The sequence below is a fragment of the Carassius carassius genome, chromosome 19 (assembly GCF_963082965.1).
Source record: "Carassius carassius chromosome 19, fCarCar2.1, whole genome shotgun sequence".
Lineage (NCBI taxonomy): Eukaryota > Metazoa > Chordata > Actinopteri > Cypriniformes > Cyprinidae > Carassius > Carassius carassius.
Genome location: NC_081773.1, coordinates 20957512 through 21101690, shown reverse-complemented (window position 1 = coordinate 21101690; position 144179 = coordinate 20957512). Strand labels below are relative to the sequence as shown.

The 144179-nt window shown below is 37.3% G+C and overlaps 6 protein-coding genes across 12 annotated transcripts; 2 read left to right on the top strand and 4 right to left on the bottom strand.

The window, feature by feature from the left end:
* Positions 1 to 31272: 31272 nt before the first annotated feature.
* Positions 31273 to 36041, bottom strand: LOC132095358 (mitochondrial pyruvate carrier 2-like). The gene is made up of 5 exons (XM_059500261.1): positions 35719 to 36041; positions 34535 to 34575; positions 34322 to 34406; positions 34122 to 34233; positions 31273 to 31611 (listed from the first exon to the last, which is right to left on the bottom strand). Exons 1-5 carry the CDS (start codon positions 35816 to 35818, stop codon positions 31554 to 31556), a joined length of 396 nt encoding a protein of 131 aa, XP_059356244.1. The 5' UTR covers positions 35819 to 36041; the 3' UTR covers positions 31273 to 31553.
* Positions 36042 to 41892: 5851 nt separating this feature from the next.
* Positions 41893 to 68192, top strand: dcaf6 (ddb1 and cul4 associated factor 6). 5 transcript variants are annotated; one of them, XM_059500256.1, is made up of 21 exons: positions 41893 to 42350; positions 46529 to 46590; positions 48983 to 49075; positions 49237 to 49422; positions 49550 to 49663; positions 50551 to 50686; positions 50960 to 51171; positions 55056 to 55149; positions 56051 to 56167; positions 57740 to 58117; positions 59343 to 59516; positions 61067 to 61126; positions 62812 to 63040; positions 64435 to 64529; positions 64619 to 64931; positions 65132 to 65173; positions 65925 to 66063; positions 66205 to 66361; positions 66447 to 66535; positions 66790 to 66895; positions 67568 to 68192. In XM_059500256.1, the coding sequence occupies exons 1-21, from the start codon at positions 42263 to 42265 to the stop codon at positions 67624 to 67626; spliced, it is 2943 nt and encodes a 980-aa protein (XP_059356239.1). In that variant the 5' UTR covers positions 41893 to 42262; the 3' UTR covers positions 67627 to 68192. The 5 variants fall into 5 exon arrangements, with proteins under 5 accessions (XP_059356239.1, XP_059356238.1, XP_059356241.1 ...); XM_059500255.1 differs by having other exon boundaries at positions 64619 to 64955; XM_059500258.1 differs by lacking the exon at positions 65132 to 65173.
* A 335-nt stretch (positions 68193 to 68527) lies between these two features.
* On the bottom strand, positions 68528 to 81265 carry gpr161a (G protein-coupled receptor 161a). The gene is made up of 6 exons (XM_059500260.1): positions 80871 to 81265; positions 79578 to 79986; positions 71808 to 72526; positions 71605 to 71712; positions 70131 to 70250; positions 68528 to 69655 (listed from the first exon to the last, which is right to left on the bottom strand). Exons 2-6 carry the CDS (start codon positions 79937 to 79939, stop codon positions 69372 to 69374), a joined length of 1593 nt encoding a protein of 530 aa, XP_059356243.1. The 5' UTR covers positions 79940 to 79986; positions 80871 to 81265; the 3' UTR covers positions 68528 to 69371.
* Positions 81266 to 81780: 515 nt separating this feature from the next.
* Positions 81781 to 93827, bottom strand: f5 (coagulation factor V). Its single transcript, XM_059500253.1, has 25 exons — positions 93627 to 93827; positions 92734 to 92816; positions 92485 to 92607; positions 91848 to 92060; positions 90491 to 90652; positions 90190 to 90411; positions 89863 to 90028; positions 89599 to 89779; positions 89382 to 89478; positions 88890 to 89095; positions 88170 to 88320; positions 87876 to 88088; positions 85346 to 87755; positions 85056 to 85224; positions 84714 to 84950; positions 84356 to 84572; positions 84024 to 84203; positions 83824 to 83940; positions 83665 to 83736; positions 83504 to 83589; positions 83252 to 83411; positions 82577 to 82759; positions 82325 to 82476; positions 82053 to 82235; positions 81781 to 81947 (listed from the first exon to the last, which is right to left on the bottom strand). Exons 1-25 carry the CDS (start codon positions 93764 to 93766, stop codon positions 81801 to 81803), a joined length of 6270 nt encoding a protein of 2089 aa, XP_059356236.1. The 5' UTR covers positions 93767 to 93827; the 3' UTR covers positions 81781 to 81800.
* Positions 93828 to 95218: 1391 nt separating this feature from the next.
* Positions 95219 to 101395, top strand: slc35a5 (solute carrier family 35 member A5). Of its 3 annotated transcripts, none has more exons than XM_059500250.1 (7): positions 95219 to 95319; positions 95957 to 96131; positions 96233 to 96331; positions 97209 to 97342; positions 97975 to 98042; positions 98130 to 98898; positions 100878 to 101395. In XM_059500250.1, exons 2-7 carry the CDS (start codon positions 95978 to 95980, stop codon positions 100944 to 100946), a joined length of 1293 nt encoding a protein of 430 aa, XP_059356233.1. In that variant the 5' UTR covers positions 95219 to 95319; positions 95957 to 95977; the 3' UTR covers positions 100947 to 101395. The 3 variants fall into 3 exon arrangements, with proteins under 3 accessions (XP_059356233.1, XP_059356234.1, XP_059356235.1); XM_059500251.1 differs by having other exon boundaries at positions 95251 to 95323; XM_059500252.1 differs by lacking the exon at positions 95219 to 95319 and adding an exon at positions 95390 to 95522.
* Positions 101396 to 101650: 255 nt separating this feature from the next.
* On the bottom strand, positions 101651 to 112017 carry ccdc80 (coiled-coil domain containing 80). The gene is made up of 7 exons (XM_059500248.1): positions 109815 to 112017; positions 109568 to 109724; positions 106306 to 106442; positions 105385 to 105536; positions 105188 to 105291; positions 103895 to 103978; positions 101651 to 102346 (listed from the first exon to the last, which is right to left on the bottom strand). The coding sequence occupies exons 1-7, from the start codon at positions 111444 to 111446 to the stop codon at positions 102027 to 102029; spliced, it is 2586 nt and encodes an 861-aa protein (XP_059356231.1). The 5' UTR covers positions 111447 to 112017; the 3' UTR covers positions 101651 to 102026.
* Positions 112018 to 144179: the final 32162 nt, after the last annotated feature.

The following is a 144179-nucleotide window of genomic DNA, read 5'->3' as shown; positions in this document are numbered from 1 at the left end:
AACACAAAGCATCACACACAGCGGGCTTGAGAACGGTGCGGCCAGCGGATTCGACGAAGGAGCATGTGGCAACCACATGTGATGACCCCGGGCTGGACTCCACTTTATTTACTGTGAAAGCCGATCAGGTCGATCCACAGCGTGAAGTTGATGTGTTGTTTCCTCAGCGACCAGCACTGATCAGCTCTAGGCATGACAATGCGAATATCGTCCTCTTTTGAAGGCCAAACAAAATAGTTTCATTTCCACAATGAAACATACAGCATCTCCACAACATGGAAGCAACAATACTACAGCGAGAATAGTGAAGGGAAGTGAATTGACATACAGCCAATTATGGTTACCCATACTCAGAATTTGTGCTCTGTATTTAGCCCATCCAAAGTGCACACACACACCGTGAACACACACCCGGAGCAGTGGGCAGCCATTTATGCTGCGGCACCCGAGGAGCAGTTGGGGGTTTGGTGCCTTGCTCAAGGGCACCTCAGTTTTGGAGTTGCCGGCCCGAGACTCGAACCCACAACCTAAGGAGTCAAACTCTCTAACAACTAGGCCACAACTTCCCCAAATAATAGTTAATGATAGACTTCCCCAATAAAACTTACGCCTTCTTTTTTTACGTGAACATTTGGCAGGTGTTAAGCAAATCTTCCCAAACAGTGCCGTAGACATGTGAGGGCGTTTAAACAAGCCATTTTAGGAGGGTGTGGATAAGTCTTAACTTTGATAAAGAATATCTCTTTTGTTTAGAGAGTTTAGTCTTTGCAACTTTACAGATCTTCTTTATGCACCAAGAGCCTGTAATACTCCGAAGTGAAAGGAAAAAGTTAAATCGCATCATATGACCCCTTTAAAGGGAAGTACTACAGTTGAATTGGCTACAGTATTCTCAATCCTTTTCTGCCTTGTGATTTTAACCATTTAAACTTTAAAACTATGCAAATGATGCATATCTTATTAAATATGCACAATTGGATATTATTTTATAAGTTAAATAGACCCCAGAGAAAATGTTACTCGTTTAATGCTATTTGTCTTTCACAAGTCCTTTGTTCCAAAGTTAATGTTCCAAAATATATAAGCAAATATCATGTGCATATAAAAATGTAGTTATAATGAATTTTTTAAAAAATGAATGAAAAAAAAAACTCTCTTACAACTAAGAACAATATAGTTTAAGTAGCAACATCTAAAATAAGAATCTAGCTGTCATGAGATATTAATAGGTTTGTTTTAACATTTAACAGTATGTATGAAAATTGGTGTATGCATTCATTGAATGTCAGCACATATCTTTAGGACAACAAAGTGTAAAAAGATTTATTTATGACACAAAATTTGCTTGATTTATGACACAAAACAGATTTTGTTGTTTCTAGAATGATTTTCAGTGTTAAGTACAGATGGTTTGCAAATATCTTTATTTTCTTGCTGTGTTGGGCCTGAACTGCCAATTAAATTTACCTATCTGGCTAAATCTGGCACATTTTGTGTAGATATTTATGTATTATTAATATATTGTCTCTGATTAAATAAATAATCAAATAAATTAAATATATATTTTAGCCCTTTTTTCTGATACAGTTCCTTGGTATATTACCATATTAAGATTGCAAAATGTTTCCAAAAAAGTTCACACACACAATATATATATATATATAAATTAAATTATGTTATTTACCGACTCTTACATTGTGTGACATGTGGTATCTTCGGCAGAAAGGAAGCACAATTTGATGATGATGGAAAAAGGACAAAAAAAATACAAAACTCAGAGTAGCTTTCACAAAGATACTACACACTCAGCTACTTTAACGACCGACAAACTAGAAATAAACAGAAGGGGTTTATAAAACACAGGGTAAGTAATTAGAAAAACAGAAACAGGCGTGGAGTAATCGATTAACCTAACAAGAGAAGGAAAATGACCAAATAAGGAAAAAACTCAAAAACAGGAGAAAGGCAGTCCATGATTGTGACATTACTCCCCCTCCCGGAAGCCGTAACACTGGGCGGATCTGAAGACTGGGGCGGCCATGGTGGATCTGGAGACTCGGGGGACCGTGGTGGATCTTGAGACTCAGGAGGCCATTTCGGATCTGGAGAATATGAAGACTTGGGAGGCCATGGCAGAACTGGAGAATCTGGAGACTCGGGAGGCCATGGCGGAACTGTAGACTCGGGGGGCCATGGCAGAACTGGCATGGCAGAACTGGTAGGCCATGGCCTCCCAAGTCTCCAGATCCGCCATGGCTCCCCGAGTCTCCAGTTCCGCCTCGTTGGGGAATCAGGAGCCCTCCCTGGGCTCGTCGGGGAATCAGGAGCCCTCCCTGGGTTTAACTGGGGTTCGGGAGGCTCTTCTGGGCTTAACGGGAGATCGGGAGCCTCTTCTGGGCTTAACGGGAGATCGGTAGCCTCTTCTGGGCTTAACGGGATATCGGTAGCCTCTTCTGGGCTTAACGGGAGATCGGGAGCCTCTTCTGGGCTTAACGGGAGATCGTTAGCCTCTTCTGGGCTTAACGGGAGATCGGTAGCCTCTTCTAAGCTTAACGGGAGATCGGGAGCCTCTTCTGGGCTTAACGGGAGATCGGGAGCCTCTTCTGGGCTTAACGGGAGATCGGGACACAGGTGTGAAGTAATCGATTAACCTAACAAGAAAAGGACAATGACCAAATAAGGAAAAAAATCAAAAACAGGAGAACGGCAGTTGTGACACATTGTTCAAAACCTGTACTTGTTTTCTTCAGTATAGAACACAAAATGAGTTATTTACTGGAATGTCCATGCTGTGCTTTTCTGTACAATGATAATGAACAGAGACAGAAGTTGCTAGGCTCTAAAAAAAAGCATAAAAGTACCTGTGAGGGTTTAAAATAGAATAGTGATGATAGAATTTAGACAGAATTTTCACTCCATCTAGGAGAGGAGATGCATTTTCACTCAGTATTACTATGTGCCTCCATAATCATATTATGCTTTATAAGAATAAATAGAAATTGTGCTCATGGCTTGACAGTGAATCTGAAATTATCAGAACTTTAAAAAGTAAATTTCATGCAAATTACCAAATTTTAGCCTCCTGGTGTATTTGTAACTCTGTTATATAGCCCTCTGCAACATAACACTTGAGCTAAGAGACCTGAGAGAAGTGCCAGCCAGTCTTGGCAGACTTCAAAGCAAGCTTATGTAATAGAATCCACCTAGTCTGACCCACATATATATTTTAGATAAAACCAGTTTAGCTAATTTCTTCTCTGTAGCCTAATTTACAAATTCTAACCCAGTCAAAAATCCTGCGATTTTGCATGAATTTCAGCGTTTGTTTCTGACGGCAGACTATTTTCTGTGAGGTTGCACAATCAATTTATAGAGCAGTGTCATCTCAGGCTACTGCTGTTCTCCAGGCCCGCACCATTGAAAATGATTGACCTAAGTTTGGCATTTGGCATTTGTAGCACCTTATTACACAAGCTGAAAATACTGTCATGGAAAGATCAGTCTTTTACCAACCACACACAGATATCTGCTTGTCAGGAATAGAAACATAAATGCTATTAATGTGTCTTAAAGCAAACAGAATTTAATGCGACTTGGTATTTAAATAAAATAAAATAAATCTGAGGTAATTTATAAGAGATTAGATAAGCAAAAAACAAAACAAGAACCAAATCAGGGTGGTTGACATGGGTGGTGTGTCAGGGTGGTATTACAACAGTGTATTACAGGGTGTTTTCCGTCTATGTACAGCGACTCAGCAAGTGCAGGAGGTAATGAAATATGTTCTCGCAAGCAATGAAGAAATCAGCAGCCATTAACAATCATACCAGGCTTCTCAGCCACATAATATAGTTTCATGGTTTCTTCATTTACACCATAAATGAGATTTCAAACTTAGATTTGTGCCTATTATTCATAGAAAATAATTTATTGCTAAGCTCAGTTTAGCTTTTTATTGGATCAAAAATACAATAAAAAATATTGTGAAATTTTATCAGAATTTAAATATGAATTTTATATATCTGTATTAATTTATGCATACATTTCATATTTTAAAATGAGAACTAAATTCACCATGGGACAGGTTAAATACTCTTCTTGTTCTATGTTAATGAACAGACAAAGCAAATGAGCTTGGATGTGAAAATTGCCACAGTAAAATGTTTAAAATATTTTTTCTCTATAGGTAGAAGAGAGTTTGTGAACACTGTCTTCCGATCTCAGGTGTGAACCCGCAAACCATACCCGAGGTCCGCTTAAAAAGGGTGGGCTGGGGTAGAGTTCATGTGAACTCCGGTACAATTCGCTGCTGATGTGAACGCAATCGTGCCAAATTTTGGAAGTGAACCTCTATTGATGATGTATTATTTGGATGGTGGTGTTGGCGCAGTGGATAAGACACATGCCTTTGGTGTGAGAGACCCGGGTTCAAATCCACTGTGAGACACCAATGTGTCCCTGAGCAAGACACTTAACCCCTAGTTGCTTCAGAGGCGTGCGACCTCTGACATATATAGCAATTGTAAGTCGCTTTGGATAAAAGCGTCAGATAAATGTAATTATTTAAAAAAAATGTGTATTTGTGTATGTGTTTTACTCACTTTCCTGACAAGCGTGACTTATGCGCTGCAGAGAGTTATCTAATTTCTGTTCAGTGTTCTTCAGATCATTTACAGTAAATTCGTAAGACAGACATAAATGCGTTATGTACCGAAGAAAATTAACGTTTCAAAAACTTAAATATATAAAAGTGCAGAGAGCAATGTTATGCATTTGCCTTCTGCTGCGCCGCCGTTACTTAGCAATGGGATAAACAGCTGCTGGCTTGATGACGCAAACAAACCATGGTTTGGACCCAAATAACATAATATGAACGCAGTCCAGCAGAGGCAGGGGGAGGGGGGAGCAATCAAACTCGGGTTCAGACCAGGCAAGTGAATCAAGTGTGAAAGCACCCTTAAACTCAAAGGCTAATAGGCACCAGGCAGAAGACTATACCCGCCAGCAAACTTCAGAATGATTGACGAGTTTGAGCTTTGACCTATTAATTATGTCCAGATGTGCCCTTTCACCTAATAATTATGTCCATTTGTGGAACCCGGGGTGAAATTCATCCTTCATCCTTTGAGCTCTGGGGTATGACACGTGTTGTTTGTTCAGTGACCAAGTGATGAATGAGCTCCTCGAAGAATGTGTTTGTAGATTATATGGATCGCTCCCATATTCGGACTCATCTGGATGCGTCTGTGTGGTACGTGACCATGGTATCAGGTTACAGTCTGTAATGCTCTCTCTCTCTCTCTTTCTCTCTCTCTATGTTATGGGAGCTGTGATAAAAACAAGCATGTGTTGATGAAGAATAAACATAATGAATTATTTTATCAGATCTTGAGTTCATATCACAATGTTTGTTTGTGTGTGTGTGTGTGGTTGTTTGCATTTAACATGATGGTGGTATAAATCAATAAAAATATAAATTCCACTTAAATTATTTTAGGAGAGAAAGTCTTCCTCGTGCAAGCACCACGATTCTTCAAATGAGAGGTTTACAAAAATGTGTTGTGTTTAAACTAAATCATTATCGCTAGCTCTATTTCTCTCTCTCTCCGCCTGTCATCTTGGTCCGCTGCGAGTAAGATTGCGGATAAGCTGGCAAGACTTTTAATTGCACTACATCTATCTCACGACTGAGCGATATTACTTTAATGTTTAAATAAACAGACTCCCTTTACATCAGGTGGTTCTTGTTTATATTTTAACCAAGTTTCTTATTTTAATCATGGTATTCTTAGATGATCTAGAATGGATTAGTGGTCTACACAGTCATAGTTAGTTTTGATAATCATATCTTATTCCGTCTCAAACGTGGTTTAAAACATTTTTAATTGTTTTGCTGAAATTACATATACTTTAAATATTAATCACCTTTTATTCTCGGAATTTGGCATTGGGTCTGTTTATTTGACAGTGTTTTTAGCTACGGTGCAGCTTGTCTTATACAGTATATCTCATTTTCAGAAAAGTGGTCGAGAGAACCTTATTGGAATGTTTACAGACAGGTCTCATCTTTACCACCTAATCTTACATTTTGTTTTAAGTGTTTAAATAACATCAAGGTAGCTTAAATCATGTTTCGGATTTAACTGTGACAACATGGTTGTGAAATACACAGTCCTGGTTTTCACAGACTTCAGGCTCTGTTTGTAAACAGAATACTATGTTTACCCATGTAGAAATAATCACATTGAAACTTTTATGTCTAATACAAAGCTTTATTGACAGCCTTCATGCTGTCGATGTGGAACTAGCCACAGCTAGACAGACCTTATTCTCAAACCTTATAACTTAAACAACTCTTGCATACAAACAACAATAGCAACATTTTGGAAGAAATAATACAGCACCATAAATCGTCAACCTGCTATCTTGGCACACTTCTCATATTTTTGAAAAAGTGTGTTTAAATGTTTAGAAGCAGATCTCTTAGAAGTGGTGAATGCCTACGTTCTTTATGGAACTTTTCCATACTCTCTGAAACTGCAGTTGTTTAACCCCTTCTGAAAAAGAGCAATCTTAATAACACCATATTGAGCAACTACAGGTGCTGGTCATATAATTAGAATGTCATAAAAAAGTTGATTTATTTCACTAATAAATGTGTGTAATGAATGAATATAATATACAAGTCTCACTTTTTGAATGGAATTAGTGAATTAAATCAATTTTTTGATGATATTCTAATTATATGACCAGCACCTGTATAGACCAATATCAAATCTTCCTTTTACAGGTAGGACTATTAAAAAAAAGGTAGTTTTTAATCAGCCGAACAGCTACTTAAACTCAAATGGATTCCTGGGACAATTTTCAATATGGTTTTCAACCGCATCACAGCACAGAGACAGTGGTCATTAAGATAAGAAATTATATTTTGCTTAAATTCTGATTCTGGCAAAATATCAGTGTTGGTACTACTAGATCGGAGTGCTGCGTTTGACACTGTCGATCAGAAAATACTTTTACAGAGACTGGAAAACTGGTTCGGGCTTTCTGGGATGGTAATCAATTGGTTCAGGAGAGGTTATTATGTGGGTATAGGAGAGTTTAAGTCTAAATAGATGTCCATGACATGCAGAGTCTAAAGGCTAAATTCTTGCACCACTCTTGTTTACCCTGTATATGCTCCCACTAGGTCATATATTGAGAAAGAACCAAATTGCCTATCACAGCTTTGCAGATGTTACCCAGGTTTACCTAGACTTGTCACCAAATTACTACAGCCCCATTGACTCCCTCTGCCAATGCATTGATGAAATTAACAATTGGATGAGCCAAAACGTTCTTCAGAGAAAACTGAAACCATTGCATTTGGAAACAAAGATGAATTTCTCAAGGTGTATGAATACCTTGACTCTAGGGGACAAACAACAACAACAACAAAAAACAAGTCAAGAATCGTGGTGTGATTCTGGAGTCAGAATTTACTTGATTTATGGCATATTTAGTTGTTTCTAGAATGATTTTCAGTGTTAAGTACAGAGATGGTTTGCAGATATCTTTATTTTCTTGCTGTGTTGGACCAGGACTGACAATTAAATTTAGCTACCTGGCTAAATCTGTGTAACCTGGAGGCTGTGGCGGCATTAGAATCCATTTGCAGAAGTTTATTAGGGAAAGATCTCAAAGACAGAATCGTTAAACCAGGCAGAGGGTCAGTGCCATAATAGCGATCCGATCTTTCAACATACACAATGGGTATCCACAAGGCAGAGACGAGTAGGCAGGCGAATGGATCAAACACAAACATCAGTCCAATCAGGCTCTAAATCCAATTGAGCAATCTAACAATCGAGAATGTGAAGACAGGCAGAATCATACACAGAACTGGCAGGCAAAATAACAATGAGAAACGCTTTGTAAGGCAGGTTAACTGGCAATATGGGCAAACATGCTGACTCGTGTTAAATACTGTCAAACAGGAAATGACTGTAGAAGTTCACACACACACAATATACAGTATATATATATATATATATATATATATATATATATATATATATATATATATATATATATATATATATGGACATTCCAGTAAATAACTCATTTTGTGTTCTAGAAAAGAAATACAGGTTTTGAACAATGTAAGAGTCAGGAAATAACAGAATTTAATTTATTTATACTTTATATATATATAAAGTATAAATAAATTAAATTCTGTTATTTCCTGACTCTTACATTGTTCAAAACCTGTATTTCTTTTCTAGAACACAAAATGAGTTATTTACTGGAATGTCCATGCTGTGATTTCTGTATAATGATAATGAACAGAGACAGAAGCTGCTAGGCTCTAAAAAAAAGCATAAAAGTACCTGTGATGTTTTAAAATAGAATAGTGATGATAGAATTTAGACAGAATTTTCACTCTATCTAGGAAAGGAGATGCATTTTTTTTACTCAGTATTACTATGTGCCTCCATAATCATAATATTATGGTTCATAAGAATAAAAAATAAATTGTACTCATGGCTTGACAGTGAATCTGACATTATCTGATCTTTAAAAAGTAATTTTCATGCAAATTACCAAATTTTATCCTCCTAGTGATTTGTAACTCTGTTATATAGCCCTCTGCAACATAACACTTGAGCTAAGAGACCTGAGAGAAGTGCCAGCCAGTCTTGATAGCATATGGTTCAGAGTGTTCTGTATTTAACTCGGCTCTCGTTCATGTTATACAGCCTGCCAATGCTAAAGGTTAGAAACGCATATGGTATCAGACAGAAAAACAACACAGAGTATCTCTGTTTTATACATTCTGAATGGACAAATGTTAACAACTTCTAGTTTACAAATTCTAACCCAGTCAAAAATTCTGTGTTTTTTCATGAATTTCAGCTTTTTTTTCAGTCGGCAGACCATTTTCTGTGAGGTTGTACAATCAATGCATAGAGCAGTGTCATCTCAGGCTACTGCTGTTCTCCAGGCCCGCACCATTGCAAATTGTTGACCTAAGTTTGGCACTTGGTATTTGTAGCGCCCTGTTACACAAGCTGAAAATACTGTCATGGAAAGATCAGTCTTTTACTAACCTCAACAAGATTTGCTTGTCGGGAAAAGAAAAGAAATGCTATTAATGTGTCTTAAAGCAAACAGCATTGAATGCGACTTGGTATTTAAATAAACTAAAATAAATCTGAGGTAATTTATAAGAGATTAGATAAGCAAAAAACAAAACAAGAACCAAATCAGGGTGGTTGACATGGGTGGTATGTCAGGGTGGTATTACAACAGTGTATTACAGGGTGTTTTCCATCAATGTACAGCGACTCAGCAAATGCAGGAGGTAATGAAATATGTTTTTGCAAGCAATGAAGATATCAGCAGCCAAACCAGCCTTCTCAGACACATAATATAGTTTCATGGTTTCTTCATTTACACCATAAATGAGCTTTCAAACTTAGATTTGTGCCTATTATTCATATAAAATATTGTATAGCTAAGCTCAGTGTTACGAGGAGTCAGAGACGTTCTGATCCATTTGCAGTATATTTAATAAGAGAATGGTCAGACAGGCAGAAATCAGAGAACAGCGTCAAGTATGTCAAGGGATATCCAAAATCAGAAACAGTAACAGGCAGAGGTCGGGGCAGGTGGCAGAGAAACACAGGTGATATAAACAATCCAAGATCAGACACGCCAAGAAACAAACACAAGAAAAACATTCAGAAATGTTTGACAGGGCTAAACAAGACTTTGCAATCATTAAGAGTCCAAACACAGTATATATAGGGGAGTGGTAATTGGGAACACCTGATGGTAATTAGCCCATAAGCACGGGATTCTGGGAAATGGAGTAGGGAATGGAAATGGACACCAAATACAAGAGTGGAGTGCCCTCTACTGGAGTTTATGGGCACTCCAGCTGATGATCGTGGCTCTGGGAGTTCAGCTGAGACGTGACGAGGCTCTAAAAGTTCAGCTGAGATGTGACGAGGCTCTGAAAGTTCAGCTGAGACGTGACGAGACTCTGGAAGATCAGCTGAGACGTGATGAGGCTATGGAAATTCAGACGTGACATAGATGTGAAATGGGCCAGTACAATAAAGTTCAACACATAATACACAATAGCACGGGATTCTGGGAACTGGAGTAGGGAATGGAAATGGACACCAAATACAAGAGTCCTGAGTAGAGTGCCCTCTACTGGAGTTCATGAGCACTCAAGCTGATGATCGTGACACTCAGCTTAGCTTTTTATTGGATCGAAAATACAATAAAAAAAATAGTGAAATTTTATCAGAATTTTAAATATGAATTTATGAATTTTATATGTGTGTATTAATTTTAATTTAATATATAAATTCCATGTATTTTAAAATGGAATTTATTCCTGTGATGCAAAGCTGAATTTTCGGCATCCATTACTTGGTGTTGCTGTTGGACAATGTTATTCCTGCTTCCTACTTGCCTTGCTTCTGGTTTGTGATTGTAGCTCCGTGTAGCTTTGTTTTTCTGTAGAATCTCTATCTTACTATCACTCTCTGTTGTTTAAAGTGATAAAATCTATCTTAATTCCCACCATATTTCTGATATTATCTATCAATCTAATCTGATTAATTTGATCGTTTGCTTTTATTCTAAATCCGCGAGTGTAGTGCACCTGCACTGCATTAGCATTCGTTAGCTTGTCATTAGCGTTTCCATTTGTGCCTATCACTTTTTTCTTTTCTTTTTCCTTTCTCGTCTCCTCTCTCTTGCTAGTCTCTCGCTCCAGTTTTTCACAAGTTCATCAAACAACTGTGGTAAGAATCTTTCAGCATGCACGGTGAGTAATGGCTTCTCCTGCTTTTGTTATTTGCACCGCTTGCCACATGTATAGTTTCTCTCTCTCTGTCGGTGACAAGGGATTCACATGTGATAAATGCAGGGAAATAGTTAGACTGACAGAGAAAATTTCAGAATTTTAGACACGCATCCAAACTTTGATTGAGGACAGTAAGAATGTGAGGGCTCTAGATATGGCTCTGGATGTGTTCAGCTCAGGGAGTCCTGTACATTGTTCAGTTCCGGTAACAATGCCTCTGCAGCAGGGCAACTGGGTGTGAGGCAGCATAGTCGCAGGTCAAAACAGCGCTCTTCTTTTCCGATCAAAATAAACAGGTTCTCCCCACTCAGTGATGCACCCACTGAGAAACCAGATGAAATTGCTCTAGTTATTGGCGATTCTATTTTATGGAATGTGAAAATAGAGACACCAGCCACCATAGTCCAATGTTAACCACGAGCCAGAGAGCTTAACATGTTGGCAAATTTAAAAAGTGCTGGCTAATGATAAACGTAAACACAGTAAGATTGATATTCACGCTGGCGCCAATGATGTTCGACTTCGCCAGTCGGAGATTACTAAAAATAACATTAAAGAGGTGTGTGAACTTGCAAGCACAATGTCAGACACTGTAATATGCTCTGGTCCCCTCCCTGCTTACTGTAGGGATGACATTGTCATCACTCAATGGCTGGATGTCTAAGTAGTGTCCGCAGAATAACATAGGTTTCATAGACAATTGGACAAGCTTTTGGGGCAGACCTGACCTGTTGAAAAGAGATGGTCTTCATCCCTCCTGGTGTAGTGCCACTCTTCTCTCTAGAAATATGGAAAATAGTCTTAGAGTTTAAACTTGACTAACTGGGGCCCAGGTCAGGAAGCAGACAGACTGGCTAAACCAACCATCTGCTATCCACCTCATGTCACAGAAGTCAGTTAATTCTCAGCACATAAAGACTCTTTCACCTAGATATCACACTATAGAGACTGTGTCTGTTCCCCGAACTAGAAAATACAAAAAACGTCCAAACCAATTTAGGAGTCACAATTTAATTGAGGTTCAACAAATAAAAAAAAGATGCAATACGGATAAACAAATCATAAAGCTTGGCTTATTGAATATCAGGTCCCTTTCTACGAAAGTACTTTTTGTAAATAATATAATGACTGATCATAATCTAGATGTGCTATGTTTGACAGAAACCTGGCAAAAACCTGATGATTACATTATTTTAAATGAGTCTACCCCCCAAGATTACTGTTATAAACATGAGCCATGTCCAAAAGGTAAAGGGGGAGGTGTTGCTTCAATTTATAACAATGTTTTCAGGTTTCAAGTATAACTCGTTTGCAGTAATGGTGCTTCATATAACATTATCCAGAGAAACAAATGTTAATGATAAATCTCCTGTGATGTTTGTACTGGCTACTGTATACAGGCCACCAGGGCACCATACAGACTTTATTAAAGAGTTAGCTGATTTTACATCCGAGTTAGTGCTGGCAGCAGATAAAGTTTTAATTGTTGATGATTTTAATATCCATGTTGGCAATGAAAAAGATTTATTGGGATCAGCATTTATAGAGATTCTGAACTCTATTGGGGTTAGACAACACGTCTATGGACCTATTCATGGTCGAAATCATACTCTAGTGCCCTGTTTTCACTGAAATTTCCCATAACAATTGTACCAGGAACTTTTTTTCCCCAGGAACTATTTTTCCCCCAGACCTGTTGCTTTCTGTGTTTCCACCGTGGTCTAAAAGTACCAGGAAGATTAGGCAAATAGGTGACGTGGGTCTTCGCGCGTTTCTCAATACAAAGTACACAAGTTTTGGACTTTCATAGTTGGTAATTCAGACTTTGCGCATTTGGCTCGGAGTGTGATGTCAGCGATGGCGCTAATCCGGTAATTCTGAAAACAGCGGCGTACTTGGTAACATCAGTCAGCTCGGCTTGGCTACTGATATTTTCCTTAATGTATATTTACAATAAAACGAAATAGAATATCAATTTCATTTTTCATAAAAAAATAATAATAGCAGCAGAGAGTAAAGGGAAATGTGTATATATACAGCCATTACAATGAAATTAAATATTATATCAATTGCTTCTTTTTATTTTCATTTTAACATATAGATAAATTGAATACAGAAAAAGATTACCTGTTAGATTTACCCAAAACTAATTATATTTTATGTTTAACCACTAAAGAGACATCAGAGCCAGCAGCACATATCAGGAGGTGAGGCTGCTCTCGGTGGATACATGAGCACTAAGCTCCCGCCGATCATGTCTCGGAAATCCGTGAAACACATTTTTAAATAGGTGCGGTCTTTATAAATAAACAGCAGATTTGATTTTTAAACAACTACATTCTCGCCTGAAATAGTTTTCAAATTACATTTCATGACACAATAACAGTAATATTTTGAAAACGTTCTGAATAAATGGTGGTTGAAATCACAATGCTGCGTGAACTCAACAAATCAGCATGTTTAGCGCCCAAGTCCCACCAACAAAATTTCCGGAACTTTGAAAAAGTACTACTTCACCAGCAGGGACTTTCTGAGGGGCATTTATTTACCCAGAATTTTATTTAGTTCCTGGTTCCTGTGGTGGAAACACACAGACTACCAGGCTAAAATACCTAGTTCCTGGGTAAAGTTTCAGTGGTGGAAATGCGGCTTAGATTTAATACTGTCACATGGAATTGATGTTCATATAGCTAAAACTGTAAATTGTACTTCTTGTTACAAGTATGGTAGAACCATGACTTCTACCACAAAATATATTGTGTTATTCTTTGGTATTACTCAATACAAATGTGTTATTCTATGTTATTTACTCAATATGGTATTATCTTACTTATTTGCATAACTATGAAAGAAAGCAATATACTGATCAATATGCTGAGTTATTCCCAAATACTGGATCTCATGAAGAGGGTCGGGTGTATAAAGGCCCTCCCATAGGGCAGTACTAGTAGTGTTGAACAGGATTGGACACATAAAAGACCTCCTGGGAGGTCCTGGTAATATTCCACTAAATTGTATCTGTGAACTAAACTGACCTCTGAAATGCACCTGTGAACTAAAATAACCCTGTGAACTTTGGGTGATTCCCAAATGCTGACATCAGTAGTAAACAGACTTGGGGGGGATGTCTCACATGACCATAGCCAACCAATAGGGAGAGATTATTTAATTGTTGATTTGGCCGAATTCCACCATTAAGAAAAATATAGTGATAAGGGGTGGCAAACTTGGCAGGCAATGCCAATTAAAAACTACCAAATAAGGTATAGAGATAAGGGTATAAATCGAGTGCGTGACACATGGCACCTGGAGCTGACACCTGGAGCTCCGTCTCCCGAGCCTTATTAATTTGACTGAAGAAATTCATCATCAGCCCTAATACACGACAAAGACTGCTTTTTAAGTAATCTTCCTGATTTATCACATTTCCTTAGCATATCCAAAATCTCAGAACAACTTGATGATGTAACAGAAACTATGGATTTTATATTTTCTAGCATTTTAAGTACAGTTGCTCCTTTACGCTTAAGGAAGGTTAAGGAAAACAGTCTGACACCATGGTATAATGAGCATACTCGTACCCTGAAGAGAGCAAACCGGAAAATGGAGTGCAGCTGGAGGAAATCAAAACTAGAGGTATTTTCATATTGCTTGGCGGGAAAGTAAACTATCCTACAGAAAAACATTAAAAACTGCTAGATCTGATTACTTTTCATCTCTTTTAGAATAAAACAAACATAACCCAGGTATTTATTCAATACAGTGGCTAAATTGTTTTAAAAATTAAAACAAAAAATAAATCATTGTGACGAGTGGGGCGGGGCCGAGGGACATGGAGGAGATGGAAGGATATAAAACTGGAGCGACGACAGTGAAGGACGCGGTGCGTCTGGGAACCGGATTTTTTTTTTTTTTTTCTCCTCCCTCCCCTCTCTCGTCTCTGTCGCTCCTCCTACCATCTCCTTTTCTCTCGCCTCGCCTGTCCTACCCCCAGGTTCCCGCAGGTCCCCGTGAGCGGTCCCCCCCGGAGGGAGGGGGGGGTAGAGCGCAGTCTCGGGAGTACCCCCCGGCCTGCGAGGGGCGATGGGGGTATGTGACGAGTGGGGCGGGGCCGAGGGACATGGGAGCGAGGCCGGTGGAGTGATTGGAGATGAGCTACACCTGTTCGACCCGCCGGTCTCGAGGCCCACGGAGGAGATGGAAGGATATAAAACTGGAGCGACGACAGTGAAGGACGAGAGAGGACCAGGCCTGGGCTTTTAGTTGTGTTTTGGTTTTTATTTGCTTTATTAAATGTTATTTGATTGTCCGCCAGTTCCCGCCTCCTTCTTCCCGATGATTATTAGAGTTGATATCATTACAATCATCAACAAGTGTTGACATTTCCCCACATCACAGCAGTAATGGCTTTATGAACTACTTTACTTCTAAGATCGATACTATTAGAGATAAAATCAGACAGTGCACTATAGATCCCCTGAAGAACAGTTCCACTCATTCTCTACTATAGGAAAGGAAGAATTGTCTAAACTTGTTAAATCATCTAAACCAACAACATGTCTGTTTGACATAATTACAAGCATAATTACAATTCTCAATTACATGAGTTGTAAACAAAATGTGATAGAGATTGCTTCCAATGAAGAGACTTTAAAGAAAGAACAAAGTTAGATTGGATTACAGGTTCAGTTGGTGGAGTTGGGGTTGGGGGAGGGAGTTAATTGCAAGCAGCGATGCAATGAAAGAGACACTGAAGAATGGGAATTTAAATAGACCGCATGTGATAGGTGTCAAGACTGGATTGGTGCACGTCAGGAACAGCTGACTGTCGGCTGATGCAAGCGTGACTAACGTGGCTTGACTGAACTAACGCGATGCTCAATTTTTATTTATTTTTTCCTTTTTATTCAAAACATTTCCAAACATGCTTAATATATCAGGAAATATCTTGATTCTCAAATATGTGTAAGTAAACACGTTTTGCACCTTTATAGATTGTTATTTGATCAATAAATGGTGATGGGCAAAGTAGTGTAATCTTTTAACTACACATAAAAACCCGACTTTTTACTTAAGTGACATTTCACAAGCTAGGACCACGCCACAAACAAACTAAGAAACTGGGGAAGAGTAGAAAGAGGATGATGGGGTCGAGGGAATGGGATGATGGTCAGGTTGATCAGGGCATCTTGAATTGAGGGCTCAGAGAGACTCAGGGTGGGGGTACCGTCTCTAGCACATATTTAGGCCAGACAATGAGGACCCCCCCGATACAACCTGATAGAGATATAATGTGGGAGAAGGTTGACTAAATGGATGAGAAGGGAGGGAAGGGTAGGTTCGAGAGAATTAGACTAGCAGTGCGGTGTGACTTGGCCCGGTATATATGGAGGTTCTTAGAAGTCAGGTGATTGTTTGGGCGTGCCCCTGCCCCAAACTTTAGTTAATACCAATTAACTCCATATATGGGTGTCATGCCATAAAATATTTTTAAAACGACTGAATTTGCATTTAATGTAAATTGTAATAACAATATTGTAAGTCATTTATTTTAACACTTTCCTTTTACAGAGAGTAAAGAACATTTACATTATCAAAGAACATTTTCATTGAGTCTAGCCAGAGTTCAGGCGCTCTCAAAAACTCCCATTAAAATAACTGAAGCACTTTACATTATGAAACGAATATCTTACATTCGTATGAATATCTGCACTTTTGTTGTTTCTGATGAGAGAATTTGCTAAATAATTCAGTCATCGAGCAAGTGAACAAAACACCGCGTTTCAGTGATGACTCTTCTGCACGTCTCTGATTGGCCATTGCATTCATAAGCGCAACAGAATCGTTTCTGATTGGTTATCATGAAGCGTAGTACAAACACGTCTGTCTCTGGCTCAGCGCCAGCCAGCGAACGAAGATCTGAATTTAGCAGCTGATGCTGTGCACTGAAACGATCGATTCACACCGGTGTGATTGTATAAAATATATAAAAAATATTATTCAGCTATTTATTTTTTTATCTTTTTGTCGTTTGGAAGCTGCATTTAAAATCCACTTGCCTCAGAAATCACTTTGAATGGGCACGACGCCTCTGCTTCCAAAAGTCATAGATGCTCTTCTGACTATTATTAATTCCTCATTGTCATAAGGATACGTCTCCAAAACCTTCAAACTGGCTGTTATTAAGCCTCTCATCAAAAAACCACAACTTAACCCCGAAGAACTAGTTAATTACAGACCGATCTTGAATCTACCCTTTCTGTCCAAGATACAAGAAAAGGTAGTATCCTCACAATTATATTCCTTCTTAGAGAAAAATGGTAACTGTGAGGATTTCCAGTCAGGATTTAGACCATATCATAGTACTGAGACTGCTCTCCTTAAAGTTACATATTACCTGCTCTTATCATCTGATCATGGTTGTATCTATCTATTGGTGCTATTGGATCTTAGTGCTGCGTTCGACACTATTGACCACAGAATTCTTTTGCATAGACTAGAGAACTTTGTTGGCATTAATGGAAGTGCATTAGCATGGTTTAAAATTTACTTATATGACCGCCATCAATTCGTAGCAGTGAATGAAGAGGTATCATATTGATCACAAATGCAGTATGGAGTACCTCAAGGCTCAGTACTAGGGCCGTTACTCTTCACGCTTTATGTTATGTTACAGGCTATTAGTTTTTAGTCAGTTATGTCAAACTTATATTTATGATAGAGCTACAGGTTTCCGGTGGTTGGGCGAACACTTGACAGAGTTTTACTGCAACAGTTCTCAGCGTTATATTTTAATAAAATATTTCATTGTATGGCACAAAGACATATTCTGTAACAGCTTTTCATAAATATGTTGATATGTATGTAAACATTCAAATATTTCTAATGTGCACAATGTAGCTTACTTTGAAACAAAAAATATTTTATATGTGTCCTTGATTTGTTAGTTCTTCCTGTTTTAATTTGTTTACCACAGTTTCACCATTCTTGAAGTATTTTCCCATCTAATCGTAATTGGTATGCCTTGTGCCTTGTGTTAAATTGAGCACAGCATTAGTTCAGTCAGGCCTCGGCAATATGCTCAAATGGCTTGCAAGAATCAAACTGCTCTCAAGAGCTATCTTTCGCTCAGGAACTAATCAGATGGTGAATCCATCTCCATAGGAGGCGTTAAATCAGGATTTTCTGACAGGATTCCCACAGAGTATCTCACCAGATTTTTAAGTCATGAACTTAAGCGAATTCACTGGGTTATTTGTCATGCAATGGACTCGAAGTGATCTGAGTGAACATGGCTACTCTCAATTGATATAGACACTTTGCTCGCGATTCATCGCCAAAGTTGTACTAATACGACCCAACAACTTTACACGAGATCTGCTTCCCTGGTGGAAGAAGCAAAATATTTAAGAAGAATCAAAGCGTCCATGAACAACTGGCCATTTAACCTTTATTTTGCTGGTTTCAATGCCAAACATTATCTGGACAAGGTCTAATGCTGTTGCCTAAATTTGAGTATTGACCATATGCCATACTGCTTTAAAGGAGCATGCTGATCTTTTTAGCTGTTATAAAAGAGCACCCTTTGCTACTTCTATTCTTCTGTATGGGGGTACTGCCCCACTCTATTTATGATCAGCTCACAATGCATACAATCTTTATGCACGGTTCCCCAGCATTAGGGTAGGTATTATTGACATTATAACTAATCACACACGGCATTGAACGCTACAGTTGTGTTCAGATCATGCGCTCACTGGACTGGACTCTCTCGAATATCGTCATCATAAACAGTGGAAACGATGTAAACAAGTACTCGTTTGTGGTGTAGTCCGCGAGATGCAGTGGAATCATCAGTCATTAATCAGGAATGTTTGTTGCTCGGTTCTGTATGTTTAAATCCCGAAATGGATAACCATCTTGTTTTATGCTACTAAAATTACCTATCGAAGGATGTATGAATATGACCTGTCATTGCCCCATCATAAATATAATTGACATTAAAGGGATAGTTCACTTTCAAATTAAATTTTGGTATGTTTTAGCTTATCTCAAGGGCATCCAAGATGTAGGTGTCTTTGTTTCCGCAGTAGTTTCCATTTTGATATTTTTGGGTCAAGCCGTTCTTGTCTGTGACTCATATAATGCAGGTCTATGGTCACCACCTCAAAGAGCATGCACAGAGAAGTCCAAATTAAACAATTACCAATCGTAAGTACACATTGATCACCTAAAACGCGAAACGAGCGCTTTGTGTGAGAAAACGAACAGTATTTATATAATTTTTACCTCTTGTACACAAGCACATCCAAGTGATCTGAGGGCGCGCGTGCTTCCTGGTGTGTGACAGGTGCGCGTGTTCTGGCTTAGTCTGCGTTACCTGTGTTACCTTTTACTGTGAAGATCTAAACCTATTTAGAGGTACAGGAAATCACAATGGAAGACGATTTCGATATATCAACAGACAATGATGAATTTTTTTCACAACCATATTTATTTGAACCAGAATACACAGATCAAGTACTCAGAGCGATGGAGGAAGCATCCACTGCAGCAGCACGTCTTTAAGCCTCAGAGAGACAGAGATCTCTTCAAAATTGGTGGTGTTTTAGTGGCAAGTGTTGTGAGATGCCAACAGAAGTGGAGAGCATATGTTGTCACTAATGGAACATAGCAATGCCACTACAAGACGACGACGAGGACATTGACAGTATCGCATCACACACCTGCCTGACTGAAGATCCTGAGTTTTCTCCGCTGTTGAGCCGCAGCATTTTGCACGTTGTGTTTAGTTTGCCACGTATAAACTGGAGGTGACGTGCAAGGCCAGAGAGACCCAATGGCACACTGTCAGTATAGTGAGTAATGTGTTGTATTTTTATTATTATCGCAACGATAGGGTGCATTATAAACCAATTAATTAATTACAATTACTGCATTATATTTCAGACAGTGCAGATTGGTGGCGTATCGTGTGGTAAACAGTAAACAATGAGTGACGTACACGTGCGAGAGATCACTTCCGGTGCTTTCCGCACTTGCACAGACTAAGCCAGAACGTGCACAAACGTTACACAGCAGGAAGCATGCACGCCCTCCAATCACTTGGATGTGGTTGTGTAAAAGAGGTAAAAACAATATAAATACTGTTCGTTTTCTCACACAAACCGCTCGTTTCATGTCTTAGTTCATCAATGTGTACTTACGATGGGTAATTGTTTAATTTGGACTTCTCTGTGCATGCTCTTTGAGGTGCTGAACATAGACCTGCATTATATGAGTCACAGACAAGAACGGTTTGACCCTGAAAATAACAAAATGCGGAAACAAAGACGCCTACATCTTGGATGCCATTGAGGTAAGCTAAAACATACCAAAATTTAATTTGAAAGTGAACTATCCCTTTTATCTTCATTGTCACTGAAATCTAAGGACATTCAAATGTAAGGACATTCACAAACTGTTTGTACCTGTAAATGTGCCGCCTGCTGGCAGTTTGCTGATTTTGTTTAAGTAGGTATAACTGCAGACCGGAGCAAGTACACCCGGCTGCAGCCTGCAGATCGGGGCGGGGTTGCACGTGCAGCCCCGCCCCACACCTACTCTGATTGGTTCAATCGTCTTTCATTGACTTACATGATAGGAAATGTGTGCGTAGTTAGTGTAGGACGGAGAACGCTGTTTAAAGAGCTAAAAACGCTGTACAGTTTTACAAAGCCTTTACTATAATGCAGTTTTTTATTGTTAACTTGACTCACTATGTCTGATTTATTGAATCAAGAGATGTTAGCTGCTGCAAGTTTACTCTTCTTGACCAGATTAATTCACAAATTAATAATTGGGACATTCTAAAAGCACGCTTAACGTGAAAGTACGTGGCTTTATGCATTAAAACAGTGTTTTAAAAAGACCAAATTCAGTAAACAAATTATTAATAAAGCATTCTTTTCACAGACAAGCAGATATGAGCACAGAATACGAACACAAAGTGTTTAATTTCCACCCATAACCTGCTTGTCTGTAAATAAAATGTGTTATTAAAAATGTTTACTGAGTTTGGTCATTTTAAAACACGTTTTAATGCATTACGCCACGTTACACGTTTTCCTTTTAGTCTAATGGTTTTCTATGGGAGGAAAAGGCTTAACACGTAATTAAACACATTGTATTCTTATTCTGGACTCATCTGCCTGTCAGTGAATAGAATGCTTTATTATTAATTTGTTTACTGAGTTTGGTCTTTTAAAAACACTGTTTTAATTCATTAAGCCACATTAAACGTAGGCTACAATATCCCGAATCATTCCTGCTGATTGAAAAGAATCGGCTCAATGGTCACAAAATGGATATCGGAGAAGATACCAATTTAATATAAATAGATGATACTTTATAAAGTTTATCTCAATATTTGACACTGGCTGTAAGACTGCAGTAAGATAAGAGCACAATTATCATGAAATTGTGTTCGTTACTATAGCAACGGTTTACAGGTAGGCCTATGTCCTTTCAGAATCATCACTGGCCGATAGAAATAAAAGTTTATCGATTTCTTCACTTTCAAATAACGAGGAGCAGCATATTTTCCTGAAATAAAGGGGAGAAAAAGTCTATGTTTTGCAATGTAGTAAAGAAAATTAAAAGTTTCATAAAAATTGAATTGGCAGACACATTAGAATATTGCAGTGTCATTTATCAACTGCATGACGGATAATTATATGTAACAATAATTGTCTTTTCATGCTATATAAATTAAAACAGTAATGATATACCCCTTTCATTTTCCTTTCTCATACTCTGATGATATGAAATAATAAAATTTTCTAAAATTATTTAATTCATAATTCCATTCTTCTATCTGAAGACCTGATCGTCTTACTGTGGATAATCAACCCAATTAATTTACTATATTCGTATGTTAGCCTAAAGATCAGCTTAATTTAACAAAACAATCATTTCAGGGACATGGCGAGTTACAGGCTAATGTTTTATTTTTCTTCTTTTGTGCATTATGAAGGCTTTGTAAAACTGTACAGCGTTTTTTAGCTTTTTAAACAGCGTTCTCCGTCCTACACCAACTACGCACACATTTCCTATCATGTAAGTCTATGAAAGACGATCGAACCAATCAGAGTAGGTGTGGGGCGGGGCTGCACGTGCAACCCCGCCCCAGGTGCAGCCCCGCCTCGATCTGCAGGCTGCAGCCGGGTGCTTCTCAATCATTCAGTAAATTTCACTGGTTAAGGTAAGGTGTGGGGTAGGTTCAGGGGTTAGCATTTTTTGTTGCACATTTTAAGGAATACTTTAACTGACACAACCAATAAAAACTTCAGAATCAGCTGTGGGGCGGAGTTTGCACTGAAGTGGATTGTGCATGCGTGTCATGCGCCTGTCTCTCAATGGGAGGAAGCCACACCCTATTTTGGAGCTCTCATTCTGTTTTGGAGTTCCCGCCCATATTTGGAGATCTCCAGGCTGCAGTTATACCCTTCTCATTTTGTTTAGAACAATGCAAATTGCTAATGTGCTTTCAAAAATCCAAACGAATTACAAAGTAAGGTGTGTCTGTGTTTGTATCTCTGTGTGTGCTTTAAACTAAGATAAGAGTATGTATGCAAATAGTTAATGTACCACAGTGTAAAGTGCTGGAAAATTTCAATATAGTTGAAAGTGCTTGAATTTTACTTTGGAAGGTGTATAAGAACCCTGGTGTACTATTCTCTGAACAACAGGGGGCGACGAGGAGTAATCATCCTCTAAAACCATCGGGAATCACTAGTGAGAAGTCACTGGCTGCATCCGAAACTTTAGGCAGCTGATTCGCTGCATATCAGACAATAGCTGCATCCGAAAACTTAGGCAGGTGACTTGCTGCCTAGCTGTTGTATCAGGCAATGACTTTGCAGGCAGCATTTTTACAGGAAGGCACCTCATGAAACTGATTTCGGAGTCGGACAGGCTTATGGACTACATCCCTCTACTTCCTTCTTTAATGACGTCACTAGAACAGTTTTTTGACTAACCTCTGCCCACAGGAAAACACAAAAAAGGGGGCGTGGTCTTGTTGCGCTCCCACAGAGGAAGAGTTACGTTTGTAGAGTGTGTTTGTCTCCATGTCGTCGAAATGCTGTTATTTTCATCTCGGAGTCCAATCATCTTTGTTTGGCCTTCCCAGGGACGCTGTACTTAGAGATCAATGGTTACAATTTATGTTTAACTCGGTTCCTGAAAATTATAATCCACATGTAAAACTATTTGCAGCACATTTTGCCGAGGACAGCTTCCTCAATCTCAATCAGTTTAATGCCGGATTCGCACAAAGATTATTCTTGAAAGGTGAAGCAGTTCCCTCTTTTCTGGAGAAGGTGTTAGATTCTATGGTATACATTCTATGGTATGGAACACAACCGGTAAGTGTATTTTATTATTTAAGTTGGTGCGTTTAACAGTTTCTGTAACTTATTACACAAAGGGCAACGCTGTTTAGCTTTGTTAACTAGATGTTAGGGCTGTACAAAAAATCAAATGCGATTTTCACACGCATCTCGTCAGTAAAGGCGCTCCTGTGATTAGAAGTACATCTCCAGCACGTGCCTTCAGATCAGGAGTGCCAGGTTTTCAAAACAAATCCTGCCCACTTGCTTCTTAAAACTAGTCCAAAACTAGCCCAATTGTGTTTCCAGGAGGGCAGCACGCGCTCAGCTGCTGTCGAATCACAACACAGGAACCGCTGGCACAATCAGAACTCGTTGCGTATTTCTGAAGGAGGGACTTTATAGAACAAGGAAGTCATTAGCCCGTTTTTATGACAGTGAAAACAGCGGTATACAGATAAGTAAATTGTGTGAAAAATCCTGTTTTTTTTTACACGAACACATATTGCACACTGTAAACACAATCAAAGCTTAAAAAAACATGAAAACGGGACCTTTAACTATTAAGGTAAAACAATGATTAAGTAAGTTTTCACACTAATACAGTAAGCTACAGGTAAATCTTAAACATTTAACATCAGCATGCTTTCATGCTCATTTTTTAAGTTTAATTAATGTGCTGGCTAGATTTACTTATTATAAAACTCAACAAGGATTTATTAAATCATGGCCACGAATTAAGAAAGTTGTAGTAATTAATACATCTAGAACACAAATTCTACATTTGTGGGAATTAGTTATTAATTCATAGTTAGCAGCTCTCACTTTAGCTATGTAAACTTTGCTTTGTTTAAACGTAATATAATAAAGGTTAAAGAGTAACTAAACCCTAAACCAACTTTTTTTAGTTAATGATATATAAGAATGGGGCTTTATTAGTGCTGTTCATTGATTCGAGTAACTTTTTTGACATTTGAGTATAAATTGTTTTAATTCTACAATATATGGTGTAAAAACGTCTTGAGTGCTGCCCTCTTCAGGTTGAACGGTGGCTACTGCAGTTGATTTTTCCTATTGGATGTTGCGGTGGCAAGTGACGTAAGCGGTGGCAGGTGACGTCAGCAGTTTCCAGCCCACCACGCCCCTTGGTACGAGCTACCATGCCCTTGTCAGTATAAAACCATCTTGTTCTGTCAAAATCACTGTAGTGAGTCAGGAGTTGGAATTGCGAGTATTGAAAACGATCAGGATAGACTATTATATCATCTATTTAGCATATCAATTATAGCGTTATTTATATCTTCAAGTTAGCATAGATTTATCTGTATTTAGTACAGTGGTCAGGATGGTACGGAGGTGTGTTGCTGGTTGTGACAGCACTGCTGGACTGCATAGTTTTCCAGCAGACTTTAAAATTAGGAGCCAGTGGTTGCATGCATTTGGGCTGGAAGACCGTGAGTTCCCGCCTAGAGCTAGAGTGTGCAGACTGCATTTTACACGGGGTTGCTTCTCCAACGCAATGGAGGTGGAAATGGGCTTCTCCACACAGCTCGCGCTGAAAAGCGACGTGATGCGAGAGTTAAGACCGCAGTTTGAGCCAGCAGCTCGAATTGATATGAACAGACACCTCGACATCCTCCACTTCAGGTGAAGGTGGGGGAGAAAAGTCCTCTACTTCAAATGATCGCTCTGTTGCAAAGCTACTTGCGTCATTACAGTCACTCTCCATTTTAGCGTCTCTGACAGCAGCTGTCAATCAATCCGTCACTGCGGGTCTCAGGTGCACGCCGCACTCGCTCAGCCCCGCCCTCAGTTCGTCCCCTCTATCTCCGCTGTGATCTGCCCACTTTTCAGCATTTTTCAAATATTGTCAGTGGGTGGAGTCAGGCTCTGAGCAGGGCTTTAGTTACACTTTAATTGAATATTAGTCTGATTGTCTCAAATTAGTGTTTTTGATGATCCAGTTCGGTAGGTGGCGCTATCACATAACCGGGGTCCTAAAACTGCAGCCTCCGTTTGTGCTCCGAGCCATGTTTAAAGGTCTGAACTTAAAGCTGGTGGACGCCTGGGAGATGACACTTGCCCACCATCACCCTCATCAGCTGCACCCTCCACCTGACATTATATCAAACATGGTTAACTTCATCCTATCACACATCTGTCCAGTGAGGAGAAAGAGAAGGCGGAGCTAAACTTCCCAAGCAGTATCTTAAGGAACTGGTGAGACCTAGTGCTAATCTTCCAAACCTCTGTCTTTGAGATCAGCTCTTTGGCTATCCATTCAGTTATTATTTGCTTGTCTGTTTGGCTTTCAAATATTAATAATGATTTTACTGGCAGTATTAAAGGTCCTATGACATGAAAATTTCACTTTCTGAGGTTTTTTAACATTAATATGACTTCCCCTAGCATGTATGTGGTCCCCAAGTTTAAAAAAATTTTAATCGGTGTAAATCGAGATTTTGCTATCTTTCTCTGCCTTTGAGAAAATGGAAGCTCAAACGGGCTGATCTGGAATCTCCTCTTTGTGACGTTGTAAAGAGAAATGTTACCTCCCCTTTCTCTGCTTTGCCCGCCCAAATATTTACATATAATTCAGTCGCAATGTCAGCAGAGGCGTTACAAACAGACTTTTATGATATGGATTCGACAGCACCGGCACAAACAGTGAGTAACCCTGTTCATTAATGCCTGATCTGTGATCAGTGATTTCTGATGTGTAGTTAATCATTCAAGTTCACACACAGACTTTCTTTCTAAATCGTTTAATACTGTTTATGCATCAGTGAATCAAGCCAGTGACTAAACGATCAACTTCACGTTGTTTCTCTTAGTAGCATGAAAGAAATCTGTTATTTAAATTGTGATTTAACTACAGAGAGCGATCAAAGAACGCTCCCTTTTTTCGGAGCTCTCACACATCGCGAGTATATCTGCACACCTGCCTAAACTGCCATTATAATGAATGACGCTGTTATGCTGCACAACGGAGCTCTTGCTGTATTCATGTGTTTGCTGTTAGTTGTGGTGAAAGCATTTTGTGAGAGAAAACGTGTTGCAATAATGACGAGATCACTGCATTCATGCGATAAACAGACTCTGTCTACTCAATGCTCATCACTGCAGCCTTTCATGTGTTGGGAAAAGATCGAAAAAATAATTATATAATCAACAAATCCACGATTCGTTAAATTTCGACAGCTGTAGTATATATATATTTATTTATTTACTTATTTATTTATTTATTTATTTATTTGAGAGGGGTTCCACATGTAATACGCATTTCGAATGCAAAGATGTCAGCCAATCACAACAGTTGTCGTTTACTCAGAGTCTCACAGCAGACACGCCCCTTCAAACAGAGCATTCAAGCCAGAGGGCTAATATCAGGATATAAAAAAATGCTTTTTATTTCTAAATTTTAAATGTAAAAATCATACTAACAATATAAGTACACCTAAGGAAACATTAAAAAGCATTTAAAGAAAAGGAAATAATCCATGTCATGGGACCTTTAAAATACAAAAGCACCATAACAGTTAACTGCAGTGCTTTACAACTATAGGACAGGAATAGCTAAATAAACTTATCACTGTATCTAAACCAACAACATGTTTATTAGATCCTGTACCCAGTAAATTACTGAAAGAGTTGTTACCTGTAATAGAAGAACAGCTTCTCAATAACTCATCGTTATCTTTAGGTCACGTCGCAAAACCATTCAAGCTGGTGGTTATTAATCCTCTTAAGAAACCAAAACTAGATCCTAGTGAACTGGCAAATTATAGGCCTATTTCAAATCTTCCATTTATGTCTAAAATTTTAGAAAAAGTTGTGTCTGCTTAATTGAGCACCTTCCTGCACAAAAATGGTCTGTATGAAGAATTTCAGTCAGGTTTCAGGCCCCACCATAGCACAGAAACTGCACTTGTTAAAATTACAAATTACAATTAAAATTACAAATGACCTGCTTCTTGCGTCAGATCAAGGCTGCATCTCGTTTCTAGTTTTACTTGATCTTAGTGCTGCGTTCGACACCATAGATCATGACATACTCATAGATCGATTACAAAACTATACAGGTATTCAAGGGCAGGCTCTAAGATGGTTTAGATCCTACCTGTCCGATCGCTACCATTTTGTTTATTTAAATGGGGAATCATCTCATTTATCACCAGTAAAAAATGGAGTGCCACAAAAAAACCGTCCTAGGTCCCCTTCTATTTTCAATATACATGTTGCCCGGAATACGGAATTAGCTTCCACTGTTATGCTGATGATACTCAGCTATATATCTCAACGAGACCAGATGAAACTTCCCAATTATCTAAGCTAACAGAGTGTGTTAAAAATGTAAAAGATTGGATGACCAATAATTTTCTCCAATTAAATTCGGATAAGACAGAGATATTAATTATTGGACCAAAAAACACCACACAGAATCTTGTAGATTACAATCTGCAACTAGACGGATGTACTGTTACTTCCTCTACAGTCAGAAATCTGGGTGTTATATTAGACAGCAACTTGTCTTTTGAAAATCATATTTCCCATGTTACAAAAACTGCATTCTTCCATCTTAGAAACATTGCCAAGCTACGAAACATGTTATCTGTTTCTGATGCAGAAAAGCTAGTTCATTTATTCATGACCTCTAGACTGGACTATTGTAATGCACTTCTATGTGGTTGTCCTGCTTCTTCAATAAACAAGCTACAGGTAGTCCAAAATGCAGCAGCTAGAGTCCTTACCAGGTCAAGAAAATATGATAATATTACCCCAATTTTACAGTCTCTGCACTGGCTACCTATTAAGTTCCGTATCAGTTATAAATTATCATTACTTACCTATAAGGCCCTAAATGGTTTAGCTCCTGTGTACCTAACTAGCCTTCTACCACGCTACAATCCGTCACGCTCCCTAAGGTCACAAAACGCTGGACTTTTGGTAGTTCCTAGGATAGCAAAGTCCACTAAAGGAGGTAGAGCTTTTTCACATTTGGCTCCCAAACTCTGGAATAGCCTTCCTGATAATGTTCGGGGTTCAGACACACTCTCTACGCATCTCTTTCGCCAAGCATTCGAATAATGTATCTTAAATTGTGAGTGTAGTTGCATCTGATCAAATGTGCATTCTTATTCTTTAGCTTGGGTTAAACTAATTAATTTTACTTTGTTGGAACAGCAGCTATGCTAATGATGTCTCTATGTTTTGCCTAGGATTTACACAAGCTCCAGTCTGGATCCAGAACACCTGAGAAGAGATGATGCTGACCCTCAGAGGACCTCAGATGATGCTAACCCTGAATCAACAAACAGAACTAACAAATATTGCTACAAGTGTGACTGCATCATATAATAATTATTAATTATTAATAATATTAATAGTGTTCAATGTCTGGCTGACTACGTCTTGTATTAATTTTTCTAAAAATCCTGTCATACGTGCACAAACTGACAGTCCCCACTATTACTAAATATTGTAGAAACATAATTTTCTGTAAAGTTGCTTTGTAACGATTTGTATTGTAAAAAGCGCTATACAAATAAACTTGAATTGAATTGAACAGTTAATGTTCCTCTTTTTACTTTAATGACAATATCCTGATGCCCCGCCACCCAAAAGACAAGTTTAAGATTTTTCTAAATAGAATAGACAATTCCCCCATAAAACATTTATAATAATGGATCACTTATTATTGGTTTTACATTGGACTGTTGCAGACTTTCTTAATCTTGAATGAAATTCAGATTTTCCAAGTCCAGTGGCAATGGATGAGATTCTGTTATTTATAAAACGATTCTCAAATCATTTCAGCATATTTACGTGTTTAACAGGTGAAAACTATTTAAATGTATTTGCTTGTACTCCAATCAGGGATTTGAGTAGGGTTAGTTCATCCAAAAATTAAAATCCTGACATCAATTACTCATACAGTAAATGATGACAGGATTTTCATTTTTTTATAAACTATTCTTTTAGGGGAAAAAATGAAGCCAACAACCTCAAGGCAGCAATTGTATAAAAGAAAGATTCAATTCTTTATTCATAAAACCGTTTGTAAAATAAAAATAGAGCATTACAGAAGAATAATTACTATTACAGAAGTTATATGCGAGTATCATGAACGAGTGCAAGCACAACTGTTTCTGTGCCTTGGTAAACAGGGATTGTGTTATCTGGTTATTATCCGTATCTATCAGATTTTTTGGAAGAGTTGTTTACGATCAGTTCATGTGCCTTATTTAATTAACACTACCTGTTTCATTAATTTGTTCATTTCCATTTTAATGTGGTTTACAGCTATGAAACTGAGTCTCTGTACTAGAGTTTCTACTGCATTTTCTTTTTCTTCTTTTTTTTGCGCAATGGCAAAGGAACTTCTTAATTCTTCATCCGTCAAGTGTTCACGAATCACCAATACTTAATATAAAAATACACAATGAAAGTTTAATTTGAAAAACGGGCAGAAGTAAAAAAAAAACAAAAAAAGAATATAAAATATATGTTATTAATCATAAAACAATTGGATTGTACTGTATATAAAACTGTACATCTTTTAATAAGTGACATTAGCAGGTGTTTTAAAAAGAACCCACAAGGCTGGATGAAGGATGATTTGGCCTTGTGTGCCAAGGGTGCAATGTTTAACTTAATGTTTCAAGTTTTTTTTACATAACTTTGCTGAAATATCATATCACACAGTGCCCAGAGCATCAGAAATTTGGCATGTTTCTTCAGACTATCTTGTTATTATGCATGTATCCCATGTTTTAAGATTGGACACTGCATTCACAAGATGAATCATTATGGGTTTGACTCAAAAATATATCAGCCTACATCTTCACATGAGACCTTCAATCATGGCGCCGATCCAGACATCACCGTCTTTTGTTTGCATGATGAGTAATGTATAGTTATTTTATTACAGTCCTGTAGCTGTGTATTATCTATTGTTTACCACAGGCATTTAAATAGGTGAGAAATATAGTCAATCATATTTTAACCAATGTTATATGTGTAATCAACCTGTCGGCGAGGCATTGTATCATCATGTGGATGAAGACCTTTCAGGGCCAAAATGGTTCACAGAAATCTGTTCTATGTGGATCACACCATCTGCATTTCCATTCACATCTCATTCTACTAAATGCAGTTTCTTGTAGCACCACAAGGGGACAGCAGTGTACTGTCATAAAAACATATACAGCAGTAGGCCAAACAGGATAGTAGTATATACTACTGCTTAGTACATTCTATTTTAGTTTACAAATAACATTTGGAACATCATAATACAACAATACAAATTTCAAACATCATTGTATCATTGTTTTCAAATGCGACCTCACAGTATAAATTTAATGATTTTTAGTTGTCATCTAAAAGTGCTTTATTATAATAATTTTGGCTGTCTGATAATGAGTCAAAAATAATGGTTAAAAATCACAGCTGATAACACTCCCTCATATGTCTCACTGGAAACAGGTCGAGTTGTGTGCATTGCATTGTGGGATACATGTGCTCAGGTTGTTCAATGCACATTTTGGTGCCATGTATAAAAATGCATACTATGAGCAGAACAAATAGTACAAACTGTATGAGTAATATGGTAGTGTGATACTCCTTAACTCCTAACTTTATGTGATTTATTGATAATGGTGGATGAAGATGAATAACTAGTGCACAGATGAACAGTACACTTGATTATAAGGCCAACATGCTTATAATAAGTTTGATTTTAATATTACTTCATTTTGATGTTAATTAAAAATTCACAATATTACAGTTCAGTTCAGTGAGTATTTTGCAATGCATGGGTTTTGACGAAAACAATTTAATGTTATATGTAAAAATTTAAAAACAAAAAATAATAATAAAATGCATTACAGTTGCCTAATAAATATTTCCTAAGGAATGCATTTAATGAAACAGACTTTTCTAAAATTTATTTGGAGACATTCTGATAACAGTATGACGGAAGCAAAGTGAAGAAATTCCCTCAGTGGCAAGAATTATGACAGTAACTCAAGTATATTGGATGGAAAACACCTTTATCAAGATGCATCTGAATCTCAAGCCTTTTAAAAAATGTACAGTCATACTAATATGAATATGTAACATTGTGTGCGTTATTAACAACTGTATTAGTTGTTGCTATAGGTACTAGTGGCACGGGACAATGACCTGAACTCTAAAAGAATCAGATCTCTGTTCATGAAGAAAGTATGTGGAGGCTCTACTGGAGGACTGTTGATGGAGGGGAAGTTTCTGGAGTACCAGTCGAGGAGAGTCCCTTTCAGTCCTCTGGATGCCCTTTACACAGCACTGGAAGCCTGAGCTTCTTTCTCCTTTGCCTTCTGTTCCTGGTTATACCTGAGGGGAATAAAGAGCTCATATATTTCGAAAATCCCCCAACTTGGTCACACAACTAAATTACAAAATACCCGGACTGCTTTATTGCAATCTTGTTAAAATAAGCGTAGTTCACAGCAGATAAAATGTGAAAAAAGTTGTTCTTTAATGGCACAACAGCAGTAAAGCATACCGTTTTATAAAGAGGGTGTAAAATTGTCATGAAAAAAAAAAAGTGATTTGGGTGAAAAAAAAAAACTTTAATAATAATAATAATAATAATAAAAAAGTACACTTCAAGAGGGAAACCATATTATATAAAAATACCATTTTAGGTAACAGAATTAGACTATGCAGGTGTTTCCTTTAATAAGCTCTTTTATTACCATATTTTTCGGACTATAAGTGGCACCTAAGTATAAGTCGCACCAGTCCAAAAATACGACATGACGAGGAAAAAAAAAACATATATAAGTCGCACTGGACTTTTAAGTCGCATTTATTTAGAACCAAGAGAAAACACCGTCTACAGCCGCGAGAGGGCACTCTAGGTTTTCAGGGAGAGGCTGTTACAAATGTTTAGTTTTATTTGCGTTTAATTAAATGGATGAATGGAACGAACAAGGAACTTAGAACATAGAAATACAGTAAAAAAGTAAGCAATGTAAATAAAAAAATATATACCTATAATAATTAGGCTATAGTATAGCCTGATGAATTATATAATAATAATAAACCTGGATTTATTTCATGTTCAAAGGAAAATTAGCCTAGGGCCTACTGCTTAAGAATGCCTTCTTTCCTTCAAACATTAAACAAAAAAATCATTTTTCCTCAATAACAAAATAGACCAATTTTAAATATTTAGCAAAATAAATGAATTAAAAATAAACAGAATTAAAAAAAAAAAACTGTAGAATACGACTACTAATGTAGTCCGTGCAGGAATAGCATGTCGTTAACTGATGAGGGCTTCAGATTAATCCATCTCTGCCCCTTTATGCGACCGCAATTACTGAAAGCCCTCTCCGATAGTGAGCTGGGAGCTGGAATGCAAAGTAGCCTACATGGCGTGTTACTTTGCTTAATAAGTAATTTTTAATTTAAATTACTTAGTAATTTTATTTTGTTCGATATTTCCACTTTGTGGGAGTCCCGCAAATAACTATTTTCCCGCAACCCGCACACAATAATATCTTGCCACCCACGTCCGCATTCACCAATCAAATATTGTCCCGTGCCGCACTTGGTTGCGCTGGGTCCCGCGGTACTCCCAGGGGGGCAGGTTTTCATATTTCTTTTGAAGTATCCCTGGGCGCCGCCATTGGCTAGCGGACCCCCACCTGCTGTTAGCATTCCATTGACTCCCATTCATTTTGGCATCACTTTGACAGCGAATAACTTTACATCTGAGGCGTTTAAAGACTCCATTTGTTCATTAATTATTTCTAAAGAAACACGAAAATGTATAAAAGGCTCCATTACCTTGTATCTTACGTTATGGTCCCGTAGAAGCAGTTTTTGTAAAAATAGGCTAACGATTGCATCATAACCTGCGACTCTCTGTCGCACAGTAGATAAATTACCGTGACAGGAGGAGAAGCTCGCAGGCAATCTTTTACGGTCTATCAGGCAATCGGGGGGACGTGGAGGCATAAAGTCAAGGGAGATAATTAATCAGAATACTTACCAAAATTTGCTCCTGTTCACACACGCCTTCTCTGCAAGATTCGGTGGGTGATTCAGATTTCTCTTGGCACAGCTATTAGAAGACTTACAATGGTCAGACAGGTTGCTCACGTGACATTTACGTCATCAAGCTCAGTTTGAGTCTGCGCAGTTCACTCGACCCCCAGGAATTGCGTGCTTCTAATTGACTTCACTTGTCTCTGTTGAATCCAATGGGGTCACTGTGTCCATTTCTTTTACTGTCTATGGGTACTCCAGCGGGAATGCAGGTCTCTACACTGAGCAGCATAGAGCGCCCTCTCGCGGCTGTAGACGGTAATGTTTTCTCTTGGTTCATTTCTCTTGGTTCATGTCAAATAAATTTTTCAGGAAGTGATTGGATCATTGTTATTTGCTATTGCTGTGTTTTCATTTGAGTGACAGATTTCTGGAGGGGAGAAGTTGTTGTCCCGCCCTCGCAACAGTGAACACGTCATCAGAGAAGAGAACCACAAGGCGCAAGGTGGAGGAAAGGTTATTTTGATTGAATATTACAAAGGCATGTGGATTAAAAAAAAATGTGCACAGATATAATTTACAATAATAATAATAATAAAAAAAGTTGACTTGAAGTTTCACTTTTTTGTCACAGCCACTGACAGATCTGATTGACAGATGTGAATGACGTGATAGATGGCTTTTACGCAAGACACGATACACTTCACTGCCAGACGGTTTGCGTTAGCTGAAGGTTTGTTTGAAAACTGGACACAAGTCTAAAATCAACAACATTCACCTTTTGCTTGTTTCCCCATTTATGTGATTTTATTTCATGTATTGTGTAGGTGAATGAGAGTACTCACTTCCATATTCTGTAGAGCTGTGATATTCCTGCACCTCCAACAAAGAAGTTTACAGCAAAGAGATTCCAGTTCTTGGGTATAATAACCAAGGAATACCTGGACCAAATAAGACCTGAAAAACAGAGAGTGCGGGAGATTGGAAACTTTGAATTGTTCAGGGTTTTAATTTTTTAAAGAATTGGTTACTGTGTGAGATATACCTGTGGCTGTCAACACAGCAGATTGGGAGGGACTGAGTTTCTCTGCTGGACGGGTCATGTCTGCTAAGCCAGCTATGACCAGACTCTGTGTGAAATCAGAAATGTAACAATTATATATATATATATATATATATATATATATATATATATATATATATATTTATTTATTTTTTAAATCCAAAGAACATCAAGATCCTGTGTTATTAATCTTACCCATTTAAACATTGGTGCCCAGAAGAAAACAGTCTTTGGACCTAAACAAAGAGCAAATCAAAACAGTTAAACTCATGTTTGACAGGTCAAATGTTCACAGAGTATGTGTGTTATTGTGACAGCAACCAGGTGTTTCAACATACAAAACAGTACAAAAAAAGTACTGACACAGACGAACATTTTGGGTGATTTTTTTTTCTTGCAAGTACATTTTTAGGCTGTGTTTTTATAACAAATATGTATAATATCTTTCTAAAATATGAAGGTAAATGTACATGTTTTTTTTACAGCAATGAAGTACACAGACTTGAACCTGCATGTCTGTAAGCTGAAGGCACTGATGACTTTAATTGATTTTCAATAAGAAATACAATATACAATTGCTGATGCTACAAATGTTTAACCAATTATGGATTATTATTTGCAAACAATCAATGTTTAAATATTCAACATGACATGTCACTCAACCTCTGCTTATCAACATTATATTTATTGTACCACAAATGACTAGAACTATAAACAATTTAACTCCCTTTAGATAGCTCATGTGAGATTATTAGAACATAAATTATTTTCAGTAAATCAGTAACAGAAAATATTACACAGAACGATCAAGGGCACTTTCCACAAATACAGTACAGAATAGTTTTTTTTTTAACTTTTTCATTACATGTACACTTAAAATCTTACATGTACAATGGATTGAATATATATAATACTAATTGGAAAATTACAATCAAACAAGTCAAGACTTTAAAGGCATTAGTTGTGTCCCAAAATGTGAAAACAAGTCAAAAATTTGTTTAAACATATTTAATTAAACAAGTTTATCCACTGACCGGTCGATCAAAATGAAAAAAATATATATATAAATAATCTGACTTATAATGTATGTAAATACGTTTTAAAATGGATTTGTAAGCACTGATTTGCAAACAAAATCACTGAAAGTTGACCTATGTCAACAACACACCAATAAATAAATACAAATAATAATAATCAAATTTAATATTATAAAGTGCCTATAATTAATTTCCGTCAAGCAACTTCTTAAAACATTGTTTATATCTAAAACCTCAATTCCTGGTGCCAGTGTCTATGGCTGCACCGTCACTTCAGTCAAGAGGTTAACAGGATCAGTTTCAGTGACAAATAAGCTGTCACGCTAACAGCATTTATGTTACCTGCAGGGTGGTTATAAATGGGTCTCAGTTTAGCCGGCAGAATATGCTCGATCCTGTCGAGGACTCTGTGGTAAGAAGCTCTCAGCCCCACCATAGCCATGACTGCTCAACAAGCTAAATGCTACCACCGTGCGCACGAAAATACCGCTGAAGACGTGCAGAGCAATCTGCCGCTATTGACCCGTGATGTTAACAAAAAGCAAGAGCCCGTAGTCAGGAAAACAAGACCTCTGTACGACCATAAAGTAGGCCTATGAAGTCTACGTTATTGTCCGGCTTTCGACCTTGATAGTGCAGTTTGCTATATTGTCTTTTGAAGTGTCAGTGGGACGCGTCGCAAAACTAATTGCGTCATGACGTAGATGAGCCGCTGAGGTAAAGGATTGGTTAATGTGATCACGCCTCTTTGTGTGATTGGTTGGAAGGAAACTAGCACGCCCTTAAAAGGCGGGGCCTCGTGAGGAAAGAAGTTGTTTTCGCGGTTACGTGGAGAGTTTTATAAAAAAATTCAGCAATGCTGGGCGTGGAAGTTAAAAGTTTCCATGCAGGTCCATTCATTTAAATAAATCGTCCTTTAGAGTCTACGGTATCCTTTTTGAGCCTAAACATAATTGGTTGAGTTTTGTTTACTACTATGTCTTAATTAAATGTGACCCAGGGGGCTGTTCCATAAAAGCCGCTTAGAAAAGCGGGGATTAAAGTCCAAAACCTTACTTGAATGAGCCGAGCTAAACATCCGCGCTTAAATTGGTTCCATAACAGTAAGTTGAGGATCATGTGATCTTACTAATTTGAGTCAGGTTTAAATAGTCTAGATAATTGCGCGTGCACGCCATTGTTTAAAAGTCCTGAAAAGTCGAGCATGGGTCAATCGATTTACTGTGGGCTACCATGGCAACAAAAGGAAAAGATAGAGCAGCGATGTTCACGGCAACGGAACAGCGTTTGCTATTGGAAACCTATGAAGAATTTAAAGATGTCATCACCAAAAAAGGCAATACAGCGGCAATAAATAAAGCAAGAGAGAAAGGTTGGCAGGAAATTGCTGATAGTCTCAATGCGTAAGTAGCGGTGTAAGCTATTTAAAATACTTCATCAACATTGAATGTGTGTCACAATACATTGCAAAGTTTGTGTGTGAATAACCGTAACGTTAATTGCTTTCACGCAGCAGCAACTTAAGTGAAGGAAAAAGAACCTGGCAGCAGGTGAAAATAAAATATAAAAATAAAGTTCAAAATGGTAAGTAAATCCAATGGTATGTATATATGTAATGAATGCCAGCTTGGAGTTACAACTATTCAGGTTTTTTTAATGTATTTTTTTTAATTGCAGCGACCAAAAAGAAGACCGGTTGCTGGCACTGGGGGAGGGCCACCACCAGCCAGCTTCACTCCTGCAGAGGAGCTGGCTTTGGAAATTAATAAAGGGAGGCCCGTCCTTGAGGGAATAGAGGGGGGGGGGACATCATCTAAAATGATATCACGTAAGTATAAGGAGTGAGTATATAAAAGGTGTGTGTGTGTGTGTGTTTTATTATCATTATTCCTTCTTGACTAACTGATTTCCTCCTTCCTTAGGCATTGTAAGCCTAAGTACACCATAGCAGTAATGTCACGTAGAGGTACTTGTGCTACTGTAGTGGTGCATTTTGGTAAAAAAAAAATTATTTTTCTATCAAGATTCTGTATGCTTTATGGATCCACCAGACATCATGTTGCCTGTGAGTATGAGACCTTTTAAATCAGTCATGTAAGCTAATGAGTTTAACTGAGTTTAATCAGTGGTCACAGGGAGAAGGCCCATCAGTTGAGGAGGATGAGGAGACTGTGTCTGTATGTTCAAGGAGGCCTGAGGTAGTTACAGGTTCCATGTGATACTGTATTGAATCTTAAAAAGTGTAATTGTGTGATTGTGAAGAGTGGGGCGGGGCCGAGGGACATGGGAGCGAGGCCGGTGGAGTGATTGGAGATGAGCTACACCTGTTCGACCCGCCGGTCTCGAGGCCCACGGAGGAGATGGAAGGATATAAAACTGGAGCGACGACAGTGAAGGACGAGAGAGGACCAGGCCTGGGCTTTTAGTTGTGTTTTGGTTTTTATTTGCGCGCACCAGTCGTCCGTGAGGGGCTGGTGTGCTGTTTTGTTTATTTTTGAATTATTAAATGTTATTTGATTGTCCGCCGGTTCCCGCCTCCTTCTTCCGGATGAATATTAAGGTTTATCGTTACAGTGGTGCCGAAGCCCGGGAGAAGGAGGGACGCGCTGCTGAAGATCCCTCGCCGCTGTGGTGAATCCGCGGTGCCAACGAGCAGGCGAGGAGTGTGTCGCCATGGATGCTTGAGGCGGTGGGCTGGAGCGAGTTGCCGGGGACGGGCGAGCTCGCTGCCGACCGCCCACGATAGGGAGGGGCGGCTGCCTCCGTGAGGGAGCGGAGGAGTCGGCGCCGTTCGCCAGGGGGCCGGAGCCTGCTGCCTCCGTGAAGGTATCCGGAGGAGCAGGGAACGGGGGACTCCTGCCGGCTGCCCAAAACCGGAGGAGCCGTTGCCGTCCACCGGGCGGCGGAGGAGTGTCGTGCCGTCCGCCGAGGGCCGTCCAGTGCCACCGCCAGGCACCGCAGAGGAGATCGCCCAGCCGGTGGAGGGCCGAGCAGCAGTGCGTCTGGGAACCGGAATTTTTTTTTTTCTCTCTCTCTCTCCCCCCTCTCTCGTCTCTGTCGCTCCTCCTTCCATCTCCTTTTCTCTCGCCTCGTCTGTCCTGCCCCCAGGTTCCCGCAGGTTCCCGCAGGTCCCCATGAGCGGTCCCCCCCGGAGGGAGGGAGGGGGGAGTAGAGCGCAGTCTCGGGAGTACCCCCCGGCCTGCGATGGGGGTATGTGACGAGTGGGGCGGGGCCGAGGGACATGGGAGCAAGGCCGGTGGAGTGATTGGAGATGAACTACACCTGTTTGACCCGCCGGTCTCGAGGCCCACTGAGGAGATGGAAGGATATAAAACTGGAGCGACGACAGTGAAGGACGAGAGAGGACCAGGCCTGGGCTTTTAGTTGTGTTTTGGTTTTTATTTGCGCGCACCAGTCGTCCGTGAGGGGCTGGTGTGCTGTTTTGTATATTTTTGAATTATTAAATGTTATTTGATTGTCCGCCGGTTCCCGCCTCCTTCTTCCCGATTTTTAGGAAGTGTAATTCATTACAATGATAAAATGATCATAATGTGTTTTCAGGATGGTGACACTGTTCTAGAGCCCTCTCAGTCTGGGACCACATGTGACAAAGTGAGTATTAAGAAATGAAAACAATGTGACAAGAGTATTCAATGAAATAACTTAAATCTATGTTGCTACAGAACCCAGAAAACATAAAAGGAGTGTATAAACGCTACCTCCTTAAACAAATGGAAGCGATTGATATCGACATCCAGTATAAAAAAACTGAAGATGAGGAAGTTGGAGCTGGAAATTCAACAGCTAAAGAAAAATGCAAGTAAAACTACCATTTTTAGAAAAGGAAAAAAAAGTTACCTTTTTGATCCCTTTCCACAAAATGTATTTGTGCGTTTTCACCCCTAACAGGCAGATTCACTCTGAATAAAGACAAATCACATTAAATACTTTGACTTCTGTGTGTTTGTTCAACTAAGGAGAAAGTTGAGGGGCCAGTGGAAAATTTTAAAAGCTACACATGGTTTAGACCATATTAAGCAAAATAATTATTTGCATATGTGTCTCGTATAAGTCTGCCTGTTTCGTTTTCTTCCAATACTGCTTCATTGTCCCAGTCTTCCTCTTCAACAATCCTTGGTTGCCTCTCTCTCCTCAGACAAGCAATGTTATGGAGCACTACACAAGCAACTACAATGTCACATGCCCTAGGTGGAGTCACTCTGAGGTGCTTCAGACACTGAAACCTTGACTTTATCAGCCCAAATGCCATCTCTATATGACCTCTTGTGCGTGCATGGGCAATGTTGTAGCGGTGCTGTGTCCTCTGTCTGGGGCTCCTGATAGGGAGTCAAGAGGTAAGGCAGGCATGGGTATCCCTTTTTAAGACTTTTTGCGATTTTAAGTGATTACTAGCATACCTCTTGCTAGTTGCTGGTAGAGAGATGAGGCTCTAAAGATTCTGGAGTCATGCACAGAGCCTGGCCATTTGGCCTCTACATTTGTGATAATGCAATCTGCATCACTAATTATCTAAAATAAATTAAACCTGTAGGTCACTACATTTTAATTGCAATGAACTAAACACTGGTGCCCAGCTTAGTACAGAACACTTAGAGCTAGAGCATAGCCTTCAATATCATCTCAGTGGGACTGTACCTGTACATTGATGCTGTGTACTGATTTCCTATTCACAAAGTCCGTTTCATGTGGACCAGACGGACACTTAATACGCACATGGGTGCAGTCCAATGCACCGATAACATTTGGGAAACCTAGGAAAATTATGTTTGTTTTAAATATGTCCCATGTAAAATTAACAGTCAAGAAATATTTCCATGTTTTATAGTTATTTGAACTTACCAGCTATTCCATAAAAGGTATGTTTAATGGTACGAATAGCTTCGTGGCCAGGGAATGTGATGAACACATTGAGTAGTCTTTTTAAAGAAAGGTACACAGTTCGTACAGAGCGGCAAACTGATGCTTTGCTGATATTCTCTGCATCTCCAACTGTGTACAAAAATGTTCCACTGGCAAAAAAGCGAAGTGCAATGCACACCGTCTGTGGGACTGTGAGCGCTCTGTTGCGGCGTGTATTATTTTCAATGTATGGGCTTAGTAATCTACAAATATATGCAATCCCATCTCTTGAGAACCTATATCGCTAATACAGGTAGCTGTCATTAAAAGCCAATGGGTCTGACCTGTCTCTGAAAGTTCTCTCTCTTTGAAATGCCCTCCGCAAGACTATAGCTCCCTCATCCACCACCTCATCTATGAAAGGACACGCCATGGTTAAGTTTGGAAACGATTTCAGCTCCCTATTTATATACTTTTAATTAATTACCAAACTCATTAACCAAACTCACCAATTAAACACACAAGTTTTGAACATTTCTTAGTGTATTTATAGCTTATAATTTCTTACATTTATTAGTTAAGTACATTTGCTTATTTATTTATTTAAAAAAAATGTATTAATAGTAGTTAAGTAAAATAAAATGACATCGAAATACCAGAAGGTGAGTATAAATGGTATGCTCGTTAAGCCTGAACTCAGACTTAGCCTGACAGTTAGCCTGCCCCGGACCAGGTTAATTTGCCAGCATAAGTTGCCGGGGTAACTGAGTTTGAACTTTTGTAAGTTTGATTTATGAAACCGAATCTACCAAAAATAAGCCTGACTAACCGAAATAAGCCTGGCTTATACTCTAATCTTGGTTTATGGAACAGCCCCCTGGACTATCATCTGAAAGCTGAATAAACAATCTTTCCATGTATGTATGAGTTGTTAGGATAGGAAAATATTTGATACAACTATTTAAAAATCTGGAATCTGAGGGTGCACAAAAATAATATAAAATACAAATTATTGAGAAAATCGCCTTTAAAATTGTTCAAATGAAGTTCTTAGCGATGCGTATTACTAATAAAAAAGTTTTTAATATATTTACGGTAATAAAGTTACAAAATATCTTCTTGGAATATGATCTTTACTTAATATCCGAATGATTTTTGGCGTAAAAGAATAATCAATAATTTTGACTCATACAATGTATTGTTGGCTAAACTACAGATATCCGTGTGACTTATGATTTGTTTTGTGATCCAGGGTCACAAATATACTGCATTGCTTTTATATACGCAAAACGTTTTTTGTCTAAATATATTTTAAAATTGTATTTTTATTTCTGTAGTTTTTTACTGTATGGGACATGCATTTCCACTTAGCTTTTGGACCAATCACCAGTTTCTTTCTTTCTTTCTTTCTTTCTTTCTTTCTTTCTTTCTTTCTTTCTTTCTTTCTTTCTTTCTTTCTTTCTTTCTTTATTTTTAAAATAAAGATATATCTAGTAATTTAACATGGGCGTTAATCTTTCTTCTCACCTCTCTCTCTTTTCATAGTTTAGTGTACAAATACTGTAGGTGTAAAAAAAAATTGGGTTGAGATTTGAATGCAGGCGGTGACTCACGAATCGGCGTAACTTGTGCGCACAGTTGACGCTCTCCAGTGCGACCCACACATTACAGTAAACACACTGCGCGTCTCTCTCCTCCATTGGCTTAGGTCTCGAGATGGATTTGACGTACCAGAGCAGCAGAGGCTAAAGCGGATAGCCAAACAAGAAGCGCAATATTTTTACTACAACTCAAAGCAATCATGCCCAAGATGTCGGAAACGGATCGCCAGGGGGGTGTCGATATCAAGGAGTAATATTTTCTCATTCTTCCTGTATCAGTTGTCGATGAACTTATAGCGAATATCAGACGCTTCAAAGGGAAACAATAATAATCAAACGCCACTGAAGGAAGACAAACAAACAAGAAAAGCGTCTGCTCTCCCCTTTTCATCCATGCATGTATCAACATTAGAGGTTTAAACACCATGTCCTGCTCTGGCAACCTCATTTGGGATGTACGAAAACGCACTATTGGATGCACAGATCCATATACGGTCAGGACAAATTATTTAGGTAAGGAACTACTACTAATATCACACCGTTGCACTTGAAAATCAGAGACATGTTGACCAAGACTTTCTAGGTGACAGCTGTCATTTGAGCTTGTACACAGGACACATTATTGGTATAATTGGTTACATTTTTACAGTGTTTAATTGGTTTACTTATTTTAATACAGAAAAAAAAACATAAATGTCCAGCTAATTTTTATGGGAAGAGCTCCGAGTTAAATTGCATGAATAAATGGCATAAATTGTTGATTTTTTTATTTAAAGGGGTCATATGACATTGCTAAAAAAACATTTTGTGTATTTGGTATAATGAAAACACATTATTTTCCACGTACTGTACATTATTGTTGCTCCTCTATGCTGTGCCATTCTGAAACGCAGTGATTTTTACAAAGCCCATCATTCTGAAAAGCGAGGTGTGCTCTGATTGGCCAGCTATTCAGTGTGTTGTGATTGGTTGAATACTTCAAGCGTGTGACGGAAATGTTACGCCCTTTATCATACTGTGATACCTGTGTCCCGGTATAAAACAATAAAACCCATTATAAACGAGGCAGTTTTTGCATCCAGTGGGGACATAATTACTGATTATGATCGGAGAAACGACAAACACTACTCTACAATGCTCCGAACTCGCATTTGAATCATCATAGGCAAAATCTTTAAATATAAAAAATGTACTTACAGGCTGTGAGTCTAAAGCGCCAGACTGTCCTCGCAAAGTTGGAACTGCCTCACTTTATAGAACAACAGCCTTAAAGCACAGAAGCATTGTAGGCTACTCTGCAGGTTCAAAAAACAGTCCTCCATAAAATGCGCTGCAGTCTGCACACTGTTTGAACTGTTCTGGAACAGTGTTGTACATACAACTTAATCACTGATTTCTTGTTGTGTTTTGAAAGGCAAAACTTTGTTAAAGTTATGTTAAAGCATTTGGAAGGCAAAACAAAGTACTTTGCTTTCACAACTTAACACAAAGCATCACAAACAGTGGGCTTGAGAACGGTGCGGCTGGTGGATTCGACGAAGGAGCTTGTGGCAACCACATGTGATGACCCCGGGCTGGACTCCACTTCATCTACGGTGAAAGCCAATCAGGCGATCCACAGTGTGAAGTTGATGTGTTGTTTCCTCAGCGACCAGCACTGATCAGCTGAAGTGAAGACAAAGTGAATATCATCCTCTTTTGGAAGGCCAAACAAAATGGTTTCACTCCCACATTGAAACACACAGTATCTTCTCAACATGGCGGCAACAACAATACTACAGTGAGAATAAAAGATACGCCTTCTTTTTTTGTGTGAACATTTGGGTGGTGTTATGCAAATCTTCCCACACAGTGACGTTGACGTGAGGGTGTGTTTAAATAAGGTCTTTGTAGGGGGGCATGGACGAGTCTTAACTTTGATAAAGAATATCTCTTTTGTTTAGAGAGTTTAGTCTTTGCAACTGTACAGATCTTCTTCATTCAGATTCTCATGCACCAAGAGCTTGTAACAATCCAAAGAGAAGGAAAAATTGAAATCACATCATATGACTCATTTAAGGCCGACAGCTATATCACCCTTGAGCCCAAGACCAGTTTCTCACTGAAGCTAAGCAGGGCTGAGCTTGGTCAGTACCTGGATGGGAGACCTCTTGGGAAAACTAGGTTGCTGCTGGAAGAGGTGCTAGTGAGGCCAGCAGGGGGTGCTCACCCTGTGGTCTGTGTGGGTCCTAGCGCCCCAGCGTAGTGATGGGGACACTATACTGTCAACAAGCACGGTCCTTCGGATGAGACGTTAAACCGAGGTCCTGACTCTCTGTGGTCAGTAAAAATCCCAGGATGTTTTTCGAAAAGAGTAGAGGTGTGACCTCGGCATCCTGGCTAAATTCGCCCTTTGGCCTCCGACCATCATGGCCTCCTAACAATCCCCATATCTGCTGATTGGCTTCATCACTCTGTCTCCTCTCCACCAGTAAGCTGGTGTGTGGTGGGCGTACTGGCGCAATATGGCTGCCGTTGCATCATCCAGGTGGATGCTGCACACTGGTGGTGGATGAGGAGATACCCCCCTGACAATGTAAAGCGATTTGAGTGCCTAGAAAAGCGCTATATAAATGTAAGGAATTATTAATTATTAAGGGGAAGTACTACAGCTGAATTGGCTACAGTATTCTCCTTCCTTTTCTGTCTTGTGATTTTAACTGTTTAAACTTTAAAAATATGCAAATTATGCACATCTTATTAAATAGGTTCAGTTGGATATTATTTTCTAAGAGAAATAGACCGCACAGAAAATGTCACAAATGTTACTATTGTTTAATGCTATCAGTCTTTCACAAATATATAAGCAAACATGATGTGCATATAAAAATGTACCATTTCTAAGTTATAATGAACTTTAAAAATAAAGTTTGAGTTGCTCTGACAACTAAGAACAATATAGTTTAAGTAGCAACATCTAAAAAAAGAAGTATCTAGCTGTAAAAAGTAATTTTCATGCAAATTACCAAATTTTATCCTCCTGGTGAGTTTGTAACTCTGTTATATAGCCCTCTGCAACATAACACTTGAGCTAAGAGACCTGAGAGAAGTCAGCCAGTCTTGGTAGACTTCAAAGCACGCTTATGTAATAGAATCCACCTAGTATGACCAAAATATTTATTTTAGATAATACCAGTTTAGCTCATTTCTTCTCTGTAGCCTAAGCATTTAATGTGGAATTCTATGTGATCAATGGATTGTGCAAATATGTTCAGTACTTGGTGTTTGTGAGCTGTTTTACCATGGATCTCACATTCAGATTCAGTGATGATAGCATATCGTTCCGAGAGTTCTGTATTTAGCTCGGCTCTCGTTCATGTTATACAGCCTGCCAATGCTAACGGTTAGAAACGCATATGGTATCAGCCAGAAAAACAACACAGAGTATCTCTGTTTTATACATTCTGAATGGACAAATGTTAAGCTTCTAGTTTACAAATTCGAACCCAGTCAAAAATCCTGTGTTTTTGCATGAATTTCATTATTTTTTTTTCTGTGAGGTTGTACAAACAATTTATAGAGCAGTGTCATCTCAGGCTACTGCTGTTCTCCAGGCCCGCACCATTGCAAATGGTTGACCTAAGTTTGGCACTTGCTATTTGTAGCGCCCTGTTACACAAGCTGAAAATACTGTCATGGAAAGATCAGTCTTTTACCAACCACACACAGATATCTGCTTGTCAGGAATAGAAACATAAATGCTATTAATTTGTCTTAAAGCAAACAGCATTGAATGTGACTTGGTATTTAAATAAATTAAAATAAATCTGAGGTAATTTTTAAGAGATTAGACAAGGAAAAAGCAAAACAAGAACCCAATCAGGGTGGTTGACATGGGTGGTGTGTCAGGGTGGTATTACAACAGTGTATTACAGGGTGTTTTCCATCAATGTACAGCGACTCAGCAAGTGCAGGAGGTAATGAAATATGTTCTCGCAAGCAATGAAGAAATCAGCAGCCATACCAGCCTTCTCAGCCACATAATATAGTTTCATGGTTTCTTCATTTACACCATAAATGAGCTTTCAAACTTAGATTTGTGCCTATTATTCATATAAAATATTGTATAGCTAAGCTCAGCTTTTTATTGGAGTGTAAATACAATAAAAAAAATGAAATTGTATAAGAATTTAAAATATAAATGTATGCATTTTATATACATCTATAAATTTTAATTTAATATATAAATTTCATATATTTTAAAATGTCATTTATTCCTGTGATGCAAAGATGAATTTTCGGCATCCATGACTCCAGTCTTCAGTGTCGCATGCTCCTTCAGAAATCATTCTAATATTATTAAAATACATTTTGAAAACAGTTGTGCTGCTGAATATTTATGTAGAAGCTGTGGTAAAAATTTTTTTTTTTTTGTAAGCATTATAAAGAAGGATTTACGGTCACATCTAAATTTTCTTGTTAAATATAAGGTATTCATTTCTTTAAAAAAACATCAACTACAAGATGGGGAGAAACCTGTTTGGAAACAGTCAGTTGTACAGATATATTTGGTGATGCCAGTGGCACAGAGAACTAAATTGAACGCAGGACAGGTTAAATACTGTTCTTATTCTATGTAAATTAACAGACAATGCAAATTACTTTGGACGTGAAAACTGCCACAGTAAAATTTATACTTTTTTTCTCTATAGGCAGAAGAGAGTTTGTACAACGACTGAAACTCGAAGCTGTTCTCAATGTGCATGATGGATGCGTAAGTCTTTCAAGTTTTTTTTCACTTGTAATGAAGTCTCTAGTTGTGTCTGATGCTCTTGCCCCTCAGCAGTCTTTTTTTGTTGCCTATTTCTTTCCTGATAAATGTGCCTGTAGGAGAATGTGCCTGTCTGGGTTATAATGTCTCAGGGGTATCACTGTGCTTCTATTTTGTGTGAGTGTTGTGTGTGCGTCTCTTTCTACCCACTTATCAGCGGCTCCTGTTCATTATCTGTCAGTGATTTTAAACTCAAAGGCTGATAGGCGCCAGGCAGCCATTGGGACATCATTTTGTCAGTGCTTTACTGCTGGGACATCAGAGAAAACCATGTACTCTACTTTAATTGCAAGCCTCACAAATAAACACTCAAATGTAACCATCAACAGACTTCAATTTGTGTCAGTGAAAATGATTTCATATTTTGCTATTATGATGACGTCCTTCATACTGAGTATGGTAGTAACAGTTAAATGACCTTTGTGAGCATTTGTAACCTAAAGATGGGTAGAAACACAGCAGGGGAAAAATTGCAGCACTTTAATATGGTCTACCAAGGGCTGATCACAATAAGTAGATACAACACATGACATCACTATCATTCAAGTAGTTTAAGGTCAGTAAGATGTTTTTTTTTTAAAGAAAGTAATAAATGCTTTTGTCCAGTTTCAAAACAGCATATTAGAAATACTGAGAGAAATCCTTTCTCTATTTTATACATTTTAAAATTACATTTTAAATTGTTACAAAATTTCACAATATTACTGTTTTTACTCAATTCTTGCTCAAATAAACGCAGCTTTGGTAAACTGGTAAGCATAAAAGTTGTTCCAATCCTGAACGAGTTGTCTTTCTTCTGTTGAGCACAAAAGATGATATTTTGAAGAATGTTGGTAACAAAACAATTGACGATAGCCATCAACTTCCATTTTTCTATACTACGAAAGTCAATGGCCACCATAAGCTGTTTGGTTACCAGCATTCTTTAAAATGATCGTCTTTTGTGCCCAACAGAATAGAAGATAGAATTTTAATTTTTTAGTTAGATTTTCTTACAGACTTTTATATTAATATAAACAACTAAAAAAATTAATGACAACGAAAGGTTGCAGTAGTAGCATCTAGATATTGTTAGCTAGTGTTCTAAATCTAACTTTCACTTCGTAGGAGCTTAATGTTGATTTATATTCCCATAAATTAAAGAAAAATATGTGTTTGTGTGACCATAAACTGCCTTTACAAACATATCAAATTCTGTCCTTAAAAAAAACATGGAATTTGTGCTTTTATTGCTTTGAATAAAAACAGTTTGCTTATTGTGTTTGATCAGATGGCCTTCCTCTTTCACTCTTTTTGAGCTCTGTCAGTTGATGTGAAAAATCAGGACAAATGCACAGAAAACCTGCTGTGCATTTTTAACTGCAAGAAAACTTAACTTAAAAGGTAACGCTTCAGGTTCCATTTTAGTCTCATTTAAAGCACACTCACCGCGTTCACTAATGACACAGTTCAGGCTGATTTCAACACTTGTTATTTTAACATGCAATGCGATGCATCTTACTACATCTAACACAACCTAATTCCGTCTCCCCACTACACAAAGCAGAGCCGTAAAGTGTAACGCAGAAGAGCAGAATGAGGGATAAATGCTTAATCCCTCCCAGTGATGTTATTTTAGAAAGGCAGAGATCAAAGGAAATGGAGCCTGTGTGATGAGGTTTGAGCTGCTCTAGAAAGAGGAGGAAAAGCGTGTATCAGCCTTGAGTTAATGAAATATTGATCGCTTGTTCTTGAAGGCACAGGCAGCACATACTAACTCAGTCCATTTCAGCTCTGAAACCTCAAAGCAGGATTTTATGTGATGGTTAAAATAATGATTATATCAGTAGTTAAGGCTGGGCAAAAAATATTGATTTCTTGATTCTTATTTTTATGAAACAATTTTTCTTAAATCCTAAGATAAAAGAAAGACTAAAACATACCGAAATTTGTATCCTGTATCATGTAATTGTGCAGTTAGTGTTTCAACCATAGAAAGATGTCATTGTAAAGCTTGAAATGAAACATGAAATTATGTAACATCGTGACATTTTTGTCAAAAACCCAGCCCTATCAGTGGTGCTCTGTTGATGATGTCAACAAATAGAAATGACTTCTGTTGAACAAAGGATATACGTTCTTCAAAATATCTCCTTTTGTGTTCCAAGAAAGACATGTTATGGTTTTTGAATCTATGATAACACAGTGTTACATTCTGGTGAGCTATTTCTTTAAAGAAATTGATGCAGATATACTTAAATATGGCACAGTTGATTGAACAGAAGAAATTATCATTTTGTTTTAGGGGTAATCAACATTGTTGTTGATATTAGCTGGTGTTTATGTTTCTTCACAGGTCAACACCATATCCTGGAATGAGACCGGAGAATACATCTTATCAGGGTCAGATGACACTAACTTGGTTATCACAAACCCTTACAATAGAAAGGTAAGATAATGATACAAATGCTGTATAATAAATGTTGATGCATTAAATTTTGGTCATTCTAAAATGTTAAAGATTGATTAAACCAACCCTGTGCAAATCAGGCCTATTGTTTTTTTTTATTCAGTTAAGTTAAAATTAATATGCTGTACTTTTGTCTTTAGGTCAAGACTACTATTCGTTCAGGACACCGGGCCAATGTCTTCAGTGCAAAGTTCATGCCCCAAACTAATGATCAACAGATTGTGTCCTGCTCAGGAGATGGCATCATTTTCTACACACACACAGAGAAGAGCCAAGAAATCAACAGGCAGTGCCAGTTCACCTGCCACTATGGCACTGCTTACGAGGTACAATGTTATGTGAAGAGTGCAGTGAGGAGGAAATAAAAGCCACAAAGAGGGAATGGTAACATTTGACATGTGGTGAGGTGTAGGTTGATGTCTTACATTTTCCTCTTTCTGTTTCTTTCTACAGATAATGACGGTGCCAAATGACCCATACACCTTCTTGTCCTGTGGAGAAGACGGTACAGTGAGGTGGTTTGACTTGCGGATGAAGACGAGCTGCACAAAAGAGGACTGTAAAGATGTAAGAAGGTTTTGAATGTGTAGTAGATGCATACATCATCAAACACCTTGTACCCAAAAGCTCAGCATGTTTCCTTTTGGTAGTGCTCTGGGGAGGAGCTGCTGGCTCCCCTCCCACACCCTTCAGTCTCACCATTACAACACTGATGCAGAACCTGCACCTCAGACGTATTTTTGAAGAAGCAGCATCCAACCTTGTTTTTTTTAACCCACAGAGAGTGTGTGGTGAGGATGCTGTTAGCCTGAGGGCACAATTGCTTTCTGTTGCTATCAGAAGGCATGATTGTGTGAGGCAGAGACAAGCACACTGCTTGTAAGTGCTGTTTGGAGCTCTGCTTGGGTTCTGCCAGGACTTCGGCTGTTGGAAAGGTTTAAAATACAGAATAGATGTGAAGCAGGAGTTTGAACCGATTCATAATAAATAAATAATAAAATAAATGTCATTTAATTGGATAGTTTGTTATCTAATGGCAAGGTTTTAACCGTTATTATTTGTGAAGATACTGCAAGGGGTCCTTGAGAAACTAGAATTATTATTTTATTTTTAATTTTTTTATTTAATCATAATGGTATATACTTATACAATTCCTGATCTGATGCAGTATGGCACGTCACTTTCACTTTTTTTTATTTTTACTAATGCAGCCTTGGCAAGCACAAAGGACTTTTTGAAAATGATTACCCTTTGTAACATTTGTGTACATTATTAATTATATTCCAAATGATACAGAAAAACAGGACCATTCTTTCTATTTGACCTTTGTCTGTGATTCAGCAATGTTTATTTAAAGATTTCCTGATTCATAAGTTCCTATTCACGTGTTTATTCCTCTTTCACTCTCCATGTCTTTCCCCACTTTCTCTTTTTCTCTGCTGTCCCTTTTTCAGGACATTTTGATTAATTGCCGGAGAGCCGCTACCTCAATATCCATTTGCCCCCTGGTCCCCTACTATCTTGCTGTGGGCTGTTCAGATAGCTCAGTGAGGATCTATGACAGAAGAATGCTGGGAACAAGAGCTACGGGTGAAAAATTATTCATGTTCATCGTTTCAGCCTTTTGTTCTTCTTTGTGTCAGGTTCATGGAGGATCACATATATGTCACCAGATTTTTGATCTTTTATATTTTTAGCGTTTGGAGTCCGATCTGTGTTCTTTCTGTTTCGATTACTGTAATGAGAGGTCCTAAACTCTCAGAACTCTATGAAGCATTCTGTTCCTCCTTTAAACTAGAAAGAAGCTTACATTTTTCAATGACTTTTTCAAATTTTCCTAAAAAGGTTTTTCTATTTCACTAGGTAACTACACTGGCAGAGGGACGACCGGCATGTGTGTACGTTTTGCCCCAGCCCACCTGTCCACCAAGTCCTGCCGCGTCACCTCACTGTGTTACAGTGAAGATGGACAAGAAGTGCTGGTCAGTTACTCATCTGACTACATCTACCTGTTTGACCCCAAAGATGACCAGGCCAGGGAGCTCAAGGGCCCTTCTGAAGAGCGGCGAGAGGAGGTAAGCAGATATCAGGAGGATCTTCACTGGCCATTTTTACAGTAGTGTGTACCTGAGGTCATTTATTGTCAGAGTAGAGGTTGCATTGACCGACATTATTATTTTTTAAACATTGAGCATTTGCTTTACATAATTTAGTAAAAAATTGTTTAGATTTACAGTGCCATTACGCTACAGGCGTCTAGAGTTCGAAACTCAATTCGAGGAACTGTTTTATCTTTCCTATCAGGAGGCAAAAATAAATCAATAAAATAAGATAAAAAATACAGTATCTGGTTTATTGCACTTCCCTACTTCAGAAACGTTCTGTTAGTACAGGATGCTAATAGTGCTTAGAAGTGAAGAAAAGTGGAGAAAATAAATATTTATGATTTAAAGCACCTTGTGAAAATATAGACAAAGAGAAAGATCTTAATAAGGATTTGTGAAGAGAAATGAGAGAATTCAAGTGTAGGCCAGTGGAATAATTCATGGGAAATGAATTAAATCAAATGACCAGATCACAAGAATACAGTGTCTCTTGTCATTTTCACATTGTGAGAGCAGAACAAAAAGGAAAAAATCTGCAACACTGCACTTGACAAGATTGCAACAGCTCTTGCCACAGAAATTATTGTGATATCAGTGTCACGTTAAAAATACCAAGCATTTCAATATTTAACCATAACATGGTTAACCTGAGGTTTATTATAGATGCATTGACTTTTAATTTTACAAATAAAATGTTTTCATGCTGAATTAAAGGAATACGTAGTTCACCCCAAAATGACAATTTGCTGAAAATGTACTCTCCTTCAGGCCATTCCTGATGTAACTGAATTTGTTTCTTCTTTGAATCAGCAGAAGGAGAAATTTACCATTACATCACTTGCTCACTTGCTCATGTCTGCTTTGAATTAATCACAATAATCCACGAGTAATTCAAATGACTCCAGTCCATCAAAATAGTCTTGTGAGGCAAAAAGCTGTGGGTTTGTAATAAACAAATCCATCATTAAGATGTTAAATCCATTGCTCTAGTTTAAAATGGCAGTCCATAATCCATAATAATGCGTCTTCCAGTGAAAAAGTCCATTCCCTGTTGTCCTCTCTCATCAAAATCCACCAACATATTTGTTTAGAGCTGTTTTTACTTTTAAATGCCTGTGCCTTTTTACTCTCTTGATTTTAGAAGAGACAGCGTTTTCACTGGAGAATGGAATATTATGGATATAAGACTCGTTTTAGTTTAAAAGTGTATAAACTATAGATTTCACTTCACAAGAAGTTAATTGATGGACTAGAGTCATGTGGATTGTTGTGATGTTTTATCAGCTTTTTGAACCATCATTATGAAAGGCACCCAACAGCAGAGGATCCATTAGTGAGTGAGTGATGTAATGCTACATTTCTCCAAATCTGTTCTGATGAAGAAACAATCTCATCTACATATTGAATGGCCCGAGGGCTGATGTGAATCTTCATGGTAAACAAGCACTGTTTTAAAGTGAACTGTACTAGTATGTGAAAGCATGAGACCCATGCATCCTTTGAGTGCATGTACTGTACTTGACTACAGACACCAGAGTGCTGCTTGTTCACTCTGAAGCATTCAGGCTATGTAACATATAATGAAATTGCAACCTTTTCTGGTTTCTTAATCGCATAAGACCATATCCTGCTTTCGATTTGAATTCCATAATTTGTGCAGCCCTAATAGAAATGGAGCCAGACATCTGAAAGTCAAGAGCGACTGGTCTGGGGGCAAGTGTGCTCTGTTAGTCTGTTCATGCCTAAAGCAAAATCTAAATAAAGGACTTTTGAAGTTCCCTGCGCTCTTGTCTCATGCACTCTGTATAATCCTCAGCAGTGCTGTGCTTCAGTGGTGCAGTTTGAAAATAGTTTTGTAGAGGATGTCAGAGAGGATAGATCAAATGACAGTGATGCTATGGTTTAGGATGTGGATCACTGCTTGCTGCACTGCTCAGAGAAATTTCAATGTTAAAACTGATTCTAGCAAGGGAATAAAAATATGCAATAGGAAATTTTTTTGCTCTTAATACCATATTGATGTTATGTTTGTGAAATTTTACAGTAATACGGCATGATTACATGAACCTAAATACATGTTCAAAGTACAATTCATTTATTTTACGTGTAAAACTTTTTTTAATGAGGATATGTATGACTGACTGCAACTTTAATGGAAAGAAAAAGCAAAGGAAGTTAGGCTTTGTGATTTTTACATTGTGTACTAACCAGGCATGATGCAACACGTTTCCAGCAACAATTATCTGTCACAATTTGTCACATTTTTAATACCAGTGAATACAATCACAGCCAATCCACCAGAAGCAAAACATCCATGCAGATTCTTTTTAAAAATAAGTAAAAAAAAAAAAAAAGTTCTCTTATGCTCATTTATTTGGTCAAACATCCAAAATATGTGTTTTAGTTTTGCATACATAAACAGTAAGCCCTTTAAGCTAAACTGCCGGTCTATATTTTCCTTCTGTATTGGGACTATAGTGGTGAAATTTGCTGGGTCACTGCTTCAGTCCCTTCAGCTGTTGTACGGTGTGATCAGCTGTGTCCGGATCCCCCGCGATCAGATTCCTTTCCAAATAGAGGCGCAGACACACGCAGCACACCACAGCTGAGACAGAAATAGGCCCCCAGTGCACAATGACTGCCAGCTAGAGTGAAGGAGCTCCTGGTGACTTCAATAAATCTGTGCTACAACACCAAGGTTTTACTCAACTCTTTTGCAATCAGTGAATGTGGAGCTAGAGCAATGTGAAATTGTTGAGGACTTAGTATGGTTTACTTGTATGTATGACATTCAAACTCATTGTTGGCAGCAGAGATATTAGAGAGGAGCCCTCTTAGGACCTCTGTAGTTTAGCCTGTTCATTAGAATGAGGCCCATCCATCCAAATAAATGTTCCAAAGGCCCTGCTGAGGAGATATTGTGAAGTAATGTACTACAACTACTGGTTAAATCAATCAAGAATTCAAATTTACATTTTAAATATTACTTTTTTTCAAAGAGCCAATCTGAGCACTGCAGGTTTTACTTAAAATAAATGGCGCTTTGATCTAAACCACAAGCACCTTAACAGGCATGTGTCCTTTTCAGCCTCTTAACCAAGTAAAAAAAGAATAGCATTTTATCCCTCCATGTGAAGTGGAGAGAAGCTGCAGTGCTCATTATTAGATTATTTATAGAATGAACGCATTGGTCTCTGATGTGCTTTGTTTGGTCTAATGTGGCTGTGTTAGAGCCGGTGCTTGGCTTGTTAATGCACACTAGCACCCAAAATAGAGTGTCCTGACTGACTGAGATGGTAAAAGTGTGAGAACGAGGCACGTGGCAAAGTGGCCTCAATAGTTAATCCCATCAACATCCCAAGGTCTTTCACTTTTTCACTTTTTTTCAGACCAGTGACACCTCATTAGATATGGAAACCACTTGATATTGTGTCAGATTGAGTTTTGCTTTTTAAAGGGATAGTTCAGCCCAAAATAAAAAAAAAAACTCATTATCTACTTGCCTTCTTCAGTGGAAAACAAAATAACATATTTTGCAAAAAAAACTAAGAAAATCAATGGAGTGCAATGTTGTTTGGACTCCACTGACTTTAAAAATACATTCATTACATTACATTACTTTATGAAGCTAAAGCCATTTTAACTTGGGTGGCACAAAGAGATAGATCACTTTGCATTGTACAGTAGCCTCTTTTACCATTATGAGATCTGTATTTGTTGGTCATACTTTCTGCAAACATGCTGGACTAGATGATTCTACAGTGATGTCAAGTCTCAGGGTAGGGAGTGTTATTTTTAGGGCGTGTGAGAGGTTTTTACAGTGACTGACAGCTTGTTGATGTGTCTTCCCACAGCTGAGGCAGCCCCCAGTCAAGCGCTTGCGTCTGAGAGGCGACTGGTCGGACACAGGGCCGCGCGCTCGGCCTGAGAGCGAGAGGGAGCGTGATGGTAAGATGAGAACTTGCAGGCACAAATGCTGGTGTCACAAATACTGAACACACAGCAGCACGGATGGTACATATACACAGGCGAATAAACACTGAGGGCTCTGTTTACAAACACACTTATGGGGTGACTTCAGATTAATGCATCAGGAATAGATCCACAGATATGCGTGTTCTTGTACTTGTCAGTAATCACAAATCATTGATCGATTTATTTATTTTTTTTAATGTATTTTATTTTATTTTTGACTAGCGGATGTTGTATAAAGCAGCTTATTTTTATATGATAATCAGCACTTCCTTGTCTAGCTTAACTCTGTAACTAATGAATTCTATAAGACCTGAAAAGTGTAACCCATCCCACACTGTTTATAATACCTATTAGCAGCATTTCATAGTCAATCCAAAATTTTGGTTTTATTTTATTTTATTTATTAGCACTTTCTACTTAGCCACACCTTGTCAAAAAGATCTGTTATACTTTAAAACTGTATTAAAATGTTAAAGCATCAGGGCATTGGCTACCATAGTTGCTTACCACAAATCATTTGCACATCCACTTCAGCTCCAGCTGTCTCCTCCATGAACAGGGCTGTTGTCCGCACTGGCATTCTCCTCCATGTTTTCAACGAGCTGAGGCCTGCGGTCTCTAGTGTCTCTCAATACATCTTTAATCTCCCTCAGTACCTCTGACTTTGAATATCAACAGCTTAGTTTGTCTAAGGGGAACTTGTTAGCTTTTCACAGGGATTTAGTCCAAAGCCTGCTTTACTTCACTACTTCCTGGCATATTGCAGCTTGCTCTTGATTGTAAACAGAAGGCTTCCAGTGCTTCTGCTTTCTGTGAGTGGAATGATTTAGGTTCTGATTTGTTTTGATATTGATCATAAAGAATTCGTTTGCAGGAGAACAGAGTCCAAATGTATCGCTCATGCAGAGGATGTCGGACATGTTGTCACGCTGGTTTGAAGAGGCTAGTGAGGCCCAGAGCAGCAGAGCACGTCCTCAAACTCGACCCAGAGGTAAAACAGCCTTGGTCCACACTGAAAATACACACTATGAATATACTGATATATTCTTCAGTTCTTTGCAAAGTTCTCTTTTGTTCTTTGATTTTGGATAGAAAGAATTTCCATATACGTACGCAGCAGTGGAAGCCCATTGCACCACTAAAAAAAAAAAAGGTTATTGTGACTTTATCTTACAATTCTGAATTTTTACTTGCAATTGCGAGTTTTCATCTCGCAATAATGAGTAGATTAGTAGATTTTTTCTCAGAATTGTGAGATATAAATTTTCAATTGTGAGTTATAAAGTGAGAATTGCGAGATATAATCTTGCAATTCTGACTTTTTTTTTCAAAATTGAGATCTAAACTTGCAATTGTGAGTTATATATTGAGAATTGTGAGATATAAACTTGCGATTCTGACTTTTTTCTCAGAATTACAGTTGAATTTGCAGTTGCAAGTTAAAAAGTCAGTATTGTATGATTTATACAATAAATATGATTATACAATAAAGCACAACTTGACTATAAACTCGCAAATTTGAGAAAAAATTAAGAATTGTACTATTTAAAATTCTGACTTTATATATATTTCTTTTTCAGAGTATATATCTCAACTGAGTCAGAATTGCGTGTTTGTATTAGGACAGTTCTGAGAAAAAAAGAATTGCTAGATGTTAACTTGCAATTGCAAGGAAAAAAAGTCAGAATTGTGAGATAAAAACTGGCAATTACCAATTTTTTTTTTTTTTTTTTTATTCAGTCGAAGAAACAGGCTTCCATAGTATGCTGTTTGCGGACATACCGAAAAACATAACATAAAATACAGACCACTCAATAACAAAATAGCATCTGGTCATAGTTATATGGATATGTTTGCACAAGCTCTGTAATTCAGCATTCCAGTCGTCACGTAAAGTCACGTTTATTTCTGTAACTTTTTTTAGATTGCTTTAAAGCATTCAGTTTTACTGCATTAAATATTAAAAAACTGTCAGTGTTTTTTTCAGTTAGAATTACAACTTCAATATTTTACCATTCTTTACAATAAAGCATCCCTCCATTGTGTCTAAGTTTTGACGTGTCTGACTTTGACGCGGAAATGTTCTCTGGTTGATTTCTTCTGTTCAGTCTGTCAAAGTAGGCAGAACCCCAGAGCACACCTACCTATTGTTATAATATAAATAATTAAAATCTTCATGGACCAATGGTAGTTTGAAAGTGTTAACAAAATTTTCTGGAAACTTTGCTTTGGCAAGCTGTTTTGAAATCCAAACAAACTTTCTTTGGACCTGATTTTGTTTTGCAATGACATCACACCAGATCGTTCTTCTATTTATCTTGAAATATATAGGGGCCTAAAAAGCTCTTCCATGTGACTTACATTTGCATTGCACAATGCATTGAACGCTATGGAGGCAATTTCATATTTGATCCTCTTTGTCAGTAAACATCAACTAATGAATGGTTCAATGAAGCATGTATCACATTCTGTAATTAAATGTCCTCTATTAAAAAAAAAAAACTCCATGAATTTAAAATTTACTCTTAAATGTTAAGCTCAAGGTTTGATGATTTGTCTCCAGGTACGGCCGCTCGACCAGAAGGAACGTCTGCAACCTCAGAAACAAACACTCAGGCACAAGAGCCCAGTGAGGTCTCAACTGAAGGTGCGATGGAGGTGGAGACACCCTCCTCTGATCCTCCACCTCCACCTGCTGCTCCTCCTGCACCTTCAGAGCCCCTCCCCAAGTCTATCTCCTCCTCCTCCTCCTCGGGCTCCTCCTCCACTGTGACAGTTCCTGCCCCCTCCAGCTCGTCCTCCGTGGAGAGCGCTGCTTCTTCCTCTCTCCTCTCATCTCCAGACACAGAGCAGAGGAGCCAGGATGAAGTTACGTCCACTTCCTCAGCCACACCCACTCCTTCAGCCACACCCACCCCATCTAGAGAGGCAGCTTTATCTGGTAAGTCTGTCACAATTGGCAAAACACTGACCAGTGAATTCATCTTTAATATGAGACAATGGCAATGTTTACATACACATAATGTTCCATTTAAAGTCCATATTTTACGTTTTAATCTATTTTAAGAATAGATATTTACATGCTTTACAGCTATTATAAAAAGGAGTTTTGTCCACATATACTACTGTTCAAAAGTTTGAGGTCAGTAAGATTTTGTTTAAAAGAAATTAATACTTTTATTCAGCAAGGATGCAATCAGTTGATTAAAAGTGACAGTGAAGATATTTATAATGTTACAGAGGTTTATATGTAAAATAAATACTTTTCTTTTGAACGTCCTGTTCATCAAAGTATCTTGAAAAATATGTATCTCAGTTTCCAGATGAATATTAAACAGCACAGCTGTTTTCAACAATTATAAGACAATAATAATAAGAAATGTTAGAATGATTTCTGAAGGATCATGTGACACTGAAGACTGCAGTAATGGCTAGTTTTTACATCATATTTTCAAATATATTTAAATATAAAACAATTATTTAATTTTAAATATTATTTTACAATATAATTGTTTGTAAAAACCAAACTAGTGGCTTAATTCAGATCATATGATCCTATTCCAGTAGTAATCCGAATTGTCTTGTGCATGTAAATGTAGTCATTGTATCTCTCCTCCATAAAGACGATGTGCTTATAATGAACTTTCAAATCAAAATAATTTCAATTTATGTAATTGGTCCATTTATCATGTCTGCTTGCTATCCATCTCCCAACCATCCAACTCTATGTATTTTCTTTTTTTATGACCTATGTGTTGACTGATTTGTCTTAAGGTGGGGTTTATTTTTTGAACATTGTGTTCTGTTAGGGCCTGCATCAACAATCACATTAACAGAGGCAGGATGTTACATGTAGTGTCTTTTGTCTTCTTTTTTATCGAATGATAAATCCCTCCTTTTTGCTCATCATGCCATTGCAGGCGTTTCTGTTCATGCCCCTAGAACATGTGTGGACGTGTGAGTGTAACGCACGCTTTTGATATTTTTTATGACGGGTGATGAAACCCTGCAGTCTTGTCTGACATCACTCAGCCTACAGCTTCAATCTTTAATTTGCTCTTTTACCCAGCATTCCTCCTCATCTATGATTTGCCTCTCTTCTTTTCCCCCATCCCATCAATTTTCCCATCTTGCTCTTCTCTCTCCCTCTGACCCCACACTGTCAGAATATGGTCCTCGCAGGCTGCCGGTAAGTTTAGTGTGTAGACGTTTGCAGAGGCTGCTTCTCCTGTCTGACCCCCCAGGACAGGGCAGACGCTCAGTTCCTTCTGTACCCGAGACCTCCAGCACAGAGAGTTCAGCCCAACAGGCTGCTGCTTCTGACACAGGGCCCCCTGCAGGTTACCATCTTTTCCCTGCCTGCATCCCTGCTCTCCTTTAACCTCCTGACCCCTCTGGCTGCCTGTCTCATGGCTGTACTGGTTTGCTGCTGCACCTCTGGCTATGGAGTGTGTTCCTCTTCCCCTCTGCCACACAGGCGTGCACACATCTAACCGCTGGTCATTCACGCTCCCATTCACCAATAGCAGAGCTCTGCTCCAAAACCTAGTGAGCTGCCCACCTAGGTGACATTTTTAGACATCACAGATACACACCTGACTCAAAAGCTGTCAGTAGTAGACAGTATTACACATATATTATTATGAAATGTTATCGCTATTTAACATTAGAAATTTTTAAATAATTTTAATATGCAGATTTTGCTCAAGAAACATTATTATTATCAGCGTTGAAAACAGTTGTTATTCTTAAAATTTTTTGTGGAAAACATGATTTCATAATTTCAAGTAGAATTTTGGTAACAATGCAAAAACCTTTACTGTTACTTTTTATCAATTTAATGTGTCCTTAGTAAAGGTTTTAAGGAAAAAAATTTACTTCTGAACCCTTCTAAATCATGCATTGACTATTTGGATAAACTGACTTTATGGACAAGCGTCCACATCAAATGCACCTTGATTTAGGACAGGGCTTTAGAAGTTAGCTGCCTTGTAGTCAGTAAGTGAGGTAGCTTACTAGATCTTGGAAAAGAGCTCAGATGTCAAACATGTGCATATACTGCCATCTGTTGATTGATTCACCTGAAATGCAATCACACAAATAAAGATGGTTTGTACTGTTTGATATTGGCAGTTTTTTAGTCTCCAATTTAAACCTTAAATATTGATGCACGTTTAACTAGTTCTTTTCATACGTTCTCTTGTTGCACTTCACTTTGCAATATTCCGCAAAATACTTCTTAATGCTATCATTAGTGGGATCTGCTCACTTATTTTAGACATATATGAAATGATTAGACAAAAACTGAATGGATTTGTTGTCTATGAAACAGGCACTTCAGTAAAAGTTAATTTTATTCCATAGCCCAAGTGTACGCAGTGTATTTTCTGTGCTTAAAGCATTACACTATTAATTCAGCAACATCCTGACATCACATCTCGCTGGTTATTCGCAAACACTTTCCAGAAATAAATGACTTCTGGTTGCTTTGTCGCTGAAAGGCACTGTCAGCGTAGGTAACTCCTGAACTACAGATTGCTGTATTACTTGTTTATTCTCCCTGATAGTGAATACTGCATTAAAGAAGGCTATGCATAAGTTTGTTCCTGATAAATTGTTTTCTTGTATTTGCTCACTTCCTGGATGTCATTTCACGTTTTTTAAGGAACAGCTTACTCAATCTGTAACCCTTGGCTTTGTGTTTTTAACTGAGAATTAAGCCTCCTAGACTCATTTTTACAGAGTTTGTGGCTTTTCAGTTTGTTGTGGGAAGTTTTTTTTCCCCTGCCTGTGCTGCAGTGTGTTTCCTGAGGATTTAGTTCTGCACTTAAATGTTTGTACTGGCTCTGTTGTTGCTTCAGTTTTTCAGGATGTCTTATTTTTGTTTCAGATTCTCCCTCATCTGTGGTAAACAAACAGCTTGGATCCATGACTCTGGATGAGGAGCAGGGTGCGTCTTCTCCTCTTTTTTCTTTTCCTTTTCCTCATTTTCATACAATCCTTTGCATTTGAGCTCTGTACATTACTGATTGAAGCAGCTCTTGTGCTCGGTCACCATAAGAAGACTCTTCAGATGTGCCTCTGGGTAAACAGAAAACTTCAGAAAGATACAGAGGCTTTCTGTCAATCATTTTCAGTCAACTGAACTGACATACTTTTTCTCCCCTCCTCTGGGGCCGAGTTCATATCAAGCTCATCTTTTAAATAATGTCCTGAACTAAGAGACACATGTTTATTTCCCCTCACTCTCTACTTAATGAGTTCACCCTCTGTCAAGTCAAGTCAATTCACCTTTATTTATATAGCGCTTTAAACAAAATACATTGCGTCAAAGCAACTGAACAACATTCATTAGGAAAACAGTGTGTCAATAATGCAAAATGATAGTTAAAGGCAGTTCATCATTGAATTCAGTGATGTCATCTCTGTTCAGTTTAAATAGTGTCTGTGCTTTTATTTGCAATCAAGTCAACGATATCGCTGTAGATGAAGTGACCCCAGTCTGTGAGACTGATGTGGGCTTGCAACATCAACATTTAGCTTAAAGGGGTCATTTCACATTTTTTCATTGACCTTTTGAAGCATTTATTGTTCTAAAAACATTCTGAGACATACTAGTAATGACAGAACTTCCGTCTCAGTTAAACTAAGCTAGAAAAATGAACTGTTGTGGATTTTAAAAATGTTTTGAAAGAAGTCTCTCATGCTTACCAAGACCAAAACAGTAATATTTTGAAACATTATTACAACTCAAAATTAACTTTTCTGTTTTAATATACTCTAAAAAGTATTTTTTGAGGTGACAGCTGAATTTTCAGCAGTCATTACTCCAGGGTCACATGATCCTTCAGAAATCATTCTAATACGCTGATTTGAAAAACAAACTTAAGTTTTTTTAAAATTATTATTATTATTATAAATTAAATTGTTTATAACAATGTTTTATGTTCCTTGATTGACATTCATAAAAAGAGTATGATATGACTTCTTTAAAATGACTTTGCTATTTTTGCTTTGGAATATGGAATGTTTCCTGAGAACCAAGGAAGCACCAATTTTGGAGATATTTCTTCTTAACGGCTGGCATCTTTTCTGTCCATACTGGTGCCTGTACTTTTTCCCCTTCAGAACAATAAACCTTAAATTGCAAATTCTCTTTGCTTTGGGTTAACTGCTCGCAATTGTTGAACTTTAACTAAACTATAATAAAAAAATTTGTAGCCTGGGGTGTTTATCTGTTTAGCTCACTTTGCCACATAATCTTTTTTTTTTTTTGTCTACACTAGGCACTGTTTGCCACAATATAAATAACAGTGAAACTGCTTGATTCTCAGTAGCACAGAAAGATGTATATGCTGTTATGCTTCTTTATTTAGAATGTTATTGTAAACATTACAAAAAAAAAAAAAACAATTCTCAGAGGAATCTGAGCATCTGAAGCTGCCATTCTGACACAAGGTATTTCTCAATACTACCGAAACTGCAATACTGGTGCATGATAATTACATTATAATATTTCAGAAAAGCTGCTTCTATGATTAACTGTCGAGTTGTGACAAATGTAATGTTCTTAAGGAAAACCCTCTTTCTAAAAGCTCAGTTTCACATCCCACATGTCCTCTGTCTTCCCTCCAGGAGGTGCAGAAGCAGCAGGACATGTAATCAGTGATCAGAGTACAGGTGTCAGTAAAGCTGTAGAAACTGTGCCATCCACATCAGCGCCTACACTTGGCACCAGCGGCGGGAGCAGCAGCACTCCTCCAGGACCTGGGCGAACTGGCACAGCAGAACCTGTCCTCAGTCTGCACTACAGCACTGAAGGCACCACCACTAGCACCATCAAACTGGACTTCACTGATGAGTGGTGAGTGACCAGAGAATCAGCCTTGACCTCAGCACACAAATCTCTCCCGTAAGCCTCTAAATCTAAGCATTGGTCTCAAACTCAATTCCTGGAGGGCCTCAGCTCTGCACAGTTTAGCTCCAACCCTAATCCAGCTAATCAAGGTCTTCAGGATTGCTAAAATCTTCCAAGCAGTTGTGATTTGGAGCTGGTTGGAGCTAAACTCTGCAGAGCTGTGGCCCTCCAGGAATTGAGTCTGAGACCACTGCTCTAAAGAGTCTTGCTATAAAAGACCTCAGTGATCCTCAAATCTGGCTTGCGAGATCCACTTTTGTGCAGAGTTTAGCTCTAACCCTAATCAAACACACTTGAATTTGCTAATAAATGTCTTCAGGATCATTAGAAAATCACAGGTAGGTTTGTTTGATTAGAGTTGGAGCTAAACTCTGCAGGAAAGTGGATCTCGCAAGCCAGATTTGAGGATCATTGAAATACCTAGTTTTAAAAATAATGTTCCACAAAATAATGCAATGAAATGCGTTTTTTTTTTTCTTTAAGGCTACAACTAGTGTGATCGGATTCACAAGCAAATGACTCTAAAGAACTGGTTCTTTTAATGAATCACTCATAAAGGCTCACAAATTAACAACATATTATTTTTCATCCATTAATAACTAAAATGAAATTATTTTTAGTCATGTTTAACCCAAAAAGTTTCTGCAATTGAAGTATACATTTTTCATGTTTTCTCTGAGCAATAAACAGTGTTGCTGTTGACAAAAGCCTAAAGTTAAAAGCCATTTTCGTTACTTGAATGAAAGCTGAAATAAAACAAATATTAGTTTAAATAACTTTTAAATTATTATTATTATTAATTTTTTGGGAATGTTGCCATGGCAATTAAAATAAGTTGATGTATTAAAATTTTGAAAAACTGAAAAATAAATGGTAAATGGAAATGTTTATGTTAACTAAAAGGGAAAAATCTAAATTATACTAGATGAAAAAATAAATAAATGTGAAAAATAAGATATATTGCCTTTGCAACTAATACTAAAATTATTGAAACAAGAAAGCTAAAAAGAAATATTAAACAAAAATGAATAAAAATGACAAAAGTACATTTACAAAATGACTAAAACTAAAACTAAAAATACAAACATTATAATATATTATGTTATTGTAATTATTATAATATAATAATAAAATCATTATAATTATAATATAATTCAAAATATTAATAAATACTATAATACTACATAAATAAAACTCTGATATGTCAGATGTCAAGTTTGTAGTCTGAAATTCTCTTTGGCTGCCTTCCTTCTTTATTTAATTGTGAGTAATTATTTTTAAGAATACATTTTCTTTTTTGTAAGAACAAATCACTAACTTTTTTTTTTCATTATGTACAGGAGCAGTCCAACTTCCAGTACCAAATGCAGCAGTGGAGGACATAAGGCTGGGGAGGTGGGTGAGGGGGAGCCCACAGGTCAAACCTCGGGGCAAAGTGAGTCGACAACCACATGGCCAATGCTACAGAATTTGTGTTATGTGACTTATTTTTGGAGGTTATCTTACATTTTCTCTCATAAACAGGTTCAAGCTCAGCCTCAGAGAGTCAATCCACTTCCAATGGGGGCAAAACTTCAGACCGTGGCACGGAAAAGGCCTCCATCAGCTCTCTAAACCGCACACCACTGGCGGCACCACCAGAGGGGCTGTCAACCGAAGACACGGCTCGTCCCAGCGCTCCATCAGAGGAGCTCCATGCTGCTGGTTCGGTGGAGCTGAGCGAACAGTGCAGGAGGAACGAGGCCGCTGGAACGGGCGTCCAGGGTTCGACTCAACCATCCCGCAATCAGGACTCTGATGACAGTGACGATGACCCCATCCTTATCCCTTCAGCCAGGTACAGAGGAGGGCAGGGACAGAGGTATGGACTCTCGTCATGTCAAGATTTTAAATGATGCAAATCGTCACATTGTGCAAATTAAAATGGGCAAATTAAATGACTGACGTGAAGTCCCATAAAACATGACAACATGAGTTTATGCTAAACAGTGTTTATCTTTTGGACAGTAATAAGTAAAATGCTCCTCTTTTCATTAGATTTAATTACAGAGGATCAGCTGTAGGTGATAGGATGATAAGGTACTGTAATGTTTCTGAGGTAGCCACTTATAAAATCTAATTGCAAGGGGTGCCGATTTGATTAACTTTTTATTAACCTGATATAAATTTTGTGTGGCTGTGTAAAATATGCTATGTGTGTTACATGTATCACAAAGTGTGTGATTTAATAGTTCATATTTATTTCTGCCTGAGAGTGTGCAAAATGTTTGCATAAGGACCGTTTGGTTAGTTACTAACCAAGTCAACTAATTTCATGCATGAATTTACAAGTGACCTTAGGTATAATTGTTTGGAGTTCAAAAACCATATTCAGATTTAAAAAGTATAAATTTCTTTAAAATTTCTTCTACTGCTCTCTGCAGGCATCAATGATTCATCAGCTTCACTCAATAAACATTTTGTTCTTTTAAAGAGACAAAAACAGCTATAAGTCACAGTGTAATTCCATGAATTATCAGCTATTGACTATTATCAGCTATTAAATGAACAATCAAAAACACATCATTGTATGACTTTAACATACACATAAAAGCTAATGCTGTTACTGTTGTGTCATGATAGGAGAAGCCCCATCTACATTTTCTGCCCAAACAAAATATTCAGATCTAGTGTTATCTTGCACAGTGCTGTAAGACTTTGTAAAACGGTTTAAGCTTGTGAAAATTTGACCATACTGGACTAATATTATGTTGAGCTGTAGTGTGTTTTGAAGTTGTAGTGCATAAATGATTTTTCATGAGCTTTGCTCTGCATGCTCTGTTTTCCATAGACGCTCCGCAGCGGCTCGGATCCAGGAGCTGTTCCGCAGGAGAAAAGAACGGCGAGAGATGGAAGAGAGTGAGACTCAGAATATCAGGAGACCCTCTGTCAAGATGATGTACAAGGGCCACCGCAACTCCAGGACCATGGTACGCTGTTTATTGTCTCATGCATACTGTACACAAAATGCAACTTTCTGTCACTTCTTATTAGCTCTAGTATAACATGTGAACAATTGTGTAAAAAACATTAACAGATGTTTCACTTTAATGACCTGACTGTTTGTGTAGATTAAAGAGTCGTGCTTCTGGGGGAATAACTTTGTGATGAGTGGCTCAGATTGTGGCCATATCTTCATCTGGGACAGACACACAGGAGAGCACCTGATGCTGCTGGAGGCCGACAACCATGTGGTCAACTGCCTACAGCCTCACCCTTATGACCCCAGTGAGCAAAGAAATACCTGAAAACAATAAATAGAGACCTGTTTGGATCACAGCATTTGGTCTGATGTGTTATTTTTTTTTAACAGTTCTTGCTTCATCTGGAATTGACTATAACATCAAGCTCTGGTCGCCTTTAGAACAGTCACCGTCTTTTAACAGAGTCCTTGCTGAAGAGGTATGGACAGGGTTTTCTGCTCAATTCTGTGAAGAATGTCCTGTTTTGAGATGTAATTGAATCTCCACTAGATGGCACAAGAACTCCAAGTACTGTGGTTGTCTAAGCCTAAGGAACTGTGTGTTTTTATAGAGGAAAATACATAAAGGCATTTTGAGGCAGGCAGTTGTATTGGTGTTTCTGTGCCATTGCTACAGGATTAAAGTGTTGGCAAACATGTGGATTTAATTTCCTGAGTTGTTTCTGTGCTGTAGGTGATTGCTCGTAATGAGTTAATGCTGGAAGAGACGAGGAACACCATCACCGTCCCTGCTTCCTTCATGCTTCGAATGCTGGCATCATTAAATCACATCAGAACAGGTGAACTTCCTCATGTCCCTTTCTTAACTCACTGACTGTATACATACAGTGAGATCCAAAAGAGTACAAATTGAACATTAAAGGTGCTTCAAATTTATCTGGTGGTTGAAATAGGTATTGCAATCCAAAATATTGGAGAGGATTTTTTTCACCTGGCCCCTGCTACTCAGACTTGACATACACATGCAGGTTGCCAGATTGACGACACCAACAGGAATGAGTGCACTTGATGATGAATAAAATGAAATAGACTGTGTTTTCCGCCAACTGGCAACCTGGGGTACAAAAATGCAACTGGGTAAACTGGCAGTGGGTGGGTTTCACAAACCAAAACAGAGACCGACATTCCGGCCAGGATGCACATTTTTGAAGGAGAATATAAAAACATGGATGTAGTATCCATGACGTCACCTGTAGTTTTCAGAAGAGTGCTTTTGAAGCTCAAAGTTTAATGGTATTTAACACATTTACTCACATTTAATGGTATTTCCATGCTTTAGTAGAATCAAAAACCTACATACAGCACCTTTAAGATAAATAATATTTAGCAATGGTATTTACACTTCTTTTTTTTTAACTGACCAGCATTTGTCACTGGATACTTAACATTTGGTTTTACTACCTTGAACAGGTGTCTAAATCTTTCTTCCTCTTCCCTTCTTTTATCCTCAGACCGTGTGGAGGGTGATCGTTCGGAAGGCTCCGGACAAGAGAACGAGGATGAACAGTAGCCCTTCTGCTACAAACAAGTGTTTTTTTTTTTTTTTGCTACAGTGCACTTGAGCATTTGAGATTTGTACAAGTTACAAAATAGAGTATTTCCTTGTTAGTTCTGTTTTGGCATTATTTTTTAATAAGACTTTTCGTACTAATTACTCTATATGAGAGTAAACTGCATCTGGGGAGTTCATGCAAACAAGATGATACGCAAGAAATTTAAAGATGTGACTAAACGGCTGGTGCTTGAGAGTATTTAAGTGCAATATGAATTTGTTAAACAGTTGAGCTTGGAATGGTGTTAAGTGTGAAACTTTATTGTAGCCTCAAATGAAGAACTCTGATGTTTGTATACCAGGAATTATGCATGTCAAACATGAGAAAATGTGTTCTCTTAGTCTTTACCATTGTTGGCTCTTTTTTTTTGTTGTTGTCATTACTAAATCTTGCATTGCACAGGGATCTTCTGCCTAACCCCAATCACAGGTACTAGCAATATTTCATTATCCAAACCAGCCATTATACATTGTTACACTGCAGAATGTTTATAAAAGTTTATTAAAATGAGAACCATTTTTGACTCGGTCTATACATAAAACCCACTGCTGTCTAGCCAAATGGCTCAAGCATTAGTTGGCAGGTCGTGTTTTTCTCTCTCCTATCAGCACAGATGGCCTTTGTTGTGGCAGCTGAGCGTTCTGCTAAGTGACTAGTGATCGCTGGGAAAAGCTAAGATGAAATATCTCCTCGTCTAATAGTGTGCCATTCTATGCTAACCTCATTCAGCACAGTTAAGGAATGTAAGCCATTTTTGTGTTTTTCCACAGATTTTCGGATTAAGTTCTGGTTCCTTTTCAATCCATGTACCGGAGACATTAAAAGTGTTTGTGATTCAAACAAAACATGACTGAAAGCTTGTTGAGTACCCATAAAGAATTTAATAACACAGTACGAAAAAAAAAAACATTATGTGCTGTGGTTTTCAAACAAATAGTGCAGCCAGAAGCAGCGCTCCAAATTACAAAAAGGCCTATTAATATTAGTATATATAACTGACTGGCATAATGCAAAAAAAAAAAAAAGACCGATTAATCCTTATTGAGTACATTTTCAAAGTATACTAAAACTAGTAGGAACAAAAACAGATGTGAGAAGTCACTGACCAAACGTAACAAAATCTTCAAGTGCAATTGTACCAGTGTCTTTCTCGCACCATTACATTCAGTCAAAACATTTTTTATCAGATTTTCCCCCAAAACTATGGATAAAACAGCATTTTAAGAGGCATTCTACCTTTGATCATGCCCAGTATCTCTCTCTCATTTACATGTTAATTCAATGCCCGAAAGCAATATTTTTTTTTTTGGCCACATCAATATAACCCCAAAGACATTTGGTATATTTTCTATAAACCTGGTGGCACTTATGATAACTGAATATATTAACAGACCTGAAATTAAAACAGCAGAGAGGAGCTGAAGCATAATCATTCTTCCAAACAGTCAGGACGTATAAAATAGAGTGGTTACAGTTTCCTTAAAAGAAAAGAGTAAACATAATACACACAGTACCCGACCCAGGCAAAATACCTGGCAATATATGAGGGCTGTAAGTGATTTTAAAATAATTTTTATGTTACAAAAGCATAACTTATTCTGGTGAGTGACAGATAAATCACTGTATACTTGTAAACATGTATCTTATGTGTTCCTTGTACCTTTAAAAGCTACAGATCTGGTCCATTTACCGAGTCAAAGACCTACATGGAACTGTCACCTATTTTGTCCTCGTGCTCTTCATCATTATCCTCATCATCATCTTTAACTATTCCTTCATCGATGCTTTCCATCCTTAGTCTCTGTCCATCCAGGTAACGGGGAGCTCTCTGTGTGTTTCGTACTGTGAACAGACTTGTTGGAATTTGACTCCATTCCCCGAAGAGTTGAAGCTTGGCATCGTTCTCTATAGCCTTAGCCAGAGAAGACGCAAAGCTGTCCAAAGACTTATGGATGTCTGCCATCACTTGGACTACCGAGGGGTCACCTTGAGAAAAAGACATTTTAAGATGCTTCTTTGTCAAAGCTCTATAACATGCTGATGACAAACACAAAAAAAAATCAACTCATTTTGCAAAGTGAAGCAAGATGATTATTATAAAGTCTTATAAAATTATACAATTTCTTCTGTATAACTAATATTCACAGGGTTGAATTATTTTATATTATAAAATTTTCAAATATAAAACAGTTATTTAAAATAGTAATAATAATAATACACATTTTACTGTAACAGACTTCTTGAGCATAGAATTCTTTAAATAAATAAAAACACTTTCTTACCAACACCTAACATTAGTCATGCATTTATTATATATATATTATTAATATTATTATATTGAACCTAACAGAATTGGTGTCAAATTAAATTTTGAAGAGCTACTTTCTGTTTGCTTGGTTTTTTACTGCAACTAACAAAGACATTTTTGCATTAGATGTAAAAGAAGAACATGTTTAGATACCTTTAGGAATCTGATCCACCTGGTCCTCGAATGTGACAGAACTTCTCCTCTTATTGGCAGCACAGTGGGCTGAGTGGGAGGGCTCTGAGGTGTAGCTGTCCAACAGCATGACGTCTGTAGCTAGAGGGTAAATCACAGCAGGCATCTTTCAATCAAATATCAGTTTTAACACTGCTCAACACCACCCACCCACCCACACCAGTCTGGACACTGTAGGAGAGCCGCTGAGCAGCGCCGTCTGTCTGTTACGCGATACTCATGGGCTCTGTGTTTCCTCAAATGGCACACCCCGATAACAACAGTCTACAAGCCAATAAACCACCTCAGCTGACTGCTAAGAGCTGTGGGGGTCGATTCGGTTTGCTTTCCTTGTATTCAAAGAGGCAAGGATGCAGTATTAAAACCATGGCCTATACTGATAAAAAATTACATTAAATGTAGTTTTGTCAATGTAAATTAAAACAATAAAAACTAAAATCAGTCAGTTTAAACACCAGTGAATTTAGCCATCACACCATTACAATGTATTGCATGAAACATTGATATTTATATTGACATTTGATAAAAATTACATTTAACTGTTAATAAATTATTAGAGGTTTTAGAGAGCAACTTTAAGCATTTAATACGCAATTAAATATCCAATAACAGCTGATAATGATAACTAGTATATTGTGCATTCCTGAAAAAAAGAAGAAGATATTATTACAAAATCAAAAGGGTTTTTAATAATTCTTTTAAAGGCAAAGTTCACTCAAAAATGTTACTATACATTTTTATATTTTTCAAGAAAAAGAAAAAAGGAGATTTTTATTTAAGATAAAAGGTTTGTGCAGTTCTCTTTTATAAAACAAAACTTGAAATTGATGATATTGAGATTTAAAATTATTTAAAAAGACAAACCTGTATCACAAAAGTATTTTTTTTACAGTTCATTCATTATACAAGTCTTCTAAAGCCATCTGATTTTGTGTGAGGAACAGACTTTAAGTTATTTAGGTTGTTCTTGACTGAAGGCCTTCCAGTTTATGACTCAAATCTGATTCAGTTTTCAAATACTCAAACTGATGCATGGTCAATAATGTCAAACCGTATTTGTTGTATGACTTACAGCTGAATGCAACACATCAGTTTATGCAGAAGTGAAAGGGATATTTAAGAACTGCAATAGAAGAGAAGATTTTCAGTGAATAGTGACATGAATTTTGGCCTGTTCCTCATAAAAAACTGGTCAAGTATGACTTTAGAAATGGCATGGACTATTTTTGTGGTACTTACATGGTGCTTTTTTTAAAACTGACAGGAACTGTCCCTAAAATACATTAAGCTAAAATACCTCCTTTTTTAGTTCCACAGAAGAAACTAGGAAGTCATCAGGTTTGGGACAATGTGATGGTAAGTAAATGATGACAACTTTCATTGCTGGATGGATTATTCCCTTAAATTGACATGTTATAAACAGCAGAAGGTCTACCTGAGTCCTGGGTGTAGCTGAAGCCAGTGTCTCCAGTGCTGCTTCCACGACCCAGGAGCTGCCCACCGCCCACCAACATGGCCGTCAGGTGAGGAGACATTCCCAAATCTGTCAAACAACAAAGATCTTCAGACATCTCATCCATACCAAACATTAGATTATGAAGAATCCCAGGATACAACTGACAGCAGCAGCAGGCTCACCCGTTATCCGGTTAGAGATGCTAAAGAGACGAGAGGTCCGGTGCCGTATAACAAAAGACTCTCTGTAGTAGCGGTCACCAAAGCACATGCCTAACAGCTCCTTACGTACGGTCTTATTCCACAGCCCATAAATAAGTGGATGACACACGGCACTGGTGAAGGACAGCCAGGAGACCAGTGTCTCCATCTTTGAAGAAACACTGTCTTTACCCCACAGTGCTTCAGTGCTGATTACTACCACATATGGACCCCAAGTGGTCAAAAACGTCCCCAAAACCACCAGAATGGTGACCAAAGCCTTGCATTGGCTCCCAGAGTAGACCAGGCTCTTGCGACTTCCGTTAGAAGATGTGGAAGTATTGGAGTTCTTGCGACCATTCTTTTGAGAACTGGACTCCTCTTGAGGCACCACCACACTTCCGCAGTAAACCTTGCGAGCTTTGATGCGGGCCACGCGGAAGATGACGCCATAGCAGACCAGCATGGCCGCCAGCGGCAGAAGGCAGCACCACGTAACCCAGAAGGCAGTATAGCTGATTTCTTTGTGCCAAGCCACTGTACAGGTCCACTTGAAGCGATCAAACTCAAAGGCGGACCAACCAAAAAGTGGCGGCAGGCATCCGACCAGGGAGTGGAGCCACACATAAACGATTGCGACCACAGCTCGGTTTCCTGTGATTTTCATGGGGTAGATCATGGGATATAAAACGGCATAGTACCTAGAACGAGATAGATATTGATCTAAAACAGATACAGTTCAATCATTCCATCATGAGAGACACATGACTAGCTGCCAAAAATAAAGCAGAGTGTGGCTTCTAGGTTTGTGTATTGATAAAGCTAAATAGGTCTCGTATTTTTGAGTGTGCATCTTGTTTATAAAAACAGTGGATCTGTTCGCGCAAGCCTGGATTTAAATGTCATGGCATGTAATTTTCTGTCTGTCTTTGATTTATTTTAAAACATATTCAAATGCAATTCATAAATACAATGTTTTTAATTTCTGTACTGGATTTTCTATTAAAGAGATAGTTCACCCAAAAATGAAAATTATGTCATTAATAACTTACCCTCATGTTGTTCCAAACCCGTTAGACCTCCGTTTATCTTCTGAACACAGTTTAAGATATTTTAGATTTAGTCCGAGAGCTCTCAGTCCCTCCATTGAAGCCGTGTGTACGGTATACTGTCCATGTCCAGAAAGGTAAGAAGAACATCATCAAAGTAGTCCATGTGACATCAGAGGGTCAGTTAGAATTTTTTGAAGCATCGAAAAAACATTTTGGTCCAAAAATAGCAAAAACTACGGATTTATTCAGGATTGTCTTCTCTTCCGTGTCTGTTATAAGACAGTTCAAAACAAAGCAGTTTGTCATATCCGGTTCGCGAATTAATCATTCGATCTAACCGGATCTTTTTGAACCAGTTCACCAAATCGAACTGAATCGTTTTAAACGGTTCGCATCTCTAATACGCATTAATCCACAAATGACTTAAGCTGTTAACTTGTTTAATGTGGCTGACACTCCCTCTGAGTTAAAACAAACCAATATCCCGGAGTAATTCATTTACTCAAACAGTACACTGACTGAACTGCTGTGAAGAGAGAGATGAACGCAGAGCCGAGCCAGGTAATGACTCGTTCACGAGTCAAGAACCGGTTGCATCGGTTTTCGGATCACCAGTAGTTCTTTCTGACAGTTCGATTCAATAAACCGGTTGAAGAAAACTGTTCAGCGGTTCTTTTGCGCTCGACGTAATGGCGTCATTGACACGTCTGACAGAAACGGTTCTTGACTCATGTACGAGTCATTATCTGGCTCGGCTCGGTGTTCATCTTTAGTTTCTCTTCACATAGGGCTGGACAATAATTCAATATCAATATATATCGCGATATTTTTTTTTTCAATAACGGTGATATGATTTTTAAACACATTTTCGATATTTCGATATAATATTATATAATATAATAATAATATACATAACAGCATTTGTCACTGACTGACGTTTGGCTACTTTCGTGATGACGTACACCGCGAGTCACGCAACCAGTGCTCAGCACAGCAGTAGTAAGCTGATCTCTCATAGATTCTACATATGGAACAATAAGCATATTCTATTTAAAAACAAATCACTTTTTTTAAAACAATGGTTTGAAAACAATATTTTTTTGGTTAGCCAGTTGTTTAATCAGGATGGTCGGCTTTATTCTTACTCTGAATTTCTCACTACATTTGGCATCCCTGTCACCCCAAAGGATTTTTCTGTTGTCTTTGATGCCATCCCTACAGGTGTAATATCGTTATTTAGAGGTGTTATGGGAAATGACAATCCCCCTGTATTAGGGAATGTTTTGGAAACACATATTGGTAAAAGCTGTCTCTCAGTTCAGAGTAAAAGTGTAAATAAAAACATTTGCCGATCTTTCCAGCAAGAAATTATCACTGTACCATCATCAGTGCCATATTGGTCTCATTTTGTTGGTGATATGTGTTGGAATAAAATATGGCTGCTGCCGCATAAGTTTTTTTTAACGAATAAAGTTAAAGAAATTTCATTTAAGATGCTTCATAGGTTTTACCCAACTAATCATTACCTACAGAAGCTTAAAAAAGATATTGATGTTAATTGCTCCTTTTGTGGAGATCAAAGAGAAACACTTGTGCACTTATTTTGGTTGTGTCCTCATACTAGGCTGCTTTGGAGTAAACTAAGTAAATATATTGCCGACCATATTTATCTTGACTTTATGCTGAAATGGGAAAATGTACTGTTTGGTTTTGTTACCCATGACATGAACTTTACCTCTGAGTTTTATCTAATCAATCTAATTATTATTTTGACCACGTTTTACATTCATAAATCGAAATTCCAGAATAAGAAACCTACCTTTATTGAACTTTGCGTTAATGTAAAACAATACATCTCCTCCATTTCCTGCTCTACGAATAAGAAAGCTGTTAGGTCACATACAATGTTTCTGCTTTACAATGCATTTGTATGATTTTTTTTTTTATTTATTTTTTTCTTCTTTTATTGTATGTTATCTTAGTTGTCTTCTCCCCTGGCGTGATTGTTACTGTTTGTACACAAAATCTGTACTTGATGTACTTGTATATTGAAGTTTAATAAAAAAAAAAAAAAAAAAAAAAAAAAAAAAAAAAGAAGTAGTAGGCTGATCTCCAACGCGGCAAATTTTAGCTACAAAATGAGCGCCCCTGACCGCAACACAAATGTGACTGAACGAGCTTCCACAAGTGAGGAGAAATCAGACGAAATGGTTGATAAGAGAGGAAAGACTAATTCAGTGGTATGGAAGTGGTTCGGCTATCTGAGATCTGATAAACTTCAGGTTTCAGCGTGCTGCAAAATGTGCCGGAGAGTAGTGCCGACTAGCAGCGGGAACACATCAAATCTGTTCCACCATCTGAAGCAGTTCCACCCGATAGAATATTCTGAGAGTCAGAAGATGAGGCACCATAAAAGTTTAAGCCAACAACCTGTCCCTCAAACCACACCACCATCATCATCCCCAACACCAGTTGTGTCAAAAGAGAAACCCATGCAGCAAACACAGATCGCTGCATTCATGTCTTATGACAAACAGTCTAAACGTCATAAAGACATTACAAAGGCTGTAACAAACTTCTTGGCTAAGGACATGATGCCGTTTACCACGGTGGAAAACGTGGGCTTCAGGAAAATGATTTCAATCATCGACCCAAGATACGAGCTCCCTGGGCGAAAATATTTTTCACGCGCAGCTATCCCTGCACTTTATGGTGAAGTTAGGGAAAGGGTGGAGGAACAACTGAAGTCAGTGTCATATTTCGCGACCACAGCTGACCTGTGGTCAAGCCGAACCTCAGAACCATACTTGAGCCTGACAGTCCACTTTATTGATCAAGATTGGAAGCTTGTCAGCTTATGCCTTCAGACGGTCTACTTCCCTGAGGATCACACGGGCGAATCAATTGCAGCCGGACTTGCAGATGCGCTCGCCTCCTGGGGACTCCGCGAGGACCGGCAGGTCTGCATCACCACAGATAGCGGGACCAATATCATCAAAGCCGCTGAGTTGAACAGATGGACAAGACTACAATGCTTCGGGCATCGACTGAACTCTGCTATTGGTAAGTTATACACAGCAATATAAATGGTAGTGTTATGTTAAAGCTGCATGTAACCTTTTTGGTCAAAAATTATATAATGAGCCAGTACATCATGAATCCAATATCCAAACCGTGTTTTTGTCTTATCCTGAATCACTACGGTACAGTATAATAAGTGTTTATATTCGGACTATTTTAAACCACTTCGGCTCGGCTCTGCTGCGGAGTAGCCCAGTACCTGCGTGATTCGTCATAGACATAAACAGAGAGAAGTAGTTCCGGCTACAATGTTCTTCCACAAGATGCATGCAGAGCGCCACACGTTACGGACTGCAGCAGCTTTAATTGATTTTGTTTATATTAAATCATTGTTCTTAATTAGTACTTAGTTGTAACTATAATACTTACCCTGTAGTTTATTAGGTGATTTTATTCCCCCTATTTAAGTGATTTTATAGGCTATTCCTTTAATCTTTATTCAAGACATATTTGTATGGATTATACATACAGCAATTCTTTCAATTAAATTCAAAGGTGTTTTACTGGCATTGGAACATATGTTTACATATGTGAACATATGAACATTGTTACATATGTTAATTTGCCAAATCAAGTGTGAAGTAAAAAAAAAAAAATTATGCAAGCAGAAGAATTTTGCAGTAAGAATAATATGATTAAACGACAAACTGTAGTTAAAATATAAATACAAATTAAAAGTATATATTGCTTTTTTTCACTGTCTACAGAGAAAGTAAACCAAGACAAGCGGGTGGACAGAGCAATTGGGGTCTGTAAAAAGGTGGTGGCTGCCTTCTCCTACTCCTGGAAGAAGAAACGGGACCTTGCAGCTGCTCAGGAGGAGTATCACTTGCCAAAGCACAAGCTCATCAGTGAAACACCAACAAGATGGGGCTCCCATCAACAAATGGTGAAGCGGGTTCTGGAGCAGAAAAGGGCCATCACAGAAGTCCTCTCAAAGGACAAGAAGACCAGACCGTTGGTTCCTAACTGGCAAGATGTGGATGTTTTAGAGTCTATAGATGCAGCTCTAAGCCCACTCCTCGAATTCACTGATGCCTTGTCTGGTGAATCCTATGTCAGTGTATCATTTCTAAAACCAGTGATGCATCTCTTCAACACCTCCATCTTGAAGGAAGCAGAGGATGACACAGAGCTCACCAGGACCATAAAGACAACAGTGATGGGATACCTTAAGTGTGAAGGGGTTCGATGCCTTGCTCAAGGGCACCTTCAATACCACGACTTAGGTGCCCTTGAGCAAGGCATCGAACCCCCAACTGCTCCCCGGGCGCCGCAGCATAAATGGCTGCCCACTGCTCCGGGTGTGTGCTCACAGTGTGTGTGTGTGTGTGTGTTCACTGCTCTGTGTGTGTGCATTTCGGATGGGTTAAATGCAGAGCACAAATTCTGAGTATGGGTCACCATACTTGGCTGAATGTCACTTCACTCACTCACTCACTCACTCTTAACCAAAAATATGATGACCCAGCCATGGATAATCTACTTGACATGGCATGCCTCGTTGACCCAAGATTCAAGCTTCAGTACACTCAGGAGGAGAAGAGAGAATACATCAAAGAGAGAGCTGTGTTGGAGATGCTGAAGGGAGAGAGATCTGTTGTGGTCAGGGAAGAGGAGTCCAGAGAAGAAGCCATGAGAGACACTTTTGTACCACCCAAGAAAACAAAGCGTTCTCTGGCTAGCTTTTTTTCAAACAGGCCCACCACTACTACTGACACAGAAAACTTGAGTGCACAGCAGGCAGTTGAGAGGGAGCTCGGCAACTACCTTCTGTCTCCACATGCTGACAATGACTCAAATCCTCTGGATTGGTGGAAGGTTTATCAAAACAACTTCCCTAGAGTAAGTCAACTGGCACAACATTACTTGTGCATTCAGGCCACAAGCTCCCCCTCTGAGAGGGTTTTTAGTACAGGTGGCAACATTGTCACATGTAAAAGGGCATCTCTGAAGCCAGATAATGTAGACCAGCTTGTATTTCTTGCCAGAAACCTCTAGAGCCTGTCATAGGATGTCATCAACACTCAACAATGTCCCTGCCCCAGCAACATGTGTTTTTTTTTGTTGCTCACTCTTTTTCTCTCTTTTTTCTGCAGCTGAGCACTTTTCATATTTTTTTTATCCTGGCTGAAGCACTTTGGTTTATAAGAACAAGTTTTGTTACAATAAGTTTTGTGTAAAGAATAATATAATCAGCCTGTTATTGTTTAAAGATAAATATATTAATAAGGTCAGTCTGAGAGTCTTATGTTTATTTCACTTTTCTTGTTTGTATAAAGGTTAAATACAAATAAAAGGTGAACGTTCATTTATTTGTACCGTTTTTATTTCTAAAATATTATGTAGTTTTATAGGAGGAGGTTTCATAGACTTGGCAAATTAATTTTAATTTATTATTTATTTATAATTTTATAATTAATTTAAAATGAATTAACCTCAGAAGATTGTAGGTACAGACATCCGTTGTGGGCGTTATTGGCAGTTTTTCTGAGGCTTTTATATAGTTCATATCGATATCGAAATTATATCGTATCGACCGAAATTAAGAAATATATCGTGATATAAAATTTGGCCATATCGTCCAGCCCTATCTTCACAGCAGTTCAGTCAGTGTACTGTTTGAGTACATGAATTACTCCGGGATATTGGTTTGTTTTAACTCAGAGGGATTGTCAGCCACATTAAAAAAGTTAACAGCTTAAGTCATTTGTGGATTAATGCGTATTAGAGATGCGAACCGTTTAAAACGATTCAGTTCGATTTGGTGAACTGGTTCAAGAAGATCCAGTTACATCGAATGATTCGTTCGAAAACCAGATATGACAAACTGCTTTGTTTTGATCTCTCTCACAACAGACACGGAAGAGAAGACAATGCTGAATAAAGTCGTGGTTTTTGCTATTTTTGGACCAAGATGTATTTTCGATGCTTCAAAAAATTCTAACTGACCCTCTGATGTCACATGGACTACTTTGAAGATGTTTTTCTTACCTTTCTGGACATGGGACAGTATATTGTACACACAGCTTCAATGGAGGGACTGAAAGCTCTCGGACTAAATCTAAAATATCTTAAACTGTGTTCCAAAGATAAACGGAGGTCTCATGGGTTTGGAACAACATGAGGGTAAGTTATTAATGACATAATTTTGCAAATTGGGCGAACTAACCCTTTAATATTTAAAGTAAAGTTTGTCCACCAATTCAGAATCACACAGTCCAACCGAAATTCTGAAAAAAATTTAAACCGGAAATTATATGACAGATAGGACCAATGCAAAAAATCTAGCAAATAATTTAGACTAATTAAACTGTACATTTTTTGGACAAAGCAAGGTTAGTCCAGGCTGTCAAATGTCATGTTGTGTGACTTTCATAAATTATATGTATTACTTATTATATTATGAATAAATTACTAAAATTGGTAAAAAATGTAAAAACTATTTTACAATCTGTACACTTGCATGTATAAGGAAAATATGTTATCACTTTTTAGAGTCATTAAATTTAAACTTTGACACTAATCGTTAGTTCCTTTTCTTTATCATAAACACTCCTATTAACCCTTATTTACAAGTATTCCTCAAACTGTAGGATATGCTTACATAACGACTGACCTGTCAATGGCAATGGCTCCCAGAGTGAGCATGCTGGATGAGCTGACGAGTAGATGGAGCAGTGCTGTGAAGTTACACCAAACCACTCCAAACATCCAATCCCGACGCACTGAGCTGGCCGCCACGAAGGGTAGCGTTAGGACAGACAGCAGCAAATTGGACAAAGTCAGGCTGAAGACAAACTTGTTACTGGGAGTCAGTAAGTAGGGCTTCTTATATAGGGTCACCACAATGACCAGATTCCCCAGACATGCCAGTATGGCTATGATGATGATTGAGACAGACTCCAGGACCACGAGCCCGTCGTCGTCCAGGCCGTTAGTGGAGTTATCCACCGCTGTCCCATTCTTAGAGCGATTCATTATAGGAGGCTGCTGGGTACCCAGGACTGGACAGACATGTTGATGAACTACAAGAAATGAGAGGAAATACAGTCTGATAAAAGCTGTCTGGAAAATCTGAATGCTTCAAGATGAAGAAATGATCTGGTGTGGTGGGTTCATTCAAGGGTGTCCCCGTAAAGCAATACAAAGCTGTAAAGCTGATTTTGTTTGTACAATACATTGTGCAAATGTGGATTAGGCACATTGTTACAATAGGCTGTTTGTTAAGAACTGGACTATAGTCTGAAGAGACTGTGCTCAGATTTGAAGACTTCTACCAATTTAGAATCACAGGATGTAAAATGAAACATGATTCACAACTATATGCATGCTTTACTGTAGACAACATTACATTTACAATACAATCATAAGTCATTAAATAAAATATAAAAAACAAAGAAACTAACAATAATAAAAAAACAATACAAATCAGAGCAAATGTTTAGACACTTAAGGCACACTTAATATGTATCACTGCATTAGATAAATACATAAGAATTGATACTCTTAGCATTATTATATCATAATACAAAAAATTGCACACTTCAGGTAAATATATCACATAAGGAAAAACTTTATGTAGATCCATTTAAGTTAAAATCTAATGCAATGAATTTCATATAGTTTCTGTGCAGCTTAAGTTTCCAAAATGCGTTTAGGGCCACTGGATGTGGATCATCTGTCATGCCTCTTCAATAAATCTTTCACCATGATGCACGTCCAATGAAAAAGCACAGCACAGCCTATGAGCACAGCAATGTGACCAGCTAGCGGAGAGCGTGCGAGAGATTCCATCTCTATTTTTCCAACAACAGCGATATTTTGCATTGCACAAAATGTGTTTCCGTGCATTTCGAATAAAAATTGCATAATTTATCCTAATGCAATGATAGATGCAAGGATAACGTACCAGTTTTCCAGGCCAGGCGATATCCCTCTCTAGTCCAGCACTAGTAACTTTCTCCGGCTGTCTTTGTTAGTCTGCGACGACTAACTTTAATCCAAAAACTTTCTCACCGCTTGCAAGATGCTGAGTTTGCTTTCTCACGCTTTCGCGGAACAAAAATGCTTCCCGCAGGCGCATGCTCAAAGTTTCAACGCAGTTACAAAGTATTAAATGATTCAGGGGTGTTCATTTGTTGCGGCTGCTGCGGTCGGCGGTGAATAAAGAGGCACTGCTGACGTCACAATGGCGTCGGAAATCCTCTTGAAAACTTCCCTCCATCTCGACTGCAGACAGTCCAGACTCTACTCTGCAATGTTCTCATGGGGAATCATATTTGCAAAAAATGTTTTGTAATTTTTTTTATGCATGTGTTCACCAAAAATATCTACACATGTTAAAATTAATAGTTAGATTTAGCTATGTTTAAAACAACAGCAAAATAATTTGACGAAATCTATCTATCTATCTATCTATCTATCTATCTATCTATCTATCTATCTATCTATCTATCTATCTATCTATCTATCTATCTATCTATCTATCTATCTATCTATCTATCTATCTATCTATCTATCTATCTATCTATCTATCTATCTATCTATCTATCTATCTATCTATCTATCTATCTATCTATCTATCTATCTAAGCATAAAGGCGTGTGTGTGTGTGTGTTGGACTGACCCAGAGCGCGCAGACATTAATTCAACACTAGGTGGCATGTGCGTGCTGTAAACTGTGGGAAGACAATTAAAAATGACTGCATTCATCCACCTCATATTTTAGGAAAGTTATTTAGATGCGCTTTAAAAAAAAGATTTTGCATTTATTTATTTAATATATTTAATTACAACACATACAATAAAATATATTGTCATATCATTGAAAGCACAGTGTTTATTCAAAATCACAACCAAGCAGCTCAATCCTCATAGTGATGGACTTCTGCCATTGTTTTGGAATAATCCGGATGAATTTGGAAAATATTGGCGGGTAGATGTAGTTCTTTACTTTGCCATTGTTATCTGTGTTGCCTTGAAATGTCTGTGAAAATAAAAGAAAATAGTTTTTTTCTCAGTCTTAAAACATAAAACACTGGTTAGATGTGTGCAGAAACTTGTTCCAATCCTGAAAAGATAGACCACTTACCTTTTGTTCATAGTCCTCATCATCCGTGTACTTTGTCCATCTCATGCCATCTTCACTGTACTCCAGAGAATATTTTGTCACAAACATCTCATTGCCATATGATTTGGCCCCCTGTGTTATAATTCCAGTTATCTTCTTTATGTCCTTGAGTTCCACCTGGATCCATGGCTGAATGTCATTGTTCTGTAATTGCAAACAGTTTATTTAGGCTTGAGGTTTGAAGTGTAGTAAATGCCTTTAAGGGTTTCATTTATGAGGTATATCTTAGTTACCATGGCTCGCCATGCATTGACAGTCCCATATTTATTTAAGCGCGCATACCAAGGATGCCACTGGCCAGTGTACCAATTGGAGGCCACAGAACTGGCAGTGATTTGAGCATCTGTAATGACACCACTTTCCATTCCCAATGGCACAGAGCAACCTGCCAGCACAATGAGGAGGATTAGTAAAATGGAACTGAACTGTATTGTGTCTTATAAGGCAGTATGAGAAAACAAAATCTGTGTAATTTTTGTTCATACCATCAAGCTCACAACCATAGTACTCCAAACGGACAGTTGGGTAGTTGTAAGAATGTAAAGGATACAGCCTCACATATCGACCAATCAGAGCTGGGAAAAATATATTCTCCTTCGTGTCATAAGCTTCGCTGTTTCCTTCAAAAGTCTGTTGGGCATTGAAAAACACAGTGCAGATCTTATGGGCTATGCACACAGAATGTTTTGATTTAGTTTAAAAAGAATGAAAAAGTGCAGTTCTTCTCAACCAATGTCTATACCAATGTTCAAATGCCCCCCATCCCTAGTTTTGGATTCAAAACCTTCTCAATTCTGTAAATTTAACAAAAATTATTATAATTAAAATTAAAATAATACAATTTCAGGATATCATACGTTTTAGTAGATGCATTAGATCCCCCATTTGTTTCAGATCTTGATATAACTAGTAAATGTAATGTATATTCATCATACAAAAGCCCATGGTGTTAGATTTTATTAGTTTACATTACTTTGTACCAGATCTAGAAATAACACTACATTAAATAGGGAGTCTGGGTTTTCCAAGACTGTGGGAACTCTGGTTCATCAAAGGAAGCAAACTTTGTTGAGAAGGTAAATTAAAATTATAAATATCGTTGTGAGCAGATCCTTATGCTGAAATGTACATTCACTTTATAACCACACAGAAATAGTCACTTGCCTTTCTGACAGTATCGCTGTCTCCCTTGTAGAAAGTCCACTTCTTTTTGTCAGTGCTGTAGGAAATGGTGTAGTTCAGCACAAAATTATGTGCTAACAATTGCTTGGCTCCCTGTGTGGCAACTTTACTAATCACTACCGGCCTCTGGAAGTCCACCTGGAATGCAGGATACAGCCTCTTCAAGTAACTAGTCATTAGCATTTCTTTATTTATTTATTAATTTTCTGCACAGTGTTATGAGTGGTTACCTGAATGTACTGTCCTGTCTTTGTCGTACTCCATGCATTGTATTTCCCTGTATTATGTAGTCTGGCCAAATGAGGATACCATTGTCCTTAGAAACAGTTTAAATGTGTTAATAATGTGACCCTGACCATGCTACATGAAAAGCTATACTTTCCAATCTTACCTCTATAGTCAGATGCTGATATGTGTTCATCTTTCACAGTTCCAGAGATGAAACCAAGTGGATGATCACAGACTGCAACAGACCAGCTAAGATTTTAAGACCTGACAGAATCAATTGTTTTCTTTTAATAAGATCAGCATGATAAATTGTGTATGATACCCTTATCTAACACAAGGAATAACGTCTGCATTCCCCTCTGCTGTGAGAGTCCAACTTCAGACTCCAGCTGCCAGAGACCAGGCTTTGAAGGCAACATTTCCAGTGTGGCAAATCCACCTAAATGACGGGATCTGAGCGTGAATGGCCTTTCTATAGTAGATCATCTAGATAAGTAAGTATCTTCTAACACCACTATGCACCTGGTAAAAGTGGGTAAACACCCTGACGGTGGTCCTTTAATTCCTTATTTATGAATGTTTGACCATGGAAATGGACACTGTGGAGGTCTTTAGGAGAGCCCATGTTGATCAGATGCCACTTCGCTAGCTGATTTGTGTACATTCGCAATCCTTTGAGACTGTAGATAATACCATTGATAGCTGACAAAAATAAAATAATATATATATTATTTGTTCTCGATACTTGCTTCAGTTTATTTAGTATTAATCCAATGATAAAGACTGTAGTATAAATACCCCATTACAATTAAAATAATGGAGATAAAAAAGCTGAAGATAAACAGTTTTCTTACCGTCAAACTTTAAATTATTTGTAAAATTTGGATCCATGACTGCTCTTTTGTTTTTCCTTTCAATCCTCTGCCGATTCTCCTCGTAGTACCAGCTTTTATTCTCATCAAACGTCATAAAGAGCAGGACAAACTCTCTTCTGCCCAGAGGCTTTTCATCCAGTGTACCCTTCCTGCACACCAGAAGCGGTCCAATCAGCCCAGAGTTTATATCTCTCTCCTATGCAAGAAAAGAATTGAATTGTTAAGTCGAAATTAATAATAGTTGTTTGGCACCTCTTCGTTATTAAAATTGAGTTATGGACAGCCCTCATGGAGCAATCTTTAGTTAAGTGGAAAATTAAGAACCATTCATGCTTACCGGATTCACTGCAGAGTAATAAGTCCACGTTCGACAGTCAGATTCATTATTTTGAGGCCCAGATTTGGAATTTATAGTCCACATGTAGATAAAGGTGTTGTTGGGTTGTACGGCATCGTCCTGTTTGTACCAGTACGGTGACTCATCTTCGTAACTCAGGCCTTCCATTTGTTTTAAATACTTTACTCCATTTGCATGCAAAGAGTATGGACGGCTGGCAAGATTCCTAAAAAATACCTAGCACGAAAAACAGGAATGTAATTGTTTATGTTTTTGTTTATGATGATTTGCTTCTAATCGTATTTTTTGTGCAAAAGTATGTTCACATATTCAGTGATATACCATAACAGTCTGATCAACTTCAGCTTTAATGACTGGACCCAGAATTCCCAGGTGTTCATCCATTTCCCCTCGGATGTCTCGGATACTAAAGGTGCTGTCCAGGTACTTTCTGAACACCGCTTTTTTGAAAGATGTGGGCCTCTCTTTCTGAGATGATTTATCAGGCCTCCTTTGCAAACATAAAAGTGATTTCACAAATAGGTTATATGCTTTTAGATTCAAATATTCATGCTTTTTGTTTCAAGAAATGCAAAATGTGGATTTTTTGAAATACATGACGCCAACAGTACCTCTGCCCATAACCAGCATAATCCCATTCTTCCTCTTCAACTGTGATGAAAAAAGTTCTGGTATTCTTGTCTCCAGCAATTTTTAAGAAATGCTGGGATGTTACATCAAGCGCTGGTCTTTGAATATCTGCTGTTTTGCTATAAGGGTCTTTGTACTCTATATATTCATATTCTTCTGGGGTATCAACCATAGTTTCAAAATCTTCACTCTGCTCATTTTTTTGAACATATAACTCATAATCATTGAAATCGCGTCTTGGCACTCCTATGACAATGGATTTCTCCATCAGGTCTTCCTCGCTAGAGATAGGCCTGCTTCCCCTTGGGGTCAACCCAGAAGGTCCAAAACCTCTTGGAGAAAAACCCTTTGGAGAAACATCAGAAGGTGGCTGTGGCTTATACTCTTTCCTTTTCTTCGTCTTCATGCCATATCCCTTTCTCGGCTTTACCCTCTGGTGAACTACTTTTTTTTTCTTTTCAGTCTTTGGTTTATTTGAATTTGCTGCAGAATTGTCTGAGATGTATTTGTTCATGTGATCTGGGATTTCCATATGAACCAGTTCGTGGTTGCCTTCATAACCCCAGTGCTCTTCTTTTGGATAGAGATGAGATGTGAGTATGGCCTCACTGTGATTGTTCTTCAGATAGATGACTACTTCCTCTTCACTTTCGCTTTCTGAGCCGTTTTTCGTGATTGAAACATTGAAAGGTCCAAGAGAAAAGGACATATTCTTCGCACTGTCTGAAGAAAAGAGCTCTGATGCATTTCTCAAAATTTCACTGTGAGATTTCATTGTAACATTAATGGATGATGTTCCGTTCTCTGTTATTTCAGATTCAAGGTCGAGACTGGAATAAGACAAAGTTGCATTTGAAGATTCAGACTCGTTGCTTTGCAAAGTGCCGTTTCTCAAAGGCGAAGACGAACTGAGATTAAAAATGCTCTCAGTTTCAGAATTTATCTGCGAAAACATCTCACTGGTGTAATTCACCTTTGTGCTGTTGAGTTCTTGAATCCTTGTTTTGTTTTCATTTAATTCACCAATCTCCTCTGGTGTGTCCTTTGGTGAGACATTATATTCTACAACAGTCTTATAATCTGTTGAAATTTCAGAGGTAAGACCACCATTTAGAAGCACAAAATCCTCCTCAGATTGTGTCTCCGAGCTGTTGGAGAGAGAATCAGGACTAGGCACATGGTATATAAACACGTGTCCCGAACTATCATGGTCACCATCCGCTAAGTCAGGGTTATTTTTAGTGTTTGCTTGAATTGTTGTTTTGTTGACCAAAGTTTGGTTTGAAATCAAGAGATTTGATTCAGAAGAATTTAGAGATGGACTGTCACCTTCCATGTTAATGTTTCTGTCACCAACTGGAGCATCAGATGAATTGATACTAGTATTAGTGGGGAAAATGTGTGTTTCATTCATTGTGTGGGTGATGTTGGTTTCAATTACCGGAGAATGAGAAGTATTCACAGAGACTCTGTCTGTCTCCAATGATGAATTAACATTTTCTACCTGAGTAGTATAAGCAGAGAAACTGTCTGTCTCCAACGATGAACTGACATTTACTACCTGAGTAGTATAAGCAGAGAAACTGTCTGTCTCCAGTGATGAACTGACATTTTCTACCTGAGTAGTATAAGCAGAGAAACTGTCTGTCTCCAGTGATGAACTGACATTTGCTAACTGAGTAGTATAAGCAGAGAAACTGTCTGTCTCCAATGATGAACTGCCGTTTTCTACTATATTGGTATTTATTTCACTATCCAGAGTAACATTTGTGGAGACACTTTCCATTTCATTCACTGGCTTTGTTGATGCACTGCGTACGTTTCTTTCTACAACTGGAGAATTTGAGATAACACTGTCCGTATCATTGTTTGACATGACCTCTGGTTTGGAATCAGAAATGCTTGTCTTGTTTAGCAATGGTTCTTTTGTGATTTCATTCAAGACTTTATTTGAAGATTGTCTCTTGTCCAAACCAGCCTCCTCAGTTGATAAACCATGAATCTGATTGAAAGATCCAAAAGTAGCATTGTGTGATTTGTCCAACTCATCGCTTGGGGTCGGGCTTTTTGTCTCAGTAGTCGGCAATAAACCATCATCAAAATCTAGTATCGAAAGGTCAAGTAACTCAACATCATCTTTAAAGCTTTTTAATGACCTCAAGCCAAATTCTGCTGCATAATTATCAGTGTCCTCATCAACCACGATAGGGATTATTTGTTTTGGTTCCTCTTTCTTAATATCACTGATGGGCGCAGGTTTCCATACAGTGAATTTTTCTGGTTCATAATCATACTCCATTACGTAATCTCTGAAGCATTCAAGGTCCTTGAATTTCACCCTCATCCCTTTCGTGGAATCATGAGAGTTCAGTGATGCTAAAAGCCAAATACCTATAAGGCGAAGTATGCTGAGTTTAAATTCATAGTTTTTGTTAAATACATTGCTTTGTATTGTCATTAACAATGTCTTAAAATTAAACGAAGTCCATAATAAATAATTTGGATACTCACCAATATTAAGCATGTTCATAGTGATAGTTTCACCAGTCATGGGAAATAGACTGAGCATATCCTCTTCTCTGTTTTTTAGCTCAAATGTATGGCCATAAAAAGTGGCGGTCTGGATGTAATCTTGTTCGCCAACACTTGATACATGCCAGGTCACGATTTCACCATTACAAAATCCCAATTCCTGGCCACTCTCATAGACATAGCCATTGATTGCTGCCAAAGTTGATGCAATAAATACATGTACCAAATATGAATCAACAACACTAATATGCTAAATATCAGAAAAGCACTCACTGTGCATAACATTGGATTTGTAAAACTCTGGATCATCTCTTTTAACTCTTTTGGGGTCACTGCAGTATGTGTTAATGTTCTCATCATGGTACCAGCTCTTGTTCTCATCAAAAACAGTAAACATGGCATGCTGTTCTTTGTCTGCTTTCAGCTAAAAAAGAGAAATGCTTTCAGAATCCAAAACTAAGTGAGCTGCTTTGCTATTTAGGCAGAATGTTAACCATCATAAAGTCACACTTCATGATTCATTTATTCAAAACACTACAATATTAGCAGCTCCATTAAGTGTTGCTCACATTTTGATATTGGCTTGTCACTAAGATAAGACTGTGAAACTTTAAGCTCAAAAGATACATATACCACTCAAATATTGGTTAAAATATCGAATTTATAGTTGTATGAAATGAAATTAATAGATGCCTTTTTGATTCAGTAATGCAATCCATGTAGCTGTATTTATCATTTCTGCTGTGCTGGATTACATTTTTCTCAGTTTCGCAATATCTGTGAAGGATACAGACAACGCTGCCCTATATTTTGTGCAAAAAGGTAGCATATGAGGCACAATTACTTTGCTGCCTACTGTTTGGAACAGTCTTCCAATAGAAGGTGTTTCAGTGCCTTAAACAGTGATATTGTATAGAAATTATTCTTTAGTTTCATTTCAACCACTCTGACTCAGTGACCTAATACTGCATTTTGCAAATGGAAAGCAGTTACCTGGACATTCTTTTTGTTGAGGGACTGGCTCTTACAGATGAGAAGAGGACCCACAAGACCAGAAGCAATGTCTCGAGGAGTGTCCACTGCACTGTGGTACATCCTGGTCAGACATCTGGGGTCACTGTCCGTTGGTGTATCTTCCTCAGACACACTCCATGTATATGTGTAATTCTGACCTGGTTGAATCCCGTGTGTCTGGTTCCCTTTCAAATGAACAGCAATTATATTTAGCATGTTCTCATATCAGTCATGCTTACCTTTGGTATTTTATGATTTTACAGGTATCTTTTCATTGATAAAGAACTTTAAATAATAGGGCTGCTTGATATTGGAAAAAAACTGAGATTGTGCTATTTTGTATTTTACTGGGTTCTATATTGTACATTCAGTTTTTCACCAGATGAATAAATAAATAAAGATGCATATATGAATTTTATGCATGGATAGTGTAGAATTGATGAAATATAAATTCATAAATATCAAACAAACCTTCTGCTGGATAATTGGCTCCTTCTGCTGCTTTATCAATGGTCAGTCCATGAGGATAGATACTGTACGGACGTGATGCTTTGTTTTTAAAGACAATCTATAGAAACATCATCACAATCATCATGTATCCTGACCAGAAACATTAAATATGTTCTTAACCCAAAAATAAAATAAAATAGTAATGATTAGAGCGGTGATTAAGTGAGAAGCTTTATACCTTTATGACATCTCTGATTTGAGCTCTTATCACTGGCCCGAGAATCCCAAGCTCTTTCTTCCTCTGCTTATCTTCTGCTCTCTCTTTAAACGTGCCGTCTTTATACTGAGTAAATACTGCTTTTTTGTATTTTTTACCTATTCGCTGAGGCCCCTGCTTTAAATATTTGGATCGGAAATCCCTGAGTGGATAAAAGTGAGATAAAACATTTAGAATGGAGCTCAGACAAAGACATGTCCTATTGATGAATCACTGTACACATACCCATCCATGTTTTCTTTCATATTTGGAGCATAATCCCAGATGACCTCTTCTGCTGCTATGTAGTAGGTCCACACTTGACTTTCTTGTTTCTGTTGGATGGTAAGCCGTCTCTTTGGTGCCGTGTACTCATCACACGTCTTGATATTTAGGTATCCATTCAAACCAGCTGCAAATATGACATCAACATATGGAACTGTAATCACTTTTATAAAGTACAAACTGTCAGCATTAATAGTGGTTCTACAAAGCTATGAAGTAGAGACTATATATATTGATGTTTTAAATAAATAATTCATGAAATCTTGTGGTTTTTCGGGCAGTTTTTACCTTCCAAGTGCCTGCTAATGTGAGAGGAAATAAGCCAGCGGCCGGGGTGGATACCATTCATACTGGCACTGGTGGCAGTTCCACTAATGATGCCAATAGATGAGGTTTTGTGGCCATCATGCACCAGGGCTTGCCCATTGAAGTGCACAGAGAAGAGCTCTGGCTCAGAGCTCATTCCCAGCAGGTGCCAGCTGACTTTGGAGTGGGCACAGATGTCCAGATCTGGAGGATGACAAGGAGGAGTTTTACACCTCAGTAGATTTGCAGAAATGATGTTATGTGTGAAAAATATCAAACCGACCTGGTATAGAGCCATTTGTGTAGCCATTTATAGTGTATTTCACATTGTGTGCCTGTTCAGGGCCCCCAGTGCTGTACCAACTCTTGTTCTCATCAAACACTCCAAACAACAGCACAGCCTCCTGATGGAAATGAAGCTGATTTCCGGAGCCGTCCAGGGTGCCTGTGGGACAGAGACACATTAATCATCTAGACAAACAGAGCTGTTTATAGTTGTGTAATTTCTGAGAAACTCAAACGTGTATAGGGTAAACTTCAATAAAAAATTTTTTTTATTAAAGTAAATAAATAAACACATCTGCATTTTTTTTATTGAATAATTAGTTTTCGTCAAAAGTCATGGTTTGAATTCCGTAATAGGTTTGCAAGGATTCACAGGCAAAGAAATTAGAAATTGGGGAAAGAAATGTTCTGTGGTTTGACATTTGAAAGCAAAGAAATCAAGATTATTTGAGATATTATATTATTTTAGATATTTTTTGAGAAATTAAATAATTGTTATTCATTAAAATGAAATTATTATCATTAGATACTTTTTTGTTTCAGTCTACAATAGTATTATTACTAGTAAAATATTCCAATAATGATTTCACTATAGAGTCTAAGTTTTTAGATCCACATTTTAAAGCCTATATTTTGACATTTTTATACCCACTAACTCCTGCAGCCTTCTAGCCAAATTCACTTATATAAAATATATGTTACTGTACAAATCTACTGTACAAAAGTAACAAATAGGCAATACTGGGTAGTAACTGATATAATCTGGATTACAATCAGATTCCAAAAATTAAGCACTTGTTCTTAAAATATCACATTTGGATGTAATAAATAAATTAATAAAAAAAAAAATAATAATAAAAAATAATAATAATAATATTTCAGTTTTTTAAGCTGGTGTTTTATTTTAATTGATGTTATTTTTAAACACTTTATTTTATAAGATTGATCTATTTAAATCAATGTGAAAATTGAGTTCAATGAGAAGAGGGCAAAAGTAATCAAAAAGTAGTCTGGTTATATTACCAACAATGTGTAATTTAATTTAATTTTTTTGTGATGGAATTTGGAATCAGTAACGGACTTCAATTTGTACGTAATCTACCCAGCAACATAAAATAAATTAAAAGTTCACCATAATCCTGTAAATAAAGAAATGAATGAATGAATGATTGAATGATTGAATGGTTGAATGAATGAATGAATAATTAATAAGAGCGTAGCCATTCAGTAAATGTGTTGAGATGAGATTTAGTGGTCAAGAGGAAAATAAACGTAGGCATCTTAACCCATCTAAGCATAAATGTCATAATAAACATCACATTATAAATCCATGATCTGGTTTTTGCCTCACATACCTTTCTTGCAGATCAACATTGTGCCTATTAACCCTGTATTGTAGTCCTTGACTATGTCAAAGTGGGAAAGGTATGAGTAGGTGATGCATGGGGGGTCCGCATCCATAGGGGCCACCTCAGACGTCACCTCCCATTGGTATGTGTGCTCTTGGCCAGGTAAAATTACATCATCTTCTTTCTCATAGAGTGATGTGTTGTCAAAGTATAAAGATCCTAAATGGAAATGTTAGGAGTGTGAGAAGGATGCAGTTTCAGATTGTGTTTATTACAATAAAACCAACATCAATTTATCTTTAAAAAAAAGAAAAAAAAAGGTTTTGGGTTTAGAAATAAATGGGGATAGTCTATCTGTAAATATTGGACTTTTGGACTTAGGTACAACCTGTGGTTAATTTGTATCTTGGTTAATATTTCCAAAGAAATCAAACACAGATGTTTGTGTTACGCAAAGTGTTGACTCAGCCAAAAGATGAGCACTAAAATAATCTATAATGTTCTCTAAACAACTTCCCTCTAGAAATGTGTCTGTGTGTTGTTTCATAGCACAGTGTCTATTTTTTACTTTGTTATTAGTGTGCTGTGTGTTACAATTCTCCTGCGTCACTCATACTGTTGCAGCAATCACATCAGAACACACCCTCTGACTGCTTCCCGTAAGCAATGCCATGGGGGTGGATGCTGCAGGGATGATCTGCCATGTTCTTGAAAGTGACGATGATTGTGTCACCCTCTTGTCCCCGCAGTGTCGGCCCAAGTAGCCCTAAAACATTAGTTTCAAATAATCATGATTTAAAACTTAATTTAATTGTAATGTAAATGACTTATGCATAATGACGTTTGGGTTTTAATGTTGAAACAAAGACATCATCTTTGTTATTCAAAATACCTGAGGACAAGGGATGTGTTTTAGCCTGTGTGAATCCCTCATTGTACTCCCTGTATACAACCTTTTTATATGACGTTCCAGTCCTGGAATACAACAAAAACTAGCAATCAATACATTTCTGAGATGAGCAAATAAAACACACACACACACACACACACACACACACACACACACACACACACACACACACACACACATAGTTCTAATTGTGTGATAATGCAGTTTTGTGTTAGTATCATAGAAATACTGTTTTATATTTTCCACTTTCCTTTGAATTTAAAGTTTTAGTAATTTTTGTTGGCTTTTTTAATGTTGATATAGATTTATTAATTATTAACTTAATAAATTCCATTTCGGTTAATAAATAAATTAAGTTTCCGTTTTCATTATTTAAGTGCATTAAGTTAAACTAAATGCAAATGAGAAATGTTACTTAGCAGCTAGCCAAAATAAAATAAGTTTAAGGTTTAAGATATCCTATTTCAGTTAATTTTATATTATTTTTGTTCTTGTTGTTGTTGTTGTTGTTTTGATTTCAATTTACTTAAATTACCATGGTGAAATATTTATACATTTTGAATAAAGTCTTGACATATATACTATATTAACAAACTTTACAGTATTTCTTGGCGCTGGTTTAACATTTTGTTATATTTGGGATTACTTGTGTTTCATATGTCTTCATGTTTCCTTACTCATGAAATTTAAAATATTTACTTTGAATGTTATTGCTTGTCAGTTAATAAACTGTTTTAGTACAGATTTGTAAGTATTTGTTACTTTTTTACAATAGTGAATGACTTTATCTGTGATATACAAGAACCAAGCAAACAAAAGGCAAACAATCAAACTGAATCAATTAAAATTCTAAGAATTAATTATCTTTTTCATACCTTTGCTGTCCGGCAATGTAGTCCCAGTTAATATTAACAGCTGCAATGTAATAGCGTCTCTCCACAGCTGTGGCACAATTACACAGGAATGCCAAAATGGCCAAACCGTAAGGGACCCCTGGCCAGAAGTAGAGTTTCATATCTGACAATGAAACTCCAGGTAGAACTGTCTGTTCCAGAGTGCAGGGAAATCTGAACTTTCAGAGAAATGGCAGAGAGCTTTATCTCCCCCCTCCTCCCTGTTGCACATGTTTCAACACTGTGTTCGAGGGAAGTTCACTATCATTATCAAAAAAACTGTTTTTTTTTTGTTTTGTTCAGTCATTAGTGCTCTGAGGCTTTTTTTAACATGTAAAACCTTTTCATTATTGTGAGCAAATATTTTGTTTGCAAGGTTGGAAAACACCGAGTCACCATATTTACATATTTGCCAGTTCAATCCTTAGCATTGAAACAAATGTTAGTTAGTGCCATAATGCAGCCAACTTAACTGCTATTTGCACAAATGAAGACATCCTGCACCATGTTTCACCAACATTAATGTAGACTAGTGTTATTCTATTACTATAAATGTGATAATCATGAAATCTGAAATAAATGACTATGGGTTTCAGTTGGTAAGAAATTTCCTCATTACACTTTTCTGCTACAGACAGGAATGTCATAAGGATTGACTCATAATCCCAATGATTTCCTTTGAATAGTTTCTTCATACATTGTTTACAGTGTACAAGTTTATGTGAGTAAAAGTCTGTGTATTTGAATATTAAACAGATACAGTCTGGACCTTGTTTCACACACAGGCAACCTCTACCATAGCTATAAAAAAATAATAATAAAAATAAACACATTTGTTATTACAAACTGAGATTTATGTAATAGTGCACATGACTCATGACCACATTTCCCGTAGAAATGTAAGTTGGGCAAAGACTTCTATTTAAAATTTCCTAACAAACCATCCTCATTACATTTTCCAGACAGATGGCAAGAAAAAAAAATGTCCAGACAAGTATGGGAAAACAAGTTAAAACAATAAAATGAACATTAAACACGCTTTAATATATATATATATATATATATATATATATATATATATATATATATATATATATATATATATATATATATATATATATATTACATATATATAAAATACAGCATGCAAAAAACTGAATGTTAAAAGTGAATGCAAAATGTTACAACTCATTTTAGGCAATGTTATTTGAAAAGAAAGCTCTAAATTATTCAGTCATACATAAGCATATACTTAAAAATACTATATTTACATCTCTAAAGTATATTAAAAAGATATGCTTAAACTTTTTTTCATGTAGGCTAACTTTACACTGTTGTTCTTCTGCCCATATTCAAACTGTTTATTCCTTATCCAACAAACAAGAAACAAATCGTTTTTTTTACATTCAGTTTTACGTTCATTCCTACATGTAGGCTAGTTTTGCGGGTAAATTTACTATTCCGACTGTGACTAAAGATATTTTAATATTACTTAGCCAGCCACGCCTTTACCTTTGTAATACAACCAATGAACGTCAGTATAATCTAATTACTATTAATGAGCAAAGCTTGTTGCCCTGCAACGTTAAACTAAACGATGACGTAGCTTCATTATGCGCATGCTCAGAGATGCGGAAGCCGTGGGCAGGTTGTTATTTCAAGTGAGAACATATGGGTAGGTAAATAAAGCACCGAATATAAATTTAATCCTGATTTATCGTCAAATTCGCATTATAATAGATACATTGTGAATATCCTGTCGTTTTTCTTTGCGCCGTTCGCATCATAACAATCACGCTGAATGACTGTGATGAACACCACTGTGACTTTTAGAATCATTTTGCTTTCTAGCATCAGGGTTTCTTTTACATCCAGAATGTATGTAAACTATTTCTATGTCATCTCTAAGATAATGTCGTAATCATCTAACGTTATCGTTTTCACCTATCCATTTTGTGGTTCGATGTTTAAACAGTCGTGCACTTAAAGATGTCGCTGTCTTCACAAAAGACAGAATGTCCGTGTTCCTTCAATTCTGAACTGTGTGTAAACACTGAAAACACAATAGTCATCCCTCATTCAGTGACTTCATGCATATTTTGTTGGTTGGCTCATCATTTGTGCTTGTGAATCATGTTGAAAACAAAGCGCTAGATACAGAAGGTGACGCGTCTTGACAAAGTGTTAAAGTGCTGGAGAGACTAATTTATGTGATTTCTTATTTCATTTTTTTTTTATTGGTGGTTCAGTGTTGTGATTGATATGATTGTCTGATGTTTTCTCAATGATCCTGTTCGTTCTCCTGTGAACAGCCTTGGCATACTCCGTCCATAATGGCCCCATCCTCATCCTCTTCTTCATGCCGTCGCTGCTGTCCTTGTTCACGGCTGTGCTCAAGATCTTCAGCCTACACTTTGGTTCTGGGTCTGGGTTTTGTCACCTTGGGAACCAGTCGTATCTTATTACTAAAATTCTCGGCCAATGAAGGTAACATAATATTACACCACCACCATAGAGCAACTTAATGTACTGTACTTTTTGCAATGTGCATTTTAAATATTGTTGCAACAAATTTTTCTTACCTGCAGCAAACAAATATGACTTTCTTCCTGCATCTGTGAATTTAATGGCAGAGGCCATCAAACTAGTATTTTGTTTAGTGATGTCAGTACGGGTGGTCATTCGAGGTAAGTCAGATTCATTGTCCTAAAATTACTTTCTCAAGCCATACTCATTAACATACTAAGCAAGTGTAAATACAATCTTTTGAATTGCGATATATTATGCAGTGTTGGGGAGTAACTAGTTACATTTAATTAGTTACATTTAATGAGAAAAAAGTGTAATTAAATTACAGTTGCTTATGAAAATGTTAATGATTACAAAGGGGGTTACATCTGAATATTTTCACAAACATAAAGATCTAATTAATTTGTTTCTCAAATTGCATTGACTGCTCTAGAAATATAAGACACCAATGTTTCAGGAGTTTATAATTTTTTTAAATTCCTCTTTGGGTTTATGCATATGCTTTATTTTTTAAGATGACCTTTTTTTCACCAAGACATTGTTAGATGCCAGTGTTTCCTGTCATAGCTATGCAAAGATTTGATTTAAAAAACAGTATCTTAGCTATTCAATTATTTTTTATAATTTTAAATCTGTAATTAACCTCGGAAAGATCTCAAAGTAAAAAGAGCTGCTAAAGTCTGATTTTGTGTTAGCTGTGCTTTAAATGTACATTTTAATCATCTTAATTCAAGTGATGAAGGATTTTGAGAAGTCTGACAGTAATCAGTGTTGAGTTATATACTGTAAGGTTAACACTGCCTGGTTTAAATGTTTCAAAATGATTAACCACCCCAGTTAACAGCTGAAATTTAGAAAAGTAATCAAATGTAATCAGTTACATTACTTTAATAAAGTAATTGAAATGGTTACATTACTTATAACATTTTAAATAGGGTAACCTGTAAACTATAACTCATTACATTTCCAAAGTCATTTCAGCTTAATGTACATGTTATTTGTAATGGGACTACAAACATTACTTTTGTTTTCCAGAGGGCCGCTCTTATAAAGATTTGGTGTGTTCATCTGGTGCCTCTTTTCTCAGCTACCTGAAATGGTCTGTTCCTGCATTTCTCTACTTCCTTGATAACCTCATAATCTTCTATGTGATGACCTATCTGCAACCAGTACGTTGAAATATTAAACGTTTATAGTTATGGATAAATATGACTTGGAAAGCATTTACTACGTTATACAAAAATATTTTAGTAATTAAATTAATACATTAAATTAAACACATGTGTGTATGTATATATTAAAAAGAATATGTAAATGTATATATTAAATATATGCATTCATAAGCTTTAAATTAATTGGGATCTGCAAGATTGTATTTGCATTTGTTTGATTAAAAATACAGCAAAAGCAGTTACACTGTGAAATATTATTAAATTTAAAATAACAGGTTTATTTATTTCTGTGATGGCTAAGCTGAATTTTCAGCAACTGTTGTAGTCTTCAGTGTCACATGATCTTTCACAAATCATTCTAATATGCTGATTTGGTGCTCAATGTTAATAATAAAGTTAAAAACTGTTGTGCAGCTTAATATTTTTGTGGAAATCACAATACATTCTTCAAAGAATAGAAAGTGAATTTATTTGAAATAGATGTCTTTTGTAACATTACAAATGCATGTATCACTTTTGATCAACTTTCAGAGAAAAATTATTATTATCATTTTCTTTAAAGGAAAAATTGTATTCACCCCAAACTTATGAACGATAACAACATTCATGTTTTTCTCATGTTTTAATAGGCCATGGCAGTTATGTTTTCCAACATTGTAATTTTTACAACAGCCATTCTCTTCCGTATTGTTCTGAAGTAAGTACCATAATTTCTTGATATCCGTTTAATATCCTTGGAAAAATATTTTTATCTGTTACTGACTTTCCATCTTTTGACCTGCAGGAGGCGCCTGTCTTGGGTGCAGTGGGCATCTTTGATCGTGTTGTTCCTGTCCATTGTGTCATTGACGACTGGCAGTGGTGACCAGCATGCCATTGCTGTACATGGCATCCACCCAGCCCACATTTCCACCCCTTCCAACAGCTGCCTAAAATACGCCCATCCCGAGCCAGAGCATCAGAACTATAATGAAACATACTGGAAACGTGAGCTGTGGGACAGCCAGGTCATCCACAAGCTGAACAGCTTTGGCCTGGGTTACGTCCTGCTGCTGCTGCAGTGCTTCATCTCTGCACTGGCAAACATCTACAATGAGAAGATCCTCAAAGAGGGGGAGCAGATAGTGGAGAGCATCTTCATCCAGAACAGCAAGCTGTATTTGTTCGGTTTGATCTTCAACAGCCTCACGTTGCTCCTGCACTCTGACTACCGTGATGTGACACTACACTGCGGCCTCCTCTACGGACACAGCATCTTCTCCATCGCTCTGGTCTTCGTCACAGCTGCCTTAGGCCTGTCGGTGGCCTTCATTCTCAAGTTCCGTGATAACATGTTCCATGTGCTTACAGGCCAGATCACCACAGTCATCGTCACTGCGCTATCTCTCTTCCTGTTTGACTTTCATCCATCGATGGATTTCTTCCTGCAGGCGCCTGTAGTACTGCTAGCCATCTTTATCTACCACAGCAGCAAACTTAAGGATCCAGAGTATGCACTACAACAAGAGAGGCTCCGGGTCATCAATGGCGAGGTGTTTGAGAGGTCAAGAGGGGTAAGAGTCATTTTGAAAGATTCTTTAAGATTTAAAAAGATCCTTTTGTATCTCTGTTGGTCATTTATTCCATGTGAGTTATTCGTTTCCACCTTAATTTTTAAAGTACACTCTGACAGTTTAATCAACGAGGTCTTTGTAGAGGAGGTCTGGCAAACTATGATCCAATTAAGTAAGCATGAGTAAGAAATTCATAAAGTCATTACTATTAAACGTTGATGGAATATTTGAATCACGTGGCGTCTGGTAATTTGTTAATTTAGCCACTGTGCTAAATAAAAACCTTGGATTGTTTTGGTTATTTTCTATGAGTTTGTGGATATGCTCTGCCCTGGCAGTTTTAAGAGCCTGTCAATAGCTGGACATACTGTTTTTCCATGCAATTCTAAAAACTTACAAGTTAGTTTTTCTCCGTTTGCATTCAAGACTACGAGTTTCTTTCTTGAGAGAGTGAGTATTACTGTTATACCATGGCACAGTACGTTTTTCTCTAACCTTCTTCAATTTGAAGGTGATTCATGTGTGATAAGGAACGCGATATTCCGTAGCTTGTCAGTGATCTACAGCTCGGTCTATTAAGTGCCGTTCCATTTGAAAGCAGGTGATGGCGATTTAGCGCTAGTCACGGTACCAGATTTACTGACTAGATATGCATGATCATATCATTAGATATATCGCCCAGCCCTAATTATCATATACATGGAAGTAGAATTCGCAGTCAGAGTTTACGGTTAACTGCTGAAGCCAATGCTATCATCTAAGCATTAGACCATATAAAGACTACATACCAGAAACATTTCCTATTAAAGCTGCAGTCCGTAACGTTTGATGCTCTAGAGGTTAATAAACAGAACTGCTTGCGTCTTGCAGAAGAACATTGTAGCCGGAGATACTTCTCTCTGTTTATGTCTATGAAGAATCAAAAAGGTAATGGGTTACTCCGCCGTGGTACCTACCCGAAGCAATCTAAAATAGTCTGAATATAAACACTTATTATAGGTGTACCCTAGTGATTCAGGACGGGCTAAAAACACGGTTTGGAAAATGGATTCATGGTGTATTCACTTATTATATACATTTTGTTAATCTTGAACACAAAAAAGTTATGGACCGCAGCTCTGATTGGTTGTTTCTTACCGGGAGCGGTGTATTTCTGCAAATGGCAATAGGACCACTGGGAGGACCCAGAGGAGCTTGATTTTTTCACTGATTATCTGTCTCATATTCTACTGTCAGGAAATAATGACAGGTTTAACAAATATGTAAAAAATTCATTTTTACAAACGTTACCTACTGCAGCTTTAATAACAAGTCATGTCTTGCATCCCTTACAAGTGATTACCCAGCACTTGTAAAAATGTTTATATAAATATTTTATATAATTGTACATAATCAACAAATGCCAAAATGAATGGGATCTGTGTACCAACAACAAACTGTATGAAATTAACCCTACTGTGAGTAAAAATGGCATCTTTATTAATAAATAATCGCTGGAATCAGATCTCAGTTCATAAATGCACATTCATAATAGGACAATCTATAATGACATACAAGTTCTTAGTATCAAATATAAGATCCACTGTTATTCACTCATGCCTTATTCCAGTATCTCTTAAACATATTTTATTACTTATCTGAAGGAGTGTGTTTGAATATTCTGTTGCTATTCCATTTTTCTGTGTCTTGCTTGAGCACTTTTTTAACATTTAAAAATGCTTTTATTAATGTTTTGATGGCCTGCAGTCTTTTCCATTCTGCTGCCTCTCACGTTTTTAAAAGGCAAGACTATCTTCTGTATGAATGGTCTCTACAAAAAATTCCAAAACTTATACAAACTTTTTTCATTGGATAGTACCACTGATTACGTATCTATAAAGATATATCTATAGTCCCTAAAAGCTGTCAATGTTTTTCTGCAGTGATCTGAAAAGAATATATGTGGTAGTTCATGATTGTGTTTTATGTTTTTATTTTAGGATGGGGAGGAGTTGGAGAGACTAACCAAGGCTAACACAGAGAGTGAATCTGAAGAAGAATCTTTCTGAGTCTGTTTTGATCCCATCTCTCTAATTATCATGAAAATATTCTGGAATCAGTCTGTATATGTATTATGTAAATGTATTATAATGAATGGTAATTGTTTCAGTCACATGGAATGTCTGCGTGACATGCAAAGTGATTAAAGAGTTGTTTATTTTCTTCTTCTACAAACTGTGTAAACATTATGAGCACGTATCAAACTCATGGAGGTTTGTGAAAGTGTTGCTTTCATATTTATTGTTTGGTCTATTCTTGGTTCCTTCATATAGTAGTTGACTAAAGTGACAGTGATAGTATTAATGTAAGAGGAGCTTGTTTAAATTTTAATGTACTTCTGTAATGGGAATGTAGTTGCATTTCAAAGCATTTGCCATATTGTGCATGATGTCGTTTTTGTTGACCTTTAAAAAATACTTGGATTTTTGCAATAATAAACATCCATATTTTAATCCTACTTGCTAAAATATTTCTACAGTTTTTATTTAAATTCTTAATAATACTGCTATTTTGTGGCAATTGCTGATATATTACTGACCAACAGAGGGAGCAAAGCAAAGAAAAAGTCAAACTACATCATTTGACTGCGCTTAATAAATTTTTTGATATACCTATATTTGATTGCCTTCAAATCTCAGCTGTATTCTAAAAAAGTTCAGCTAAAAATAGAGCTGACTTGCAATGTTTGGAACATATATCAAAAGGCATGATGGCAATACAATATATTTTTATTGAAATTGAAGTACAATTTATACGTTTATAAATAAGACACAAAGCGACAGTGCTCTTTAAAAATAGAGTAACAATATCAAAACATTGTTTAACAAGAAAAAGCAGGTTGTGACCTTTAAAAACGATCACTTCTTATAGAGAAGACATCCAATAAATACAAATATTTTGTTTACGTCTTTATCTACAAAAGAGTTTGTCCATAGATGTAAAACGATATACCTCAACATTAAGAGACAGATGTAAAGCAGAGGAGATGCATCTTTAAGAATGAACAGCTCTATACGATAAATGTAAAACCAGTTAAAAGTTTTTAGATATCTCCCACCCTGACACTGTCTTATGAAAGCGTAATAACCTTAATAGCCATAACCCTGATGATAACCATCCTGGTACCCCTCATGATAGCCATGGTGGTAACCATATCCACCGTACTCATCCTCCGGGCAGCGCATGCCTAGAGACTGCTGGATAGCCATTTCCTGTCTGCGGAGCTGCATGGAGTCGATCAAGTCATAGATGATGGCCATAGACCACATGGGGGACGGGTACCAGGACTTGACATTTCCATCTTTTCCCACCAGCAGCATGGAGAAGTATTCGGGACTGATCTGGAAATAGTTTCTAATGTCCCTTACTAGAGTGGCAGAAATGCCCTCGCGCTCCACCGTTGCACTTCCTGAAACACATAAACGTGCGTGTCAAAAAAAACAGGTGTGCAGCTGCACATAAACAATATATGGTGGATATACAGAAAATTGTGCCTTTTGTTCACCACAAATGACTTGGCACTGATTAATGGGATACTAAACTTCACATTATTTGATAGATTTGAGTTCAGCGTGTAATGCAAAATAATTTTATTATAAAATGTTTGTTTTAGCTGAGCCAATGTGCATGTCATCATTCATCATTAGTGCAATTTAATAGGTTATATAAAACATAATTATACCTAAAATTAGCTTTTACTGAAATTAAAAAAATCTTGCTTTCACCGTCCACAGTTTTCTTTTTCTGAAGTGCTTAATGCACTTTCTAAGAGAATACTGAATTAGTTTTTATCCTCTTTTCAAGCCTGTTAAATCTTCTGCCACCTTTAAGGGAGTTTATTAAACATTTAATTTTGTTTCCACTTACACTGACTTTGTCAAACTTGACAGTTAAAGTTGGTATAAAGTATAGTTAGTATATAGTTAAATAGTTATTGTTCAAAAGTTAGGGGTCTGTGAGATTGTTTTATGTAAAAGTACAGTAATAAACCGTAATATTACCATGGAAAAATTCTTGGATTTTTGGGAAACTTTTGAACTGCCGAAATAAATCAATCAATACAAAATTAAATAGAAATTCTAGAAGTTCTATCTTTCCACCATCTTTCCATCCTTTAGCAAAACTCATATATGCACATCTGACTTTGAGTAAAGGGCTTTTTAACATACATAATATTACAAAAATCTCTGATGGAACATTTTCATAGAAACCAGATTTATTTTTATAAAACCAACATGTTTTGTCAGTTATTGACTTTGCTTTTATCTTACATATGGGTCCTGCCATGAAGTCTTCAATGTCAGCACTCTAAATACAGCTTCACTTTTTGATCTTAATGCATCAGACAGACTGCTGATGCAGTCTTTCACACAGGAGCCTCGGTGCCAGTGAACGCAACACTGTCTGAAGTTTCAACATTGATGGAAAATATGTAAACACCTGAGTCCTTTTTCATTTCGGTCCTGCAAAATATAATTCCTGTGAGAACTGTCTGGTCATTTCTGAGCCCGGCTGGAGCTGGAGAGGCTGACTCATCCAGGGAGGGGCCTGAAACCAGAGGCTACTGGCTGCTTTTGACACCTAAAAAAGCAGCCAGTGTCAACACAACACCACCGCATCTAACATAACGTGCTGATTAACCCTTAACTCACTAAACACCTGACTGTTCGGAGGTATATTTTCATCTAGACTTTTCTTTAGAATTTGTTTACTACAAGTGCAAAACAATATGTTTTATATGTTTCCTAAGACCACATTAAGTAAGCATCTGATTTCTCTGCTGCTTTTAAAAACCATTGCTACACGTGTTTACATACCTGTAAAAAGGTCTTCTTGCACCTCAAAGTCTAAACCACATTTTACTGTAGGAGTTTACTGGTAAGTGTAATTTCCCAAAAGTGTGTTTTTTTTTTTGTTTGTTTGTTTTTTTCTAGTGTTTCAGCATCTGTGGTCTTACCATTGATTGGGTAAAGCTCCAACACTCCTCCCATGTCTATCAGTTCTGTTCCCACCAGCTTCAGTACTGATACGTGGCGAAGACCTGCAAATCAACCGAGACAGAAAGATTTTTTTCTCAAATCTGAATTTCAAGCCTGAGTTTTTAAATGTTTGCATGTTTGCAGCTTACAGATTGTTGGTAATGGAATATGTGTGGGATGTATTAATAAACAAAGCTGTTTCTCAAGACATTTAAGTCTGACTTGGACAGCGATATTCAAACCTTAACGTTAGTTTAAATGGAGGAGAAAGCATTTTTTTTTTTTGGTTCATGTCTGTCAAACACTGTAATTGTTCTAAGATCTTTCCCTGGTCACATTCTGCCACATAATTATTATTTTTTATAGAGCTGAGTAAAGACGTCAGTTTGTATGCAAATTTTCTAAGAGCTCCCTCTGGTAATTTCTGAATGTTTTTTGGAATAGCAGTTTAGAATTTATGAGTAAATTAAAGTATGTGGTTAACATTATTTCAGGAGACTTTCACATTTTGTTCCACAACATAAATTACTCACAGTCATACATCAAGTGTGAATCCTGTAGCCTCAGGTTTCTAAACCGAAGTTGTTAATTGCTATTAACTAGTTTATTCACAACTAGCAACATCTCTTAATGATTTCCAAAGGCATTTGATTGTGGAATTTGACTAAGGCTACACTTCACTATTAGCTGTTCCAGGTGTGGTGACTGGATGGGGTCAAAACTTTGACCAACAGGTATGAAATTGGCTAGCAAAAAATGTCAATAAAGTTCAACTAGTCTATGCAGAGCTATATAATCCATTAAAGATGGATGCTGAATAGTTAGTTCATTATAGTTAATTACATTAAGTTATGTGCTTGTCAGGATTTCTGGGAAAGAGACAAAATGGCAAACATCCACTGCTGTTGTTTCAAGCTTATTTTCTGGGAACATTTCTGAATGTAAGTATCATCACAAATACACATTGTTCTTATCAAGAAAAATTCCACATCCATTACTCAATGGAGTTTATGAGAGCTGGCTTAGTCTGAACTACAGTAACAATAATCTGGTTTCAATCTTCACTGAGTGACAAGAGAAAATCAATGCAAGATATTATCTTGGCAAACTTGAGACATGAGAATGAAACATATGCAAACCCCTCTAGATTCTAGAATAAGAATGTCCTCCCCAATAATGCAATGTGTATTTATGTGCAATAATGTTATTTGGCATTTTTATCCAAATTCTCCTTCAGTGACATCCGAAGGTTTAGTTATTGTTATTCTTACCCAGGTTACATGCCTGGCTGTTTAGTGAATATAGCTGTTGCTGATAGGCCCATTCCTCATCATTTGGTGCAGATATAACAAACAACCTGCGTCTCCAGCGGAACCTAAAATCGAGTAGCCCAAAATCATTAGAACAGTACATTACTACAAAGATTCCCTGCAATGAATCTTTTCATTAGAAAATGATTATGAACTACCTGGAAAGAAAGTTCTCCAACGATCTTGGCTTGTCTTCTTTTTTACACGTCACCCCATCACGTTTCTGTTGCTCCATCTCTCTGATGCGTGATGAAAACGTGTCGATGTAATCAAACACAGCCTTCATCGCAATTGGCACCTCATAATATTGCTGAAAATAAAAAGATACACAAAACAAGCTTTCATAGAGGGTTAGAAACCAAGTATCTTCACTATTAAGGGGATTTTCTTAATAGGTTTTGAGCAGCCAAGAATGCCAAACCCAAAATTATGTGTCAAATCAACAGAGCTGTGAAGAATTCTAGACATTTTTCTGCAAACCACAACAAATCTGCTGTTCAAGCAAGAATGCAATCCAAAACGCAATGTCCAATATCACGATTCTTTTGACTTTGCAGTTGTAATTTTTTATTATTATTATCTTATTTCTTTATGCAAATTCAACACTATAAGTGTAAATGCTTTATTTGCTATGCATTTGATTTATTTTATAGTAACCATTACTTCGAACCCAGTTAATGAAGGCATACATAATTCAATTAATATGGATGTTAAAACGTGTCCTTAAAAGTCTCATTTACAGGGACGGTGATGATTCCTGTTTATTTGTGGGCAGTTTATTTATTAACATAGTCAGTTGCGTCGACATTCAACTCCCACAATTCAGTTCAAACACTTCATACCCATAATTAACCAAGTATTCGTGGGTGTCTGACTGGCTACGGTTCTGAGGATTTTCAATAGATTTTACTGTCTATCCGCTGCCTGACTGCACAGTGGCTTCTTTGTGTATTCCAGCTGTCTGCAAACAGGACTCGGCTTTGCACTGGCACACCTCACGTACGCCTGAAAAGTACCGTGGAAGAAGCGAGCTTTAAAGCGGTGAAAATGTTATATGTGCCAAGTTACGTGTCTTTTACCTTGGCTTTCATGTCCAGATCTGTCAGGACCATGTAGAAATCACTGTAGGTCATTCCGTACTCCTTCCTCAGCTCTGTGATGAGATCCTGGTTCTCCAAATCCTCCTGTTTCAGACCTTTCATGGGCTTGTCATTCTCTGCAAAGACGCCACACAAAATCCCACAGACTGATCAACCAACCAGAGAGATAAATACAGAAGATTACAGATGGCTCCACAGTCTGCTAGTTTTGTTTTGACTGCAGTTCAAAGAGACATGCGTGTCTTTCATAACATGCAGAACCCAGGGCGACCCCTCCAGTGGGGTCAACGCTGGTAGAACTCGGGACAGTGAGGCTCTCGAATATACGAAGAGCTCAATGCTGTTCTGCTGTTTGTCTAAATGGAAAATCACCAGACATGCTGTCTTTTAATGAAGTGCTGCAGGGCCTTAGGGAAGGCAGCTCTGTGTGTTTATTCTGGGAACATGGCTTCCTTTGCTATACAAGAGACAGATAAAAACAGAGCAACTCATGTGAAAGACCCTCTTTGCTCTGTGGAAACTCTGTGGGTGCGTGAGACAGCACGGGAAGACGCGGCCAACCCAAAGTATTTGTTTTCCTTTCCGCAAAATCCAAAGAATTTCTCGCTCTGATTTCCAGTGGACAACAAAACAGACTGTTTAAGGCACTCCACTTTCAGCACGGGAGGTGAACTACAATTAAAAACCAATCAAAGCAGAGGCGGAATGCTTTTTCTCCCTCTAAACATGTGGTTTTCTTTAAATAAGATCTTTATTTATCTCTCAAGGCCAGAATATATAATAAGGAGGCTTTAGGCTCATGTACTACTTGACTAGCACTATATAAACAACAACTAGGAATCTGAATATAAAACAAATAAATACAATTTCTAAATAATAAGGATAAACTGAAATCCCCTCTCTGTGGAGTTACATCATAAGAATTACAAACGGAAAATGAGAGATTAGGTTTAGCCTCAGCAACGCTCCTAATTATATATGCCTACCATAGCCACAGCACAGGACCTTTAATTGTGGTTTAAGAACCGTTGATCATACAGTCAGTCATGTTTCCTTTTCTAGTACCTCTGATGCTACACTAGAACCAGTCACAGTGAGCTGGCAGGCTATAAATGCTCAGAATGTGCCAGGCAGATATATGCCTTCATAAAGAGCCTTATGTGTTCACTTAGCTCTCTTTTTTTATTGAGAGATGTTTATGAGCACCTGTTTTGCTTCCATTTTCCCATCCTGTGGCAGTGAGAGGGACCCCTTGCACAGAGCTATTTGACGCAGACCAGACTGATGAGTATATGGAATAAAAGTCAAAGCATTGACTCATTCAGACGTAGGATGGATGATGACGATGTCATTGTTAAACCCTTTCAAAGCATTTCGCTTCTAGAATCTAACTGTGTGACATCTGTTAAATTAACAACCAGGGTTGTGCAAAATTTTTAATTAAAGAATTAGCTTACTTTCAAATGATGAGTTGAGTTGGAACTATCTGTCTATCTAGCTACACTATATGAACAAAGTATTGGGACACCCCCTTCTAATCTTAATGTTTAGGTATATAATGGTATTCTAGGGAATTGTGTGCTTCTAATTTTATAGCAAAAGTTTGGACAGGACCTTTTTCTATCTAAACATGAAAAAAATTAAACTATTGATTCAGTCAGTGTATTTATGTAAATGCAGACCTTGATCCAAAAACTCATCACCAAACATCAATGTCTTTTACATAAACTATATGGACAAAAGTATTGGGACATCCCCCTTCTTTTATTTCCATGTCTGTTCCAACAGTTTTGGAAGTGTCTAAAATATATACAAGTGATTGGTGTTTGGTGACAAGTTTTTGGCTCAAGGTTTGCGTTTAAAGTCATAATAGAGGTGTTCAGCTGGGATTATGACTTGGCTTTCTGCAGACCAGTCAAGTTCTTCCACACTGACTGAATCAATCATTTCTTTTTGAACGTTGTCTTATACACAGAGGCATTGTCATTTTAGAATAGAAAAGGGTCCTGTCCAAACTGTTGCTATAAAATTAGACGCACACAATTCCCTACTATATTATTATATGCTTTAACATTTGTACTCATATAAATTACTAAAGTAGTCAAACCTGTTCATTAGAAGGGGTATTGTCCCAATACTTTTGTCCATATAGTGTATCTATAAGGCCTTTAAACCTCTTTAAATGTCATTCATAATTCCAAATACACACAACCCTGGTAAAAACAGATAGGTAGGAAGCATTCAAAGCTAAATTTCAGGTAAAAATCTGGTCTTGATTATCTTAGCATGTCTGAGGGAGTGAGCTATTTGAATGACTCCAACAATACTCAGTGTTTTTGAATTCAAGCCATAGACGTCCCTGCTTGTGGAGCAGTTCCACAACAACACTGACAATGAAGAAATTGTAAGAATGTAGATTGTTGTATGCTTTACCAATCTACCCACCCTGCAAAACTGTCTGATCTGTCCAGATCTGACTGCTGTTTCTGAGCTAAAACTCTCCAGTCAGAATATCAGCTACAAAGAAAACAGACATTTTCCCCATGTCTTGGATAATGAGCTAGAGAGAATAACGTGCCAGGACAGACTCTCTGCACTCCTGCATTTGATTCATCTAGCAGCATTCCGTGACACTTGAACAAGTACCATTCACTCCATTCCCAGACCAAACTTTAAGATCCTTTGCTGTGAGGTTCTGTGTCATATGAGGTCATAATCTGGAAAAGTGCTTCCCTAACTTACAAGTGAGTGCCAACAGTTGGATAAAAGGCGCTTTTTGTTTGGCACATTAAAAGCCCTTAATCTCCAGCAAAGGAAAATTTCTTGTGTTTATCATATCCATCTTCAGCCTAATCATTCATAGTTCCATGTCACAACTAGTAAAGCTCTCAAAGAACAGGAAACAGTTGTTCTTTTTCATGAACGTTGCGGAATTTTATGATGGGTGAGTTCAATTCGGCTCAGTGGGAATGGATGGAATGCTTTGACCGGAACTTCCATAACCTGGGTTTAAATGTCCATATGTCAAAACATGACATGGATTCTCAGCAGTGCTCAGGAAGTGTTTAAAAATGAGCAAAGCAAAACATAGGAAAGGATAACAGGAAAAAGCAGGCAGTGATGAAAACAAATTCTCCTATCGGTTTTAAAGTTTTTTTATGCTTTTTTGATGGTTATTATATAGTATATATTTGATATATGCACATATATATATTTTTCTAACGAGATGAATGTGGCTTACCAAGTTGGTAATGATCTATTTTCATGGTGCTATTTGTAAGCATGCCGAAGATGGTGATGATGGAAACCTTCCTGATGGCCATCTCACACACATGTTCCAAGTATTCATCCCTTTGCTGAACATACATGGTGTTCTCCTCTGTTGGAGAGGTGATCAACTGAAGTGAAGAGTTTGTAACAGAAGAACAGTTAATAAAACATTACAGAAATCCACATTTCTTAATCAGACTACTTACAAAGCTACTCACAATTAGTCTTCTTTTGCTTTCAAAATAGTCCAGAAAGGTTGCCAGAGTTCCTTTAGGTGGCGGAGGGGGCGGCGGTGGTCTTTTTGTTGGTTTCTGATACTCTTCTTTCTCATGGATCTTTGATTCTTTCTTTCCATTTTTCTTACCACCCTTTCCCCTCCTCTCCGACTTGTCCTTCTTGTCCTTTTTCTTCTTTTTATCCGCCCTGCCCTTGCCTTTCTTGGCAGGCAAAATTTCTTCCTCCTTCTCTTCGGGATAGATGTTGGTGGGCTCACCTACATCATATTTCTCTTCATATGCATTGCTAATTTCCTTATCGCCATTTTTTTTCCTTGTAGGCTTAACTTTAGGCGGTTTGTGTTGTGTAGGTATAATGCTGGAATGTTTGTGGTTGTATTCTTTTTTATCAGTGTGGTTGTCCCTGTATTTTGCTGTGTCAGCTTTGGTGTAGACGGGAAGGGTTGTGGGTGAGGTTGTCTGGTGTCTGTCTCTACGGTTGTAATAGTAAGGCTCAGTGGTGGTCTTGTGTGCTGGGATCCATTGAGGGGTAGTATGAGCTCTCGTCGTCCTTGGAGTGGTGGTGGTCCGTGTTGTGGTTGTGGTCGGCCGTGTTGTTGTCGTCGTTGTAGTGGTGGATCGGGTTGTAGTTGGGGGACGTGTGGTGGTGGTAGTTGCTTTGGTGGTGGTGGTAGTGGTCGTTGGTCTCGTTGGAGTTGGAGTAGTTGTTGTTGTCGGTCTTCGAATGGGTTTCCGCACCTCTTTTCTCCTCTCCGTTGGTGGGTTCACTTGGGGGTCAGTGCTGGGGACACCCTCGACCACCTGCCCCTCCACCCCAGCTCCTTTACACTTCTGGACAAAGCCTTTCTGCCTGACTTTCTCCATTTTGCGAATGGGCGACTGGTCGATAACTTCATACATCGCTTCCAGTCTGACAGGGTATGGGTAGCGTTCTTCTACCTGAAGCGTCTTCTTAAGAAGGACCATACCAAACTTTCCTTTTTCTAATTTGAGAAAGTTCATGAGCCTAGGAATAATAGTTGTATCTAATGGCTCCTCCATCACCTTGCCTTCATTAGTAATGCGTCTTATTTTCCCACCCAATTCCCCTTCCTGGTGGAACATGACAATCTGATGCACGTGCCGCTCTGCTAATTCACAGTAAACATCAGGTTTGAGAAGACTCATCATCAATCTGAAGTAGCCATCAGAGTCGTGAGGTGCAGAAATAACCAGCAGGCGGTTTTTCCCTGCAAATGACGCCAGTAAGTTTGGAGAACCAGCGCTGCTTGGCATGCGGAATACTCTGGCCCTGGCTCCAGGTGTTCCATCATCTTGCTGGATTGGGTTCCTAGACTCACCCTGTGCTGGTCTCGTTTGTGCCAAGTCCTTTCTGGATTGGACGTTCCTGGTAACGTTTATACCTTCATCTCCCTGCATCTGCTGGCGTCTCTCATTAATCCATGAAGGAGAACGTGTTTTCACGTAACCTTGTCGTGATTTGTTTTGTTTTGCTCGTCTTAAGGAAATCAGTCTGAGTTTGGCTTGTTTATCGGTCGGGCTGCTCTCTGACATGTAAACAGCCCATGTCAACAGACACAAAACACCGAAACCAAAAATGTACCTTCCCCTCATATTTGAAAACTTTAATAACACTTAAGTCAGTAGAGAGATGCAATCCAGTAAAGCGTCATAAGATCCAATTTATTTTTTTAGAAGTGTTTATAATTCTGATGCTCAATGCAGAACAAGGCAAAAGTTATTTAAAACCATAGTTGGGTACTTAACAAACAAAGAAAATAATTTTCTTAAAAAAAAAGAAGACAAAATCGGTCAAGTTAAATCGACCTTGGTTTTACCTGTAACTGCGTCTAGGAAACATTTCTTGAACAAGCAGCGCGCGATCTGGTTGGATCAGTGCAATAGGTATTTACCGCTACCCTGCGCCAGATTTTCTCATCTCATCATTCCTGTATTAAAATGCATACAATCCCTTAATCATCTGGAAATAGATACCAAGAAGTAAATCTCCGGTCCTCAGTCAGTCTCGAGAAGTTTGACACATGCCACTTCAACACAATGCACGTTGCGAAAAATGAGAAAAAAAGTCAGAAATACTTCCAAAAGTTTGGTAAACTCTCTGTGCGTCTCCTTATCACTGGAAGCTTTCCCAGACATGTCAGAAAGCAACAGCACAGCAGCCTCCGTATCCTCTGACGAGCGCACAGGACCAACCCATGCAGCTGAGGGGTGCCAGTGCGCGGAGATTTACTCCTGCAATCAGAGTGAAGCGTAAATCCGGCAAATCCTTGAATGAAAAGACCCGTTTCATAAATATAAAGAGAGCAATATTTATGAATAAAAAATTTAGAAAGTGCAATATTATGAAGACAACATGTTGTTTCTAAAATGAGGAAACTTGTTTTTTCTTTTTTTCACTGCTCTTTAAAGCCAAAGAAAATTATTTAAATATTATATTGAAAATGGTTTGTATTAAATGTTGGCTATGAATATTTTCCCCTACCCGAAGAGAAACATTTTCAGTAAATATAGTTTCTAAATAGTTTTAAAGAAAATGCCTGAAAAGCAAGCTAAAGGCAACAATGGCGATAAGAAACTAAATAGAATGGTACAAGAAAACAAACATTGAAAATATCCTTTGATTGAGATATATAGACAGTCTCTTAAATTGCTGAACATAAGAAGTTTATTTTTTTAATGGACTGAAAGTTGACACAAATATACAACAACTGGCAACCCACAGAAATATCATGAAAAGCAGTAAGACTCTGGTAACCTATGAAGGGGTCATATTTCATTCAGAAAAAAGAAAATAGATTTAATGCAAATCTAAACAGAATTAGGATCACTCCATCATCTATTTATTTTAGAATATTTTATAACACAGTTTTTACTCTGTTCAGCATGTTCAGACTACAAGACACTTTTGTCATCACATTTGAATAAAACATCACATATTTTTGACTAACCAGTCATAGAACTTAATTAGTTAATAATAACTTAATTAGTATACATAATTAGACATAAAGAGACTATTATACTTAATTAGTTAAATAATGTTTATTTTTAAGCATTGAGGATAATTAGGTAAAACACTTGAAATAAACAATTCAGATGGACTTCAATAATGGAACTGTGTAATGCGAAATCAAAAATCACACGTAGGCTATCACACATATGTATACTCAGCACATGTTTGGCTCTGGTCCTTAAAACAGCCCCAAACTCAGATGATGTAACTGGATAACAGCTGCTGAGCAGAATCCAGGGGGTGTGTGACTGTGGAACAGCTCAGCCTGAAAGATAATATAGTGTATATACAATCATATACTGTACCTGATACAGGTTAAAATATTAAACCCCCAAATTCTTCTCAGCATTTGTTTTTCTAGTTACATTATGTTTCTGATAATTATGCCTCTTGTAAAAGTGAAACTCAATTATTTTAGGCATTGGTTGGTCTAAAAGTCTAGTGCACACATTCCATTCCAAAGGCAAAGTTACTTTCTAGTCTCAACTGATTTGATAACATCTGAATGTATGGAATGATCCACATCTGGCTCTTTTTAAAAGCCCAGGGTCTTTCTTACCTGTTACTTTTGTTTTTTACTTTATTAACAGATGCCTCTGAGCAGCCCACAATCCTCTATTCCCCTTCATGCTCGCTTCCTGACACATGTGGGTCTTAACACAGTACATCAGTCTGTAATTAAATCCATTCGCGTAAACAGCTACGAAAGATCATCACATCATATAAACAAACCCCTTTAAATGATGAGAATCTCGGAAACATGTAATTAAACTTAGAAACTATAACACTTGACATCTTTATGCCAGTATTAGGCATTTAGCAGGCTCAGATGGAATCAGCAGACCTTTCACACATTTTCTGCACTGATATGGAGGAAAATCTGTGGTGTGGAACTGTGAGAAATGGACAAAAACCTAAAACTGAACATTCAAAGGGATTAAATAACGAACATGCAATGGGGTGGAGGATGTGTGCGACTTTGTAAATGATAACCATACAAATTTTTGGAATATTTTGAGGATTTCTACAGACACAGATTGAGCTGAGGCATAGATTAAAACAATTAAACCAGACACTGAAGAATCATATTTCTTTTAAGACATCGAAATCAAAATAACTAAAAAGCAGACAACAAAAATTAAGGATATGAGGATTGTAAGCTAAAATTCATCCAACATCCAGATCCTGATACAAGGATACACTGGCAATGTTCCTTCAGTTCTACAGAACTGTAATTGGAAATTGCAGTAATGGAGTCCAAAACCCACAGTCCCCTGTTATTAGGTTTGATAGAAGAGAGTAGATGCAGCGAGGTTGAAAATAGAATGGACAAAAGCCATTAAATTAACCATGTGAGGAGTGGTGTCCACTAGCGTTTGCAGATGTTTTAAACTTTTTTTTTTTAAGATTGAGCTTATATTGTATTATCATTTCTGGTCATTGAATATGATTGGTCTAGCAGCATTTAGCAGTTCAATAGAACTGTCTTTATGAGTGATTCGTTTAACTTTAAACTCATCTGATTGATTCAGCAGCACCTATTTATTAAAGAACAAAACAATTGGCTGAGTTGACTTGTCTGAATGAATCACTGAATCTTTTATTCCACCGATTTGATCAATCACAAAAACATTCAGGGACAAAACAACACACTTGCTTAAAGCTGAATCACACAGCTGTGCGTACATAGCCATCAAGCTCTCTGCCATACTGGATGAATAACTAAAATGATTAAGAATATTAAAATGACCTTTTTCCTTGGTGTATAACACTGCATAGGCTACTGAGCTCAGTTTAGTTCAACACACCAACTGCTCAGTAACATATAAAGTACAATATTAATGTCACAGACATGTAGAAATATGCTCTCAGTCTATATGCCAACAATGAAAGTGTATGTGTGGACACAGACCTCTACAGAATGCCTAATGCAATTTGCTCAAACCTCACCCATGAACTCACAGTCCTCTTTCAGCCTAATACACAGCCGCTCTTGTTCCCGAATGTGGAGTCTTTATTATAAACTTGAAGGGAAAGGTAATGTATGTCATCAAATTTAAATTGATTAAGTACAGAAGCATTAAACAAGCAATAAAAATGACCCAGACTAGATCCAAATATAGACTGCTTTGATTAGCAATCTCTTCTACTTTCCATAAGGAGCCATATTTTAATTTTTAATAATGTTAGGAGCATTTAATACACAACACTGCAAGCTTTATTTTTATGGAACCGCTTGCTAGTAAAAGGCTTGATAATATGATTGGCCCTGCTACCAAGTAAAGAGCAAAAGCTACTGGTAAATGAGCCATGAAACAGCCCAGTGTCTTGGCACGTGTTGAATAGCTGAGAACAGCATTAAAACTAGCCATTTAGTTCGTCTTTATAAAAATAAATGGCCTGAGCAATGCTTCAGATCCAATGTGCCATAGTTTTCTGGCACACTACTGTATCACTTACACACAGAATGAGTAGCTACCTGTATATTTAAAAATGAATGTCTGAAATCCACCCACACTATAAGACAAAACACCATAAAAAGTAAAAGAAAGTGTTTTATTTAAGTTTATTGTATCAGAGCAAAATTTTGACTTATGATAAAATGAATTGAACTTATACATGCTCTGGTTTTCATATGCTGTTGCTTAGCCTGTTAGCAATGATTTGTGTTAATATTTTCATAATGAATCAACTGTTGTTCCTGTCTGTTTTACACAGATCATATGAAGGCATCTTAAGCATTTGTTTTTCCATCCTGTTTCCAGTTGCAGTGACCTCAACAGCCCGTAAAATCTAGGTAAAACCTGTAATCTCTCCAAGGATTGCTCCACTATAGCTCAGAGTTCTGTCAAACAGACTGTACGGGAAAAGCAATGAACGGGAAGAGCAGAGTGGAATCTGTTCTCCATGTGAAATTAAACCCTTAGGACAAGCCATTAATTTTCTTCGCACTGTTTGTGTACCTGGAACGCTTGCAACAGTGTGCACATTCGACCTTGCAAACATTACAGCAGAGTGTCATCACTCTTTGTCATACAGTTTGACCATGTAATGACCCAGAGTCATAGTGTAAATGGACATTATACATTTATGTATATCAAGGGATTGTTCACCCATAAGAGTGTAATTTTAATATCATTTTATAGACTATTATATTTTTGTTGGTATTTTGAATTAAATTGTATTTATATTTTTAATTTTATTTAAAGTTTTGTTGTGTATATTTTTGTCATTTTTAATAGTCTCTTTATGTCTACTGTATATACTTAAATGAAAATGGGAAATGTGGATTCTAATGTGGAATGAAAATAAGACATGTTGAACAAGCTGAAATAAGTTTATTATTATTATTATTATTATTTTTCACTGAAAAAAGTTACACAAAATTGTTTAAGTTAAGTGGTTGCAAACAATTTATTTTAGCTACATTTAAATACATTTTTTTTGAAAGTTAGTCAACTAAATTTATTTAAATGTAGCTAAAATAAATTAATTGCAACCACTTACCTTACTTTTTTTTTTTTTTTGGAAATTCAATTAATATTTTTTGCAGTGTATTTAGTTTTAGTTAGTTTTGGTTAACAATAATATATCATTTTATATATCAAAAATGAACAAAAACAACAACAGCAAAACATATATTTCTCACTCACTTATGTCATTCCAAAGTTGTATGGCTTTTTTTCTTCTGTTTTTGGTCACACTGAATTGATTTTATTATAGTCGAGGAGTGGATAGTGGAACATGTTCCCCTACTTGAACCAGATCAGACTCAGACCAGGGTTTCCATGGGCCACAGCTCTCATATGTCATGTGTATAGTCCTTTGCACTATAGTTTTGGTAATGACAGTTTGTTCATTTTATTGCAATATGTTGTTAATCATTAAAATAGTAATAGTGCTGATTACTTTAACAAGCTGCTTGATGTTTGGCACAATCAATGCCAAAATGATTGGTTTGATTCCCATGAAAACATATACTGTTCACTTTGGAAAAATGTGTCTGGCAAATTCATACATTTTAGTTAGATATTGGACGACCATGGTTTAATTATTTGATTGAGAATCTGCTTTTGCTACAGACCACAAACTCAAGAAATATTATACTGTATTCCAGCTCCTGACAGTTGCCAGTTTTCAGTCTCTGGGTAAGTCCATAGTATTGGGTTTATTCATAATATGATCCAGACCATCTTGAATTTTACCAGATAAAGCACCTGTTATTGCTTATATAGAGGTTGTTTTAACAGTGCAGTGTTTTAAATGAACACCTCACAGACAGCTTGTCAAAAATCCTTTACAATCAAACTAACCTACTTTGTTTAAACATAAAAATTATAATTGCATGTCATTTCATGTCATTCATTAAGGGTTGTGAGTTTCAACTTACTGGGGTTGAAGATCTTCTTATGTTTTCATTTTATTCTTAACTGATTTGAAAGTGTTTACTTCTCTCACACTCACTTAAAAATATATATAATTCAAAGACCTTATTATTTGTTGTTTATTTGATGTACCTTTCAACATCAAATGCATTCCCCAGAATGCTGTTTGAAGAAGGGTAGTCAGCTATTTTATATTAAACCCTTAAGGAGCCAGCTCTGACTTCAGTGTTTGAATAAGGCATTCCACATTCAGGCATTAGAACAACATTCTGTGTGCAGCTCCAGGCAGGACTGACCCACCTCTCCCACTCCTCGCCCCCACATATTCACCTCTCTCCCAGTTTCCATTTCCTTCTCGCAACACACACATGCACCCACACATATACAGAAAAGGCCAAGGTTACTTGTGTACACAGCAGAAAAGGTCCAGTCAGTCCAGAGTTGTAATGGTAGCATTTAATCGGCTGTGTCTGCACATTTTTACTTACCTGTTAGGTGTACTTTCTGTTCTTTCTTGACAATTTGGAGTAGGTATGTTAGCAGACTTTCAGCTTGCTATTTAGAGCTGTTTTTTAAGCAAATGTGATCACTTTCAATCTTTAAATAAAATGCTATACATGCTACAAAATGGTACTATGCTACTTATGAAGAGTTTGGTTCCAAAACGCAATAAATCCATTTTGATTAAAGGGGTCATACAGTATGATGCTTTTTTTTAAAATCATTATTTGGTGTAACAGAATATGTTGACATGCTTTAATGTTCAAAAAACGCATTATGTTTCAAATACTGTACATTATTGTAGGCCATCTATGCCCCGCCTCTCTCAAACAAGTCGTTTTTTACGAAGTCCCTCCTTCTGACAAGCGCAGTCTGCTCTGATTGGCCAACCTACCCAGTGGACTGTGATTGGCCGAAACACCGCAAGGCACCGAACCTCTGACTGCAGCCTAGGCGTCGCAGCATAAATGGCTGCCCCCTGCTCCGGGTGTGTGTTCACTGTGTGTGTGTGTTCACTGCTGTGTGTGTGCACTTTGGATGGGTAAAATGCAGAGCACGAATTCTGAGTATGGATCTCCATACTTGGCTGTATGTATTTCATCCATGGCTCTGTGTATTAAATGTCGCTCCATCTAAAAGCACTTGATGGAGATTTACCGGTATTATTAATCACAGAACCGGCTTTACTGATGAAATGCAGATGACAATCACATGCGATTTTTATATATATATATATATATATATATATATATATATATGTATCGCATATATATCGCGTCCTGCAAAAAAGCGAGAATGGCGTTTGTCGCGGTTTGAAAAAAAGGGAGAAAACATGACCCAATAACTCTTAGAATATCGCCTTTTGCTAAAAATTTACTTTTCAATACCGACCAGAAACAATACTGATTTTTTTTAATGGTGTTTATCGAGTTTTGAAGGCAAAGTCTTCATATTGTCACCTCATTTGTAACCTCATCAAGTTGCGTTTTTAAACTTAGGTTATCTTGTGGAATAAAGGGTTATTTTGTATGTGTATGTCTACTCGTGATTTTGCCAAGTTAGACATGTTCCTGGATCAACATCTTTTGATGATCCTGGATCAACGTTATTGTCCAAAAATTCAGACTTAACCCATGCCCTACCCCTAAACGTAACCCTACCAATAATTTATTCCTAAAAAATCGAATTTGTTTGTTTTTTTAAATTGATGGAAATTTAAAACAACCGACCCCACTATACAGTTGCCAAATGATCACACTTTAAAAGTGCAATTTACTTTTCCAAGAAATTCCTTTATGAGAAGAACATTGTCAGACATGTTAGTGTTAGGGACGGTCTGTTGTAGTTCTCTAATAAGAACCATCAGTGGTGGTTTTGTCTCATGCGTGGGCTTCAGACAGACCTGTGGGTGTTTGTTCCATGAGTGCAGCGGACAACAGCTCCCAGGTTTGTGGTGACACACCCATCAACACAAGCAGATCTGGTGGGTTGCAAACATGACTGTTATTGTGCTATAGCAAAAATATGTCATGTGACATTTTTGTCCTTGCTATTTAGCTTTAAATATTTTGAAAACTAAACTTAACACTGAGAAAACTGTGTTTATGATGGTGGTCTTTTAAATATCACTGAGAGGGACTTCAGAACAGGAAGTTGTCAGCCAATTATGGATGTTGCAAGTCAATTTAGGCAGTTAGAGTCTCATTAGGTCTTATACTGATTAACTTTTATTTTGATTAAAACGAACTATTGATTACTGAGGCTAATGTTAAAGGTTAGCCATGTTGCGGGTTAGACATCTATGGATTTGTGAGGCAATAAAAACATTATTGAGAGCCAGTGTAAGTGATTTCTTAAGGACAGATCCTTGAGGAACATCTGTTCTGTATTTCCTCAGACTTGGAATGATGGTGAATTGTGTGTGATATCTGGAGTGCAGATCTGAATTCAACTTGATGTTCAAGACAAACTTAACCTAAAAACAATTGGCTATCAGAATAAATGGAAAAAATAACTTTCTAGACACAATTATTTTTTTTAATAAACATATACTTTCCTTTTGTTTCCCCCCTAGTTTGCGATATTTAGGTTTTCCTTTGATTTATACAGAAAAAAATAACCATGAAACACCTTGGTAAATGAACAGTTTCTCAGTGTTACAATTACAGTATGAGGTTTCTCTCCAATTGCTCAAACCAAATTAAATACCACATTGCCAGCTCTGCTGGTTTTGTCAGTGGCTGCTATTTCCCATGACCATAAGAATAACTGTATGATGCTGAGTTTCTTTGCTACCATGCAGTGGGTTATTACCAATGATTACATAACTAACTTACTCAGGACTAACAGAGTGTTTTTTCAGTTGTTGTTTTTTCTTATTAACATGATTCCCTAGTACGGAAAGTATCTGAAAATGGATTTTAAAGTTTTTAAATGTGCTAACGTTCACTTAAGGCACTTGGCCAAAATACAAATACAATAAAAACAACTAAGTATGCTTAGGCTAAATTTAACTTTGTTTTATGTCAGAGTAAATAAAGCATATGCTATATGTGTTGAATCAACACAGTTCAAACGTAAGAGACATATTCTTTGCTCTTGTAAATTTGGATGGGCTTGTGTCCAAAAATCCTTCAGTACTTTTCCATAACCTCTTCTTGTACATGGAGTCAGGACATGTTTGAATGGTTCTGCAACAGATGGAGCGTGTTAAAGTTCACATTTTTTTGAAAACCTCTTGACTGCAATTACTGAACATCTTGCTCTGTGATAATAGGAGATGGTTTGCAAAGTAAAAGAACACTTCAAGGGTGTTCACACAATGCAAATCTGAATGTTTTAAAATGAGAGAGGTTGTGTCTGCACTGGGCATGTCAAAGTGAACCTTACGAATAATTTGTCATGCAAGTATGTCATAGAATGTCAGATTTGTTCACTCTCAGTACAAGTATGGTCACATTTACTGTTGTTTGACCAGTTTGTCAATAAATTCTGTTGGAATCCATTCTATCTGGAAGGTCAAAAGATTTCTCCACTCAGATTCTGGTCCTGATTCAAGTTGGTTGCGCAAATTTGCAGTATTTTACAGTATGCAGTAAAAATCTGCTTGCTTTGAAAGTGACTTTTTTTGTGTGTGCTGTGCTCCATACATAACTACACTATTGAGAATAGACAATGGACCTTTTTGTCAGTGAAATTTCAGTAATGTGACCGCTAACAAATGATAATATGGGACTTTTTTATGATGGACTATTTAAAAGTTACATTCAATAGTCTGAAAACAAATCAGGGTTCACAAACTGTCTAAATATGCCATTGGGACACATTCAGTCTTCTAATGCAGCTTTTGATGCATTCAGCCTTTGAATTGGAACACTGCTGGCATCTATGTAATATAGTTTACTGCTGACTAATGTGTCTCCTACAGCTTTTAATTCAACAAAACCTCTTTACAAAATATACATCATTTTTTTAAACTATCCATAAATATAATTTGTAGAAGTTCCTACATTCTGGTATTAAAGAATTTGATTTGTTACAATAATTTGTAAAACTCACTTTTTATCTGAACAGAAATTTGTCGGAACTGTAGAAGAGCTTAAACAAACCTTGCATGATTGCATGATGACAGGATGACAAAGGCTAAATGATCTAACAGACCTCTTCTGTGAAAACTTCATAAGGTCAGCTACTAGCATTAAAAGCCAGCACTGACAAAAAGGGAACTGAATCATCCAACTATAGAACATTCTTTCCAATAACTAAATACTGAAGCAAAGAAAAGACTGTGTGATTCACTTCGACTATCACACATTTTTTTTTTTGTGAATATGGGAAAGTATGAACATTTCCACTTTAAATGATATATAGAGGTATCTAACCCAAATGGAGATGTGGTTATTAAAAGAGAGGAATGTGGTGGGAATGATTATAATAAGGTTTCAGCAAGAGGGACATATTTTACCACACGTAAATTAATGCAGATGCCCTTAGGTAAATAATATTAAATTGAAGAATGCAGGAAGACATAAAAATAAGTTACAATCAATCCATGCACAGGTGTCAGAAGTTACTACTGCTCCCTTAAGAGTGCTTGAGGAGTCCACTGTCTGCTGGAGCAAAATGCACACACAAACCACTTCTCACATATACAGAAACACTCAACTGCTGATAAATTTGTGCTCTTGCCATTGGATAATTAATGCAAAAACTTCAGTAAATTGATCCCATATTCAAGTATGTCTGCCAAAATGTGTGCTGATTTTAATTTTGTTGAACTGTCTCACAAAATCAAGTGTGTTAACATTTACATTCTAAAATGTCCCACACATTTCTTCTTTTGAATAATTTAAAACACGCAACAAGCTTGTTCACAAAATCCAGAGAGCAATAAATGAAAAAAATATTTAAATAATTAAAAATAAATGTAAAAAAAGCTTTTATTTACTTTAATAGATTTTAATAGAATTTGTATTAATTGACACCACAAGTACAAGTATTTACTAATATAAAATGCTATGACATCTCCCAGTGGGCCATTGGAAAGCTAATTAAAGATTTTTGTGAAACTTGTGACCTTCTGTGGTCAATACATGATATTTTACTAAATGGCTGTGCTGATCTGGTGGTGGATAAATATATATGTACTATATATGCAGACACTATGCAGGCAATATTTAAAAAAATCAAATGACTATTGCACTGTTTTAAATGGTGACACTGAAATGTGTCCCACTAGTTTGTTAACTGAGTGCTGTTTATTACTGTTTGTCACACACTCACGGAAGACTTTAAAATATGTCCTCTTGCCCCACACTGGATTGTTTGGCTGGCAGCTCATAAAACACATACTTGGAATCATAGTTGGCACTCTTGTATTGTGTGCCCTGATGCTAAAAAACTTTACACATAATTATACTTTACATACCGACACCAGAAGGCCTGCCTCCTCTGCCAGAGAAACAGGACCAGTGTGGGAAAACTGGAATTAGGTGTGTTTGCTCTCTAAACTTTGCTTTGAACAATATTTGAAATCCAAAAAAAAAAAAAAAAAAAACTGAGCTTTTGAATTTTGTTATCTATTTGTCTTTTATAGCAAAACAATGTAGGCTATTCTATTTCTGCTGACAGACTGAAAAACAGTTTGTATTTGAACAACGAACTGATGATGAGCTTTTATGCTGGAGAAAGTAGAAGATCTGGCAAGCAAATGTTTGACAGGAAAAGCTGTCTGCTGCACAGGACTTCACTTTTTTTCAAAGTGTTTCGATTAGATTATGTAATTAGAAGTGTCATTTATGCCACCTACTGCTAGTTCGTGTCAAGTATGGCAAGCATCACCTTGATTATTCCAACTGTCCAATTAAATCCTTTAATATTCACCATCATGTGGACAAAGTAGAATTTAAAACATAAAGCATCAATGAATGATGGTTTATTGCTATAGTATATCTATATTTTTTGACAGTAAGACATGCTCGCATGCATGCACGCACACACCCACGATTGATAATACCATCTGCTGGATTTAGGTAGCCTAAAAGAAGCTATGTCAACAACAGACATTTTTAACCAAGGAGTTATAATTAATTTAATTCAAACAGGGGTTTTAAATAGCTTTAACTTATCAGAATTTAATCAGTTATTTATTTGCATAAAATATTTATAAATATTATTTTCTCCATTCTGCATCCTTTAACTTGTCTTCTCTCTTATCTGTGATAATAATATATGAATAAAATAAAATAAAAACAAGACAGTATTAACAAAGCAACTTCATGTTTGGCCAAATAGAAACAGCCCCTCTGTCTGTCCACATATGGAACTGTGAGGCGCAAAGAGGGATTTATGTACATTTATGTACATTAATGAGCTGAACTCAAAGATCAAAAACTTTTTCTATGTACACAAAAGGCCTGTTTATCTCCAAAATTGTTCACAAATCTGTCTAAATCTGTGTTAGTGAGCACTTCTCCTTCTCCAGGAACTGGAACACGCTGTCATATACGCCGATCCAGAGCATCCCAAACATGCTCAATGGGTGACATGTCCAGTGAATATGCTGGCCATGCAATAATTGGGATGTTTTCAGCTTTCAGGAATTGTGTACAGATCCTTGCAACATGGGGCTGTGCATTATCATGCTGCAACTTGAGGTGATGGTCGTGGATGAATGGCACAACAATGGGCCTCAGGATCTAGTCACGGTATCTCTGTGCATTCAAAATGCCATCAATAAAATGCACCTGTGTTCGTTGTCCATTACATATGCCTGCCCATACCATAACCCCACCGCCACTATGGGCCACTCGATCCACAATGTTGACATCAGCATACCGCTCACCCACATGATGCCATTCATACTGTCTGCCATCTGCCCTGTACAGTGAAAACCAAGATTCATCCATGAAGAGAACACCTCTCCAAAGTGCCAGATGCCATCGAATGTGAGCATTAATCCACACAAGTCGGTTACGAACGACAAACTGCAGTCAGGTCGAGTCTTCAACTAGGACAACAAGGATGCAGATGAGCTTCCCTGAGATGGTTTCTGACAGTTTGTGCAGAACTTCTTTGGTTGTGCAAATCAATTGTTGCAGCAGCTGTCCGGCTGGTCTCAGACAATCTTGGAGGTGAAGATGCTGCATGTGGAGGTCCTGGGCTGGTGTGGTTACACATGGTCTGCAGTTGTGAGGCCGGTTGGATGTACTGAAAAATTCTCTGAAACGCCTTTGGAGATGGCTTATGATAGAGAAATGAACATTCAATTCACGGGCAACAGCTCTGGTGGACAATCCTGCAGTCAGCATGCCAATTGCACGGTCGCTCAAAACTTGCGACATCCGTGGCATTGACATCTGTGTGATAAAACTGCACATTTTAGAGTGGCCTTTTATTGTGGCCAGCCTAAGGCACATCTGTACAATAATCATGCTGTCTAATCAGCATCTTGATATGCCACACCTGTGAGGTGGATGGATTATCTCGGCAAAGAAGTGCTCACTAACACAGATTTAGACAGATTTGTGAACAATATTTGAGATAAATAGGCCTTTTGTGTACATAAAAAAAATCTTAGATCTTTGAGATCATCTCATGAAAAATGGGGGCAAAAACAAAAGTGTTTCGTTTATAATTTTGTTTAGTGTCTAAGAGTTACCGCTCTTCTTCGCTGGTCATAACAGCGCAAGAGCGACCTCTAGCGCTGCGTATGAATAAAACATAGCCTACACTAGACAGCTCTCCGGTAAAGGCTGATCGGGATTGTTTGGTAGCCAAGTATGGATGTGATTGATAGTATTCTATAAAGAAATATGATACATTTTTCTAAACAGTCACACTTGAGGTCTAAACGTCCTACGGAAATACTTGGTTGGCATGAACTTTATCAGCGGTCGCAAGATTGAACAGGTAAAGGAATGTGCTTCTTAATCTTATCACACTATAAATGATCCACAATTGGTTTGATTTTATACGTTTTGGATTGTACACGGAATGCATTCCCTATTTAATATTGTTGCAGAATTTTACATTAACTTTGTAAGATGATTATTATCAAAATTGTGAGGAGAACTGTTAATAAGTTGCAATAGACTAATAACTTCGTTAGATGTCACTGTTTACCCACTTTTGTACTACAGAAGTGGATGCCTATTTAACTACAAATAATTGTGCAGTTTCCAGTCATTTTATGTTTCTGGTATCTTGTGTAAACAACATGGGATGTTTTACTGCATGTATAACTCTGTTAACTTGTGTTCACAGCGTCCCAGACCAGAGTGTGTGAGCGGTGCCTGGAGTTAGGAAGAGTTTCTGAGCGTTGGTGTTTTCACTTCATGTTCATTGTTCACTTAAAGTGAGATGCAGGAAATGGAAAACCTGGAGTGGAGCTTAAGTGGACTGATGATGAGTGAACACTGAGGAGAAGTTACTGTCGAGCCTCTCCACTTATGCTTAGAGTGGAGTGGAAAAACAAGTAAAATACATAAAAAAAAAATACCACTACTACTACTAATAATATAAAATTCAGAATAAAGGTACAATAGCATATACAAATATAAAATAAATGATTTATAGAGCTCACCAATGTATTTTTTAATCTTTAAAGCTTTTTCATCCAAAGAGTGTTTAATACCATGTTCAGCTTTCAGTCAACAAAACCAAATTATTATTATTATTATTATTTATGAATGTAAAATGTGGTAAGAATATAGGCAAATTTATTACATTAAAGCACTTTTTGTCCTCTTAAATATATATATATATATATATATATATATATATATATATATATATATATATATATTAAATACATTTTCTTGAACACTGAACATTTTTATTGATGAATTTGTGTCTCATACCACCCAAAATATAACTGGATAAGTACAATACAAAACTAAATGCAAGATGGTAGAGTGCTTTGACTTCTTTTAGAACTATTATTTGTTAGTGTCAGAAAAATATAAAAGCTAAGTGATAAAACTGAGTTTTTGTTTCTAGAACTACTGTATCAAAACAATATTAAACGCTTTCAGTATGAATATCAACATTTTGTGATTCCACTTACCCATGTGATATTGCTTAAATGCCTGAGTCTGTTTTCATAACGATCATATGAGTTTGTGGTGATGATTAAGTCAATTCTATGCTTTGAACACCCCACCTATCATCTTTTTAATGGTCTCCCAAAACCGCAGATTGTCTCCTCCCTGTTTAAACTTGCCTACTCTTACAGCGCTCCAACTCAACATCTTGCTATTTAGGTGAAGGGTTGGACAGAGCAATAGGCAATAATCTTCTGCTTGGATGAGAGAGAAAACATTTGTAACATATAAGTTGATTTAGTTAGTTAAACACTAATGCACACTTAAACGAAACACCACCAGATGATGGCGATGTTGCACACTGAATGGTCAACCCTGCCGGAAAAGTCACTTAGTGGATGGATGGTATGTTAGCAGTATGTGTGTGGTCAATGTTCAGCCTCTTACTTGAGTCTTTAATAGCCATATTGAACTTTTCATATGATTTCGTCCCTATGCAAAATGTTCATGCAAAGATTCAGTTTTAATAGACCCTCTTATCTTATTACTAATAGTCTATTTACAAAGCAAAAAGTTAATTGTTCTCACACAGATGCAGCATAAACAAATTCAAGGCGCCAGAAGCTCAAACAATATGGTTGCACCTTCCAGCGTTTAAAAACTTTGCACACTCCTCACTTACATAAACATATTTTCATTCTATTGTGTTCATATTTTTCCTCCAGTGCTGCCCACACACCTCTAGTGTGGCGCAGTGCATAACCGGCATGCCTGAAGCTTGTTCTCCGCAGCATTCGCTCCGACTGTTATTGTGGTGTAAACAGGACGTGTCGATTCACATCCCCAGTTATCTCGTTTTTTTCTCCTCAAACCCATGCATTCCTTGGAGTTTCCTTCAAAGATGAACATAAGGGTCAAGTAAAGCCACTTAGATACAGGCATAGTGGTGATCTGGGGGAGCTAGAGTGGATTGGTCTGTCTTCCATCAGCCATGTTTAACAGATCATTCCCAGGTTCATGTGACTGGAGACTGCAGGGCAGCTCGGTTTGTTTTAAGAGGGAATGCCTTTTAGCATACATTTGAAATATCATGCAGGCTTACTGGCACCATCTCTACGATCATTTATAAAAGGGATATGTTCATAACGCCTTCATTTTGAAGTCGCTCAAAACCGTACGCCACCCATACGCATGTTTTATAGCTATTGCCCATGCCATCAGTCATGGTGCACTGATAGGCATTGACAAGATGTTTCCAGACTGCTCAAACAAGGGATTACAGAGGCATTTTAAAAGCTCTCACAGGATGTCAAGAGTTCACTTGTGGCCCTTTAAAGAGTCTATAACTCTGGAGAGAAACTGGCAAAATCTGCCCCAGTTGGGAATGCCAGGAACGAACCCTCCTGATCCTATTCTTTAGATGGGAGAACATCAGATGTGACGAACAGAAATAAAACTCACAGTTCTTTCTTCCTCACTGCATATGTGCAGCAGAGTCGAGGATGGCTTGTCCAAAAGATATCAGAGAGAATGTTATGTTTATTTATAATACAATGGACATCAGTCAGATTGCCTTTCAGTGAGGCTTGGGAATATAGGTCATGTCTGGAACATGTTTCTGTGAAGCTGTGATGTTAAACATCTCATTTTACCCGTGATCTTCATAGTGTACATCCTGTTCCACTGTGAAAGGTATTAGCACCAGTCAAGCAGACAAGATCAGATCAGCCTGTGAAAAGAGATAGTACCTGCATGATACCCATATAGTATAATATTTTGAACAATATTAAGGAAAGAATGGTTTATATAATGTTGTGATGCCTAAATTCAGTTGTGGTGTTAAAAATGACTGATCTTAGTTTTCTTATATATATATATATATATATATATATATATATATATATATATATATATATATATATATATATATATATATATAATTTATTTTATTTATTTATTTATTTTTTTGTAATGTATTTAGGCAAAACTGTATAAATTTCCAACATCTGCCATGTGCTGGTTATCAGCCTATAACATCTGCTTATCTATGTAAGATTTTAATATTGGTGCAACCCTATATTTAAATATTAACACTGTCTTTTTAAAATGGATTACTTTTTTTCTCCCTGTTTTTTTCTATTATTTGTTTTATGTATTTCCCAATCAACCAAATAAACACTTGAATGCTGTCCTTTGAAATTAGGAATCTAAATTGGTTGTTTTGTAATGATCTGATTTGACAATCTGAGCAATACAATATTTGCTGATACTGTAGCTTAAAAATGCTGCAATGCAATTATGGTTTAATTAGATTCAGGAGTCCTTGATTGATACATCAGTATTATGATTATATACAACCAGATATATATTTATTAACTCACAAATGCAACCAAAAACACGAACATGTATTTGATCAGTACACCACCAGTATATATCAAGTTGTTCTTTATTGCAAGTTTATTTAGACAAAATAAAATTTTATTTAGACTTATAAAATTGTAATATTGGCCATTTATTGCTCATCAACCTGTACATGAAAATAATTGGTAGTTTATTTTATTGTCCAGAATTTTCTTTTCAGCCTTTCATGCTTCTTCCGAATGTGTTCTAGGTTTCCCACCCAAGCGCAGAACCAGGTTGTTACAGTGGAAGCGGGTCGTCTCCTTAACCTCTACACTTTATCTTGATCAGATTTCCCTCTGGCTGGGGGTGGGGTGCTGATGGGGGGTGGGGGTGGTTTGCCGTGGTGCTTTTGAAATTCCAGAGCTGATTTCACATGGTTTACATTGCCCTCATTCCATTCCCTCCTCTGTGACTCATTTTTGGGCCTACACTAGGGTGTAGAACATGGAGCAGGTGATAGGCGAACTCTTCCCGGCTGACCAGCTCTCTTCTGGAAAAACAGGAATGAGGAGTGAAGGAGGGATGGCTGGCGGTTGGTCCCCTCTGAGTCGGTTCCCATGTCTTGTTTAGAATTTAATGGACTGAGACAGTGGGAATCTGACAAGTTTTGTTTAATTTACGAGAAGATGGGCCTGGTTTTGTAGTTTCTCCCCAGGTCACATACCAAAGATTGTGTGTGTGTGTGTGTGTGTGTGAGAGAGAGATAGAGAGAGAGAGTGTTTGTGCATGCATAGAATGGTTTCACATTTCTATTGCCTAGCAATGGTGTCACTGTTGTTAAGCTGGCTTGGCGTCGTGTGTTATCTGCCCTACCTATCCTGATGTTTGTGTTTGAAAAGATGGTATCTTGAAAGAAATTGCATGGTGACTTGCCTCTGATATGGAATTTAGTTGGTTATGTGCCTACTGCTTGCTCATGTCTATGATTTGTACATTCCCATCTACGTCATATGTTTCATTTTTTTCATTTTTGTTCAACAGTTTTTTCTAAATTAACTACCCTTTTTTACCATTGGGATGTACAATATTTATATTATATTGTTATATATGATATTGGCTAACATTAGATTTATTTATTTTTTATTTTTATACATGTATAATTTTAGACAATAACCAATATTGTACATACTCTTTTCCTCTACATTTAGATGACCTTTGCTGCCATATAACACACACTTAAAGTTATTAAAAACTAACACTGTTAATTTTTCTTTACATTGTTATGCTGGGATGTGTAAATTCACTTGTAGCATTTCCATTTGATTAAAATATTTATTGCTTTATTTTAGTTTTATTTAGACAAAATATAAATATTACCTTTAGTTAAAGGGTTAGTTCACCCAAAAATTAAATTTAAGCCATAAACCCTGAAGTCATCCTAGGTGTATATGACTTTCTTCTTTCACACGAATCCAGTTGAAGGTATTTTAAAAATTGTATTTGATCTTTCAAGCTGTTTGATGCCACTCAGCATGTGTTGCACTTCATCGGTCCTTGAGAAGTTTAATGAAAAGCTCATCCATTAAAATAAAGTGTCTCTCACAGCTCCGGGGAAAGAACAAAGGCCTTCTATAGTGAATCGATGCATTTTTGTAAGAAAAATATCCATATTCAAAACATAATAATCACTTTAATCTAGCTTGTGCTCACAGTTGTAAACGAAGCAGTTTCGGGGGATTTATGTATGAGTTCAGCTTTGCGAATGTGCGGCTCAGAAGTGACGCACGTGGAAACGCAGAGGAGAGATCAAAACAAAACAACGATCACTAATTAGAATTTAAAAAAAAAATGTTAAGAAGAATGTCTGAGGATTTCAATATAAGACAAGAGGAGACTAAAGTAAGAAAACTTTGCTTCCTTTGCTCCTGTTAACAGACGTTGGTTTTCACGAGACTCACCGGTGCATGTGCATCGCTGACCTCATACGTCATTCCCCCGGAACTGCTTCCATTTTACAACCGTGAGCGCAAGCTAGATTAAAGTTATTATTACATTTTGAATATGGATATTTTTCTTACAAAAACGCATCAATTCGCTATAGAAGGCCTTTGTTCACCCCCCGGAGCTATGTGAGACACTTATTTTTTGGATGCGCTTTTTATGAAACTTCTCATGAAACGATGCAGTGCAACACCTGCTGAGTGGTATCAAACAGCTTGAAAGATAAACAGCTTAAAATAACTCTGACTGGATTCGTATGGAAGAAGAAAGTCATATACACCTAGGATGACTTCAAGGCGAGTAATTTATGGGCTAATTTTCATTTTTGGGTGAACTAACCCCTTTAAGGGACAGTTACATTTACCATTGAAATTCCCCTAGTGAAATCCAGTTATTTAAGTGGGAAATGAATAATGTCACATGACTTGGTGCTGAAGCAATTTCCCTTTGTAAATTTTGCATCAGGTTCAAGATAGGCGAGCTTTCACACGCAAATTTGCAGTGCTGATCAATAGCATGTGATTATCCTAGACCTTTGCCAGTTTTGTATAACTCTATTTTACAATACAATAAAATGAGGCTGTTTGGAAAGCAGTTGTTTAGGGTTGTTTCATTTGCTAAATGGCAGAATATTTTGGGATGTTTCTTTTGTTGTCCAAATTGCAAATGTAAATGCATATTTAGGATCCATCTAGCTGTTTTAAAGTAAGGTACTACCATAACAAATTGCTAAATTAAAAAAATTCTGCCTGTTTTTTAGACATTGAAAAATTTATCTGCAAGTGGTGTTAATGTAGACATATCCTTGCCATGGCCGCCTGGTTTGATCTTGGCTTATTCTCCAGCAAAATTCAGGAATGCCACAGTCCCATGTGTCAACCAGGAATTTCCCATCCTTTAAACTAGGTGAATCCAGTGCTAATATATATATATATATATATATATATATATAACCAATTACACAAGTAGCATTTCCTGTGTTCCTTTGAGATTTTTTTTCAAGCTCAAAATGCCAATCAAGGCTGGAATGCCAGAACATGATTCTTATTTGCTAAGGGTCAGTGCACCATTGCCCTTACATTCTAAAGACCCATTGTTCCCAAAAGCCGGGAGACTCCATAACCCTCGGCCCCTGCTCTCTTACCCCAGAGCCCCCACATCAAGGGCCCGCACTGTTTACACAGCATCCGCTCCCAGAGTGACCTGCCACGTAAAGGATTAATAAGGTAGGGCCCTCGCAGCAAAGGACAGAGAGATTCAATCACTGTCACAGATAGTTAGACAGAACGTGAGAGTGGGAGAGGAAGAGAAGAGGCGACTTGGGTCTGGAAGCTTTTTGTGCAGCGAAAAATGGTGAGATTGCTTTACCGGGACGCCGAGCTTGCTGTCTTTGTGTGGTTTCTTGATGAACCCACTCAAAGAAACATAAATGTAAAAGAGTTTCTGTCTCAGAACACTTTCTGGAAATCTCAAAGCACCATCTGATATTGGGGTACCGACTTAATTCAGGAATATCAATGTTAGTGTTATTAAATGTAATAATTTAGCCTGTAAACTAAATTAGCGTGATGGTGTGACAATTGAAGTTAGCATTGCTTCAAGATTTCACAGTTAGGGATGTGAGCCACCTGTATAGAGGGTTAATAATGAACATCTTCAGAGTCAAGTGAAAGGGCATGATGGGTAATCCCTCCCTGTGCAATCAATAGCTAATTAATGGAAACATAATCATTTTGAGCACTGCAGATGCAGGAGGAATTTGGAAGAATGGATTATACTAAATCCATCCCTTTACCCAGCAAATGCAAGAGCAGCATTCATTTTTACAACAATTTTTTTTTACCTCTAAAGCAATGAGAAAAATATCATAATTGAGAAAGAAAGTGAATTTTACTCTTATTAGCTTATATTAATCTGAGAACCAGCTTAAACCAAACATGTGAAATGTTATTAAAACATAACCATTTAACAAAAACATTATATAATATTATTAAACAATATAATAGGGCTGGGTAAAAATATAGTTTTCTTGATTTTAATCGATTCTCATTTTTTACATTCCAAGAATCGATTAGTCTAGCCTATTTTCACTTTTCATTTAATGAAGGAAAATTGAAGCATGTCTCCCATCCCATAAATCACAATGAGTTTTGTGCTTTGTAAATTTAAATTTTATTACAATACTGAAACAATTATGTAATTGTATTTTTCTGATTATAAAAACTTAACTGAATGTAATTTAAGCATTTGTATACAAATCAGTTTATGTTAACCATCATTGAAGCAATGTAGTACCAACTGACTCTTATGTATATTTTACAACATAGTTTAGTTTTTTTTTTCTTTGATAAAATTTGGCATGTACTGTACCTGACATATATCCAAAATAATCTAATAAAATTGCAAACTTGTGAATCTGAATTTAATCGAATCGTGAAATCTGTGTCAAAACCCAGTGCTAGTAATGAGTACATTATTGTAAAACAGTGTTAATAAATTCTAATGTCAGTCCCCATCATTATTGACTGACTGGATTATTTGAAACCTAGGTATTCCTCTTAAAAACATTGAAAATAGTGTTCATTATTTTTTCATTATATTTTTGTATTTGCAATTTTTTTCACTGCATGCAACCCTTCCCATCTTATTTTATGCCTTCTCATTTCAATTCATGCTGTACAAGAGAGCTCAGGACATTTTGGCATTATTCTCTGCATATTATTTTCCAAACTTCTATTTATTTCTTCCCTCTGTGAAAGATCTTCCTACTCCAGGTGGATGACAGCATGACGGTGAAAGTGAGCATTGCTGCAAGAGTGTGGCATGAAATGAGAGCTGCTGGATGCTGACCATCTCCCTCAGCTGTGTCTTTAGGAGAAGTGTCTGACATCTTCACGCTCGCAGTGGAAGAGAACAGGCAGATGGTGTGCATTGTTAGCATGAAGGGCATTCTATCTATTCCTCTCTGTCAGGGACATCAGCAGCTGTAGAAAAGCTCTGCACACATTCAGACTGATTCTGCTTCAATGGAAGTTGATTAGATTTCACTTGGCTTTTATTTTCTTTGGCCTCTGGTAATAGCAGAGCCATTCCAAAAAAAAAAAACCTCTTTGGATGAATTAGCTTTTGTAAAATCAGTTTATTTGTGCCGATGAACACTACAACACAGGAACTGAAAGCAACCAAAAGAAGAGGTACAATGGCAGCTATTGCTGGAGAAGTCAGTTTCTGCTACTTCATTATCAGTTATTGCCAAATTAACGTTAACTCAGAATGTGTCTGTTGCAATTCGATGCCTAGTGGCATTTTGATTCACAATTAATTTGTTTGTGAAGCTGATGTTTTATCCAAACAGACCTCTGATGTTACTCTTTTAATCTCCAGTACAGAAACTGGACAGAGCAGATCATTTTTGACCGCCAATACTTTTGCCTAAGACTGCAGTGTTAAAAAGCCTAAATATTTATAAAGTTAGACTCTACAGAAGTATAGCAAGTAGTGTGTTTTCATATAAAAGAAAAGACCTCTCCTCGCGAACATAATTATGATCAGTATACATCACATTCTGATTCACATATTGTGTTGTCACACAGGTTGAAATATTTCAAACCCATCTGAAACTATCGAATATATATATATATATATCTGCACCTGCAGTCCACATTTGACTCACTTTAGGAAACAAATGACTTTGGGTCTATAGTTTTTCGTAAGAAGTGAAATATGGCGAAATATGAAATATAAGTCATAGTGGCATCAATCAGATAAGCTGATTACAGTTTTGGTCATTAAGGACGATGCAAGTAACTTTTACAGATGATGCAATTATGATTTAGTTAAATGGGATCATTTGAAATTTCAGAAATAGTTGTAGAAAGCAATGGCAGTAGCATAATTACTAACCAAATTTTGTATGGCAGACACTATTTATAATTGTTTAACATCACTGGGCATCTGCAGAACTGATTCCACTGTCTTATTAAAAATGTTTAGAATTCCAGGTGGTCTCATGCATACACACATTCAAACTAGAACACATCAGATCAGTCACGTCATATACTCCATACATTCTCGCATTCACATTTGTACATTCAAGAGATAATGAAAAATAAAACTGCCCTGATATTGAGTGCTTTAGCAGTGTGTGAATGCTTTGACCTGTGACTTGCTGCTCAAATGCAGAAACCAAATTGAAACAAGGGGGTCAGTGCTGTTTGCTCTCTAAACTGCTGTCTTTGCGACTATGTCGGGTATGCCAAGAATTCCACAGATCACTGTGTGTGCCGATATGGCTCAAAGGTATGCAGTCACGTTAACAGAAACCTGACCTACCTGACTGATCGAAACTACACCCACGCGTTATTAAGCTCACAATGCTTGTGTGGGAAACAATGAAACTGTCTTGGAAGCTAATTCCTTCCCAGATAGGGGATGGAGATGGATAGCTTTGAATGAAATGAGGTATTTGAAGAGCAATGCCAAGGTCTTCTCTTCATTCTGTGTTCTGTGGTTGCCAGGATATGCTTAGATTTCTTTTAGATTTTAGATTTTTTTTTCAGACACCACTGGCAAACAGCTTTATATGATTTCTATTTGCTGCTGATGCCTCAAAATGCTCTGTTTTTTAACATTCAGTACCTTGTGTTTGGTTATTGCAGACAGTTGAGAAGACTCAAAAAAAAAAATAATTTTTAAAGTCTTACGGTTATGTTGTAAAATATGTTACATTGCAACATTGCTTGATTTTTTTGTTAAGATTTTTCTAGGATGATTTGCACCCTCAGTGTATTTATTTTTTACATTTAGAAATGCATGCATTTAAATAAATGCATATTTCATTCTGATGTCTGAATGAAACAGATTTGTTTCCCAGTCCTAGTGGAAATGCATTCCTGAGGGCTTTTGTGGTTCTTGTTTTATCCTCCCTGCCTGGCCCAACCCAGCTGTGGGAACAGGACTATGGGGCGTAACTTCGTGCCCAGTCCTCTCACATACTGAAACACGCATGCACGCACATATCTGTTCACATACAGTATACAGCATGCGCCCTCCTTTGCCAAATAAATAAATAAAAAAGTGACTTTATAATGCACCTGTACACAGAAGATCCCCTGTCTTGTGCTATTTAAATATTAACTCATTTGTTTCTTGGACCATTTGAACATAAACAACATAAAGTTTAACAGACTTTTCTTTGCATGTTCTCCCTGTGTCTGCGTGGGTTTAAGCTAGGTGCTCTGGTTTCTTCTCACAGGACAAAGACATGCAGGTTAGGTTATCTGAACATTCTAAATGTGTGTGTAAAGACAAGACTTGTATATGGATGAACTGGTTCTTGCCATGAATATAGCCATAGATGCTGGATTGGCATTAAGAAAGAAATAAACAAACAAAACCGGATTTTCTTAAAGTCTATGTTTCGTATAAATTTCCGGTTATTATATCTAAAAAAATTCATGAATACTGAAAAAAAATGTCTGTAGTTCATGTCATGTAAAATTTTAATATCAGTTTTTAGGTAAATTAAATTATATTTAAGTAAAATATGGAAATTATTTTTGTAATTATTTTATAGTCAACTCAAAAAATATATATTGTTTATATACTATATGTAGATTGCTGCTAAGTATCCAAAATGCATCTTTCTCCATTGATGACCATTCAAAAGTAAATTGCACTATATTAGATGTTGTTTTAATGTCTGTTTTATTTATTTAATAGTTTAAATATTTATTTATATTATGGCTCTTAAAAGTGTAAAAATGCTTATCATTTGGCTTTACGTCACAGCTCAGGAGTCAAGTCTAAGTTTTTATAGTACTACAATAGAGATTGTTTCGAGCAGCTCTATCTGAGGCAAATTTAAAATTCTGCAACGAAGCAACTCTAAGACAACAGTGTCATTATTTAATTCCAGTCAATGTTGATACCGTCCAATAGCTGTGTAAAGTTCATAACTTATAAAACAATTTTAATTCAGCTATAAAATTCAGTCAGTTCAGTGTTGATTCAGTTCATTTCAATAACTCAATGTTGCAAAATCCATCATGAACAATAGTAGCTAGCAAAAGCCTTGTGGTGTTTTTGTGATCACCCAGTCACAGTAGTCAGGTTGTTGCTTTTTTGCAGCTCCCAATTAATTCATCACATGACATATATGGCAAGGACTAGCCAATCAGAGCTGCCAATTTCAGCTTCTTCAGTGTCCACTGCAGTATACATCAGATGGCCATTGAACTGTGGGTGGCCTGTGGGTGCATCGTCTGAGAATAATTTTGATAGATCCATGTGATGCTTTCTGGCGTCTTGTCAAACCCACGTGAGGAACCTAAACTCAGACTGTGCGACTGCGGCTACAAGCGGGCATCAGCCAGAACACTCAAAACCAGTGCATAATCCAGCAGAGTGCCGCATGCAGCTCTCAGCCAGTCCTCATTAACCTGCCGTATCCTCAACTCAGACCTGTGTGGATGACATCCTTTGGGGAGCCAGGAGTGTGTGCTCATTAGACAAGCCCACACACACTGCCTACCTCGGGTCAAGCGCATCTACTGTAGCCACCCTCTCCGTTCCCCTGACTGATTGATGTCGTTAAGATGTCAGAGCATCTCACGTAAAGCCCTCCACTTTAGTGATGATGAGTAGGCCAGGTGAGAGGAGAAGAGCACAGGACACCCATGCTAAGAAGGCCCGCGATTTCAAAAAACATTTTTCCAGTAGACTAATTTTCACGTGTGAAAAGCATTAGGTTTACTCTCCGCACATTTTTCTGTAGCTTTAAGGCCTGCTGGAAATTTAGGCCTACTGTATTTAGACCTACATTAAGTAATAAGAAAATTAGGCATACTGTATGACGGGGAAAATGCATTATGAAACGGATCAAATTAAATGAGCCCTTGAAAGTGATCTTTTACATACAATGCTCTTATCACGTTGGTTTGAACTGTGCTTTGCGCTGTTGGCATTTTCTTTGTTTTGGCTCCATGCAGTGGTTTTTCTAAAGGGTCGATGACATTCTGTGCCCTTTCCAGTTTACAGTCTGATTATGTCACATCAGCTTGTGAAAGCCCAATGATGTCAGTGGTGCGGTAACAAAACAGCTCGCTTCTCTGAAATGTTTTAATTGTGTACTCTAAAGGAACATTGTTGCTAGGCACTCGAGTAACCTTGCTTCATTTGATCTCTTTTATAATCTGTGAAATCATGGGTTTTACAAACAAAAAGATTTTTTTCTCTTTCACTTTTTAAACAGTAAATAGCTGGAGTTCTTATAAGTTCACCATGCAAAAATAACCTGTGTCAGCTGTTGTTTATTTTACTAATAAAACAATAATTCAATCCCTATACGCTTTATTTACTTTTTTTAAACAAGACTTTATTCAATGCACTTTTTAAATCTCACAAACTTTTGAGACCTTTGTCTTTCTCTTTATTTATTCCTTCCCTTTCTAGCTTGTACTTATTTGAACAATGCCTAAAACTTGGTATTACAAGCACTTCCTTTGTCTGTTTGCCTCTTTAAGGAGAATCTCTTTATGTAATCCCCAGTTGTAAGTCGATATGAATAAAAGCTTCTGCAAAATGACTAAATGTAAATGTAGGCCTAAATGTAAATGAGTCAAAGAATGCAAAATCAATACAAATGGACTGCGTACATATTCACTAAGGTGTGAGTGCGTGGGCCGGCCTGTTCAATATTCAGATACATTTTCACACATTTATGGCCTTATAAAATGTTTCAAAGTGGACCGAACTGATAAACCGACCTCCTGACTAGCAAAATAAAAGGGCATGGGACAATCTTATCTGAGTTATGTTTTCTTTTGTAACCTTGGAAAGCATTTGATTAGGGGCACTTGAAACGCTTGCGGCAAAATCATTTCTCGTTTTCTTACTAAACGTGGCATGGTTTTATCGGGATCCCATCAGCCCTCACACGCCATTGGTGGGGTGGTGAGATCACAATACTGAACACAGAATAGCCTGGAAACTTCAACATTACATGTTATACAAGTATCTCTTTACCACTGAAGGCCTCGGCTGGTGTTTAGAAAGAATTCCTGCTGACTGTAGGCAGAGAATAAAACCATGGCCAACATGGCAGGTGTGATGCTGGCAGTGATTTATTTATTTCTTTATTATTTCTTTAATTTTGCATCTTCACGCATTTTGCTCAGTGTGTGATTCTAAGTCGATTTTTGCTTTTGTGTCACAGATAATATAACATTATTTAATTCGAGGAGGAATAACTTATTGTACAGATTTTTTTTGTGTTTTTCGGTAATGAAATTACTTCTGCTAATAGTACATTTTAACATAATGATGCAATAAGTGCAAATAAACCCGCTTCTGACTATGATAAGCACTTTTTATAAATTACTAACTGAAACAATGAGGCTGTCCCCCCCCCCCCATTTTTGCAATTAGATGATGTTTGACCAATATTCTGCATTTTTTTTTTCTTTTTGTCTTGTCTCATGTTGATGGTATCTGTACTAAAGATGACAATGTTCTATTAACCATTATCTTATCTTCTCAAATTAGGTCAGGAAGCCATTGTCTTATATAGCTACAGTTGTGAATATAAAGTACTTAGAGCCTTTGGAATTCTGTGATCAACCATTGGTTTAAATAATGTTATTGATTAAAAACAAATCTAATCACTTATTCAAATAATAGAATTGGTGTCAGTTCAGTTAAAACAAATTAAAAAAAAATCTGATGTTTTGACTTTCTCTAGTTAGATATACAGATGTGTAGAAGTTGTCAGTTTTACAGAACAGATCCATATTGATCTATCAGAAATGTACAGTACTGACATAAACTTTGCTTTGAACGTGCTGAATTCCTTCAGAAACTACAACGAATATGGGCAACAGGATATAATGTCACCCTCTAAACAACAACCAATAATGTTTATTTCCCTTTAAAATGTCAGTTTTTCTTTTTGTTTTCCTGTTTTGGCAAAGCTGATTGTTCAGCAGCAATAATCTAGTCTTCAGTGTCACATGATGCTTCAGAAATCATTCTAATATGTTGATTTGGTACTCCAGAAACATTTCTTATTATTATCAATGTTAAAAAGGCTGCTTAATATTAGGAAACGGATCATTTATTTTTCCAGGATTATTTGATGAATGGAAAGTTAAAAAGAACAGCATTTTTTTGAAATAGAAAACTATAACAACTTTTGCTCAACTTAATGCATCTTTGCTGAATAAAAGTATTATTTTCTTTCACAAAAACAAAAATACTGACCCCAATGAGTTATGAACTGTAGCATATATTTATTTAAAAAAAAACAACAACATTGCAAATCATGTTGCTTCAAAACTTGTACTCTTTTGAGCCAAGAGATGTTATGTTTATATGCTCTGTTTGTCAAATGTCTTTTTATTGGGTCAGAGATCACCGAACTTGAACTTTGGTACACAGTGGAAGATGAAACTTCACGTGCTTGCGTTTCCGCTCTCCAACATTTGCACGCATATTGTAAGTGCACTGAGCTCAAAGTCTGCCGTGGATGCATCTTAAGCCTTCCGCTTATTAGCTGGATGCTACTAGCTGCTTCTCAAAGAAGATGTGCTTATTCTGACAGTCTGGCAGCCTGAAATGAGTGGAATTCACTTTGTTCTGTTTGTTTACCAGATACGGTTCCAGAGACCACAGTGGTTATTAAATCTAATATCCTGTTTAAAGTCTTTTTTAAATGCGTTCAGCCTTTCAATTAATTTTGTGCATTGTTTAGCAGTGACCCAATAATAAACTACAAAATGTGACCTGGACCTGCATTATCTTTTAGCCTTTGTATTGAAAAATAAAGTGTGCATAATAATGTGTTTCATGACTCGCCAGCTGAGTATTCTGTCGTCAATTCTGTGGTCTGCACACCCAATGTTCTCCCCTCTGCATGTGTTTAGCATGCCGTGTCTCAGGAAAAAGCCACCACAACTATGTCATGCAGACAATTATTTTTGCCTTGTAAAAGTACCCAAATGTTGTGGCATTTTTAAAAATAGTTCGTACCGTTTGTGATACAAAAACTGGCCTGGGGAAGGAGCTTTCTGAGGCAATACGAGACCTTTACGGAAGGCGTACAATGAGGCAGTTGAAATGGTTTAATTGACGTAAAAAAAGGCTTGATAAAGCTGGACGTCACTCAGCCCACACTAAAGCAAACAGATCTGAACTTGTCAAAGGCCTTTGACGTCCCTCTTGCAGTGTAGGTCATATTATCTTCAGCTCAGATGGACTGTGGTTGAACCGCTATGAAAAAAACGTTCCCTCCCTCTTTCATTTGGCCGTCTCTCTCTTTCATACACCACCTCGCTTTGCTTCCTTATTTGTGGTGTGCTAAACCTCACTATTATTCAGCAGATCCACACAACTCTGTGTTGTTTGTTCATTGCTGTTGGTTATGGAAGCCTATGATGCTGCTGAGAGTAGACTTTTGTCATATGAGAGCAATCGTTCAGCCTCTGTGTGGTATCCCCCCGTCCCTTCAAATAAACAAACACACAGGCTGATTTGCTGACCTCTAGGTTAGTGACAAATGTACGTCATACATCACCATCACCTTTGAAACTACCAAGTCATTCACATGCCGGCCTGCCATCAAAGACCAAAACACGTGGGTATAGTTTTGGCCTCTAGCCTTCGGCACAGACTTTGAGCTTATTTGTTTATTTGTGAGTCTGTCATATATCCTATCGAGTTATGTTTTTAAGCATTAAGAACTCTTTTAAATGGGATTTGTATCTGGTTCTTTATACTGTCTGACACTTCCTGGCCCTGTTTGTACCCCAATAATGACTTCCAAACAAGTATTCAGAAAGTCAGATTAAGTATATGATATGTGGTCTGTACAGGTTACCCAATTAACTAATTATGGTTAACAATAACACAGTTAACTAATTCCAATTTAAAATATTATGTTGTGGTGCTGTTTACTCACAACAAAAACAGTAGTCAAAATTTCTACTTTCATTTGTTGTCCCTGAAACTGCCAGTATATGATGTTTGTTGATTAGGTAGCACTTTTCAGTAAGGTTTAGGTGACTGAGCTATTAATGAATAACAATTTTACAGAATGCATGAATGTACATATGTTAAGTTATAAATGTACTATTCTTCTTTCATGCTTTCTTGAATTCCAACTTGTCACCTACCACTTATTGTACATGCATGCGTTAGCATTTACATAATAACCTTAAGAAGGTAAAAACAGCTTAAAAACAGCTTTGGCCGCACATTTCACTCCATTTTGCTGAAAAAGTCAAGTTCTTCCACTTCTTTTATAGTGAAAGGACAGTGAGCAAATTAGTTCAAAGAGCATGAATGGATGCACTAAACACCTTAAACGATCTATTTTTAACATACTATGAATTGTAATGCAATAATTCTTATCTTTTTTATTAGAAAATGTAGGTAAAAATAAGCCAACTGCATCTTCAGGTAGTAACAGCACTGATTGTTCGACTAAGGAAGGATTTCTTTTTTCTTACTCGTCAAAGACACTTATTATTAAAAAAAATAGATGTGATTGTATTATATATATATACATATATATATATATATATATATATATATATATATATATATATATATATATATACATATATATATATATATATATATACATATATATATATATATATATATACATATATATATATATATATACATATATATATATATATATATATATATATATATTTCTCTTTACGTTCCAGGTATAAGAGGAAAATATTTAACCAGTACATGCTTGGGTTATGATAGACACATTTCTCTGGAATGTGCCAAATTCAGCTTTTACTCTGTCACATTTAACATGTTTTTATTTTGCCAGTGCAATCATTTGAAATATGGCGTAAGAGCATAATTATAGGCATAATCATTCATACATTTTGACAACTTTGATATGCACGATTCATTTGGACTTTGTGAATGCATTTCGAATGATGCCAGATTATTTGCTTTGGATGGAGGCATCTTGTAATTTACTGCAGCATGTTAAGGTTCATTTTGTTTGGTGTTTCTCATAAGAAGAGCTCTTACAGTATGTATGGATTCTCATTGTTTATTTGTTTATAAAGTATGTTCCAGAAAGATGATGTCCTTTGCATCTCACATAAGAAACCAGGTGTATTTTTAGCAGAAATTTTGATATCCAAATAGTAAGTGAGATACAGATGTGTCGAGAAAGAAATAGTTCAGTCAAATAATTTAATTATTTAATAATCATTTACTAACCCTCATGTGATATAAACCCATCTGATTTTCTTTCTTCTCAAAAAAAAAAATTATAATAATAATATTTTGTGTTTTACAGAAGGAATATGAGGACTGGAATTTTTACAGAATTTTACAGAAGGAATATGAAGCACTTTTATGATACTTTTATGACATTTAATTTATACTTATGAGATTTCTCATAGTCCAAGTCAGCATCTAGTTTCATTATACTGAAAAGAGTGACAAGGATATTCTTCAAAAATGTGTGTTCTATACAGAAAAAAAGTACTACAGGTTTTATTACGACATGCAAATGAGTTTTCGGTTGAACTAGCTATTCCATTAAGAGTAGGAGTAAGGGGCCATTCACACAGAACGTGCTTTTCCATTCCAATGTGCTACTTTTCCTTTGTTTTATCTAAACATGCGCTAGATGGATGTGTATGAGCATTGCACTCATGTCTTGCATCTCCTGCAGCTTCTCGCATGTGAACGCCGTGTTTTTAAGATGCTGTGTCAAGTTAAAATAATTTTTCATTTACACACAATGCCACTCATCAATGTCCTAAAACAGTGGCTCAATCAGAAGATCCCAGAGGCTGGGCAAGCGTTGCAGATTTTGTTTACAATTGATCTTGCTTTCACCAAATCCATTCATGTAATTTTCACACATGTGGACCTCTATTTGTCATTGCCACATATTTGGCCATATTTCTGAGTGGTCGGTTTATTTGTATGCACTTGTATGCAAATGCTCAGCGTCATTTGCAATGACTCAACCCCCGTGTTTGCACATCACTTCGGAGCTCTTGCCTCTTGCCTGTCTTCTCTCCAAAAGCAAAAAACTGGAAGAATCCACGCAAGGAAACAAAGATCTGCTCAGGCACCTCTTCTCTGGGAAAATTCAGCTTCTGCTCCACTCACCTTGAGACATCCACCCCCCACCTTTCTCACCCCCACACCCAAGAAAATGTGGCATCTAGAAATGGACTATGGCTGAGAGAAGGAGAGAGAGAAAAAAAAAGAAAGCAATTAGTCATCGATTTCAAAGAGAGTGTATAATAAAACGTTTCCCCCCTAAGGTAAACCTGCGGAATACAAACACGAATTAACCGCCCACACGAGTCCTGTGAATAAGGCTAGAAGAATGTATGGCAGCCCACACAACCGCTATTAAAGAGTGACACACTTAGACACACCGACACATGTAGTTTTGCCCCTCACCTCCCTGTCACTCTCACTCTCCCTGGCTTAGAGGAGTCGTACAGCCTTTCAATATTCATCATGTAAAAAGCACAGACTATACTCG

Bases quoted from the DNA above. Each gene is read 5' to 3' on its own strand.
- f5 (XM_059500253.1), bottom strand. From the start codon at position 93,766: ATGAAACTCTACTTCTGGCCAGGGGTCCCTTACGGTTTGGCCATTTTG. The intron at 89,096-89,381 runs GTTTGTTTGATA...TTCATTTGAAAG, and splicing joins AGCCAATTATCCAGCAGAAG to GGAACCAGACACACGGGATT. The intron at 84,951-85,055 runs GTATATCACTGA...TTTTCGTGCTAG, and splicing joins AAGTTGATCAGACTGTTATG to GTATTTTTTAGGAATCTTGC.
- gpr161a (XM_059500260.1), bottom strand. From the start codon at position 79,939: ATGAATCGCTCTAAGAATGGGACAGCGGTGGATAACTCCACTAACGGC. The intron at 70,251-71,604 runs GTAGACCTTCTG...TTTACCCTCTAG, and splicing joins CAGCTACACCCAGGACTCAG to CTACAGACGTCATGCTGTTG. The intron at 69,656-70,130 runs GTATCTAAACAT...CTTTTTCTCAAG, and splicing joins GGTGGATCAGATTCCTAAAG to GTGACCCCTCGGTAGTCCAA.
- dcaf6 (XM_059500255.1), top strand. From the start codon at position 42,263: ATGTCCTGCTCTGGCAACCTCATTTGGGATGTACGAAAACGCACTATT. The intron at 55,150-56,050 runs GTAAGATGAGAA...ATTCGTTTGCAG, and splicing joins GAGCGAGAGGGAGCGTGATG to GAGAACAGAGTCCAAATGTA. The intron at 64,956-65,131 runs GTATGGACTCTC...TCTTTTCATTAG, and splicing joins AGAGGAGGGCAGGGACAGAG to ATTTAATTACAGAGGATCAG.
- slc35a5 (XM_059500250.1), top strand. From the start codon at position 95,978: ATGGCCCCATCCTCATCCTCTTCTTCATGCCGTCGCTGCTGTCCTTGT. The intron at 97,343-97,974 runs GTACGTTGAAAT...ATGTTTTAATAG, and splicing joins TGATGACCTATCTGCAACCA to GCCATGGCAGTTATGTTTTC. The intron at 98,043-98,129 runs GTAAGTACCATA...TTTGACCTGCAG, and splicing joins CTCTTCCGTATTGTTCTGAA to GAGGCGCCTGTCTTGGGTGC.
- LOC132095358 (XM_059500261.1), bottom strand. From the start codon at position 35,818: ATGGCTATGGTGGGGCTGAGAGCTTCTTACCACAGAGTCCTCGACAGG. The intron at 34,576-35,718 runs GTAACATAAATG...CTCTTTGTTTAG, and splicing joins CATTTATAACCACCCTGCAG to GTCCAAAGACTGTTTTCTTC. The intron at 34,234-34,321 runs GTATATCTCACA...TCTGTTTTTCAG, and splicing joins TGCTGTGTTGACAGCCACAG to GTCTTATTTGGTCCAGGTAT.
- ccdc80 (XM_059500248.1), bottom strand. From the start codon at position 111,446: ATGAGGGGAAGGTACATTTTTGGTTTCGGTGTTTTGTGTCTGTTGACA. The intron at 106,443-109,567 runs GTAAGCCACATT...GCGTCTTTGCAG, and splicing joins AATAGATCATTACCAACTTG to AGAATGACAAGCCCATGAAA. The intron at 105,537-106,305 runs GTAAAAGACACG...TTTTATTTTCAG, and splicing joins ATCTGGACATGAAAGCCAAG to CAATATTATGAGGTGCCAAT.